Source organism: Caretta caretta, chromosome 5, assembly GCF_965140235.1.
Source record: "Caretta caretta isolate rCarCar2 chromosome 5, rCarCar1.hap1, whole genome shotgun sequence".
NCBI classification, from domain to species: Eukaryota; Metazoa; Chordata; order Testudines; family Cheloniidae; genus Caretta; species Caretta caretta.
Window position 1 is genome coordinate 99,347,698 of NC_134210.1, and position 144,179 is coordinate 99,491,876.

Sequence of the window (144,179 nt, forward strand, 5' to 3'; positions counted from 1 at the left end):
TATAAATAATTCCAAGGGCTGTGAGTTGAGGGGAGCTGTGATTTTGAGGCATAACTGCTAAGCTAATGTGTACAGTTCCTTTGGGAATAGCGGATATGCAAATTCTGTGAGTGTCCAGTGGAATAGGGGCTGGGCAGTCCAGAGGGAGGCTGAGGATTCGGGGGTTAGAGTGTACCTATCATTAATCTGTAAAGAGAGTGTGAGGTGTGGAAATCATGCTTTTGTTGCCAGAGGCTGGTGGAGTTGGGGAACTAACCCCCACCATGGCAGACAAGGTTTCCACACGCTAAGGGCAGGTGGTAGCAAGTGCTCACAATGCTGGGTACCCCTGGGAAGTGCTCAAAGCTTACTTGTCAGTTTGCCAGCCAGAGTTAAGCAAGGCTATCAGGCATTACTTGCCAAATATAATTTCCTGATGTGGGAACTTCCTTTCTAGCCAGACTGCCACAAGACATTAGGGACATGCTATAGGAGACTATTAAAGAAAGCCAAATGATTACCATATAGCCATATATCACAAGATGCTCTGACACGGCCACAAGGTTCATGGCCAAAGCCATGACTACAATATGAGCTCACTGGCTGTCAGCCTATGGGATACTGAGAGGTCCAAGATACTATCAGTACCTCCTATTTGAGGGAATGGCGCTTTTCCACACAATGATTGGCTAAGTCTTCCGTTCCTTAAAAGACTCAAGGGCCTTCCTCAGATTTCTGGGGCTATATACATCAATCGCCTACAAGAATCCCTGCATGTATTTGTCCTAGCAGAGGCCATGGGACCCTGGACCCAGCGTAGATAACCAGATTTACCCCAGTGGGAACAGGTACAGTACCCACAGGAGATGCGTGTCACTTGCTTTCCATATCATACACATACCACCCCATCAACCAGCAGCAGATTTGATGGGGCTGTCAGGATCCACATCAGGGCTGATCAGGGTCAGCAACTACCTGTGGGAACTTACTTGTCCCTTTCCCTTGGGCTTAGTCCAAATATTGCCTTGGACAATGGTGGTTGGAAATAGTCACCTATGGTTATTCCATCCAGACCCAACTCTTGCCTCCCTGTTCCTCTGTAGGGACTCTTCTCATGAGCATCTGTTACAAAAAGAAATGTCTTTGATGCTTTGTCAAGGAGCTGTAGAAGAGGTTTCATAAGAATACAGGGGGTAAGGCTTCTCACTGTATTTAAATGAAGAAGAAAGGTAGTGTTTATCCTATCCTAGACCTGAGGAGACTGAATAAATATATTTGCTGTCTCAGATTCAGGATGGTAACATTTGCCTCCATCTCTTCAGGCTCAAGACTTCAAGTTGAAAGACACAAACCAAAATGTGTACTTCCACATAGCTGTCCACCTGGATTCACGGTGGGATCAATCATGACCAGTACAAGGTACTGCTGGGCAGGCTCTCCACAGCACCAAGGGACTTCACAAAATGCCTTGGGGTGGTAGCACCTGAGAAGACAAGGCATTCACATCTACTCCTACATGGACCCGTCTGTGTTTATAAGAAGCACAGGGGATCTTTATAGGGGAAAAGGCAGCATGCAGCATTTATTGAGAATACAACAGTTAGCATATGCTTTTCATCTCTCACTCACACACACCCGCTGCCAGTTGATGTTTATCATTACCAGTCCAGAGTCTGGATCAATCCAGTGGCCAGCCAGATTGGTCACAAAGGGGAGCAGGGCTCTGTCAGTCACGATCCAATGCTCCTGGAGTGTGGCAAGACGAACCCAAAGTCCCATGGCCAAGCACCCTGTTCTTATAGTCTTTTTTTTTTTCCCTCGGTTAAAGTCTATAGATTTTGCTGTGTCAGTTTGTGACCAGTTACTCCTGAAGTGGTGTATCTTTTGTCGTTAACATTCCAAAAACACCTCTGAGAGGGTCATCCTGTACTGGTTTCGATTTAATCAATTGTTTTTAGGGGTGCCAGCTTCTACATCAGGGTTGTCCATCTACTCTTCTTCAATCATGGATGCATGTTGATGGTTCTTTGGCATCAACAAATCTTGATGAGGGTCTTCGCTCCTCCTTTCTTAAGCATTTGGGTTAACAAGGGCCTTCATACCTTATCTTTTCCTGATGCATGCATTGCTTATTCACACAGTCTTTTTACAGAGACCTTTGAGAATACGAACAGTGTCAGTTTATTTTGAATCTTCTTAACAGACACAATACAAGATCCTGTCTTTTACTTAAAACAAAGAAATGTATATTTAACTGGAGTGCCTAATTTGTAATACATATAGGAAACCATAGTAGATATTATAACTTATCCTAAAACAAAAGGGTGACCATAATCAGTCATAAGGATTGTTCTGGTCTGTCCCTGCCTTATCAGTACCGATGCTGGCAGTCTGTCAGACGTATTTCTACCAATGTGCCAGAGGGTCATTCCTTTCTACAATTCCTTTCTTCAAATGGGCTGGCTGGTAAAATTAAATCAAAGCAGACATTAGTACCTCTATTCTTATAGTACAATTATAAAATCCTGCTCCTACATCTGAGCAGAGGCTAGTCATGATGGGAGTCAGCCGTAAGCCTTGAATACTCTCTATCCATATTTATTTGACTAGGCCTTCTAGTGAAATACAAAAAAATCATCACTTATCTATCACAGATGATAGTTTATAGTAGCCCTGATCAAATCCAGATCAGAAAAAGTGTACCTGCCCTAGCACAGACTCCAGTCCCTACTAGGATTCCTACTCCAGTTAACATCAGAAATGACTGATAGTATGGACACATCTCAGGGTATGTCTACACTATGAAATTAGGTTGAATTTATAGAAGTCGGTTTTGTAGAAAGTGTTTTTATATAGTTGACTGTGTGTGTCCCTACACAAATGCTCTATGTGCATGTAGTCAGCGGACTGTGTCCACGGTACAGAGGCAACCATCGACTTCCGCAGCGTTGCACTGTGGGTAGCTATCCCACAGTTCCCACAGTCTCCACCACCCATTTGAATTCTGGGTAGAAATCCCAGTGCCTGATGGGGCTAAAACATTGTCACGGGTGGTTCTGGGTACATATCATCAGGCCCCCCCCTTCCCTCCCTCCCTCCGTGAAAGCAAGGGCAGACAATCGTTTTGCGCCTTTTTTCTTGAGTTACCTGTGCAGATGCCATACCACGGCAAGCATGGAGCCTGCTCAGCTAACGGTCACCGTATGTCTCCTGGGTGCTTGCAGACGTGGCACTGCATTGCTACACAGCAACAGTTTATTGCCTTTTGACAGCAGACAGTGCAGTATGACTGGTAGCCGTCATCGACATAGTCCACGGTGCTCTTTTAACCGACCTCGATGAGGTCAGGGGCACCTGGGCAAACATGGGAATGACTCAGCCAGGTCATTTCCCCTTTAAGTTTCGTCTCATGGCGGTGCACTGTTTTTTTTAATCTGCAGCCAGCGGAAAACGATGGCCAGCAGTCATACTGCACCGTCTTCTGCCGAACACCCAGGAGACGACGATGGCTAGTGGTTGTACTGCACAGTCTGCTGCCAGCAAGATGTATAAAGATAGATGAAGTGGATCAAAACAAGAAATAGACCAGATTTGTTTTGTATTCATTTTCTCCTCCCTCCCTCCGTGAAATCAACGGCCTGCTAAATCCAGTTTTGAGTTCTATTCTTGAGGGGGCCATTCCGTTTCTTGCAAAGCTACCCCGTTTGTTGATTTTAATTCCCTCTAAGCCAACCCTGTAAGCCATGTTGTCAGTCGCCCCTCCCTCCATCAGAGCAAGGGCAGACAATTGTTTCGCCATCTTTTTCTATGCAGACGCCATCCCATGGCAAGCATGGAGCCCACTCAGATCACTTGGGCAATTAGGAGCACATTAAACACCACACACATTATCCAGCAATATATGCAGCACCAGAAACTGGCAAAGCGAAACCAGGCGAGTAGGCAACTTCAGCGCGGTGATGAGGACATGGACACAGACTTCTCTCAAAGCACGGGCCCTGGCAATGCGGGCATCATGGTGCTAATGGGGCAGGTTCATGTGGTGGAACGCCGATTCTGGGCTCGGGAAACAAGTACAAACTTGTGGGACCGCTTAGTGTTGCAGGTCTGGGATGATTCCCACTGTCTGTGAAACTTTTGCATGCGTAAGGGCACTTTCATGGAACCTTGTGACTTGCTTTCCCCTGCCCAGAGGCGCAAGAATACCAAGATGAGAGCAGCCCTCACAGTTGAGAAGCGAGTGGCGATAGCCCTGTGGAAGCTTGCAATGCTAGACAGCTACCGGTCAGTGGGCAACCAATTTGGAGTGGGCAAATCTACTGTGGGGGCTGCTATGATGCAAGTAGCCAATGCAATCAAAGATCTGCTGATATCAATGGTAGTGACCCTGGGAACTGTGCAGGTCATAGTGGATGGCTTTGCTGCAATGGGATTCCCTAACTGTGGTGAAGCCATAGACGGAACCCATATCCCTATCTTGGCACCGGAACACCAAGCCGGTGAGTACATAAACCGCAAGAGATACTTTTCATTAGTGCTGCAAGCACTGGTGGATCACAAGGGACGTTTCACCAACATCAATGTGGGATGGCCAGGAAAGATACATGATACTCGCATCTTCAGGAACTCTGGTCTGTTTCAAAAGCTGCAGGAAGGGACTTTATTCCCAGACCAGAAAATAACGGTTAGGGATGTTGAAATGCCTATAGTTATCCTTGGGGACCCAGCCTACCCCTTAATGCCATGGCTCATGAATCATTACACAGGCATCCTGGATAGGAGTCAGGAGCTGTTCAACTACAGGCTGAGCAAGTGCAGAATGGTGGTAGAATGTGCATTTGGACATTTAAAAGCGCGCTGGCGCAGTTTACTGACTCGGTTAGACCTCAGCGAAACCAGTATTCCCACTGTTATTACTGCTTGCTGTGCGCTCCACAATATCTGTGAGAGTAAGGGGGAGACGTTTATGGCAGGGTGGGAGGTTGAGGCAAATCGCCTGGCTGTTGGTTACACACAGCCAGGCACCAGGACAGTTAGAAGAGCACAGGAGTGTGCAGTGCGCATCAGAGAAGCTTTGAAAACCAGTGTCATGACTGGCCAGGCTACGGTGTGAAAGTTCTGTTTGTTTCTCCTTGATGAAACCCCCCGCTTCTTGCTTCACTCTACGTCCCTGTAAGCTAACCACCCTTCCCTCCTCTCTTTGATCACCGCTTGCAGAGGCAATAAAGTCATTGTTGCTTCACATTGATGCATTCTTTATGAATTCATCACACAAATAGGGGGATAACTACCAAGGTAGCCCGGGATGGGTGGGGGAGGAGGAAAGGACAAGGCCACACAGCGCTTTAAAAGTTTAAAACTTATTGAATACCAGCCTTCTGTTGCTTGGGCAATCCTCTGGGGTGGAGTGGCTGGGTGGCCGGAGGCCCCCCCATCGCATTCTTGGGCATCTGGGTGATAAGGCTGTGGAACTTGGGGAGGAGGGTGGTTGGTTACACAGGAGCTTTAGCGGCGGTCTGTGCTCCAGCTGCCTTTCTTGCAGCTCAACCATACGCTGGAGCATATTAGTTTGATCCTCCAGCAGTCTCAGCATTGAATCCTGCCTCCTCTCACCACACTGCCGCCACCTTTCAGCTTCAGCCCTCTCTTCAGCCCGCCGCCTCTCCTCCCAGTCATTTTGTGCTTTCCTGCACTCTGCCATTGTCTGCCTCCATGTATTGCTCTGTCAGTGCGGGAGGACAGCATGAGCTCAGAGAATATTTCATCGCAGGTGCGTTTTTTTCACCTTCTAATCTTCGCTAGCCTCTGAGAAGGAGAAGATCCTGTGATCCTTGAAACACATGCAGTTGGTGGAGAAAAAAAAAGGGACAGTGATATTTTAAAAGACACATTTTATAGAACAATGGGTATACTCTTTCACGGTAAACCTTGCTGCTAATATCCTTTACATACATAGCACATGTGCTTTCATTCCAAAGTCACATTTTGCCTCCCCCCAGCGCGTGGCTAGCCCCTCATCCCTCCCCATGGTTAACAGTGGGGAACATTTCTGTTCAGCTACAGGCAAACAGCCCAGCAGGAACGGGCACCTCTGAATGTCCCCTTAAGAAAAGCACCCTATTTCAACCAGGTGGCCATGAATGATATCACTCTCCTGAGGATAACACAGAGAGATAAAGAACGGATGTTGTTTGAATGCCAGCAAACATACACTGCAATGCTTTGTTCTATAATGATTCCCGAGTATGTGCTACTGGCCTGGAGTGGTAAAGTGTCCTACCATGGTGGATGGAATAAGGCTGCCCTCCCCAAAAACCTTTTGCAAAGGCTTTGGGAGTACATCCAGGAGAGCTGCGAATGCCAGGGCAAATTAATCATTAAACATGCTTGCTTTTAAACCATGTATACTATTTTAAAAGGTACACTCACCAGAAGTCCCTTTTCCACCTGGCGGGTCCGGGAGGCAGCCTTGGGTGGGTTTGGGGGGTACTGGCTCCAGGTCCACGGTGAGAAATGGTTCCTGGCTGTCGGGAAAATCGGTTTCTCTGCTTGCTTGCTGTGAGCTATCTACAACCTCATCATCATCATCTTCCTCATCCCCAAAACCTGCTTCCATGTTGCCTCCATCTCCATTGAAGGAGTCAAACAACATGGCTGAACTCCCTAAAATGGCATGCAGCTCATCATAGAAGCAGCATGTTTTGGGCTCTGACCCAGAGCGGCCGTTTGCCTCTCTAGTTTTCTGGTAGGCTTGCCTCAGCTCCTTAAGTTTCACTCAGCACTGCTTCGGGTCCCTGTTATCTCCTCTGTCCTTCATGCCCTGGAAGATTTTGACAAATGTTTTGGCATTTCAAAAACTGCAACGTAGTTCTGATAGCATGGATTCCTCTCCCCATACAGTGATCAGATCCTGTACCTCCCGTTTGGTCCATGCTGGAGCTCTTTTGTGGTTCTGGGACTCCATCATGGTCACCTCTGTTGATAGCTCTGCACTCACCTGCAGCTTGCCACGCTGGCCAAACAGGAAATTGAAATTCAAAAGTTCGTGGACCTTTTCCTATCTACCTGGCCAGTGCATCTGAGTTGAGAGTGCTGTCCAGAGTGGTCACAATGGAGCACTCTGGGATAGCTCCCGGAGGCCAATACCATCTAATTGTGTCCACAGTACCCCAAATTCGACCCGGCAAGTCCGATTTCAGCACTAATCCCCTTGTCAGGGGTGGAGTAAGGAAATCATTTTTAAGAGCCCTTTAAGTCGAAAAAAAGGGCTCCGTTGTGTGGACGGGTGCAGGGTTAAATCAATTTAACGCTGCTAAATTTGACCTCCACTCCTAGTGTAGACCAAGGCTCAGAGTGTTAGGGCACATGTCAGCATGCAGGTATGTGACACTACATGGGATTGTGTACTAATGTCCTGGAGCTTGGAGTCATCAGATAGGAATGCCATTACAAGCCAATCTGTCCTCCAAAACTATGTAATGCAGGTTTTCTTGGAAGAATTAAAAAATGTCACTTTTGTTTAAGAGTTGGCCAGAGTCCAACTGTGTTATGGATGCCTTTGTCCTGCAATGAAACACAGGCTTGCTGTATACCTTTCCACCAATTCCACTGATCCCCATAGTGATTTCCAAGATCAGAAGAGACAAAGCTGTGATCATTCTGGGGGGTTTCATACTGGCCAAGGCAGTTTTGGTTGATATCTACTACAGATGGTCCATTCAGTCTCTGATCCAGCTCTCAGATTTCCTGGGTTTGATCACTTAGCATCACAACCAGATGCTCAATCCAAGCCCAAAATCATTGCACCTGACATCGTGGCTGTTGTGTGCCTAAGCACCATAAACAGGCACTGCTCCCTACATGTCCAGGAAATCCTGATACAAAGGAAAACATTTCACAGAAAAACATTCTTCCAAGTAGAGGAGGTTCTTGATATGGGCAGCCCAAAAAGGCCTGGATATGATCCAGGCCTCAATGCCAAAGATCTTTGACTATTTACTGCACCTCAAACCGGATTTTTTTGGGGGGGAGGGGATTTAGCTTTATTAGAACCCATCTCGCAGTGATCTCAGCTTAGCACCCACCTGTGCAAATATGCTCAGTTTTTTTCATTCCACAGTATCAAAGTTTCTTAAAGGGCTACTACACACTTGCACACCAGTAGAGAGCCCACTTCTGCCTGGGTTCTCCAATATTGTTCTCTTGAGACTTAAGAAGCCTCCTTTGGAGCCTCTCGGAACGCTGCTTGCACCTCTCCAGTCTGAAGACTGTTGTAGGAGCTATCACTTTGGCTGGAAGAATGAGTGACCCTCCCCGTACAGCATTTGATAGGGGCAAAGTAGTGCTGAAACCTCATCTACAGTTCATCACCATGGTGGTCTCAGAACTTCATTGTCACCAATCAACCAGCTTGTCTTCTTTCTGAACTCACACTCAACACCAGGAGAAAAGTAACTGCACACACTAGATGTGTCTAGAATTCTGTTTTATTACATGGACAGGAACAACAGTTCAGACTGTTGGCCCATCTATTTCTGGCTATAGCTCTAAATCTATAGATTCTAAAGATAAGGCCATCTCATCTAAAAGAATATCAAAATAGATTGCATCTTTTTCTGTTAGCAGTTGGAGAATGTACATCTCCTACTGAACATCAAGGCTCACTCCCTCAGAGTTCAGGTGACATCTGCCTGCTTTCAGAAATTTGCCAGTATCTGAGATCTGCAAGGCTGTGGGATGGAGTAAGCCACTGACCTTTCTCAAATACTATGACTTCAACTTTGCAGTCGAGTGAGATGCCAAATTCAGGAGAGCAATTCTACTATGGCTGTTTGACTGAAATTTGTCGTGCACGCCATTTTGAGGGGATACTGCTTGCCAGTCACCTACAGTGAGAGCAACAGTAACATAGTTGAAGAACAACAGTTACTTACACTACAGTAACTAACTGTGGTTCTTTGAGAAGTTGGTGGTGTGGATCCTATGACTTCTGTTCCATCCCAACTTTTCAGAGTTTTGAGCTACCATGGCATTAAATTGCGAGGGAGGGTTGAGGTCACTCCTCTAGAGAGCAAAGGTGGCAGGGTACATGCCCAATAGATATTGCCATTTAAAAAAAAAAATTTCATCTTGCACACAAGATGCATATGCACCTACTGTGGGATCCACACTGACTATGACATCTTGAAGAACCACTATTACAGTAGAGTAAGTAACCATTTTTCACTTACTATATGAAGTAAATTATTACATTTTTGTAAGGATTTTTGGATGAACAGATACATGGATAGAGAAGCGTAGAACTACTTTTGAGGAAAATAAATTGCAGTTCATTTGATCAGACTTTGCACAAGTATATTAAAAAGTCCATTTCCCAAATTTTTTTTACATGTCTGTTATTTCTTTAGTCATGAGTAGTTATGACTTTACCCCATGGAAACTATTTTGTGAAGAATAAATTTCCCTTCATGCTGATGGTCAATTATAGCTTCCTGTGAATAGTCAAAGTAGGCATTTTTTTCAGATGCACATGCATGAAGAGCACATTTGTTCAAAATTTTCTGTCTTGTTTATTCTTTAAAGCTGTGCAAATGGCAGTCTTTAGCTTCTTAAGTGTAAGCAATAAGCATTAACATTTTTAATAACTAATTTAGTTTTTTCTGAGGTGCCACCATTGTAAGACAAGCAGGTTGACTTCTAGTCAGGAAAAGCATTTAGGTTGCCATCCCTACTTTTGGATAAACTATTCTTCATCAAGATGAAGTACTTAAGTAAAACATCTGAATTAAGATGTCAGTTGTTGCTGTGTCTGATGAGGTCTGGAAGGACCTATGATGCTAATAAAGGACAATGTAGCAGCTGTGACCAAGAGTGCTTTATTTTATCTGAACTTGGCAAGATTGTGACGTTTAATATGGACTCTAGGACTCATTATTCTTGTAGTTTGTCACCTTTGAAATTAGACTATTGCAATGTGCTTTACATGGAAATGTAACTGTGGATTTGGAGGTCTTGCTTCTCTTTCCAGTGAGCTGAGTTGCTAAATCCTTTGAAAGCTAGAAGTGCTCCTTCGATCCCTCCTAAGCCTCTCTTAAAAAGAAAGAGTAGAAACATAGATACAAAGAGGGATCCTCCAGCAGGCTCCTATCTTGTGTGTCAGATGTTCTAGCCCATAATGGTTCTTATATGGTGCTCCTTATTGTGGAACCTGAGCACCTTCCAGTAGTTTATTAAGCAACATGACTACACATCTGTCATGTAGTGTTTGTTGTTTAGCTCCCTGGGGGAGAAATGTGTGTGTTGGTGTCTATTGTTCTGGTAGAGACTTTTTAATACACACCTAGCAACAGGTATATTTATGTTAGTAAAAAGACGGTCAGAGAAGTATGCCTTATGCTTGGAGTGGAAAGTGTGAAGATTTAAACCACTGGAACTTAGAAATGGGCATGCTAGATCAGATAACTTATCCACCTAGTCTAGTACCCTGCCTGAAAATGTTAAGTACTAGATGCTTCTGAGAAAGATATACAAAATCATATAGTGGCAGTTAGGAAATAACCTTACGCATAGCAGGAAATTTCTTCTCCCCTGTCAACTGATGGTTGGTTTATAGAGCATAGTGTTTATATCCTCCATTTTTTAAAAATCCAGATGCTATTTTCCGTGTGTGTGTGTGTGTGTGTGTCTAATGTATGCTAATCCTTTTTGCAATGCTCTTTACTGCAGTGATATCTTGGGGCAGTGATTTTCATATGTTAAATAGATTTTTAACAAAGCTCACAAAGTCTATTAGCATAAATGTGTGTGACTTATGCTGTAAGGGAGTATTCCCAACTGTCGTAAAAACTTGATCATAGTCTGTGGAGAGCTGGCTGGTCACACGGTGATCCCTTTCTTTGTTTCAAGCTGCTAAATAGCCAAAAGACCATTAAAAAAATAAATACCTTCCAAATATTACTTTTATGTGTAAGTTGCTGACTAAGTTGCCATTACCACTTCCCGGTCCATCAGTACCATGATTACCACCATTTGACAGGCTCCGAACTTGGTAAACAGTTTATCTACATTCAGGGTGACAATTTTACAAAATAACTAGTTGAAACAAAAAGTTTTGTCATTTCAGAGAGCTGCAGAAACCAAAATCAAGTTTTGCTTCACATCCCTGTTACCAAACCCCCACCTCAGCATGCACACATTAAGCTATTTAGGAGTTACAAGCAACATATATTAAAACTAGGGCTGTCAAACGATTTTTAAAAAATTGTGGGATTAATCAAATGAATCACATGATTAATCAATAGAATACCATTTATTTAAATATTTTTGATGTTTTCTACCTTTTCAAATATATTGATTTCAGTTACAACACAGAATACAAAGTGTACTGTGTTCAGTTTATATTTTTTTACTACAAATATTTGCACTGTAAAAAACAAAACCAAATAATATTTTTCAGTTCACCTAATACACGTACTGTAGTGCAGTCTCTTTATTGTGAAAGTGGAATTTACAAATGCAGAATTATGTACAAAAAATCTGCATTCAGAAATAAAACAATGTATAACTTTGAAGCCTACACGTCCACCCAGTCCTACTTCAGCCAGTCGCTCAGGCAAACAAGTTTGGTTACAATTTGCAGGAGACAATGCTCCTTGCTTCTTGTTTACAATGTCACCTGAAATGGAGAACAGGCGTTTGCATGGCACTGTTGTAGCTGGTATCACAAGACATTTACGTGCCAGATGTGCTAAAGATTCATATGTCCCTTCATGCTTCAACCACCACGTTGATGACAGGTTCTGATGACAGGTTCTGCTCAATAACAATCCAAAGCGGAACTGACCAACACACATTCATTTTCATCATCTGAGTCAGATGCTACCTGCAGACGGTTGATTTTCTTTTTTTGGTGGTTTGGGTTCTGTAGTTTCCACATCTGAGTGTTGCTCTTTTAAGACTTCTGAAAGCATGCTCCAAACCTCGTCCCTCTCAGATTTTGGACGGCACTTCAGATTCTTAAACCTTGAGTTGAGTGCTGTAGCTATTTTTAGAAATCTCACATTGGTATTTTGTTTGCGTTTTGTCAAATCTGCTGTGAAAGCGTTCTTAAAACAAACGTGTACTGGGTCATCATCCGAGACTGCTATCACATGAAATATATGGCAGAATGTGGGTAAAACAGAACAGGAAACATACAATTTTCCTCCAAGGAGTTCAGTCACAAATGTAATTAATGCATTATTATTTAACAAGCATCATCAGCATGGAAGCATGTCCTCTGGAATGGTGGCTGAAGCATGAAGAGACATACGAATGTTTAGCATATCTGGAACGTAAATACCTTGCAACGCTGGCTACAAAAGTGCCATGTGAACGCCTCTTCTCACTTTCAGGTGATATTGTAAATAAGGAGCAGGCAGCAGTATTTCCTGTAAATGTAAACAAACTTGTTTATCTTAGCTATTGGCTGAACAAGAAGTAGGACTGAGTGGACTTGTAGGCTCTAAAGTTTTACATTGTTTTGTTTTTGAGTGCAATTATATAACAAAAATCTACATTTGAAAGTTACACTTTCATGATAAAGAGATTGCACTACAGTACTTGTGTGAGGTGACTTGAAAAATGCTATTTCTTTTGATTACAAATATTTGCACTGTAAAAATGATAATCAAAATTAATAATATAAATTGAGCACTGTACACTTTGTATTCTGTGCTGTAACAGAAATCAGTGTACTTTAAAATGTAGAAAAACATCCAAAATATTTAATAAAGTTCAATTAGTATTCTATTGTATAACTGCAATTAATCGCGATTAATTTTTTTGAGTTAATCGCATGAGTTAACTGCCATTAATCAAAAGCCCTAATTAAAACGTTTTCCCCCTGCATATACTAGGCTAGGCCACAAGGTTTGACTTTTTCCAAGCAGCAAGCAATGGGTGTAAAAATCACTGAGACCATAGATATGACAAGGGCCCTGCCCTAACAAGTTTACAATCTAAATGTTCTTTAAAGTGCAAGATGCTGAAAGACATACAACCTGAGGCAGAAGGTTATGTAGTCACAAAGGCCCAGATCCACAGAGGTATTTAGGTTCCTAACTTCCATTGATTTCAGTGGAATTTAGAAGCCTAAATACCTTTGCGGATCTGGACCTAACATCAGGATTTGGGACAATAATAAATGTTGAGAGTGCAATGCAGTACTGAATGAGAAGCACACTGTGCTGTTAAGTCTTTTCTAAACTACAAAAGGTCATGCTAGAAAATCATTTATTAAACAACCCTTATTTTGAAAGTTTCCATTAGGACCGCTTTACCCCTCTTCTGGTTTAGCAGGTTAATGACTGGTAAGTTTTCAAGAACTATTTAAACTGCATTGTGATCTGTTCAGTGTAGGGACAAAACCGTGGCAGTCAAAAGTCTTAAATGGTTTCCTAGAATGATCTATTTTTTTTCATGTTAACAGAGTGACAAAGATGCTATTGTTTGTCTGAGCAATGGCATTCCCAGCCATGTAGGGTCAGTGTCCAGATGTGAATTAAAGGTGCTATAAGCACTCTTCAAAAAGAGAGTAATAAAAGTCCTTCTTCCTGGCACCCAGATAAACTTGTTCCTTAGTAAAACCAACAGTGTGAGCTGGTACTAAACACAGATTATTCCACTATTCCCCTACTAACATTTAGGCTATTGCTTTATAATACAGTATGGGGTCTCTAGTGTACAGATGGAGCTATGTGCTTCATTATCAACTCTTATCAGCTCTGTTTGCACTGTGAAATATTTACTGCCAAGCACAAGTTTGAATTAGGGACCACTACCACTTGAAAGATTATGATAATCAATTATGTAATCCAGTTAAGGGTGCAAGAAGCAGTCTGTGTGATTTTAGAAAAACAATCCAAGGTGAAAATGCAGATATTACAAGAGAATATGTTAACAAAAACTTATGCACAAAGATTACGGCTTAATTGAGTGGACTGTCATGCTAGCTCCTTTTCCCAATGCTAATTCCAAATTTCAGCCCTTAGTGTTATGAAAACTGAGATTTTGATGATCTTTTGTTATCAGTAATCGGGGCTTCAAGTAAAATACCAAATACCATGAGGTTCGCAATAAAATCAAGAGAGTAGGCAACCATGAATGTGCAAATCTGCTCACCTCCAGAAGAAGAACACCAGAGGTCACACAAATGATTATATCTGCAACACAGGAGCATTTCAGGCATAGTACCCATCTTTCCAGACTAATTTTTCATCTGGTAAGGTGAAGGAGCTCTTTTTATGTGAAACAATGTTCACAAATATCTATTTGAATTACAAATGCTCCTTTAGATTGACTATGATTGTGACCATTATTTGCTTTTTGCAAAAAATGTGCACAGACAGGTTTATTTGCATGTATATATGGAGAACGGCTGTTCTTCAAATAAATGCCCACATATGCACAAGGCTATTCATGCGTGAACAAAGTATTATGACTCATTTTTTCATTATTTCTTATTCATTAATCACCAGCCCTCTGAGCAGGGTTGTCTCTCGTTTGTGTATGTACAACCCCTAATGCAATGGAGCCCCTATTCTGACTGAGGACTTCAGGCACTATAAGAATATAGATATTTCCAAATGAAAATTTGTTGTTCTCCTTTTTAAAAAGTGTCACCCACCCATGAAGCCCAAACGATACTACATGATTTAAGTATGGCTGATATTTTGGACCAAAAGCTCACTTGGTGTAAATCAGCGTAGCTCTGTTGAAGGCTGTGAAGCTACACTGCTTTACACCAACTGAAAATCTGGTCCTTTATTCACAATGAACAATTTAACCAGCCCTATTTGTATTAATACTTTTCCATGTCTGATGGTTCACAGGCTTCTTCCTGTGCCAGCACGAGGTAGGCCATAGCTGATCCACACAGCTGGGTCACACTGAAATGTACTGGGGCTTTGTGCAGGCTCAACGGTCCATATGTGCAGCTCAGTTTTGTAGGATCAGGGTTATTCTTAGGAACGGTCTTTATTAAGCATCAGCTAATTTGATAAAGAGAAAAGACCACAAATATGTAAAGTAGGCTATAGAATTTGACCGCTGTTCATTAAAATATATCAGCAAAAGTATTGATCCATCACTGTTTAATTTCACATTTCCTTGAATTTCTTGAGAATAGTGTAAAGTTGGTGATTTTCAGCTACACTGGTCTAAGCACCTTTTGTGACAGGGTCGGGCCAGATGGCTATAGGAGAGTAATAGAAGGCAGATATATTAGCCCCAGGCTAAGTAGGTCCCTTTTCCCTGGGTATGTTATACCAATAAATTAAAAACCAGCAGGATCTTATTAAAAGGGAAAAAGGCAAAATACCACATTTATTGGTACAGAATACAGAAAGAATCATAGTAAGCAGTTAGTTATAGCTATAGCATTCCATTCAATCTCATATTTATTCACACATTCATTCATACAAACACACACACACACACAGGTTCTGCAAGGTTGTTATCATAGTTACCAGCCTTAGAGTTGCTCATGCCAAGCCACTGGCCAGGTAGCCTGGACATGAGGAGGGAGCAGGGCCTTGTCAGATGCTCATCGATATGCTCCTGGAAGTTGGTTTGCAGAATCAGACCCCAAAGTTCTCACTTTCTAGAGTCCATTTTTATAGGAATTTCTTCCTATGCCAGTCTATGGGAATTGCTTCATCATGCTGTTACTGAATCAATCAGCAGATAGCACATTCCTTTGACAGCTCCGTGCTGCCAGATGTTATCTTGTTCTTTGGTTCTCCCATTCTTGAGGCTGTTGGGTGGATTCCAGTCTGCCCTCCGGGGGGTCCTCTGATTATTTCCACTTGATGCCTTCTTCAGCCGATGGACACTGGATTCTTAGGCTGGCACCTCCCTGATCATTTAGTTATTATCCACACCAAGCATCCATCCACATACATCCTCTATCTCTATTTTAATCACAATTGTTAATACAACAAAAGGGCGGGGAGTCTCTGGGTGCTGTTTCGGTTGTTACAGAGTATTGCTTTGAGTCTCTCTGTGTGTGAATTGCTTTGAGAACAGACTCTGTCTTAGAATGTACTAACGCAATTAGCAGCTTGCAAGTTTCACACATAGGGGGAGAGAAACAGTACCAAAACCCAAGAGACCTCTTAATTAGTAATACCCTGGAATTTAAACTATGGGGAATGAAATTCATTTGTGATTTTAATACAGAACTTCTTTAATATGATCCAACAGGTAAGGTAACAGAGAAGGTTCCAGAACAATCAGGAACCTTCTGGAGACAATTAAGACAGGCTGATTAGAACACCTGCAGCCAATCAAGAAGCTGCTAGAATCAATTAAGGCAGGCTAATCAGGGCACCTGGGTTTTAAAAAGGAGCTCACTTCAGTTTGTAGTGTGTGTGTGAGGTGCTCGGAGCAAGAGGCACTAGGAGCTGAGAGTGAGAACGCGGACTGTTGGAGGACTGAGGTGTACAAGCATTATCAGACACTAGGAGGAAGGTCGTGTGGTGAGGATAAAGAAGGTGTTGGGAGGAGCCATGGGGAAGTAGCCCAGGGAATTGTAGCTGTCGCACAGCTGTTCCACGAGGCACTCTAGACTCAGTGGCATTCCACAGGGCCCTGGGCTGGAACCCGGAGTAGAGGGCGGGCCCGGGTCCCCTCCAAATCTTCCCAACTCCTGGTCAGACACAGGAGGAGTCAACCTGGACTGTGAATTCAGAAAAATGGCCAAGCTGAGGGCTGCCGTAAAGCTCCAAGGCGAGCAAATCCGCCAATAAACGCAAGACCCACCAAGCAAGAGCAGGAACTTTGTCACACTTTATATTGGTGAAACTGCATCTAAGTGGAAGTGTATGTATGTCTTGGGGTGGGGGAGGTTGTACCATTTAAACTATGCCAATACATGGAAGTGATACAACTTGTGTGTAGTCAAGCCCAGGGTGATTATTTTGCAAAAAGCACATCAGTGGTCAAGCAGCATAAATAAATAGTCTTGAACTCAGAAAGTAATCCCTTGTGATCATGAAGTTGTAGAATCATAGAATATCAGGGTTGGAAGGGACCTCAGGAGGTCATCTAGTCCAACCCCCTGCTCAAAGCAGGACCAATCCCCAACTAAATCATCCCAGCCAGGGCTTTGTCAAGCTTGACCTTAAAAACTTCTTTGGAAGGAGATTCCACCACCTCCCTAGGTAACGCATTCCAGTGTTTCACCACCTTCCTAGTGAAAAAGTTTTTCCTAATATCCAACCTAAACCTCCCCCCACTGCAACTTGAGACCATTACTCCTTGTTCTGTCATCTGCTACCACTGAGAACAGTCTAGATCCATCCTCTTTGGAACTACCCTTTCAGGTAGTTGAAAGCAGCTATCAAATCCCCCCTCATTCTTCTCTTCCGCAACAATCCCAGTTCCCTCAGCCTCTCCTCATAAGTCCATGCTATCAGACTAACAAATTTATTTGGGCATAAGCTTTATTTGCCCAAATAAATTTGTTAGTCTCTAAGGTGCCACAAGTACTCCTAGGGGTGTTTTTGTTTTTGTGGGTTTTTTTGCTGATACAGACTAACATAGCTACCACTCTGAAACCTGTCTTCATGCTATCAGAATGATTGCTTATTACAGTGTTTCCTGCCATGACAATGCTCTCAGGTTAATCAGTTAGAGGGTGAGATGAGAAAGCAATAGGCAGAAAGATTGAAAAGAAAAAACAGAATTGAAGTGGGAGATGAACATGTGGTGTTGGTAGACCAAGTGCCAGCTCTTGCCAAGGTTGTAGGTGTCAGCTGAGCACTAACAAATTCATAGCTGGAAACCAGTCAAGCTCACCTGCATGTTAGTATTGTTCAATATAGATGTTAGATTTCTAAAAATGTGTTTAGTGTTTAAACTCTATAAAATGCTTGTAAATTGCTGCATGCATTAATCTTATATTCAGAAAAGGGGCAACAAAATAATTAGGGGTTTGGAATGGCTTTTGTATGAGGAGAGATTAATAAGACTGGGACTTTTGCACCTTGGAAAAGAGACAACTAAGTGGGGATACGATAGAGGTCTATAAAATCATGACTGGTGTGGAGAAAGTAAATAAGGAAGTGTTATTTACTCCTTCTCATAACACAAGAACTAGCAGCCACCAAATGAAATTAATAGGCAGCAGGTTTAAAACAAACAAAAGGAAGTATTTTGTCACACAACGCATAGTCAACCTGTGGAACTCCTTGCCAGAAGATGTTGTGAAGGCCAAGATTATAACAGGGTTCAAAAAGAACTAGATAAATTCATGGAGGATAGGTCCATCAATGGCTATTAGCCAGGATCGGAAGGGATGGTGTCCCTAGCCTCTGTTTGCCAGAAACTGGGAATGGGCGACAGGGGATGGATCACTTGATAATTACCTGTTCTGTTCATTTCCTCTGGGGCACCTGGCATTGGCTGCTGTCGGAAGACAGGATAGTGGGCTAGATGGACCTCTGGTCTGACCCAGTTTGGCTGTCCTTATGTTCTTAATCTTACTTGTAATGTCTGGTTTCAGAGTAGCAGCCGTGTTAGTCTGTATCGCAAAAAGAAAAGGAGTACTTGTGGCACCTTAGAGACTAACACGACTGCTACTCTGAAACCTGTCATTATGCAAGGCACTAATTTAGCCATATGGAGTGGAACTTACGCTCAAATAAATTTGTTAGTCTCTAAGGTGCCACAAGTACTCCTTTTCTTCTTGTAATGTCTGTATCCCATGCCTATAAGGTAGTATGTAAGTTTTGCTTAAAACAGTAAAAATTCCTGCTCTGAACTTGTGAACCCAGGCAGGAGAAGTGGTTCTCCTGCCCACTAAGAAGCATTATCGAAACTAAATGGGCCATTGTGGAACATCATAATACAAAGACTGGGTTAGTGGCCCTCTCAGACCCAGGAAGGTGCTACGTGCAAGAAGGCTCATCCCATCAGCATGGATGCTGGAAGAAGGAAATAAAGATTGCTGACATGAACATTTTTCATCTCTTTGTTTTCTGGATTGTCACAGGGCTGAAGGTAGGAAGCAAAAGCAGAAATTCCAAGAGTCAACCTGAGTTCGCCCTGAAAGACATTCAATGCTGACAGATTACTACAACTCTGTCACCTTTTGGAACCAGAGGCTGTAATTTATTTATGTATATATGTTTGACTGCTTTAACCTGCAAATAACACTCTCATTTCTTTTTCCTAGTTAATAAATCCTTTATTGGTTTACTATAGGCTTGGATACAAACATGGTCTTTGGTGTGAGATCTGAGGTACAAATTGACCTGGGGTTAGTTGACTGGTCCTTTGGGACTGGAAGTAACCTGAATCTTTTGTGATCTTTGGTGTGTGGCAACCAGCTATCACTCAGTCCAGTTTGCCTTGGTGGCAAGATAGCCTGGAATGCCCAAGGCGATTGTCTGAGACTCCATAATAAGACTGTCATCGTGCTTCAAGAGTTCACGTTTGTTAATGCGTTGGGGAAATATAATTATAGAACACACTGCTTTGGGACATTTGCCCTGCTTTTTGACAGTCTGCCCTAAGGTTACCATTCACACGGTGAATCACTCCAGACTGCATGACAAGAAGAAAGGGAAAGAGAAAGAGAAACAACAAGAGAATAGACACAAGTTTACCTCCCCTTCAATTTATTCTAGTTTCCACATTTTGTTACTTTTCCCTGGGGAGAAAAGTGATTCTGAAAGAAGGAATAAAGGTGAGTAATGGGACTTCTGACGTATCATGTCCCTGAGGGAAGAGGCACCACTACGTTTATTTTCCAATTCAAGCATTGTACTATGGACAGAATATAAGTAGATTTCTAGAGCTATGTAATGAGTTCTCCACAGACCTTCTCAAAGCAATTGTTGACATATCCTGTAATCTGACTTAGGGCTTCTCCCGCAAGGTCCAGAGCGGTCTCAACTCTCATTGACTGTGGAAGCTGAGGGTTCTCAGCCCTTTGCATAAGTAAGGCCTAATATATGAGGTGAAACAGAAAAAAGAAATGCATGGTACAGGAACTCCTCATTTAAAGTCGTCCCGGTTAACATTGTTTCGGTGTTACATTGCTGATCAATTAGGGAACATGCTCTTTTAAAGTTGTGCAGTGCTCCCTTATAATGTCGTTTGGCAGCTGGCTGCTTTGTCCACCGCTTGCAGGAAAAGCAGCCCGTTGCAGCCAGATGGTGGGGGCTTGGAACCAGGGTGGACCGGCAGCCCCCCTATCAGCTCCCTGCTACCCTAAGTTCCCTGTGTGGCAGCCGCCCAGCAAGCTATCAATTGCCAGCAGTTCAGCTGTCTCTCCCGCCACTGCCACGTGCTGTTCCTGCCCTCTGCCTTGGAGCTGCTCCAAGAGCCTCCTGCTTGCGCTGTGTGGGGTGGGCGGGGGGGCTAATGTCAGGGTGTTCTCCTGCCCCCTGCTCCTGCCCCCTGCCTACCCCATCCATAGAGCAGGGGGCAGACAGGACAGGGCTCAGGATGGAGGGAGCTTGCTGGCTGCAGCTGCTCTCTCAACTTCCTGATATATTTAAAAAGGCAATGTACTCAGAGTGGGATCAGAGTACTTAAAGGCACAATGCGTGTCTCTCTCGCATAGGGTGTGTGTCTCTGTGTCTGTCTGCCATACTGTCTCCCCTTCCTCCATTTGTGCAGCCTTGTAGAGTGTGACGCTACATTAACAGCAATGTGTTAACCCTTGAGGGCTCAGCCAGTGCTAGTTCATCATTCAGTAGTAAGGCATCCCCTGGGAAATATCCCACCCTCTGACTTCACCACCTCAACCAAGCTTCACAATCATCATTGCTGTGTACAGTGTTACATTGTTTGTTTAAAACTTATACTCTGGGTGTGTGTGTGTATATATTATATATTATATATATATATATATATAATATAGTTTTTTGTCTAGTGAAAAAAATTTCCCTGGAACCTAACCCTCCTGAATTTACATTAATTCTTATGGGGAAATTGGATTAGCTTAACATAGTTCCTCTTAAAGTCGCATTTTTCAGGAGCATGACTACACCGTTAAGTGAGGAGTTACTGTAATTCGGTCTGGACGAATTGAAATCCTGTAAATTATCTCTGTCTTGGTCTTAGCAATTTGGAAGACCAAGTCATAGGGGCCTGATTTTCAGAAGTGCAGAGCATCACGGCTCTTGTTGAACCCAATGGGAGCTGTAGGTGCTTAGCGCATCTGAAATCAGGCCTATTGTAACAAAGCTCCACTGCAATGAGCAGCATATTTGCTCTTTTGCTTCCTGTGGAACTTTGAACAGTGGGAATAATATACAGAAATACTGCACAAATAATACAGCATAGTAAATAGTATGTTGATTTTTGAATGGCACCGATTTGGACACCAGTTTCACTTTTTTTTTCATGATACAAATGTTACTGAAATTGATTTCACTTGTGTTGTATATAAAAATCATGCTGCTAATGCTGAGCACAGCACAGAGATGGGATTGCTGACCACCCCAAGACTCAAGGCTGCCTAAAATGGCTATTGCACTTAAAAACACTCCTCTATATCCACTGCACTTGCAATTTCTCATTTGTATTTCTCCATTTCATTCAAGTGTTACTCTCATGCACAATTGGTTTCATTTTATCGATGACTACTGAATTGTTGCATAACAGGTATTCTGCCATATCAGATACTGCTATTTATATCTATGGAGTCTTTGGCATTGGAAAGTTTCTACTTAAAGTGGGGCGGTATTGAGAAAAATGTCTATAAAAATGACATCATACGCTCAAAACTTATTCTCTCTTTTGTCTTTTCTTCTAACATCCAGCTCAGTCAGCAAAACCTGGAATCTGCAAATCTAGCTGTGTACCTTTGGCGTGTTAAGGAATCATCGTTAATAAGAAAGTGCTGTTTCAATAGTCCTTTTTCTGACTTGGCCCACATTTGTGCAAGACATGCATAACTTTACTCATGTGAGTTGCCCTGCTGAGTTCAGTATATTCTTTGTGCTATGCCTTCAACATGGTACATTTAAAACTTTAAAGTGCAGTCACAGTGGGTCACAAAGAATATATTTCTAGATTAGGGATATCTTAAAAAAAAAAAAGTTAACCTTAGTAAAGGGTCTGTTCTGTCATGACTATGCATGCTAAAGTCCCGATAATTATAATGGAAGTTGTGTGTGTGTATAGATTTGAGTCACAGAACTCACCCTTAAGCTGACACATTAAAAACTCTACTTGAGTAAGTTACTTTGACTAATATCAAATTCCCTTGCTATAATAAACCATGAAATGCAGACTTTGCAAGCAAAGTGGAACACCAAATACTAAAAACAAAACAAAATCAAATGCAGCCGTAACAGGGAGATTATTTAAAGGTATTTTTTAAGGTTAGCTTGCTGCTAAATCTTTCTAAATGAGCCTATGCCCTCTGCTGACACATACCTGTATTACTAGGAATGAATAGATTGTTCAGACATGAATAGATTGTTCAGACATGCAATCTTGTAAATGCACAGTGCTAGTGTATATTCAGTTTTTAGTTCAATTAAAAAAATCTGCTGTGAGACTGACCTATGTATGTAATATGAATGTCTCTTTTGCACATGATAAATTGATATGTGTGGTTACATTTGTCTAGGCAATCAGAAAAATATAGAAAATGGTATTAAGTGTGCTGGGAATACATACACTTGTGGTTTGAATAGGTTCTTGCTGAACATTTCATTCGTTTTTGCTAACTTTAGTTTTCTTTCTTTCTTTTTCTCCACAGAACGGACACAGCACAAAAGCAATAACTGTGTGAATTCCCCATATTCTCTCAATTTGCTTCAAGCCCTCAGATACCACAATGAGAAGTGTGACGTTAGAACCTGAAGAGAGAACTGTGACCTGGAGAGAGACTCAGTCCTTGACCTTTCCTGCTGAGACTGTGAAACAGGGTGCCAATTGTGATGGTAATTGTTCCTTAGTAGACCTGAGAAAACCACTCATTTTTACAGGTAAGCAAACAGCCAACTGATGACAAGTCCTCTCTAGTGCTAATAAAACTTGGTAGTTTGTTTGCAACCCACTTTAAACACTAATGAACTAGTTGATCATTCCTATCAATGGTACACTAGTTGAACAGGTGGCCTTCTCTCCAAGCGATCCAGACCCATTAAGCAATATTTTAATGTCTATATTTCTTTGTTTTATAAAACAGTTTGCATGACATAGACATGATATGTTGTGAGTTAAAGGGATGCTGTATGCAGTGTTATTGTAGCCATATTGGTCCCAGGATATTAGAGACACAAGGTGGGTGAGGTAATATCTTGATTGGACCAACTTCTGTTGGTGAGACAGGCACTCTTTTGAGCTTATACAGAGCTCTCTCTTGGACAGGGATGCTATTGATTTTAAAAAAAAATCAAACTTTGATAGAGCAGCCTTTAACAAGTATGTCTGGAATTTTATTTAAAGTGTAGCTTTAAAAAGCATTATAAAGGGTTCTCTGCTTCCCTGCTGATTTTTATAAGAGTCTTTTCAGCAAGGGAGAGTGGATGGGCTCAAGACCAACACCACCATTATTAAAAATCTGTCTGAGGACTCAAAAAACATGAGGTTTGTTTTTAATACAGAAATGCTTCTACATACATGCACATTCACTATGTGACTCTGCTATTGATACATTTGATTTCCTTTGGAATTTTGTAAGGTAATTGAGAGAAAAACACTGGTGCAACTTGAATAATATGCTGTCCCTGAAAAGAGGGTAGGTAGAATAAAGAGCAAGTTAGAAGTCTTCTCCTATCCCTTCTATCTTTAATGCATTTGGAGGAGTGGATTGGAGACTGCCTTCCTGAGCTATTGAGGGCATATACCCACCTTTCACCAATATGGTTAGAGCAGCCTCAGGGTACTGTCATATCCATTGTTGCTTCTGAATTTCTTTTGATCATTTACACCTTGCCAGAGAGTCACTTCCAGTTGTGGCCCTTTTAATGGCTATCCAGGCCCTTGTTACCTCCAGGTTTTAATCTACTGCTACTTTAATCTGTTTTACTTTGGCCTACCACTGAAGACCACCCAGAAACCCCAGCTAACGCAGAAAGCAGCTACCTGCCTCCTAATCAATATGAGCAGGTAACACTTGTGCTTGTGTCTCTGTACTGGCTTCCTGTTCATTTTCAGGTGTAATTCACATAATTGGTGGTGGTTTTTAAAGTCCTAGATGATCAGTTTAAGATAGGCTGGAAATCCTACAACCAAGCTGAGGATAAAATCTTCAGGTGAAATCCTGAACCCATCAAAGTCAGTGACTAAACTTCCATTGACTTCAATGGGGCCAGGGTTTTAATTCACCATGTCCTTCATGCAAGGAAAAATTAAAGCATCTAACGATGGGACTCAGAGGCATTTGAGGCTTTTGGAGCTAGATGAGAATGCCTCTCCTCTTTTTCCTCCCCGTTTTGGGTCAGAGAGGAGATTACTTTAAATTTGAAGAAGGAAGCTTGAGTTCCTCATTCTCTATGCCAACAACTCCTGAGCACAACTAGACCTGCTATAATGTCCAACAGTGAGAGGGAAGCATTAATCATATAAGGGGGTTTTTGTTGGTTTTTGATGCACATTAGAAATGAGTAAATAGCACATTTGCATGCATTTCCTCATGTGTAGAAGGACGTCAACAACCTGAAATCAAAACTGGTTTTTGTTTTAAAAGAATTATGAGTATTTTTAGGTATTGTACCTGCCCTTGTGTTCCCCCTGCCAGTTTATGGTTTCACAATCACTCATTCCTGATAATATTTCTTCTTTCCTCTGTTTGATTGTGAAAGCCAGACCAAGCATGACACTGACTGGACAGAAACTTTTGTCAAATAAATAAGCAAAGTGGGAAACTCTCCCATCTCTTTCAGAGAAAGTCATTCTCGGTGGCATTTCGATCCAAATCAGTTTAAAAATAATTCAAATAGAAGTGTGTGGGGTTTTTTTTTTTAGTTTTGTTTCCTTTTCTTTCACAGAAGAGATTCTTGCACATGAGCTCTCATATCTTTTTAAGTATGCTTATGCAGCCCACAAAAGTCAAGGTGCTAAATAATTTGAATTCATTGTTGTTTTTCTGTAGCACTGAAACTAACATCAGCGAAAGCAGCTAATGTCAAAACAGGATGATGGTACTGATTAAAAACCACTAACACTGGCTAAATGAGATGAGAAAAATAAAATTGTCAAATGTCCTGGCTAATTGAATAGATATTGTGTGTCAAATACTCTTTTCCACATAAGAAGACCTGGAAGGGGAGGTTTGACCTAAAAAATTCCACTCCAAAACCATCTAATCTATTAATGAAATTCACCCCTACAAAGAAGAACAAACTACACTGGAACTCCATTCTGAATACTTAAGAGGTGACTAGGCATTATGCGATCTCTGTACAGAATTTCACCATGTGTACTGTTGATGTGCCTGAAATGGAAGTAAGTAATACTTGTGGTAGTAAACACTGAGCTTAGCAGTAAGTGTTGGCGGAACTACGCCCTCCAGCAGGGTCTAAGTGATGCATGAACCTTGTGAGGTCTTTCTGTTCAGTGTCTGGGCATTTCCCCAGAATCTCTAATAGGTTTGTTGTATTTTTTGTAGATCTCAATTGTAATATTTTTTTTTCCTAGCCAGGCATGAGTTACTATCAGATCTCTCATTTCCATAAAGTCTGAGTGCTGTGTAGTATTAGAATGAAGAAAATTGCTTTGGTGAATATATGTTGTTATAATATCTGTGTGCTTAGCCTGAACTTTTAATTTAGAGACCGTTGCCTTGGAGATGTTTTGCTATTTTGAGCTTTAGTTGTATTAACAATGAAGTTTAGTCTGTTGCTGGTTGCAGCCTGTTTTCTGCTGCACACTGCTAAGCCCACGAAGTGTTGTGGAGGTAGGATTTAACTATAAAATATTGGTATCAGTCCAATATGTACATCTGGCTTGCTCAATAAATGTACTTCTGCAGCAATAAAACAGTAGAAAGGGGTAGGGAAGTGGAATAAAGTAACAAAGTAAAGAGAAGCGATTAATGAGTAGAGATAGAATCTGAAGAAAAATAAGCAAAATAAACCCATTAACCCCACAACTTCTCACCCTGCTGGAGATCAGCCTTCTGAGTGTATCCTGGAAGGAAATCAAATTTCCATTACAGACTGCAGAGTGTCTCAAGCTTTTGTCATGTCCCCAACATTTTTATTAGGTATTTTTCCTGTATTTTAATTGGGGGGGGGGGGGGGATTATTCATCCTATGAGAATTAAATGCTAATGTTTCAGAAGGGCAATAGGGAACTGATGATATGTTTTGGTCAAAGGGTTTGTGCATTCTGAAGCGGTCATGGTTTTATTGTTTCTTTGTATGAAGCATTTGAAGAATAGGTGCATGTCTCAACGGATTGTCGTCAGTGAAGTTCTCTAGAGAGCTATGAGCTAGTTTGCATCATAGCCATTTCAGCTTTCCTGTTCAGGTTGAATGTTTGTAGGCATGGCAGCAAAAGATAAAAACACACTAAGAATCCTGCAGGAAGCTCTGGTCAGATCTGAGTCTTAATGTAGTTCTCAGGTTCCCCAAAGTCTAAGTCTATGGATTTATGACAAATATAAATTCCTTTGAGTTGGCAGATATGTTGTGCTCATCAGTTCAGTGGGCAGCTTTAATCTTTAATTAAATTTAATTTCTTAATGATTTTGAAATAAACTCAGGGGAACAAGTGGCTGTCCACCTGTACGTGCAAAGCTGTTTCTTTAGTCTCCCTCTCTTTTTTTTTAATCAGCTGCTGTAGACTGAATACAAATAACTGACACAAGTTAAAATCAGAGAATAGAGTCAGAGGTCCAAATATTTAAACTTGGATGCCTAAAGTTAAATCCATGTTTGGGCACTGAAATAAGTGGCATGATTTTCAGGGGTGCTGAGCACCTATTCCTTAACTTGAAGCCAATTAAAGTTGTGCACGCTCAGTCTCTCTGAGAATCGGGCCATTTCTATTTAGCTGCCGAAAGATGTGTCTCATTTTAGACAGACAAGCTTGAATATTTTGAGCAAAAACCTATAATCTCAAGTGGTAAAGTCTTCTCATTTGTAATCGTTAGCTTACAACAGTCTTTTGTATGAGACACTTTAATTCCTGTTTTTTAGGTCAGAAAACAAGAGGGCAGGATGATATCCTGAGCAGAGCATGTTACAGATAATGCTCTTCCTGTAACAGTGATTACTCTTTATATTCATTCTTCTCTCAAAAGGAAAAGGGTTCAGTTTGCTATTTGTTGGCCATCTATGTTGACAGAACACTGTAAATTAACGGAAAGAAAATCTTGTCAGTTGTATGCATTTTTATGATTGCTTTGGGTACTCCTGCAGTGACAATAAACAAGGTAAGCCGTAAAGAAGTTTTATTCTACAATATGTAATATAATTAATTTGATTACATTCTAGTTTATTTCAGAAAATTTCCTGTTATACAGGTAATATAGAAGTATTTGGAGAACTAGCACCTCAAAATCTATAGGCGTATGGCAACTGAAAGACAAAACAACAGTAAAATGCTTTGTGTTAACAAGTCATCTTGCATGATGGTTCTTTCACTCATATTGATTTTTGGTACATTTTATTTTAGACTTGGTTGTAATAGTCCATTCAAGTACTTCCCCTTGAAATGCTCTAGTGTCTTGAGGTTGTTGCAATTTACTTGCTACATTTTCAAGGATACACAAAACACTACTACAGACAAAGTTTTTTTCTCAGAGAAAGTGAGTTACAAGCTAAATCCAGATTCTAAGCATTTTTGGCAGCCGTTCTTGTTTGCCAGCAATCAAGAAGAATAATGACATCTTTCTGCTTTTTCCAGAGTTGTTTGTTAATGTTTTATAATATACATTTTAAAACATTTTCATTTCTAAAAATATTTACACTGTACTCCTATCAAATTTATAGTTGCTAACTTAACTTTATAAAAAAGGCAGTTTTATAAGAAAACAAACAAAAACAGCAATAATGCTTTTTGTGTGTGTGTGTGAAAGAATTAATCTGTCTCCACATAATCAAGACAAAAAGGACACAATGTCGTAACAAATCTGTCTGCTTTTGTATATAACTGCTGGTTTGGATTGAGGTCAGAAACATGTAGCTCTTAGACTCAGTTCTAGTTGTACTGTATACTCCATGGAATATATGGCAAAATCAATATCTATTAAGATCAAATAAAAGTGAAAGTTAAGGAACACAGACTTATTAGATGAAATGTTTATAAGTAAGGATTTTAAACAGGAAAACATATTTTAAGTAATGATATTAAATCCATGATGTAAAACACAAACTGTACCATAGATTCTAGATCATTTGAACTAAAGCCAGGTAAATAATGTTTAGCAAATAATGTATCTGAAAATTTTAACCTCCTTTTTAGTTTGTGAAATGCATACAAGCAGTTTGTAATTTTCTTGAATTCATTATTTACCAAATAATTTAGACAAATGCTTCAAAGGGCTGTAGATTGTTGCTGAGCATTTCATTGTGAATACTATATTTCATATTCAAAACTCAAGCTATCCTGGCCTATGTCTATACCATGTGAAAAACACAGCCCCCTGACTGATGTCAGTTTCATCAACAAAAGCGCTGGAGTCCACAGTGCTATGTCAGGGGGAGACGCTCTGCTACTGACATAGCTACCATCGCTCATTGGGGGTGACTTAATTAGGCTGGCGAAAGAGCTCTCTCCCATTGGCATAGAGCAGCTACACAGGAAACCTTACAGCAGTGCTGCTGCAGCGGTACAGCTGTGCCGCCGTAAGGTCTGTAGTGTAGACATAGCCTTGATTGGTCTTGATTGGATACATATAATTACATGTTGTTTCTGTTCCCTGACTAGACAAGCATAACCTTTCGATTCGAGTTTCTGGTGCAAATCCTCACACTCATTCAAAATTCATTTTCAATGCATATTTTTAATATTGACTTCAAATTTACTGCTTCAACAAATATTCTTGCTAATAAATTTATTCGCTACAATATTTGCAGAAAGCTAACACATAAGGGGGTAAACATAACAAAACAAATGTAATTTTTATTGGAACAAATATTAAAATATTTTTTAAGTTTTCATTCAGCAGTAGTCTCCACAACACACTTGCATATAATTAAGTAGGACATGTAAATAGGCTTTACATTTTTAATAGTGCGTGGAAATGGATCACAGACTGGTGGGAAGAGCGTACCCATTTTTGTTCACATGAGGGTAGTTAAACAGTCAATAAATGTACTAGAGCTGGGTCCTCATTCAATACTAAGATGCCACAATTATGTTAGTTTTACCCAGACAACTCTAAATGATATCACACTATGCATCTGCCATATTTTGTGCCTATAGTGAAGTTGCCCCTTGGTAGACGAATGTAAAGTGAAAAATAACTTGCAGGGAAATATTTCCCTACATTTGACTATACCAAGCCCTCCTGTCTCCTCTCCATCTCCTGCTTTCCATCTATGTCCTTTTGGTCCTCTGACACCTCTCCAGTTCCTCTTGGCTCCTTGCTCATCTCCATCCCCTCCCCATGTATCTTCTGTATTCCCTTAGCAGCCTTCTTGCAGAGGCTCTGCCTGAAGGGGATGACAGCCTAATAATAATAATTAATAATAAACAAAACAAAAACAAAGAACTGTTTTTGTTTCTTTGCACCTGACTTAAGGACTTGGTAATGGTTTGTTCCAAAAGAAACCCAGGTCATAGGCCTCTAATTTGGAGATAAAGTTATTGGAGATCATTAGCTCTGCTTAAGAGATTTTAGACAAATTGTTGAGAATAAGTGCTCCACAAGTACCATCTTAATAACCATGTGCACCTGTAAGGTAGACTGTCAGACAGAATATTTGCTCTCATTTCACATATCCTATTCACAACTGTTGTAACCACAAAACATACATAACTTAATATTATACATGTGTTGACTAATATATGCTGGCTAGCATACGTATATATTATGCTGATAATGCTTCCTGCCATATATATTCCAAGCATTTAAGTATACATATGAAGTATTAATATCAGTTATATAGGCCACATTGGCCTGTACCTTTATTGTAATCCTGTTCACTTATGCTAAGTATTCCATGACAACTTGCATTAGCTGGACGAAGTTTTGGCTTAAGTAGATAGGAAAACTGTCAGTATCAGGATATATAATAGTTTCTTCATAGCAACAGAAAGGGAGTTACCCTCACAAACCTATTTATTCTAGTACAGGCCTAGGAGGTGTCTTCATGCCTCTTAGTACCTGGAATGCATGTGCTCAGAACAAAGATAAGGCTACATCATGACTTGGAATGCCTGGTTCAGAACAAAAGATAAAGGGGTATACCATGGTACCAGAAACAAACAAGGTAAAAAGTGGATTGAGTTCAGTTTCAGGTGAAGTATATTGCATCTTTTACTGGTAAATAAGTAGGTTATAAAAAGATGGTTTTAGGGATGTAACTTTGCAGGGCATACCTTCCATGTAAGGTGAATGTAACATTGATGCTCTTTGAAACTGGTATCGTACAGAACCTTTTCCCTGTAACACAATAATAAGCCTGACTGATATTGGTTATTTGGTCTCTTGAGTATACTTCATTTAAAAAAAAAAACAAAAACAAAAACCAAAATGTGGTCTAGCAATTGACTATACAGTTTAAACACATGTCATACCAAAAAATGGTGAGAGCATTAAGTTTGCAAAATTACATACTTCAAAGTCAGGAAAATAATTTCTTGATCAGTGACCGCTAAGAAGCTAATACTTTGCATCCCTTTGGATGGACACTTGGATCAATGATCTGTTCGATATTGCAATATATGAAAGACTCACTTTGCTAGACAAGGTGAATTGATCGTTCTGTGATCACTAGTACAATTTGATAACTAGTTGGAGACTCCTGTTGGCTCATAAGCCATATGTGCAATTGTGATGGATAAGAGTTGGGGACTGAAGATGTGTAAAGAGGATGTAGGGTTTTGTTCTATTAAGGATCTGTCTGTCTGTGTTCTTATACCATGTCTCTCTCCAAGTCCTTAATTTAGTGAATTTGCTCAATCTTAATGGTAAAACCTGGACTCAGCACTCAGCCTGAGTACTTGAGCTCTCTGTTGGAGAAGTCTGTCCAAATGAAGGGGGAGTAACTCCATGGCAGGTACTGCAGCCTTGACCCTTACATCTGCTGACTGCACCACCTCTATGGATCCATGTGGCTGTAATTCCACCACCCAGTTTCCCAGCTGACCCAGCACTAAGGCATAATTAAGCCCTTCATGACTACTACTACTATTGTTATTATTTCTTCATTTGCATTATAATAGTACCTAGAGGGTCCATCAAGACCGGAGTGCCATTATGCCATACAAACACATAGTAAGACATAGATACATAGCAGTCCTTGCGCAGAAGAGATTACGTTGTAAATAGACAAGAAACACAAAGGGTGCGAAAATGAGGAACTGAGGCACAGAGACACTGGTGTTTTCAAAAATACTTAGCATTTGCTTAGCTCTACTACCACAGAAATCAACAGTAAAATTACCATTGACTTCTAAATGCTCTTGAAAATCCACTGTAAGTGTTTTGCCCAAAGTCACACATAAAGTCTGCAGGAGAACCAAGAATTGAATCCACATCACCTGAGTGGAGATGGCCAAAACTTGGGATTTTTAGTTTTGGGGAAATTTTGAAATTTGGTTACATTGTGATTCAGAATGAAACCAATTTTTTTTGTAATTTCCTGCAAACTGGAAAGTCCGAAGAAAAAGTCATTTCTGCAAGACTGCCACTTGGTGTTTCTGAAATAAAATATGTTCCCTGGGACTTCCACAGCCGCTGACTTATATTTGTAAGATTTAAACATGTAATATCATAGAAGAAAGCTAATAAAGTACAAGTCATTATGCTGAAACTAGTCAATGCTAAATTCTGACTAAAAATTGGCACTAATCTAAAGGGCCCTAAAATAAAAATGTAATCCAAGGATAAAGTGGAATGCATTTCATACTCTGTCTCAGTCCAGTATTCTAATACAACCTACCTCCAACAGTTTTGACATTTTTTGGCCAAGAGTAAATCTCTGTACAGCTCAGCAATTTATTTCAGCTATTATAGTTCATCAGTAAGAAAAACTGATATTATTTTAGACCCCAAGTTAACAAAGCACTTAAGTGTGCACAAGCGTGTGTCATGATTTTAGGATAATATGTGTTTTGAAAATAGGCCTTAGGTTCCTAGGTCATTTCAGGGCTTTTGGAAATTTTAGCCTATGTCACCAAAGATGATTGCAAAGTACAGGAGGTAAAATGTACCATTTCCTTTTTCTTATTTCTGGATGTCTAAAAGTCTAATAATATTCCATTACTCCCTCTTCTAAGAAGACAGCAGTTTTTAAAGTTCAAATTCAAAATGCATTCAAAATGTCAAGGAGGAATTTGACCTTTGATGTCTGATTATGTTATGTTCTTTGGGGTATTTTTTACATTATATCTTAAGTGTGCACTTGTCTTTCATCTTAACAAATGAATCACAGAATCATAGAATATCAGGGTTGGAAGGGACCTCAGGAGGTCATCTAGTCCAACCCCCTGCTCAAAAGCAGGACCCATCCCCAATTAAATCATCCCAGCCAGGGCTTTGTCAAGCCTGACCTTAAAAACTTCTAAGGAAGGAGATTCCACCACCTCCCTAGGCAACACATTCCAGTGTTTCACCACCCTCCTAGTGAAACAGTTTTTCCTAATATCCAACCTAAACCTCCCCCACTGCAACTTGAGACCATTACTCCTTGTCCTGTCCTCTTCCACCACTGAGAATAGTCTAGAACCATCCTCTCTGGAACCACCTCTCAGGTAGTTGAAAGCAGCTATCAAATCCCCCCTCATTCTTCTCTTCCGCAGACTAAACAATCCCAGTTTCCTCAGCCTCTCCTCATAAATCATGTGTTCCAGACCCCTAATCATTTTTGTTGCCCTTTGCTGGACTTCTTTCCAATTTATCCACATCCTTCTTGTAGTGTGGGGCCCAAAACTGGACACAGTACTCCAGATGAGGCCTCACCAATGTCGAATAGAGGGGGACGATCACGTCCCTCGATCTGCTCGCTATGTCCCTACTTATACATCCCAAAATGCCATTGGCCTTCTTGGCAACAAGGGCACACTGCTGACTCATATCCAGCTTCTCGTCCACTGTCACCCCTAGGTCCTTTTCCGCAGAACTGCTGCCTAGCCATTCGGTCCCTAGTCTGTAGCTGTGCATTGGGTTCTTCTGTCCTAAGTGCAGGACCCTTGTAATGACTTGTAATATGAATGATACCTTTTATACAAATATATTTAAAAAGACCAAACTCTCTTAAAAGAATCACTGTAAAATCTGTAACTAAGGCAACTAGACTTAACAGGTATAGGGACATGAAAAATAATGTAAGCGCTATTTAAATAGTTTTTAAAATCTCTTTTCTGTAAACTATCTGGTATAAGCAAAGCATGAGAAGGTATTATATAGTATAAAGTGTTTACTTGCATTTTTAAAAATGGCCACATAATTTATGACAGTCTATCACATATACTCTATATTGTCTGTGAGGACCCCAGTCTATAAATAAAAGCAATAAAAATACTGTACAAATACAATTTATCCAAAAGAACTTTGCAGACATACAGAAAAGGCACCCATTTTTTTTAATACAATATTTTTTCATCCAGTTGCTAAAAACAAAATAGACCACAAGACTCAATTTACTTTGTAGTCAAAGAAATCCAAAAAGGGTAGAGAAACTGTATGAAATCCTGGCCCCATTGAAGTCAGTAGGAAGTTTTACTATTGACTTCAGTAGGACCAGGATTTCACTCTTAGTGCCTTTATACCAAAACGAACATCAAATAACGAGTAACAGATTGCATGGAAGAGAGTAAATGCTAAAGTGAAATTAAAAAAATGAGCGCCTGAGTCATAATTAACATACATGTTTGTAATAACTTTAAAACACACCTACTTTATGCAGTAGCTGTTACCTACCACAAAGAGGATGGGGGTGAGCCAAAAAGTTGTAAATAGGGACGACAATGTGCTAGTTCTCTCAACCATAACCTACAAATGTTATTTCCTGATTTGTGATTTCCTGAATCACAAAGGTCTAGATGAGATCTTAAAGAGAAGGGGTTGCAATTTTAATAAGGAACTTATTTAAGTTTGGTTTGTTTGGACTTTATCTAGTTTGGAAGGACTTAAAGAAGGCTCTTTTGACACTCGTGTTTTATTGTCTGAGGCACTGTTCAAAACACATCCATATCCTCTTTTCAAATATGTCTTTAGCAATGTTTCTTTTAAATGTTACGGTATCTCTTTGGCATGATGATCTGTGAACTTCCAGTTCAGAACAGTTCCAGAAAAGAAGTCATACGCATTTTCAGAAAGCAATCCTCCACACTGTCAAGTTTGATGTGACTTCTAACATAATTTTAAAAGAATATTAAAATTTTAAACTTGGGTTTCTTGTGAAAGAGAGGGCTTTGAGATGGTTTGTTTTCAACATTTGCTAGTTTATTTGGCCTCCAACATTTTATTTTTGATTAATAGCCAGGGCATAATATTAGAGTGGGTCTGATGATCAACCAAAACTAACTGTGTATTGCAGAACAGTTAATAACAATAGTGTGTGTGTATATATATTACCATGACCTTATAAGCCAGTCAATGACCACTGGCAAAGGGCTCATTATCCGTAACTACAACTGTTATCAGACCTGACAAATTCCTCCTTTTGCACTATGATTGCTTATCTGTTATTCTTATTAGATAGTCTTGACACCATGGCAAACTCCCCTATACATAACACAACTGTTGTCATAATTGTTATCCAAAAAGTATCTTGTAACGTATTGAAGGAAAACTGGTGACACTCAGATAATTAATATTTTTGTGTGTTACATAGGGTTAGCCTGTAAAAAGTTATGTAGGTGTACTAGAAATATGTTTGTTTGGACCAAGCAATCCAAGTAGAGCTGATAAACAATTTGTCCTAGACAAAGGAATGCTGTTTTGTCTGTTTCCCTTTGTCTCCAGTGTAAATTAAGCAAGGTGATGCCAGAGACAGTGGAAGTTATATTTATATCTGAGTCAACAGGAAAAGCAAATTGAGAGAAGGGCAAGGATTGGAACACAGCATGGTATCAACTTCCTGGAGCACAAGCAGCACAGGAGAAAAGCTTTATCTGGGGATATACTCCAAAAGAATACATTTCAAAGGTTTACTGGACTATAAGAAGGGGAGAGAAACCCTTAGTTATCCATCACTTAGTGGACAAAGGGAATTAGGATTCTTTGATTCTGTGAACAGTGGATCTTCCTACCTGAAGGCCTGGAGATGCAGACAGCTTGATGGAAGTGAAAAAGCTTTAGTTACTGAAAGAGTGTTATTTTGTTTTACTTGTAATCATTCCTGACTCTTTTCTTGCTTAGAATCGCTTAAATTCATGTTCTTTATTAATAAATTTATGTTTAGTTATAGTGCAAATCATCTCAGTGCTGTTATATTAAAGTGGGGTGTGCATCCTCAGTTGAGCCAACAGGCTGGTGTGGCAGTGGACTTGGTTATTTTCTGAGAGTGTCCAATGAGAGGGACTGGACATTTCAGAGATGCCTCTAGGTAATTTGGAGCTGGATGCATTGAACGTTACCTGCAAGGCAAAGTTTAGACTGTCGAGTCTCAAGGAGTTTGGTGGTGAGGCAGAGAGAGTGTGTGGTAGGGAACTGTCACAGTTTAAGCTCCAGCTCAGATCTTTTTTGCTGAGGCAGGGAGGCAACACAGTGATTTACGGTTTTGGGTTCCCTGAGGAAAGCATCACAAGATCACAGGTATAAGAATTTAGGCTATTGGATTCGATGGGCCATGATTTTAGCCAATATGGCAATACTAGTCTCGGACAGTGATCAGCACCAAATGCTTCACAGGAAGATGCAAGAAACCCACACATGCAGATGTGGGACATAATCTGGACCTTCAGTGAAAATCTCATCCTAATCCTTATTATTTAAAATTAGTTTTCATCGTGAATTGTGAGGCTTCACAAATATTACTTTTTAGCTTCAAACTGCTGAATAAACATTAGTTACGGTATTCCCATTTTGACAGGTTTCAGAGTAGCAGCTGTGTTAGTCTGTATTCGCAAAAAGAAAAGTACTTGTGGCACCTTAGAGTCTAACAAATTTATTTGAGCATAAGCTTTCGTGAGCTACAGCTCACTTCATCGGATGCATTCAGTGGAAAATACCAATTCCCATTTCATCCCTTCCTTCTGACAAACATAGGCCCTTATCCTGCAAACATTGACACACAGCATGCATAACTTTAAACAGATATGTCCGTGTTTGCAGGTTAAGGGCTATAGGGCCTGCAAAGAGTTACCCATGCACATATCCTTACTCCCACAGGCAGGAGCACCAGAAGAGGGGGCGGATAGACGTGAAATCCCCCACTCCTGACACATTTGGTAAAATTTTGTCCACCAGCTGGTAGTGCTGCTGTGGCCTTAAAGACAGCTTGGTGCCAAGCTCGTGGGTCTTCTCCCCCTGCCCATAGAGATTGGCAGCAGAAGAACTCGGCTTACTACTGCTGCCAGCTGGTGTGGGGTGGCGCTGCCTCTTAGGGGCTTCCCACATGCTGTCAGGGAGGATGCTGAGGAGCTGGCTGTGGTGGTGCTGGCTCTGGAGAGGGGGAAATTGGTGGCCTGGGGAATGGTGCCAGACATTTTTTTTTAACTGTGCAGTCTGTGCAAGCCTCCCCCCGCCCCAGGAGTCTGAATTCCACTGCTGTCTCCTAGTAATGCCGGAGGCAGCACGGGGTGAGGCTGGCTGTCCCAGATGTTTGACCGAGCGAAGGGTCCAGCCCGGCCGTCAAGTGGTGCTAGCGTGGAGCAAAGGGGATGGTGCAGAAAAGTACCAGCCCTGCCCAGCAATTCAACTTTGTGGCTCAGGAATCGGGATGAGACTTGGTAAGGCCCATCCTCTGCCTGCCTTGACTCACCCAAATCCAGCCTCCAAACCCTCCCCTTCTACTCCACAGGGTGTCTCAGTCGCCTCCCTCCGACCCTGCTCCTATTCAGTAAATTTTGGAAAACATTCAGTAATTTTTTTTAGATTTCACCCTCCCCGCTGCTTATGACCCCAAGTGGCTCTCTTGCCACTTGTAGTCCCATTGAAATTGGAACACTTTGCAGGACCAGGTACATATTTTAACTGAATTCTGGATCTCTTAATTTGCCATATATCTGTATATAAAAGTAAACTGTTCTTTGCATTACTGGAAACTTTGCTTTAGGGATGGATGGGAAATGCTATGTATTAAAGAGAAATAAGCATTGTGAGGACAACACATTTTAAGAGGTACGTCCTTCTGCTCACCGAAAGCAGGAAGCGTATCCATCTGGCCAAGTTCCTTTTTATTGATTTTGTAAAAACTGCATTAAGTGAGTGTAATTTCTCAAAGGAGAGGAAAAACTTAAGTCCTAAATATTTAATAGCATTCAGGGAGTACTGATATTAAATTGCATGATCTTACTTTTTACAAAAAGAAAAGGAGTACTTGTGGCACCTTAGAGACTAACAAATTTATATGAGCATAAGCTTTCGTGAGCTACAGCTCACTTCATCGGATGCACTGAAGTGAGCTGTAGCTCACGAAAGCTTATGCTCAAATAAATTTGTTAGTCTCTAAGGTGCCACAAGTCCTTTTCTTTTTGTGAATACAGACTAACACAGCTGCTACTCTGAAACCTTACTTTTTACAGTGAAAGCTCAGTGGGAATATTTCAGATGTATCATTGTTTATAGGAGACCAAAGAACGCAGGATCACTGAAAGTTTATTGATGTAAAAGGTCCTGATTTTCAAAAGGTCAGGCATGAAATTGCATATGCAAAAAAGTGCATGCAGTTATGAGCCTAATATGCTCATACAACTATTCTGATTGAATAAATAATTCAAGCAGTTTGTACATAAAAATAGTCGGACTAAGTGGAAATCTGAATGCCCAAAACCTGCGTTGCATAGGCAAACAAAGTAACTGCATGTATACATTAGATGCCCAATGTTATACTTTATTTTTTCAAATGCAGCACTTTGTATATAGAAACATCCTTGATTTTCATGCTTGCTTTGGTTTATCATAGTATAAGTCTAAGATGCTCCCATTGTGTAAAACAAACAAAAATAAAAGACCTTACAATTCCTTCAGCTGAGACATGACAGATTACTTGCAAGTGCAAATGCCCTTATGCATTTGCATTTTTCATAATTATGATGGATTTATGAACATATTTGCACATGTAATTATGAATTTGACTTTTTAAAAAATTGGGCCCAATATAATTTGGAATAATTAGACTAGTATAATTAACTAGAGTGAAGAAGGAAGGGGGGAAATGCTGCCTTATTCACATATCTAACAGCTTGTCTTGGCTATAGTGTTAGCTCAAGGTATAAATTGAGTATTACCTCTAACCTGACTCCCATTCATGTGCAATTGGGTGAGTTAAGTGGTACATTAAACTCTAGCTAGCTGGCCCATGGGGGTATGAGTTGAAGCTTGTTGAGAGCTGCAGATACTAGATTTAGTAATATCATAGGTATGCAGCTACAGACTATAGCTGCAGTTAGCATAATATATCAGATGCTAGTCCAATCACTTTGTGCTGCTAATCAAATCGCTCTGTGTAGCTTGAGTGCAGTTTTTCAGCTCTCACGGGAGTGAGACTAAATCAGTGGAGTGGCTCAAGTTTAAGTAACTGGAGCTACCTATTGCTTTAAACTGTAATGTTTACTTGCAGGATGCTATTTAGCCACTAGATGTCTCCTCTGCTGTACAGCGTTTCAGACATGGTTTTGGTTCTGGTAAACAAAGAGTTAGTTAGAACTCAAGCTGTGTGGAACTCCATTTGTCTTCAGTTCATAGTTTTCCTTAATAGTCTCCTGTTTGAGAAGGGGTGTGGCTCTCTATAGCATGACAAGCAGTGCAAGGTCGTACTTTTCTCTGATTCCTCTCCCTTACTGTGAGTCGTTTGTGTGTGTGTGTTGCAGAATGTTCCCCAACTTCCTCCACAACATAACATGAAGTGATTATTTGAATTCTAGTAATCCACAAAATGAGCTATATACTGCCCACATCTCCACGGGGAAGGACAAGTCCCTGCTCACGTGGTAAGACGAAAAGCAGGATGAGCACTGGAGGGAGGGAAGCGATGGGAGTAGGTGCAGAATTTGCACATTTGCTACCTGCATGGTGGGGGGACGGACAGGCTCTGTGGGGATTCAGCTCCTGTTTTAACTGGTGACAAGATCATTTCCCAGTCCCAGCCAGTGAATGAGAGAAGCTCCTGCTGAGAGCTCCAGAACACCAACCACCCCTAACCCCCCAAGGAAGCGTTATTGAAAACTTCCCGTACGCTCGCATCTGCTGTTGGCTTCAGACTTGCAATTATCCCCGTTGTGAAGATGCTCTCCTGGTCTGCAATGCGACGGACACCGCGATGTCCTAAGGGCAGAAGGGGGCGGATTAGTGGCGCGGCGAGCTCACCAGGAACCGATGAAAAGGGGGCAGCAGGAGGGAGGCTGAAGAGCTTCGGGAGGTGCAGGGTTGAGAATGAGCGTAATACAAGGGGACTGGAGGGGAGGAGACCGGGGAGAACAAGGATGGGGTGTAGGGAACTAGGAAGAGGGGGCAGGGTAATATGGGGCATGCCTGGGGAAGGGAGGGAGGCAGAAGTGGCTCACGGGAATGTGCGGGGGGAAGAACAGAGTAAGGAAAGAGGGGAAGCTGGGCAGCACGAGGGGTGGGGCCGATGCTGGAAAGGGAGAGGAATCGCTGGGGCAATACAGGGGGGCGCACAGACGCGGGAGCTGCCCTGGGGAGACACCAGAGCTGCAGGGGCGCTGGACGCAGCGGCTGCCCCCCTGGGGTTGGGCGAGGCGAGGTCCCGCTGGGCTGCTCGCCTGGTACGGGCGTGACGCGCTGCCGCCGGCCGGGCCCCGAACCTGCAGGCCGAACACTCCCCGCGGGGGCTCACAGCCGGGGCGCCCAGTTCCGGAGGGCTGGGCTTGTCCCTCGCGCCGCCTCCGGCCTTCCTCGCCGGGCAGGGCAGCCCAGCCCAGGCCCCGGCGCTCCTCCTCCAGCCCAGCCCCTCGGCGCCGGGGAAGGGGCTGGCAGCGGGGGTGCTGCCGGGTTGGGCGGGGAAGGGGCTGCCGGGTTGGGCGGGGAAGGGGCGGCCGGGCAGAGCCGCGTCATTTCGGGGACGGGGGCGGGGCGGGCTGTTTCCCCTCCAGGCCCCACGGCAGGAGCCGCTGCCAGTTGCGTAAAAGCAGCAGCCGGGGCGGGGAGCCGGGACACCATGCCGCCCTGACCGGTAGCGTCCTGAGCGCGCCGCCGAGGTGAGTGCAGCCGGCCCCGCAGCCGCCCCCCGAGCGCCCCCTGCTCTGTGCCGCTCTCCGCCTGTGGGCTCCCCCTCCCTCCACTGCTCCCCAAGCTCCGTGCAGCTCTTCCCCTGCTGACTTCCGCCCCCTGGCTCCGGCTACTCGCCCCCTGCTGGCTTCGCCCTGTCCCCCCAAGCGCTGTACTCCTCACCCGCTGTTGGCTTCCCTCTGTGCCCTGGATTCCTTACCCCAACCCTGCTGCCCTCTTCCCCAGCACCGCCTGCCGCTTAGCCCACCGCTGAGCCTGTGTACCCCATTTCGCTCTGCACCGCACACTGTTCACTCCCTGCTTCCTTTCCCCTTGCTCACCACCCGCCGGTCCCTATTTTCTTTTCCACCCATTTTCTCAAACCCAGATACAGTTTAAATGAACAAATCAGAGTTTCATCTGCAGCACAAAACAATTGTTTGCAGAGCTGTTGTAGCCCTGTTGGTCCCAGGATATTAGAGAGAAAAGGTGGGTGAGGTAATATATATATTTTTTTTTAGTGGACCAACTTCTGTTGGTGAAAGAGACAAGCTCTGGGGCTACACAGATCTGGAGAAGAGCTTGTTTCTTTCACCAACAGAAGTTTGTATGAAACAGCCTAAGTTAGGAGCGGAACTTAAACATCCTTCCGCACCCTTTCATGGACTGGATAAAGAAGATTGGTTGAAGACAAGAAACTGTTACTTGAAAGGTGATAATTTATCTTGACGCATTTTTTAAATTAGGTTGAGTTATTGACATCTACTTGTAAGCAACTTTTTTTTTCTTTTTTTTTTTTTTTTGGTTGGCTTAGGAAGAAAGTTACACTTGTATTGCCAAGTTTTACCTCTTGGCTGGTCATGCTTATCTTTGCTAAACTAAACCCTATCTTTCCTATATTCCAGTTTTAATAAGCAAATGGAAAGCTAATGTCTTGTGTTTTAATCTAAGTTGGGAAGTCTCTAAAAAATCACATGCACTTAAATATTGTTTTAGGTTTGATGCTGTTGTGTGTCAGTTAGAGTAGTAATAGCAACTGGTATTGTAGACTTCCCTGAAAGAAAATAAAAATGTTATCATCTGATGTAACATGTTTCAGAGTAGCAGCCGTGTTAGTCTGTATTCGCAAAAAGAAAAGGAGTACTAGTGGCACCTTAGAGATAAATTGGTTAATCTCTAAGGTTCCACTAGTACTCCTTTTCTTTTTGATGTAACATGTTACCTATTTAAATATGCTTTTGAAAAAGCTTATATTAAGCATAAGGGTCTGACTTAAATTGGGAGATAGGGAGAGAGCTAGGAAATTCACAACTTTAAATTCTAGTTAGATGTCATGTCCACTGTGTCCTAGGAATGGATGGAGTCCCTGAACAGAGTGTAATCTTTCATACCCTCAAGTAAATTCTTCCACTGAAGGTTATTGCATGCATAAATTCCCAGCACATGGTGAGAACTGACCTCAACACCTGCAGCAGTACACAAATACAGTGAGTTCAGGATGAATTAGCTGCCTTAACTTTGAATTCCACAGGTTTTTTTTCTTTGTTTAAACCAGACTGATAATGATTTATTGTAACTTTCTTGTTTTTAAGTGCATTCTTGTTCTAACAAAACTACTGAATGCATTAGAATCTCTTTAATAATTCACAACAAATTTGACAGGGGGTTCTCACCTCTCAGCAGGTAATAGATGCTGTAGCAGGGTCTTGCATTGTAAAAATAATCTAACCTTAGCAGGTATTATAAACCGGGGTTCTCAAACTTATTTTTTGATAGTGTGGACCTTATCTTAATCTCATGGGCTACTTCCCCTCCCATTTGCAACATATGGACAATATTCTCTCCCATTCATGATCATATAACGTTCATATGGTATCTACAGCAATCGCTTACATAAAAGTAATATTCGGAAAATATGTAATATAGTTTTAGCTTCTTTTAATGAAACTTATCAATTGGAAAAAAAGAGTGGCACCTGCACCATGTTACCAGCCAGCTTTCCACAGACCACCACCAACTGCTCTGGACTGCCAGTGGTCCATGAATTAAAATTTAGAAACCTCTGCTGCATTATCATAAATGCTTGAAGTTGAACTATGATCAACAACAACAACCCCAAACAAAAAAATCCCCAAACAAAGTGTGTTGTTCATTTGTATGGAATTTGCAAAATTCAGTAATTTGCAGTGGTTATGTGAATTAGTGAGATTGACTTGTTAGCTTGTATTTGGTGTTATATTGAGTTTGTGATGCTTTACTAGTCGATATGGTAAGAACAGAATGGAGGCTATTGAATTAAATACAAAAATGAAAAATAGGCAGAGAAGGCCTTGTTTATTTTTCTAGTTTGTTTCTAATATGTGGTAGATTTTGACAATGGCTAACCACCAGCTGGGATTTTAAACATGGTAGGCCGTTCTGGATTGTGGGAGAAACACATTAGCTGTTCCTGCTACAATGATCATCAGTGAAATAGTTAATGTTGGTAAATATATTGTCATCTTAAGGTGTCAGAACAATCAGTCTGCTGAGATGACGTTTCCCCACTCTTCATTAAAGGCCTGGTCATGCAAGATGGTGAGGGTGCTTAGCGCCTCACAAGAAAAAGGTTCTGTGGTTACTCTGTTGCAGCCAATTATCCAAATGTTGCTAGAAAGAGCTACCATGTCTTCGTTCATAGAACTCTCATGTGTAGATTGTGCTTTTAGAGCACTGGCATGAAAAGAACAAAGTATGTTCAACTAACAAAGTCTTAGTATGGTGACAAAGTATCACACTTAGCATTTGAGACATGTATGTAAAAAAACAAATTGTAATAGTTATGGGGCACATCTTCAATACATCCACAGATTGGGTACCTTGTTTAGATGTAGCCTTAATTCTGTGTTTCTAATAAAGTTTGTTAACTGTAATTTTCTTGGAAGATAATATGTATGAAATCACCATGCCTGCAGTCTTTACATCATCTTAATTAACTTTTGTTGAGTGTAGAGTATACTATATGATCAAGTTTAAAATGTTGTCCCCACGGGATAATTTACGCGCACAGGGATGTCCATGAAAGTATAATAGGAGTTGTACAGCTAAATCCTTGGAATTAAAGCATATTTTTTAGGGTATCTGAAAAACTGGCTACACAATATTTTTCATATTTAAATACCTTGCAGATTGTCTTGATGTGTGTGAGGATATTACCCTGCAATATTACGCACACTTTAAAGTTGAGACAGTTTTATGTGCGCCTGAAGGGAAAAAGGTAACAGAAGGCTGGGAAGTAACGTAACCAAAAACAAAAAAAAGTATAATGCTATGCTGAGGAAAGAGTAGATCTTTGATCTGCTAGACAATGATAGCCTTCCTTTTGAAGAAACTTCAGTCAAGAAAGTTACTTTGGTGCATGCTATAAATAGACTTGCAATGACACATCTGAATTTACTGGTGTAGGATGACCTGTTGCTCATTAGAATTAGGACTGTACAGCAACAAGGAAAAAACAAGGCCCTTATCTTGCCGTGTCTAGTTCTTTGAAATGCTTAGTCCTTGGAGGTCCCACTTATGGAAATCCACAAGTCTGAAATCTTTTGGCCAACAGTGTTGGGGGCATGTGTGCCCTGCGTGTCTTCGTGCCCTGCGTGTCTTCATGCCCCCTTACCAGAGGGACTAAAGGAGGAGTGCACCTTCAATTACCACTCTGTTTGCTTGCTAATCTAGAATCCTACTTATATAGGAGGACTCTGAAGTAGTGGGGAAAGGGACTGAGTCATAGGATTGGCATGCATCTCAAAGAACTACCAGTTAGCAGTGCTTCTAAAATGAGGGCTCATGACCCCCAAGGGCATTGTGGGACAGGGTGGGGGGTTGCAAGTTAGGGCTGGCATTATGGGGTGATAAGCAGGGCAACTGCCAGGGGCCACACACCACAGGGAACCCCGGGAAGCTTAGTTACATGCTTCAGCCCCTCGTTGCCCGTAGCTGAAGCCTGAGCCCCATTGCCTGGGGCTGAAGCATATAACTTAGCTTTGTGAGGCCCCTGTGTCATGGGGCCCTGGGCAATTGCCCTGCTTGCCAATACCAGCCATGAGTACTAGTCATAACTTAATGATATTTAAGATAGGGGGTTGCAATTTTTTCGAGTCTTAGTAAGGGAAGGTCGCTATTTTTTTTTTTTTTTTTTTAGTCCAAAGGGGTTCACCAGGTTCAGAAACACTACTGTAAGGTAAGTTTCAGAGTAACAGCCGTGTTAGTCTGTATTCGCAAAAAGAAAAGGAGTACTTGTGGCACCTTAGCGACTAACCAATTTATTTGAGCATAAGCTTTCGTGAGCTACAGCTCACTTCATCCGATGAAGTGAGCTGTAGCTCACGAAAGCTTATGCTCAAATAAATTGGTTAGTCGCTAAGGTGCCACAAGTACTCCTTTTCTTTTTACTGTAAGGTAAGGGCCTTGTTTTTCTTCAATTATTGTGTGTCTGTGTCCCATTCATGGTGACTAGTAAGCAATTCCCAGACCAGATAGGAGGAAAGTCTTAAGAGTCCTGGCTAAATAAAATGCAGAAACATTCTTGCAAACCTGGATGCCAGGTCCCACGAGTAATATTTTGATAGTGGATAAAGCTCCAGGTAGCCACTCAGCGAATCTCTTGAAGAGAAACATTCCTAAGGTAAGCAGCATATGTTACCCAGAGTTTTCAGAACCCATAGCAGTGGTAACTTTACTGTTTCACTCCAGGCAGTGTCAGGAATAAATCAATGGGAACACAGAGCTTCAGCTGATGAAAGATTAATACAAGTAAGCATGCTCTTATCTAAAACTACAGTTTGTTAGATTTAAGTACACACGGACATACAACAATAGGTTTAGAACATCCCAAATATTTACGTAAAATCTGGAACGGTATTGAGTAAATTGCAGCAGTTCAGCAATGGCCGGTTGCTTCCCTGCCAGGGAGTAAGGTGTTAGGAAAAGACCCTCTCAGGATAGCTTCAGAAGACTGCTCCAAAGTACACTCTAATCCTTCTACAGCTAGCTTTTACAAAACACATATCATAATGACCCCTACTAGGTCGTCATGTCTCCTAACATCAGTACATTATTTATCAACAAACATTCCTAACAATCTTAGTCATAATAAACTTCTATATCAAAGGTGCCCAAACTCAAAGGTTCTCGTTCACTGATTTGCTTTTCTCTCAGTTGTTGACTTTTTCTCTACTCTCCTCCCATTCTGATTAGTAGAGACTACAAGCCTGTAAATGTATTTGACCTTGCCTCCGGAAACTTTGCTTGTTCAAATTAACCGTTACGTAGCTGGTGGTCCATTTTTTATTAATTCATGATGACTGAATGCACATAATATGATTGCAGTGGGCTCAATCAAAATCTGGGGTACACTCACCCCTCAAATCTGGGGTAACACGTAAGCCACTTTAGATTTAGTAGAATGAACCCTGATACCTGTGGGAGGGGAAAGGCCCTAATGTTTTGTAATAAGTAAGGGTATGCTGCCTAATTCTTGTATAATTGGCCTGACCCAGTATGGCCATTCTTATGTACAATCTCTCAAAATAAATTGACCCCTGGGATTGTCCCTGTGTGCTACAAATAAGAGAGATCCTGAATGGCGTTGTTCTCTGTAGATACTAACAAAGGTCTCTCTTTACATTTAATGTGTATAATCTAGCTTCCCAATGGTTTGAATGGAGTTTAGCAAAGAAGTGAGTGACTGACTGACTGACTGGTTCATGTGAAATTTGGAAACCTCTTTAGATAAGAATTTGCAGTGAGACCTCAACATCTTTTTATCCTTATGGAATCCTGTATACTGTGGATCTGAACCTTGATTCAAATCAAGGTTTGAATCTTGCTCACCCTCCTAGCTTAGATGATGGCCACTAGGAAAGGAATCTTTATGGAGAGATGGTAAAGTGAATAGTCATTCATAGCTCAAATGGGGGTTTTATAAGAATAAAAGACAAAGAATTGTTAAGACAATAGTTTGGTGCCAGGGTGGAGGTGGTTCTCTGGTTGGTGGAAAGGCATGGCTCAGGACTTTAAAGCACTTGGTCACTATGAGGTGATAAAAGGCTGGATTAGAGGGTGACAGATGAAGTTTGCATCTAGGACTCTGACTGAAGTGATGTTGAGTCTTGTTTGCTTTTAGTTGGAGAACATAGGATTTTACAAACAGGATCTTTTTGAAAGAGTCACACCTTCCTGGGAGGGCCATATGCAGAATTGTTTCCACTTCCTCTTGAAAGGACTCTGCTGGATGGTTTTCTGTTTTAGCTGAGACGTCTGGTACCTCTGCAGAACAAATGCTGTTTGTGTGGCTCAGCCAGCTGACATGTATGCTATGAAGTTCAGGGACTTTGGGAGGGGGTGAAGAATCTGACCTTGGTTCTGAACAAAGTCCCACTCTTGAATGTCCTGCATGTGGAGGTCTTGCACTAGGTGTAGCAGCTCTGTGAACCGTAATTGTCTTGCCCAAGAGAGAGCAATGAGGAAAACTCTGGCTGCATCATGTGTGATCTCTGTGGTGACTCTGAGAATCACAGGAACCAGAGGGAAAGTGGATAATATGTCTTTTGACCAGGAGAGGAGAAAAGTGTCTGATAGCTGGGACCTCTTCCTTCTCTGGAACAGAAAAGGGGGCACTTGTTTGCAATGTTGCTGAACAACAGGTTGATAAATTGTATAGTCATTTGCTCAACCAGACTTTGGTTCATTATTTCATTATGAAATATACCGTAGACCAAATAATCAATATCAGTCAGGTTTATTAATATGGTACAGAGAAAAGGTTCTATATGATACCTGTCTCCGAACAGCGATCCCATGCAGCGATGTTGCATAGACTTTATGCAGAACGTGTACTCCCCAAATTACATGTTTCAGCTGGTATTATTTATGATTTTACAAGTTACACATGTCTTCACACATCACTAAAATCCAGCCCAGCAGTTTGCTCCAGTTCCCTAACTTGTTGTTCTGTTCCTTCCTTACCTTTGTTTTAGATACTAGCGTTCCGTGAAGCTACTGATCCGTGAAGCTTGTACTAAGACATAGAATGAATGTATCTTCATTTTGACAGGTTTCCTATCTGCTTGTGCCAAATACTTACTTAGCATAAGTGAACAGGGTTATGGTATAGGCCTTTTTAGGCCATATCGCTGTTATAATATTTGTGCTTAATGTTGTTGGTACTTAATGCATACTAATATATGGTGCGAATAATTCATACTATTAATATGATATATATTTAAGTTCTGGGTCTGATTGCCTAGGAAGGACTACCACAGAAAGGGATCTGGGGGTCATAGTGGACCACAAGCTAAACATGAGTCAACAGTGTAATGCTGTTGCAAAAAAAGTGAACATCATTCTGGGATATATTAGGAGGAGTGTTGTAAGATTGTAAAGAGAGACCTTTGTTAGTATCTACAGAGAACAATGCCATTCAGGATCTCTTATTTGTAGCACACAGGGACAATTCCAGGGGTCAATTTATTTTGAGAGATTGTTGTAAGTAAGACATGAGAAGTAATTCTTCTGCTCTACTTTGCACTGATTAGGCCTCAACTGGAGTATTGTGTCCAGTTCTGAATGCCACACTTCAGGAAGGATGTGGACAAATTGGAGTGAGTCCAGAGAAGAACAACAAAAATGATTAAAGATCTAGAAAACATGACCTCTGAGGGGAAAATTGGAAAAATTAGGTTTGTTTAGTCTGGAAAAGAGAAGACTGAGGGGGGACATAACAATTTTCAAGTATGTAAAAGGGGGAGGGAGAAAAATTGTTCTTTTTAAACTCTGAGGATAGTACAAGAAGCAATGGGCTTAACTTGCAGCAAGGGAAGTTTAGGTTGGAAATCAGGAAAAACTTCCTGTCAGGGTGGTTAATCACTGGAATACATTTCCTAGGAAGGTTGTGGAATCTCCATCATTGGAGACTTTTAAGAGCAGGTTAGACAAACACCTGTCAGGGATGGTCTAGACAATACTTGGCCCTGCCTTGAGTGCAGGGGACTGTACTAGATGACCTCTCAAGGTCTGTGATTCTATGATTTATATGATAGCCAGCATATATTAGTCCACAAGGGATAATCCTCCAGAGACCTCTTGGGATGCTCTGAGTACTTTCTACTGAGGTGGTGTGCCAGGTCGTTACTTATGCCTGTTTAAGTGAAGGACTGTGGGAATTATGCTCTGTTGAATACACCAGTTCCAGAACCTGATTGCTTCTTGGCACAAGGTGGTGATGGAGCTCCACTTTGCGTGTTGCAGTGGTATTGTCTTTTGGGATCTGGAGGGTGGCATCGGACAGAAAGTCTGGCCTACCAGGCAAATTGCCCCAAGCTCCTGTATGTTTACATGGAGCCTAGCTACTTGAGAGGTCCACAGCCGTCGCTAGTGATGAGCTCCCCATTTCTGTGTATGGAAATATCAGTCACTAGGAATGACGGGGGAAGGCAGGGAACAAGAGTGTGGAAGGGGGACTCATTTGCAGACTGTCTGGATTTATCCCCCTGTTTAGGGAGACTAGAACAATAGAAATCATGAGCTGAATATCCATGTTATGTCTGACTAGTACACTGACCTCAGCCAGCCTTACAGGTGAAGTCAAGAGGTATTACTTATGTGCCCGAGTCCACATGGTGTTGTAGTTTTAGGCAAGCTTTTGCAATGGTGTGTGTATTTCTTTGATATCTGAAATGAAGCTTAAAATTGTTTGGGATCTATCTTGTGGAAGGAAGGCCTTGGCTGGAGTCTAGGACTGCTCTTATGAGCTCCACCAATTAATTTGGAGTGGGTACGATTTAACACACCTGTTTTTCAGTTCCAGAGAGTGGAAGAGTTTGAGAACTAGTTTGAGCTATTAGTGATGTCCTGAGAAGACTTTCCCCAGATGAGCCAGTTCAGGTATGGATAGATGGTGTATTGCTGAGACTCTGAGGGCTGCTACTGTAATGTATGTGATTAAAACTTGAGGTTGTAGGGAGTCCAAATGGCATTACTTTGATGATGCTTGTTCCCAGCTGGGAATCAGAGCTTCTTCTGTGTGCTGGAAATATTGCCATGTCCATGTGCAAGCATACATCCTGAAACTCCTTACCTACAACTCCCATTTCCTAATCTGGAAGTTGTTTCTCCGTACCTCAACAGAGCACCACACTTACTAATTCCATACAGTATCTGGGATAAGAAAAATGCTGTGTTACCAGTAATTCCTCCCAAATGTAACTTGAGGAAGTAGTATCTAATATAGTAGTATCTAATACTATTTAAAAAAAAAAAGCAGATTGCTTTGGAAAGAGTCTCTTCTCAGCAAGGAAACTAGGTTGATTCAATAATCATCTGTTATAGACAAGGATTCATTTAAATATCTTCTTGCTAACAGTAATATTTGGAAGGGAAATGAAAAGGGTAGCTTAAAGAAAATGTGTGTGTTTGGGCAAGAAATGTTATGAATGCAGCAATGTTAGGAGGATGTTCAAGATAACTTACTTCGGAATTTAAATAAACTTTTCTGGTCACTATTGCAAGGCAAGCTGACAAAGGGGCAGACTAGCAGTTCCCTCTAACTTGGACACACATGATAAACTAGAAAAAAGTGTACTACAGTCATATGGAAAAAAACTAGATACCATGCCTCACAGGATATTGTGAGACTTACTTGACTAATGTGTGCAAGTGCTTTGAGTTCCTCAAATTGAATGTGCCAAGATAATGCAAAATATTATGTTGTTACTTTCAGCTGCCATTTTAGCAGAATGAAAACTTAACAGTAGATTCAAAATTTTTGTTTTGTTTTTAAAATGTTTATTTCAGCTATTGAATACTTTCCTTTTCCTTTCCTTTCTATGTGTGATTATTTTTTACAGAACACTTTTCTTGTCTCTCTCACTCCTAGAGAATGTTACAAAAAGACAAAATAGAAGAAAAAAGATTATATCCCCATTTTTAGTGACTTCATTGTACATAATTTTCAGGACACTGCACATTATGTATTTACGTGACGGCTTCAGATTATTTGGGACCTAAGCACTTTAAAAATAAATTCTAGTCCTCATGGCTTCAGAGAGAACCTGCCAAAGCAAACAAAGTGTAAATGCTGCAGTGACATCTGCCCGAGTCTGCAGACAGCCTGAATCATTGATTCAGGCTAACTCCCTTGTTTTTATTAATCTCACTAGAGTGACAACTCTAAAGCCCAGTGATGACACTTAAATGCCAATTTTAACTATTTAATTGCTGACTGTATTAGCAGATAGACTGGGAAAGGGAGTGGGAGTGAAGCCCTTGAAAGGTGTGGGTTTGGAATGGCTGCCTGAAAAGACAGAGAGGAAAACAAGAGACACGGAGAACAGGGAGCGATGGAGAGGGAAGAAATAAAACAGAAGTGGGTTCTATCGATGAATGACACTGAATAAATAATAAAAGTTTGGTTACTACATAAAAGCTGTATTCTCCCGTTGATCTCTTCATAAACCTCCACCTGACATCAGGGGAAGCGCTGTCATGGTTTGAGGGGAGTATGACATCCTTTTTTATATCCCAGTTCCTGGACCATAATTGAACATGGGCTCTAGTCCTTTCTTCTGAATGAGTTTGACACTGTGCTGGATCCATCCACAGTATTTTACTGTTCTCTCTCGCATATTGTACATATGAGAGAAGCCTTATAACTCAAACTTTTATGTAAGCCATATACACAGGATAGGTGGTCTGATCTCCCTCTCACTTTGAATATATTATAGTCACCCAAAAAGTGCCAGAATCATGTCTTCTCTTCTTAAAGAGTGTTGTCACTACTTTTGAAACGTATTTTTGAAACAGTTAATAGGTTCTGGGTTGTCTGGCTACCTTGGATACCTGCACTCCTGGAGTTTTGTTCTTTTGAAGACTTCAGCCAGTTATAAATACAATTTCTCTTGATCCTCATTTTTGATTAGCTGTTAAGAGAAGTTCAGTATTCTATACTACTTTGCTCTTCTGTAGTATCTTCCACCAGAGGGTTTCTAATGCTGTGATCCAGCTAAACTCCTGCACACATACTTAACTTTAAGCACATAAATTATCCTGTTGACTTCAATGGGACTATTTACTTGCTTACATTTAGGTATATACTACTATACCTAAATTTAAGTAAGAATACTAGTATCCCTGTGTCCCATGGATTATCATTTCATCAAGTGACACCTGTTATATCCATATCCTTTTTTAATACGAGACACTCATGTTCACCCATCTTAGTATTTAGCTGTCTAGTGTTTGTATACAAGCACTTATAAAATTTGTCAATATTTATTTTTCTGCCTTCATGTGGTGTAATTGAATGGGACTCTTTTTCAATGGCTGTTTCTTTTCTGTTCCTACCTGTATGTTATCTTCTATCCTCTCCTCTTTGCTAGGATATAGCGTATCCCCTTTAATAAATCATCCCCTACATGATGTGTCACCACACCTGTCAGCTTTCCCCCAGCCCTTGATTTATAAACTCTTCTAGGACGTTTTTAAATTTTGCATGCCAGCAATCTGGTTCTGTTTTGGTGGAGCCCATCCCTCCTGTATAGGCTCTTCCTTTCCCAAAAGTTTCCTAAGGTCATGTCTACACTAAAAACTTAAGTTGAGCTGTGTGTAATGTAGACCAGAGCTAATAAACGTGACCCTTCCTCTGAATGCCATTGTCTCATCCCTTCACGGAGACATTTCAAAAAGTCTGAGATTTTTGAGCCTTCAAAAAGTCTGGGCTTACAAGATGCAGAAACCCAGCTTTTATTTTTCTCCTGGCTCACATATTAAACATTCTGTTCTGCCTTGTCTGAGACTCTCTACAGCTTACTGATTACACTCTGCTTTCCATTTCATCTGACTTTCTAATACCACCATCTGGGGGAAAATAAACCACCTTAAATTGTGTTCAGTAAACGTGTGACATCAAATATTCACAGTAACTTTACACATTATGTAGCCCATCGGGGTTTCTCTCATTTATTAAAAATATTTTTTATTCTGCATTCCATGCTATTTGTGTGTTTCTTTATGCACCTGCAGCATTTGATTTATTTTCCTTGCTTTTATACATGTGGATAAGTAAGGATAGGTTCTTAGTAAACAGTCTATCATTACAGTATATAAACATTTTAAAAATTAAAAATTGGTGGAGGAAAATGTATGCCTGAGAAGGAAATGTCCTTGCACTTAGATGTGCTTAACCTGACTTCATTGGGATTCCTCACATGCTTAAAGTTAAGCATATTTTTAAGTGATTTGCTGAATTGGAGCCTTGATACATTTTGAGACGTTGTTGAAGACTAATGTTTTGTTTTTGTCTTTTGTGGGATAAAATTCCTGTGATAGCTGATAACTAGGTTCCAGGCAGGTAAATTTGTATATGTCAGAATTTCAGAAAATCACCCATGCTTTCTGTTTAACATATCAGACTTTGTTGCTAATTGTGAGCCATTTTGCATCCTTTTGTTCATCCCCCTCCACCTCTCTTACAGTCTGGATTTCCATCTCTACCTTTTAATCTCATTGCTCCATACCAAACAATAGTCTGGCTATGTTCTAAGAAAGTTTTTGTAGTGACCAATGCAAATATTATGTTACATGAAAGAGATGCCCTCTTTGAGGTCTCTGTTCTTTCTGAGTTCTGTTCAGTTTGAGATTACACTGTGTGAGAGAAGTTCATGAACAGGAACTGTAGTTTTATAGCCAAGAGCCACAGTGTTAGCATCTTTTTTTTTTTTTAAATGACCTGCGCAAACAAGAAATCCTTAAAATATTGTGTGTTAAAGAAGCATTACGTTATGATGGAGTTCGGAAGTAAACTTGTTTTGCTTTTTTTAAATAGTCTTTCAGGATTGGATGCTCGGAGGGCTCTAGAATAGTGACTCTGAAGGTTTGTAAGTATTTACCCAGGATAGTCATTCAAGGCCAGAAGAGGACTTGGCTCCTCATCTTGGCTAGCATCAGACCATGTTCCCAGAATGGATTCTTTAAATTCTTTTTTAAAAGGGTGCTAATAAAATGTTAGGTGCCGAAAATTAGTCTCTAAATCCATACTTAATCATCTAAATAAGTGTGGCATGAGCTTCTAATGTGTTGAGCATCTACAACTTCTACCGACGCCAACCGCAGTTGTGTGTCTTCAGCACTCCTGAAAATAGGCCTTTTCTTTTTAGGCACACCCATGTTTGAAGGTAAAACTTTGATTTCCCAGAGATCCTGTTTGTAGTTCTGGTTATTGCAGTAGCGACTTTAAAAAACAAAACAAAACACCTTTCAAATACGCAAAAAGAAAAGGAGTACTTGTGGCACCCTAGAGACTAACCAATTTATTTGAGCGCTTATGCACGATAGCTTATGCTCAAATAAATTGGTTAGTCTCTAAGGTGCCACAAGTACTCCTTTTCTTTTTGCGAATACAGACTAACATGGCTTCTACTCTGAAACCTTTCAAATATGTTAATCTTTCCCCTGTGAAGTAGAGGTAGATTCCTTTTTCTGGTTGTCAGAGTAGTAACACCAATTTCTGGTGCTTTAGGTTTCAATTTAGGAAAACATTCCTATTTTGAACAGCTCTTAAGCATGTGTTTAAAGTTAATGACCTGTTAAGCACATACTGCTTCACCCCTTGAGTGGTATTTAAGCATGTGCTTAAATGTTGCTCTGAATAAAGCCATTTAATATATAATGGATAAAAAAATGCAAAGCTTTCTGTTGTGGGGGAGAGGAATATAATTTTGAGCATTCTTACATGAAAGGTCCTCTGTACTGTGTAACATAGGACACCTAAATTACATAGCAGATTTGCAGTGAATTCTGAACAACTTCGTGACAGCTATGTTAATTCACCACAAAATCATTAGATAACTTTCACTTGTACTGGAATCATTCCAAAAATAACCGCAAAGTAAAAATAGATAACCAGTGAATCTGATTAATTGGAATTGTAGCAAAGACTCTTTGTTTTAGGAGGTACACCATCAAGGATAGATGGCTAAAGTATGAAACTCCCCATAAAAAGCTCCTCCTTCTGTGTAGTTCAGGAGGCCGAGATGCCAGCCAGTGTTTCTTTCAAACCGCCCTAGCTCCCCATGAAACCAGTGTTTATAGCTCTTGCTGCTCTGGCCACTGTCATTGCTGCCTTGAATTGCAAAGGATCTCCCTCTTCTTCTGCTTTCTTCCATTGTAATTGTGGTGAGACGGTCTGTAGAAGGGGAAACAGTGAATTCCTACTGTGGGTGAAACATGCTTGATGTGGAGAGTGAATCAAAAATGGTAAGGGGACAAGCTGAGTTGAACAGGAGCTGGCAGGAAAATGTCCACTTCATATAGTACAGAAAGACTTAGGCTGTACCTCAGCCAAAACATGTAAATGCAGTCATTTGCACAACTATATTGTGCACAGGGCCTTAGTATTTATTGGCATGTCCACTCTGCAATTAGACACCTGCAGCTGGCCCAGGCTCGCAGGGGCTCGGGCTGCAGGGCTGTTTAATTGCGGTGTAGATGTCCAGGCTTATGCTGGAGCCTGGGATCAACGACCCTGTTAGGTGGGAGAGTCCTAGAGCTCTGGCTGCAGCCCGATTCGGTATGTCTACACGACAATGAACCAGCCCCGTAGCCTGAGCCCTGTGAGCTTGAGTCAGCTGGCCCAGGCCAGCTGCAGGTGTCTAATTGCAGTGTAGATGGGTGGGTATGTTACTGTCTAAAATCATCCATAAAGTACAAATGAACAATAAAACCAACAATTTCAAATGTGATGTTTCACTTTAAAACAAAAAGTCACTAACATAAAATCGTTAGTGTAAAGGATTAAAATTGAAAAATAAAAACAATTCTTTCTGCCATAGAATTTAAAATGACAAAAGGAAGAAGGAAATTTAAATAATTGTTATATGGCAGAGAGGAATGAGCAGAGCTGCACTGTAAACTTGTTGATTGTACAGGACCTCTCATTCATGGTAGTCTTTTGAATTTAATTTTGATTTTTCTGGAGGGAGAGTTGAGAGGGGTTTGGTGGTTCTGTGGCATCTCTTTCCCACGTGTCCCTGGAAGAACAACACTTGCCCTTAAATGGAAACTTTTACAAATAGCAAAATGACAGTCCCAAGCAAGTATTAAAATCAGTTTTATGATATGATGGAATATACTTGAATTGCAGCATTGACTTCCTGCAACATTTCCTAAACATTTGAAATGAATTATTTTCAAACAATTACTGTAGGTTGTCTTGAGACTGTGTGCCAGAGAGCCTTACATTTCTTGTTCAAAATAGAGGAAAGACTTTATTAAATGGTCTCCTTTGTGAAATGGCACTATTTAGAGAACATTTATCAGATCAAACTGAAGTAGGATTCTTTCATAAAGATAAAATAAACTTTGAATACCTCTTCTGGGTTTGGTTTATACTGTTAAACAATAAAAAGTATTAACTGGTGGATCTGTTTTGTTTTGCCTGCACTATCTGAAACTTTTGTGATTTGAGTGTTAAATTCAGGCATTTTATCTTAGAGTTAAGTGTTACTCTTATATCTGAAAATTCTCAGATCAGGTTCATGTCTTTGGGTTATGAGTCTGCTCTAAAATGTCACACATCTGGTTGGTCAGAATTATTGTACTAGAACACTGTTTGTTTTTCAGACTGCGGGTCAAAACCCAGTACTGGGTTGTGGAATGTAAGGTACTGGGTCATGGCAGCTCTGGTCAGTACTGCCAACCGGCTGTTAAAAGTCCTGTTGGCAGTGCTGCCCGGCTAAGACAGGCTAGCCCCTACCTGTTCTGACACTGCGCTGCACCCCGGAAGCTGCCAGTAGCAGGTCCGGCTCCTAGGTTGCGGGGGCGCGGCTCCATGCGCTGCCTTTTCCTTGAGCACCTGCTCCGCACTATGGGGAGTGCAGACTGGGTGCTCGGGGCGGGGGCAGTGCGCGATGCCCCGTGGGCCCAGCCCTCTCTCTCCCCCACATTTCTCTCCCCGCCCTCGGCCTAGGAGCCAGACCTGCTGCTGGCGCGGTCCGCAGTGCCACGAAGCCTGCCTTAGCATGCCTGCTGCGCTGCTGACAGGAAGCCGCCCAAGGTAAACCCATGCCCCAATCTCCAGTCCTGAACCCCGCCCCCCAGCCCAGAGCCCTGACTCTGTCCCACACCCCAACCCAGAGCCCCCTCCCACACTCTGAACCCCTTGTTCCCAACCTCACCCCCGCACCCCAAACCCTCTGCCCCAAACTTGTATTTTGCAACTGCAGCTATTTTTAGTACCAGGAACACACTTACAAGGCATCTTGGGGTGGAGCAGGAGGATCCTGATTCTCGGGCTCTGGTGGAAGAGCTGGCACAGTTTTTCCTCTTTCTTTTGCATAGCCAGGAACTCATGAATCACTTTCTCTATCTGCGGCTTGAAGATGTGGTTTAGTTTTGGATCCACCACCTGAGAAAATTGTGTCCACTCCAGCTTCAACAATTTTCTTCAACTGGGTTGCCAGAAAAAAAAAAATTGAAAACCACTGTACTAGAGGATATCTTTGTTTGGTCCAGTTTGCAATAGGTGCTGTCTTTTGTAAAGAAGGCTGAGGCTTCAAAGTAATTTGACTTTAAGGCTACATGTTGATTTTTCTTAAGTAAAATCTGAATCAGTATTTTATTTAGAAGTCTAGTAGTTGAGTTTAGTTTAAAATGCACATATGGTAAGAGAGCCATTCTTCAAATGCTCATGAAACATTGGACAGTAAATCTGGGAGTGGGGATTAAGTAAATGAGTTTGGGAAACAGCTATGAAAAAATAAAGGGATGAATGTTGAAAAGTCCATTTGCCACAAGGAGCAGGTGCAAGGAACTTTGGGATAGTCTCTAGAGGATTTGGGCCAATTTGTGCGCTGTCCTCTGCTGTTCCTTCTCTAGCTAGTGTTTCAATGCTTTTAGCTTTCATTATGTGTATAGGAGATGCATTGTCTCCTATAAAAGGGTAATCCAGGCTGTTACTGAACAGGCTGGTTCTCACCCTGGAACAGTGGAGTATCAGATTTTGCAGCATGTGAGACACAAAATTCCCTGCTATTTCTCAGAATAAGATTACCATTGTAATTTCTCTCCTTCATCAATGTGCCTGGCATTTTAGAATATATACTGTAGGATTCCTTTGTTAGTAGAGGAGAATAAAGGGTCTTTGTCTCGTTATTGGTAGGCTCTTATTTCTATCATTCATCAGCACGTGTTATTTAACAGGATCTATAGTCTTTAGTAGATCAAGCTTCACATATATTCAATTTACTCAGCTTTCTCAAATATCCCACTACTAGAAATTTTAATGGGATACATGCTGACTTTCAGAACGCTGCTTGCAGTAAATATTAGACAAAAATTGAAATATAGTGCACATTATGTATCTTTTAAAGCAAACCATAAATTAAGATTTGTCAGTTCTGAACAACTGGCAAGAATGATGGGGGTCTGGGAACCATATTTTTAATGGGTCTTTGTCACTAGCTCCCTCAGAGAGAGGTTGCTAGCAACTGGAACAAAAATCCTTCTCTGTGTTGGGTGATAAGTGCCAGGGTCTAGAGAGGTCATGTAGCTCCCAGACTTTGTGTCACAACCCACGCAGCTTGGCAAAGAGAAGTATCATGAGACCTTGCTGAACAGGATGCAGGTGATCTGCTTATAAAACCATTCCAGACACACCTTTCCTAACAACAAAGTTGTGCTGTAAGTCAAAATTACTGCATGCAGAACATCTATGCTTGTCCTGATTATACATGTTAACATAACTGCATCTAAGGAAGGGGGGATGGGTGTAAATATGCTATGCCTGAGATTTGTACATGCTAAATGAAAAGGGGCCTTTTTGGTGCTTAAAATATGAAGTGAAGGGGAATTTCATGCTTCACTTTTTGAAGGGAGAACAATGAAGAGTTGATTCAGTTTCTGCATACTGTGGAAATACATGTAGGCATTCTCTGCATAACTATTGTGGGGTTTGTGCTGACATACTGTCTTACAGTTTAACCAGTCACTTCTTAATCTCAAAATTATACACAAAAACATTTAATTAAAAATTTAGAGGGGATCAGCAATTACTGTGCTGAAATGCTGAGAGATTGTCAGTGGTTAGATTCCCTATAGCAAATATTTTTTGTTAATAAGGTTTTATTTAATTTATGCACAAATGTTTTGAACTGTTATGTTATGGCAAATTCTGGCTACTATGATATTGGTACAGTATAAATAGCGAGAGCAGAGAGAGACGCATATAGTCACGTAACACACGTGACCTAAACTGATTGTTTTTCATAATCATTCATTTATTTTTTTTCCCCCCTTCAGTGACCTTATAACATGCAAGCCATTGATCACAGGGGGAATTCCCCTGTTTTCCTTCAGCCTCAGAATGGGAGCAGTCATCGATCTTCTGGCTATGTTCCAGGGAGAATTGTTCCTCTTCGTCCATCCCCATGTCCAAAGAGCCAGACTTCAGCCAAATTTACATCTGCAGGACAAGAAGGCCATGCAACATTTGCCCTCTCGCCAGAGGAGCAGCGCCGTCAAGCAGAAGCAAGCAGAAAGAAAAGACACAAAAATACTCTCATTTGCTTTGGTATTTCTAGCTTTTCATTTTTTATTGCACTGGCAATTATCTTGGGAATATCTTCAAAATATGCACCAGATGGTAAGTTGTTGTAATAAGAATTCATTTACACAAGCTATGAATATAGTTTAACAATCATCAGTATTAATGTTAAAAATAAATATATATTTGATGTTTATATTTATCTATTTAAAAATATATTTTGTTAAAAATAATATAACACATGGGTAAAAAAGGGGAAGTTGATAGCGGTGATGTTAACTGGTCTAATTTATAAGGCAATTTATAAGAGGAGCTAAGGGTATCCATGAAAACTATATGGCCACTAGGGCGAAGGACAATAAGAAGGAGATTTAAATAACTGGGAACAAAAGAAATCTTAGTGGTGCTATAGATCCACTAAGGGATGATAGGGATATTGATCTTTTAACCATAGCAACTCTTTTAACCATAGCAACCATAGCAATATAGGGATGATAAAATTGTCAGCAATGATGCAGAAGAGACAGAAATGTTCAAATATTTCTGTTCTGTGTTTGGGGAGAGGCTGGATGATGAATTCATAGGTCAGCGATATTTTTCTATTCCAACCGTAACTAGGGAGGATGTTAAACAGCACATAATAAAATTAAACCTTTTTAAATCTCAGTACCAGATGACCTACACTCAAGAGTTTTAAAAGAATTGACGAATGAGCTCTTTGAACCATTGATGTTGGGTTTTTCCCAGTATTCCAAAATATGTTAAAGTTCCAGAGGAATGGAAAAAAGCTAATACACCAGTATTTTAAAAAGGATAAACAGGATGGCCTGGTTAACTGTCCTATAGTTAAACTTGATATCAATCTCATGCAAAATCTTGGAACGGCTAATAGGGGATGCAGTTAGTAAAGAATTAAATGATGGTAGCATAATTAATGTTTGTTTGTTTGGAAAATGTCAAAACAGTTGATTACGAGTTACCTATACCAACACAATTTAATGTATTTGGACTTTTGAAAGGCATTTGACTTTACTGCAAGACATTCTGATTTAAAAAAATTAGCACTGTACAAAATCAATGTAGCGCATATTGATTAGATTAAAAACTGATGACTGATTTTAAAAAGTAATTGTAACCTCCATCCAGTGGTCGTATTTCTAATGGGGTTCCACAGAGATCAGTTCTTCACCCAGTACTATTCAATATCTTTCTCCAGTGATATAGAAGAAAATAAAAATTGGGGTGGTAAATGACAGGTCAGGTCAGTTATATAGTGTGACCTTGATCACTCGGTGGTAACCTGGACTCATTTGAACAACACATGCTTTAAAACAGCCAAATGCAAGTGTGACCATGGTGCCTGGAGGGGCCACACTGAGAATGCCACACTCTTGGTTAACTGCAAGGAATAGGGCAGACAATCCCCCACACTGGTGGTTTATTCTATAATTAGATTTCACCAAGCCAGTAACTAAACCGCTTCTGTATTACCACACTGGTTACCAAGAAACCAAACTACAGCCTCCTTTAAGCAATCCCATCCAGACAGCCAAGTCTAATATAGCAAGTGATTACTAAAACCTTATTCACCATACTTAAAGTTCTACCAATCCCCAGGGACCGGACATGTTGCCCACTAGGTCAATGAATATTTCAGATCTCACCCAAATACACACTTACAGCCAATCCTTATTAACTAAACCTAAGATTTATTAATCAAAAGAAAGAGGAGAGTTGCTATGGTTAAAAGATCAATATACATGCACATATAAGTAAAGTTCTCAGGTCAGTTTCATAGCAGAGATAGTGAGGCTGCTGACTTGTAAAAGTCCTTCTGGAATCCATTTTAAAAGGTTATAGTCCAATAGGCACTCAAACAATTTGAGTTTGTTCAAATTCTTCCATGAGAATTCCAGAGTTAATCCAGAGTAGACCTGGCGATCTCAGTCTTCTGGGCTTAGACTTTCCCTGTCAAAGTTTAAACAGATGGGAGATTAAAAAGTTTCAGGCCCAAAGCTTTCTTAGTTGCAGCCAGCCATCAATCAGAACAATGCCTTCCTTGGATGAAGAATAGGTAATGTATACTGTTGCTTTGAAGCTAATCTCTGTTTCTTATGCATACACAGGTAACCATTAGCATAAGGCAATTAACCATTCAGGCAGTTCAAAAGTAGTTTACTATGCGCAATTTACAAGTTTCAAAGAGAAACGAGGACAATAATATTACAGAATATGTCCCATCTAAATGATGATATCCCCTTTTGATCTCTGAATCAATAGAATGCAGTAATGAAGCATTATGAGACAGGAACAGAATTTTAGCATCTACAAGCTAATTAGATCACATCGTTAAACTTCTAACAAGATATAGGTAAACACAGACAAATATAATTAGCATCTACCCTTTTAAGTCTCTAACAATACTAAGTAAACATATTAAAGTTTCTAGTCTATTTAACATGGCTTTGATAACTACCTGCAGGGAATGGCCAGGGAATCTGTTTATCATTTCAGTACCTCCTTTGAAGTTATGGGTCATACGCCAGTTGACCAGTCTGTCCGCGTCACAGCAAGGCCACACGTGAGAACAACAAAAGTCAACCCCTCTTACAGGGTGTGGGACTGTCTCATGGAAAGTGAGAAGAACTTAAAGATAGTCAACTGAATATGAGCTCCCAGTGCAGTGCTGTGGGATCCTTGGATGTGTCAATAGGGGAATATTCAATAAGAGTTGGGAGATGGTATTCCCATTGTAATTCTGTTCTGGTGTCAATCCTTCAAAAAAAGATATTGTAAAGGGTTCAAAAGGGGCTGCAAGAATTATTCAAATTCTAGGACAATCTGCTTTACAGTGAATAATTTAAGAGGCTCAATCTAGTTAGTTTTATCCAAAAGAAGGTTAGGAGGAGGTGACTTGAGAAGTCTTTTTTAAAATCTAGATTGGGAGACTTTTAAAGTGGAGGCTCTAAAAAGCAATGGATTTGTTGCAGAGTTTACCAGGTAAATTTCTTTGGGTCGGGTTATGCAGGAGCTCAGATTAGATTATCATAATGATCCCTTCTTGTCTTAATCTGTAAAATTATGAAAGAGTTAGTGTGCTTTTGTGTCCATATGCAGATTGTTTCAAGATGACATTTATTTGATCTGCTGTCATTCCTTCATCAGACTTTTGAACTAGTTGAATTTTGCGCCCGCAGTAGAGTTGTGCCTTATCAGTACTTGGCAGACTTCCAAGGAAACACAAGGTGTTGCAGGAAGAGGTGTTGATGATTCTGTAGCTGGCACTATTCTCTGAGTTATACCTTAATCACTTCATTAATATGGTAGTGAGCACTGGGTTCCTTGAGGTCCAGTCTACTTTGATGAGAGCTACTTGCATTATTGGAGATCTCATTGCTCTCTTTACAAGAGCAGAAGTATTAATCCTGGAATTCAGGCCATTTTCAATACAGCTAGTTACATCCCGCCTGCCTAAAATTTATTCTGGTGTGTCTTAAAATAAATGACACATTGATTGGAATTTTCCAAGTATCTCTGTAAAGGAGAATTCCACTTATGCCCCTTTAATTAAAAAAAATCCAAACATTCTGTCATGTGTAACCATGCTGAACTCTGCATCCCTTCTTCCCCCTCATAGTTTTTCAGCAGGATTGGAATCTTTATATCCACAGTGAAGACTTGTGTCTACCACTTGAGCCAGTGGAGTAACTGGTAGCAGTAGTAGGCTGGTACCCTCTGTGAATATTAGAGGTGGGATGAGGCACCCACTTTGCCAATAGTTTTCACTGCTATTTAATAGTAGAGAAACAGTGAGACTCGGGAACCCTGGGTTGAATTCCAAGTTTTTGGGGTGAGGGCATTGCGCTGAAGTAGTTAGACCCTTTCCCTCTAGCATGCTCCTCCATGAGCTTGTCCCTTTCTGTCCTGTCCTCCCAGCTTGTCCCTCTCTGCTTCTGCCCTCCTCCTTGCTCCTCTCACCCTATGTTCTAGTCAGTCTGTTTGGGTGCCAGCAAGGGAGACCATTGAGAGCACAAGGAGAGACAATCTCCCTGCTCTTGGTACCATTGTAGCATGCTACAAGTGACCCTTGGCTTCAATGAGGAGCAAATGTAGAGAAATTCTGCTTGGCACTTGCAGCCCTGGGCTAGATCATGCTGAGGGTAGACAGAATCTTCAGAGAATTTAGCTGCCAGACTCTTGCGAGCCTCTACCGAGCACATGAAAGTGGTGACTTTTCCAGAGGTTTATACCCCTAAATTTGAGGACTTTTTGTAGGGACAACAAAAGGTTCCTATGTGACCACAGTGGTGACACCTCTACCTATTCAGTCCCCTGCCAAATTTCAAGTTATTGCTCCAAAGCTTCTCAGTTAAAGAGTTAAGATTTTTTTTTTAAAACATTTGGAAAATAGCATATTTTTTTCCCCTAAACTTGTTTTCAGAAACAGTTGCACTGCTTTGCTGAAACTTAAAATCAAGCAGCCACCCAGCCTGGAAAATGTTCAGCCTGAAACATTAGTTTGGCAAAGTTATCTTTGCCAAAGTTGCAAATAATTGAAAACAGGAATATATACTGAAAAGTGTATCTGTGTAAAACACAACTGATCATTTTGGAGGGTGATATATTGTATTAGTATTAAATGCTGGCTGCTTCATTCTAGTCCCTGGTCCTGAAATATCAAGGAAGATTTTCAATGCACTTCCAACTGTGAAAAAAGTCTTAATTTTCTTCATAGCAATCATCAGAGAACAGATGCACATTCTGTGTTTCAAAAACATATTTATGTTAGAGGAACTTAATTTGTGCCTGTGATGTTCATATCTCCTTTGTCAGCATTTAATTTATCAGAGATCCTAAAACAGTCAATTTTAGAATTGCTCTCTTATCCCTCTCCTTCCTGTCTCTGCACTGAAGTTACAGTCCTTAGCACTGCACTTTATAGATCTTTTCATAGAACTTATAGTAAATTTACTGTCTCATTAGATCATCTTATTAAATTTCCCTTTGGTGTCCCTGGCAATATGTTTCCCTACAGCTTTGTACAGTCTAATTCTGAAATAATGGGGCTTCCATTTCCTTTGGAGATTAATCCACAGTCTAGCAGATACTACTATTAAGGAAATGCTTCCTGCTATTTAGCTTAAATTCATTTGTTGAGTTTTATATCATCATCACTTTGGACCACCCTAAACAATTCTCTCCTGCCCTGATATTTCCTTCCTTTTTGTTTTCTTATAGAGTTTATATTATCCCTTAGGTTTCTTCTGGCCGTGTATTTACATATTTAGTTGTCTTAATCTTCCTTTTCTAAGTCAAATCTTGGCTCCTGTGAAAAAGATTGATATGAATTCACAGCGTAGAAAAAGATTGAAGTGAGAGTATGGTGTTAAATAAGTTACAAAATATATATATCAGAAATGCTAATGATTACATTAAAGATGAGATGAATAGTATCTATTTCATTACAGGGTGGCAATCCCACTTCCTTAGATAGGGCTGTTTACAATTGTCTAGTCTTACATGCCCGTTTATTTTCTGAAACTAAATTGCCTTTTGATGTAAGATATTTCTCCTTCAGAGACTGAGAAGGCTAAATGGATGAATTCCATTGACATGAAACCATCCAACCATTGTTCTAACACTGGGTGCTGGCCTGTTAGTCTTGGCATCTGTTGTGTTCACCTCCCCAACCCCCAATTTCTCCTTTTCCAGATGCTTCAGAGAGTCTCTCCAATCTCTGTCTCCCCTCCTCCATACTATGAGAAGGCAGGTCTCTACCACTGCAGTAGGCAGCTATTTTAACAATCTTCACCCAATTGTTGAGAGAAGAGAATTCTATGTTTCTGTAACTTCAGCTGACAGCATACGGGTCTCCTTGGTATCTAAATGATTGGTGCCCTTTTGGCAGGAGCATTTTGTAATGCTCTTATTGCGCTAAGTGGCTCAGTTTAAGAGCAAGAATACATTCCTTCTACTAAAGCTAGTCAGCCTTCACATACCCTGTCACTGTTTTTGCTACATAAGTTTGAACCCTGATGCGACTAACTGCAGTATCTTCTATGGTACAATTAGGAAAACGGCAGAAAGAAACAAGATCATCCATTATTTCTGATCCCATTCCATCTAATTTGAAAAAGAAACATGTTCCTAATGAATGAAACCTTCATGTTGCTGTAGAGGGAGGAGAACCACTGACTTCTAGTTTTTTTTACTTTATACGGCAATGTCTTGTCTTTATGTGTTTGTGGTGTTTTTAATTGAATTGGTTATTTCAGAGAATTGTCCAGATCAGAACCCTCGTCTTCAGAATTGGAACCCTGGACAAGATACTGGAAAGAGAGTTATCATCAAAAAGGGCGATTTGTTTCGTCTGAATTTGGATGCTACGGTGCATTCTGTAGTCATACAGGATGGAGGTGGGTAACGGCAAAACAAGCCATGTGCTTCAATCTACTGTTATGTCCCATTTTTTAACACATTTCTGATTTATGCTCAAAGCACATTAGACAGGTGTAGGTGACTGTGACAGTGTTGGTTGAAGAGGGGAGGCTGGTGAGGAGGGAAGTTGGCGTATACAAACAAGCACATACTTCCCTTTCCCCATTCAGGTGTTGCCAAAACACTTGCTCTTCTGCATTAGTAATGTGTGCAGAAACCCTGCAATGAAATATGAGAACTTCAATTTGCGTTTCATTTGAAATATTTAGTGAAAAACTTCGGAAATTAGCAATTGTACTTTAAAAAAATGGGTCTCTTTCACTCTGATGGCTTTTTTTTTTAAGGAAAGTTCAGAATTGAACATCATTCCAACAAATACTTTTGCATTGAAAATGTTCAGTTTCAATATGAAAATGACCACTTTGAAGAAAATAAAATCGGAGTTGTGAAATCGTCCAGCATTAAATGACTAATATTTTTGCACAAAACTACATACAACTTACTCATCACTTTTGCATCTCTACTGGTAACATGCTTAGGCTCTGTAGCATCTTGGTTTGTTAAGAGTAATATGTTGTGATGTTTTGGGGACCAAACCGATCAGTAAGAAGTTCTGTCACTGTCTGCCTTGTAAATTTTGAAGGCTTGAAACAGTCCCCTGCTTCCCCAGGTGTATGCACTCCACACAGTTTGCACAGCAGCAACCTGCCTGGGATAAAACCTAAATAAAAAGTCTTTAAATAAACACAGATTTAAAGATGAATTATTAAGGGAAGGCAAACATATACAAGTCACATGGAAAATCAACATAAAAAGACAACCTCAGGCTTTTGCATGTTCATATCAAAGATAAAATCCCTTTTCTAATAAGAGTTACCTGTTGCCTTAAAGCAATTCTCTCCCACCCCCAAAAGCTACTCACCTTGAGCCTGTCCCCCAAGTTATGGATAAAAAAACCTCAGTTCCAAGCCTGCTTTTAAAAGGCTTCTTTAATCTCCCTCAAACCCCACCCTGCCCCATGGTGGTGACTCATGGTTAGTCAGTGTGGGGAGCCAGGATGTTCTTTTCAGTTTCAAATTCTCTGCGTCTTTCCGTTAACTCTAATGGTCCATCATTGTCTTTTCCTGGGCTGGACAATGGGATAGTTTCTTGAGGCTGGTTTTGTATAAACAGCTGGCTTGGGAGATGCCCCTCCCCATGTGACTACTCGCTGCCCTGCTGAGAGGTAGCTGAAGTGCACCACAGACTGAGCACAGTTTTCTACATACACAAATATGTAAATTCATAACCATAGCCTATATACATTACAAGCTTTCATAAAAGACCTTACCTGATGTGTTTTTTATAGTACAATAATATAGTATGCAGTCAGTTGGTTTAACTGCTCATTGCTGGGGTTTAAATCTTCTCTTCTCGGATGTCTGGACCCTGATTGTCACACGTACACTACATGCAAGCTGCCCACAGCAGGCAATGTGCCTGTATAGGGTTGAATGATTTATGAGTAGATCGCAAAATGGGACCCAGGACTCCCATATATCTTTGAAGTCAAGAAAAATGGAGTGATGATTCTAATTCTTGGGAATTAGTTAATTCTTCTTTCTTTCCTATCATACTGTAGGCATTGGTAGGTCTGTCTAAATTTAAACAATTTTGTTAGATCATTCCATGTCCCATATCTGTCTGGTTGTCTTGATGTTCAAGTCATTATTGGTCCAGTGGTATTGCAGCTTTATCAATCACTAGCTCCTCAGCTTTTACTGCGCTTCCTGCTTTTGTGTCAAGTCTCAAATATATAAACTGATGAACAAATGCCCCTGGCTCTTCAGTGGGACACCTGCAAGAGACTCTAGGAGCCTTGTAAAGCAGGACTTGGACAGTAACTTTCTATCTGATTGGCGGAATCAGTATTGATGCATTGTTTGTTCAGATGTTGAGAAAACAAATTGGCAGAACAGATTAGCAATTATCATATTTAATGAAACTATAAGCCAGCTTTTCAAAATGTTGATATACTAGAAGTTACAGTTCTGTTCCAGATAGATTTTAACGTATGACTGCCTGTAAAACCCATTTTTCTTTCCTCGATCCATTTAGAAACCAAAATTATTTAACTTCCCCTAACATTTAGGTTTTTTTATTGCAATGTTTGGCTTGCACTTTTTTTTTTAAGCAAAATCTGTTTCTTTAAAACATAGCTTAATACTGAAATTATTTCCTATAGGATTGCTTGTCTTCGGTGATGATAAAGATGGATCCAGAAATATCACTTTGAGAACTCGGTTTATCCTGATAAAGGATGGTGGAGCGCTTCATATTGGAGCACAGAACTGTCGCTATAAATCCAAAGCAACTATAATCTTGTATGGCAAATCTGATGAAGGTGATGATGTGCCAACATTTGGCAAAAAGTTTATTGGTGTTGGCTCTGATGGAACACTGGAATTGCATGGGACTCATAAGTTATCATGGACTTTGCTGTCAAAGTCTATGTATTCCTCAGGGCTGGCCTCTGGTTCTTATGCTTTTGAAAGGAATTTTTCCCGGGGGCTAAATGTGAGAGTGATTGACCAGGACACAGCACAAGTTTTGGTTGTTGATAAGTTTGATACCCATGAATATCAAAATGAAAGCAGGAGACTTCAGGATTTTTTAAAAGGTCAGGATCTTGGCCGCATTGTTGCTATTGCCGTGGGAGATTCAGCTGCTAAAAATCTCCTGGACGAAACCAGATTGACTATTCAAAATCTTCTGGGAAGTAAGCTTGTCAAAGGATTGAGTTACAGGTAAATAATTTTGTTTTCACTTCAAATCCACTTAGTGCCTCTAGATGTAGAATATATCCTGTGAACAGGGATTTGTGAAACCTTAAGAAAGTATTTTTAGATGGGGTAAGATCCAAGTTACCCGGGAAAGAATTTTCTGTAGTATCTGGCTGATGAATCTTGCCCATATGCTCAGGGTTTAGCTGATCGCCATATTTGGGGTCGGGAAGGAATTTTCCTCCAGGGCAGATTGGAAGGCCCTGGAGGTTTTTCGCCTTCCTCTGTAGCATGGGGCACGGGTCACTTGCTGGAGGATTCTCTGCTCCTTGAGGTCTTCAAACTACAATTTGAGGACTTCAATAGCACAGATATAGATGTGAGGTCTTTTTTAGGAGTGGTGGGTGAAATTCTGTGGCCTGCATTGTGCAGGAGGTCAGACTAGATGATCATAATGGTCCCTTCTGGCCTAAATATCTATGAATCTATGAATCTATGCTATTTTTTTCACAATCTAACACTGTTCGTCCAAGGTCTGTCCGCCAAAGCTCTTCACACTGGTACGGTATGCAAATAAATGTCTTATTTATGGATAATCCCTTACAGAAGTATTGAAGAGGATTAATTAGTACATTATTTAACAGTGTAAAGGCCTGTAAGTGCTTATTATAACACTGATAGCTGTGTATATATAGTGGATTTTAACACTTACTCTAGTGCACCAATCTTCATAACTTCTAATATAATGGTATGACTAGTGTTTATTTTCAGAACTTGTCTTTCTTTTAAGTATACAAATCAAAAGCAGGTGTTGACATCTGATGCATGTTACTGACACCTCTGGGGTAAGAAGTGACCGATTAGAAACCACATGCAGAAAAAGGGCCCTAATCAGACCAGACCAGACCAAACCAACTTAACTTCCTCCCAGCCCCACAGAAAAGAGAGAGTAAAAAGTGATACAGACAGCTGCTGCATTCTTCTGTTGTCAGCACTTTTCTCTGGCAATTAATAAGAAACCAATATTCTGACACTGCATCTGCGAGGCATCTCAACTTCCCCTTCATAATGTGGCCGCAACAGATCAGAATCCCATTCCCTCCCACCTGGTGGTAGAACCCATTTGAAAGTGTGTTGTAGCCTATTAAGTGAGTGTGCATTTGAAAGCCAAGGATATAAAATCTCAGTCTCCAACTGTGTCTTAGTTCCTCTTTTTCCTCTAGCTTGAGTGGAACCCAATCTTCAGCTTACATTGGGATTTGTTAGATAAATATTATAACTATAATATTCTAATAATAAGTCCAATAGTATGTCTTTGGTTTTGTGTCTTCGTGCCCCCTCCCACCATCACCTCCCCATATTCAGACTTAGGCTATTCTGCTCCCTCTGCTTCAGCAGTACAGGAAAAATGTCAGGGTTCCAGCTTTTTGCCTTGACAAAATACCATTTCGTGTTTATTGTCCTAGAAATATCCTTGTGACTTGAGTGCCTTTTAAAGGGCTTTCCTGCAAGAAAGAGTCCTCTGAGCCATCAGAGAAGGATCTAGTCACCTGGGACTTAGGCTTTCCTAAGTCTGGATTCTAGCCTCAGAAGTTTTTATAGGAACAGCAAATATGGGGGCAGTAGAGCATACCATAATATGCACTGGTCCCCTGGATACAGTAAAGACTCGGTCAAAGGTTGGTTCTGATGTGCCCTTGTGTAGACAGCCACATTGGATCCTAAATCTCTTCCTGTGAGCATGAAGTGATTGGAGGGGGACACCTCGGATTCAAGGTCCCCAGAACTACCCCGTGACCTCCTGGGGTGGGTGTACGGGAGTTGGTAGGGTTGTACCTTCTCATTTGTATCGGCATTTGTTCATCTGAAATTGAGAAATTCCCTACCTCCTGTCGGGAGGGAGCAGGAGGTTTTTTTCCCCATTCCTCCCCTTCTTGATTCCTGGCTGCTTTCACTGGTAGGCTGAGACTCCCTTCTTCTTAACAGAATTCTGTTTCCCATTGTCCCAGCAGCAGAAGACAGAGACAGTGACTCACAAGTAATAGTCACTCACGTCTCATGTCAGTTTAAAATAAAATAAAAATGCAAAGGTAAGATGACTTCCCTCCCACCCAAAATAAGAGATCTTCAGTCTGACAGTATCTTTTTTTGAATGTTCTTTCTGTCAAATGCTTATTTTGACTTCATGGATAGTGAGGCTATAGAAAGACATGTTCAGTGTAACATTCTTGCATAGAATCATAGAATATCAGGGTTGGAAGGGACCTCAGGAGGTCATCTAGTCCAACCCCCTGCTCAAAGCAGGATCAATCCCCAGTTTTTGCCCCAGATCCCTAAATGGCCCCCTCAAGGATTGAACTCACAACCCTGGGTTTAGCAGGCCAATGCTCAAACCGCAGAGCTATTCCTCCCCCTTTTTTCCCCCTCCCCCCGATTATCATTGTGATTAGACTAGAATACAGCAGTTATGGAATTTGACCTGTCAAAATACCTGTTTAGACTTTGTTTTATATGCTTATGAATAAACTAGTGTCTTGGCTGAAGGTTTTAAGTTCTGCCTTTAATTGGTGAATGACTGGCCATCCAGCAAGCTGACTGGGTGGCACAGATTCTATTCGGTATAATAGGATATTTATTTTTTATCAGATTTAGATTTAATCACCTAATCAATAGTCCTAGGAATAAGGGTTGTACACTTAGTGATATGACCATGCTTGATTTGAGTCTCAGAGCTACAATAGGATTTTTGTCTCAAACCGATGATTGAGAGTGCTGACTATGCAAGTAATAAACATAGTATGGAACAGTGAATGTTTACTAAAAATGTTATTTATATATTTGAATAGGTTTGCTTTGTACAACCTAATCCAATTTCAATACCTTGCAATGCTCTTTAAGAAAATTACTGGAAAGTTTGATTCAGGTGGCTGTGTGATTGGAGTACATAGGGGTGTAGTAAGAAAGAGGAATCTCAAGATGCTGTGCTTATAAATTATATTAAGTCAAAACCCAGCTCTGATTTAAAGGGCAGAACACATGAAGATAGGCAGGGGTTAACGATGAAGGAAAGCATGTTATATGAGAAGATATGTAGTGAAAGTGGTGAATGAAGTAGAGGATGGAAGTCTGGGCTTCTGTTTCAAGTCTCCTGTCTGACTCACTATGGGGTCTTGGGCAAGTCATTCAGGGGGTGTCTATAGCAGTACAAAGTGTATGTACTCTGTGTGTGTGTGTGTGTATGTATGTAAAAATATATACACACATACATTTAGCTAAAAACTTCCCACTGTTACTACGGAAAGTTCAGTTCCAACAGTGGATTTGGCACTATAGTCAGGTCTCCAGGCTGGTTAGAGCAGGTTTGTCAGTACCTACTCTACCCTTAGCACTACCATAGTTGGAAACATTTTAGCAAGTCTTCTTTAGTGTAAACAAGGTCTGAATCTCTCTGTACTTTGTTTTATGCACAAAATAACACTTGCCACATGATCTTGTGGTTTGTAAAATACTTTGGTCACTGGACAAAGTATTAACAATATTTCCTGAAGTCTGGATTTTTTTTTTTTTTTTTTAAAAGAGAGAGAAGGGGAGGAGGGTGGAAAATGAGTGGTGAGCATTTTCCAGCCTGCTTATGAGAACAATTTTCAACAATTATCTCTTGCATGAGGAGTTCCCATTCTTCTACTGCATTTTGGAATTCTATTTTACAGAGTTTTGGAAAAGAGGCAAAAGAATAAATGTTGTATACGGTGTCTATTTGCAAAGGATTTAATTTAAGGGGATTTTGTGTTTAAACATTTACTTCATTTTTTGCAGGCAAGCCTGGGCTTTAGTCGGTGTTATAGGTGGTGGAAATTCCTCCTATAATGAGTCTGTGAGAGACTATGAAAATCATAGCACTGGGGGAAAAGCTCTTGCTCAAAGAGAATTTTTCACAGTTGATGGTCAGAAGTTTGCTGTGAGAACTTTCAGTGAATGGAATGAAGGTAGGAAAGTTTGTGTTGTGTTTTTTTCCCCTAAAATCTTCATAGGCAAAATGTTTCAAAAAACAATTTGCATGGATCATTTTCTAGAACAGTTTATTAATGCAAGTTAACTTCCTAATTACTGCAGTGGGGTTTTTGTCTGTTTACCTTTAATGTTGCCTAACTTTTGGATGAAATCCAAATAGAGGGGAAGGTATCAAAAATGAAAACTTTAAAATGTAAATCTCCTTATCTGCTGCAGTGCTGTGGGCATCCAACACAGCATCCAGAGGAACCAGGGAACTGTATCCTTAATGCAGGGCTGGCCAACCTGTGTTAATATGACCAGAAGTTAATATGTGGCTCCTTGTATAGGCACTGATTCCGGGGCTGGAGCTACAGGTGCCAACTTTCCAATGTGCTGGGGGGTGCTCACTGCTCAACCCCTGGCTCTGCCACAGGCCCTGCCCCCACTCCACCCCTTCCCGCCCCCTCCCCTGAGCTGGCCATCCCCTCAATCCTCCCCCCCCCCCCCCCCCCCCCAGCCTCCTGCATGCCACAAAACAAATGATTGGGAGGTGCTGATCGGTGGGGCTGCCGGTGGTGGGAGGTGCTGGGAGGGAGGGCAGGGAGCTCATGAGGGGCTGCTGATGTATTACTGTGGCTCTTTGGCAATATACATTGGTAAATTCTGGCTCCTTCTCAGGTGCAGGTTGGCCACCCCTGCCTTAATACTTAAATTTAAAAACTTAATTATACAAGCGTGCTGGAGAAATACTAAAATATAAAATCACCTACTGCAGGCTGGAGATCTGACAGGCTTGTGGGTTTTGTATATCTTTTTCCATGTTTGCCTTTTGGGTTTCTTATCTTTAGTCCTGTTAGAATATTATGTTAATTGCTGTTGCTTGTGATGTTTGGAGAACTCTTAAGCATGGCTGATTTTTTATTTTTCACAAAAACGTCTCTGATTAGTTGGATTATGCTGACATGCATACTTCTGACAGCCTGTTGGTCTGGTAGTAAGCAGTATCTGAACACACAAGAATATTTCTGGTGGTGTTGAATCCTTAACTGCTTTTCTTATTCTTAGCTCCATGGCCTTGGTCCTGATTAGAAAAAGGAAATTGCTTCTGAGGTCAAATTCCTTGGCAATAAATGTTATCCGTACTAGGAGTTCATTTTCATCTTTTATGATGCTAAAGCTCAATCTTATCATTATTTCTTTTAAAAAAACAAAATAGATGCAGGCCACTGAGTCTGGTGACTGCTTGCAGCCTAGTTTTGATCAGGAAAATCTGCACCAAGGCCTGTGACCTATAAATATCCCCAAGTCCCCTTGTACTTTGTGAGGGCATTGTAGGATCCCCATTAAATGTATGGCTCTGCCTTGATGTAACATCTTTGTCATGGGTAGTAAAGGCCTTTGTGTTCACCAAAAAGCCAAGGAATATCTCTGGATATGTCGAAATTGCCCATGTTACATCACGCCTGCAGCAGCGCTGTGAAATGGACAGTGTGATCACACTTTATCACTGGGGGAGAGCTCTCTCGCAATAAAAAATAACCACCTGGAATGAGGGGGTGGTAGACTCCCGGCAATAAAGCACTGTCTGTAGTGGCGCTTTTCAGAGCTAAGCCTTTAGTCGTTCAGGGGTATGAAAAGACATCCCCTGAGCGACAAGTTTTTAGGCTGTGTCTACACTGCCACTTTCAGTGCTAAGTCTCCATACTGGAGCTGTGATGGAATTTCAGATTAACAAAACTCTCCTCTTAATCAGTGGCTCAGTACAATCACATTCTTCTGTTTGCAGTTTGGTCTTTGGTCTTTAAAAAGGATATGTATAAGACTATGTATAATATTCTTGGACTAATTATCAGACCGAAGAGATACCCATGCAGATATGGTCTACCAGACTTATGACATAGATATGGTTGGGGGATTAGTTGTTTTTCAAGGTCAGAGATACCCTAACTGGTCATGTTAGTGTTACGATGCTGTTCTTCAGCTGATTATCCAGGATGTATGCTGTGAAAGGTTTATCTCCCAATAAGATTTTGTTCTTTGTTCATCCCTTGTATTTTGAATGTTCTGTGATCTTCTTGAAATCCCAGTTATTGTCTGAGTTTGCATTCCTCTGGGATCCTCCCTACTCCAGTTCTGTAAATATATGCAACTGTTAATTTCCTAAGAATAGTTTCTCTTAAATTGTCCCAAGAAGTTACAGAATTCCAGACTCTCCTTGTCATGTCATATTTTGGGGGTCACTAAACTCCCACTTCACCACACTCTTTCAGAGTGCTGCTTACTTCTTTTAAACACCACCTCTCTGACAGGCAGTTCACTTTCCTGGCAGCTTCTAGAAATTTAGTTTCTAGCATCATATGATTGGGAACAACTGAATTCACTTATCACTTTTAAAGTGAAGGAGTTTCACATTTTTTCAGTCTAAGAAGATCTACATATAAAAATTAGTTTTTTTATGAAGTTTTCCCTCACTGAGAGGACTACTGTGTATCTTCTATTCGTTTTGAGATTAGACTCTTGTGGGTGATGGGCAAGGTGTGAGAAGGGAATTAACAGTTTGCTTTCATAATGACCAAAATGTTGGTTCTTAATTTTTCAAAAAAAATCTCTCTGAAAAGTGACTATGGAAAAATGGCACCATCTGTTGAATATGTATACTGAGTTGTATCTACCCACTTGAGTGACAAGTATGTTTGGCTTTTTTATTTGTTAGCCATCCTGGCTCTGTACTGCTAAGTGAGATAGAGCTGTATTCTATTCCTCAGGGCTGGCTCCAGGCACCAGCGAAGGAAGCAGGTGCCTGCGGCGGCCAATAGAAAGGGGCGGCACACCATCCGTCATCGGGGCTGCACGTCCGGGTCTTTGGCTGCAATTCGGCAGCTGGCCCTGCAGTCCCTCTCTTCCTCTTTGGTGGCACTTTGGCGACAGCTCAACCAGGCTTGGGTTTTGTTTTTGTTTTTCCTTCACCTCTTGGTGCGGCAAAAAAGCTGGAGCTGGCCCTGCTATTCCTGCACATGTATCAACAGAATTAATTTGTCGCTGCATCTGTGGAAACCCAGTGAAGGGCGTGTAGTTGCACAAGTGTCACTTGGCTTGCCAAGTCTTTCTTTCTTGTGGTGGTGGTGCATAAGGAAAGTACACAGCTTTGTTCTCCGATCCCAGGTTGTATACATAGGCTGAAAGGCACAAAAACTTTCCATTTCTACTGGTAAAATGAGATCATTGCATCTGAATCGGACTCACCAAACATGAAGCCCTTGATGCTATTTTACATGCTCCCTTTTCAAGGCAGTACCATACTAGAAAGTTTCTTACATTTTGGAAAATGTTAGTTAAATATCAGAGTTCCTTATTATAACTAAGTATTTGTAAAGTAGATGACATTTGAAGTTATAGCTTTATATATTGCTGGATGCATCATTTTTCCTTTTTAGGTGTCCCACGTTCAGGTTTCCAGGTAGAGGCTATAGATGGAGTGATACTAGATCTGTTGGAAGATGTTAGTAAGTGGGAGCCTGAAGACCAGATCGTAGTTGCAAGCACCGACTATTCAATGTACCAAGCAGAGGAATTCACTCTCCTTCCCTGTCCAGAGTGTAGCAGATATCAGGTCAAAGTCAAAGGTAGGAGACTGATGAAAATGTAAGGTACGTACAATGTGACTGTGTAATATGTACAAATTAGGGAAATGACCTCTTATACTAGGAACGGTAAACTCTTGCGAGTGACGGGCTCAGCCCTCTCATCCATCTTTCCCTCCCCTCCCAGACTTTCTCCAGCTATATGCAAGGAATGGATTTCATTCTTTTAGTATACAGTTGTCCTGATCTGTGACCATGTTAACTTCACACCCACAAACACTGCCTTTTGCCTCTTTTCCTTTTTCGTTCCTTCGCTTTACTTTTCTCAGTGGACACTTCAGAAACAATCTGGTCCTAAAAATAACTTCTCACCTTCCTTCTTTCTCATTTGGTTCGATCTCCCCACCTTCACTCCCTGAATTGTGATTTTTTTCAATTCCTTTGCTTCTAATGCCTTTATTAGCTCTTTTAAATGTGCCATGATATATCCTTACTGTCTTTAAAAAACAAACAAAAACCCTTCCTTTGACCCTGATTTTCTCTTTGTAAATCTTTTTTTTTCTTTTTTCTTTTTCAGCAAAATGTTTGTTTATGCAAATGACTGTCATATCTCTGACTGGTTGCAAACTGTCTTTCTTCTGGGCAAAACACAGAAGTGTCTTGCCTACATGTAGTTGACCATTTCATTTTTTGCTGCCTATGACTCTCTTCTGTTTGACTTCACCGCAGTGCAGAGATGACTGGTGCCTGCTGATGGGGGGGGGGGGGGGGGCACAATTTAAAGGGCCCTTCCAACAGCTTGTATCACGCCCCTGCCTACCTGTCCCTCTCTCTTACTCTCAGCAGCCCTTCCCTGCAGTTCCCAGCTGTTTGCTGCTTCTCCCCACAGCAAAAGTACAGCTCCCTGTTTGCCAGCTATAGCTGTTGCCATACAAAGCTGGGGCCCGGCTGCAAAATGTGACCAAGCAGGGCCAGCAAACTCTGGCAAAAATTGGGGTAGGGGAATGTTGCCCTCCCCCCATTGCCTCTGCAGCCCACTCCATTCTCTGAGACTGCATCCTTAGCTGTATGGGTGTCTCTGGTTTTCTTATACTTCTTTGCTCCTCCTTCAAGCCAAAACTTTTCCTCTGTGGAGGGGCCTGCAAGTCTCCAATCTTGAGCTTTCATCCCCTTCATCTCATGGCTTTACCCTTCGCAATCACTTTTAACATTGATCAACTCACCATATAATTTGACACCTTCTAGGGATACCTCTGTCTGTCCTGTTGGCCTCTCAGATTTATGACTTCGCCTTGAACAATATGAGCACCTTCACACACAACTCTTATCTCCCCTGTTTTTCTCTTTCAGACTCAGAACTCTTTTTTGTTCCCACTGCATGTAATCGTAATATCATCCTTACTTCCTGAACTTACCTCTTTGTCCTTTGACTGCAACTCTTTTTCTTACTGCCTCAGTGCCTCTGGTGAAACATGTACTGTTGCAATCATATCTTCTCATCTTGACTATAAGAACTTAATTCTCTAGCCTCCGAGTCCTAGTCTCCAGCATCTGTGGAATGCTGCTCCTCACTTGCTCTCATGTATGGAAGAAGTACAACCAAACTGTGCCCCTCCTAAACAGGTCTGTCTTCCTATTTGTTCTGGATCCAATATCCTTTCTTGTTCTGAAAATGTCTTCCCAGTGTTGGTGGAAAAAGTGTATTGTCTTGCCACCTGGGTCAGAATTTTTGTAACTCCTCGCCTTACTGAATCACCATGTGTTTTTCACGTCATCCAAAATGTATTCCTTGACTATCTTCCCCCGCCCCCTATTTTCCACTTTGAAGTTATTCTGTAACTCCAAAATTTGGGATACAGTCAGTAAATAACTATATTAAATCATGTTGTATTTCAGTCACCTTCTAAACTTAATATTTATAAATCCTTCACCTTGGAAAACGTACCTTTTAGTCCATGTATGATTCACTCTAGAGTTGCTCTTCTAGAGCTTGTCAGTAACATTTTTACAGGGCTTATACTAGGAAGTCAAGTACAATGTGCACACCTTCTGAAAGGAAGAGTAATTTGGAGCTTTAAATTTTTTTGTAAATAGTTAGCACTTTCATAAGAGAGGTGAATTTGCTGATCTTACTACTTTTCAGCATTAACTTAAGTGCTTTTTTCTCATAGTACAGTAGTTTGAAACCAAGTAAAGCAGACAGTAAAGGGAAATTTTATTATGCCCCAAGGCATGTTTTTGATTTGTTTTGTCATGCAAACTTGTCAAGCCAAATTCTCTCCTCAGTTTGGTTGGACGGGGGTTAGGAGGGGAGGGGGGAGTATGGTTACAGTATGCCTTGAATCGGCCTCTTCTCACTATTTCTCTTCTCACTGGTATTTGTATCTTGTACAAATGTGCAAAAATGAAGCAATTTGGTAGTTGAGTTTGCCACCACAAGGAAGATTTTAGTATTCCCCTTTCTTAAATTTTGATAGCCCATGTAACACTTGTAGGATACAGAAGTTAGGGGAAAGTATTTTTTGAAGAATGCCTCGGTTTTCTTTCCTTCCTCCTCTCCATCATTCTTTTTTGAGGGGTGGGGAAGAGAATGAGCAAAGATTGCCAGCTTCAAGGAAAATATACCCGTTCTGGTCAGTTTTACATAACATCAGGCATAGTATGAGAAGTACTCCTATTGAAACTTTTCAGCTGGACTCTTTCTGTAGCAGTCAGAGCCAGCTGTGACAGAGATGTCAGTTTTGTATTAAGGGAAGAAGTTGCCTATCAATAGAGAGATAAATGGAAAAACAAAAGAAGTGCCCATTTATAGTTTAAGGCTTACTGGGATAATACTTCACATTATATAGATGAATGAAGGTTAATATTTCAGAAGAATTTGTGTGTGAGGGCCAAAATAAATGAAAGTTTTTGTTCTTGGTTTTTTTTTTTGTTGTTGTTTTTTAAAGGCCTTTTTAATTAGGATTTTTAACTGTTATGGCAATGTTTCTCCCATTTAGGAAGGAGCCAAATTAGTTTAAAAAAAAATGAAGCAATGAGTCTGGGAATTGTCATTCAGTAGTTTTTTTTAATGACTGTTTAAAGTTTTACTGAATTAGGCACTGCTCCTGCACTGTTCTACAAGTAGGCTTGCTTTATACACTGTGAGGAGTCCCATTGCAGTCAGTGGGACTACCCACAGCAAGCAAGACTAAGCATGTACACATGTCTTTGCGGGATCCAGGCCATAGATCTTGAAAAGGTGTTTGAATTTACTTATCAGTTATCACACACTTCCAGGTTTTCTGATTATTCTGTGTGGGAAAGATTAGCCAATTGTGTTTTTGTTTTTGTTTGTTTGTTTTTAAGCAACCTCTCCTTTGAAATCCTACTGTTTTTTGGTGTTTTTAATAATGTAAACATCCTTAATCTTTTCCATTTCTCCACTTCTATTTCCTGATTAAAGGAAGGTTACTGCCACCCTCTTTTCAGTCTCATGGGAGAGCTTCAACACTCATTCTCTTCAGGACCCCCCTCCTTTCCCTTATGGGGAGGGTACTAGTCCCTAATAGTCCTCTCAGTGCACTGTTGGGTGCTTATGAATCATTAAATTGACTACAATCTAAAAACCTGGCTATAGGAAAACTGGTGCTGTTCCTGGTGCCCAGTCTCCTATTCAGCAGCCCTCTGCCTTGTGGAGAGAGTGTTTCCTTCTGTACAGAACCCCATGGCAACAAATATTTGTTGCTTGATGTTTATCACCTGCCAGTGATGTGTATTTTGTCTGCTCTAGTGGACTCTTCATCTCCGATGAGAAGTGTTTGTTAACCAATCAGAACATTGGGATTCAGGTATCCAGTATTCCAAGAGGTTTTAGAATACGATGTTGCCTACCCAATCTTCTAGTTGCTTAAGTGAGAATGTTATGTAAGCTAACAAGTTTTAATGGATGAGAAGTTAAGTTGGTCATCTACCCTATTTTTCTTTTCTTGAACTGACTTTTTGAACAGAAAATCCCCAGTTCCTTCATATGGGAGATGTCATTGATGGAGTGGACATGAGGGCAGAGGTTGGAGTTCTCACTAGGAATATCCTAATCAAGGGAGAGACAGAAAAGTCCTGCTATGCTGGCAATCAGTGTCAATACTTCAATTATGATACATTTGGTGGACACATCAAGGTTTGAAAAACTTTTTAAGTAGCTTCCTTAGCTTGAGGATGGCTTCTGAGCAAAAGTATTAATTCTAAATTTGGGGGGGCGAGTTTGTTTCAATATCTTCTAACCTGATATTCACTAAATTCTCACTGAGCGGTTCTGTCTATCCATATTTCTTCTCAGCTTTCCTAAAACTGGAATTAATTTGCCAAGAATTAGACTGAAGAATCAAGGACAAGGAAATGTTAATGTGTATAATGTTGTTAGAAGCCTGTTGCTTATGTTTATATTGTGTATTGTTCAACTTACTGATGATTTGGTATACAAAGGGCAAGATCTTCAAAAGCGACTGATTTTGGGTACCCAACCTGAGTCACTGTAATGGAGCTTGATTTTCAGAAAGTGCTGAGCACATACCATCTGAAAATTTGGGCCCTTTTATGGCATCTCCTGTTGAGCACCCAAAACCAAGAGTCTCACTTATTAAAATAAAGGGATATAGAAGTATCATTAGTGTTACCACTTCTTATATCTTGCATGGCTATATGTTAAAGGAAGATTAAGGCTGAGATGGAAAGCAGTAGTACAGAAACTAATGGTTAAAGCAGCCGTTCCCAAAAGTTTTGCTGGTATGACCACATTTTAATTAATTTCCTCCCAGGACCCCAGACAGCATGGAGGACGCCAGTTTGAAGAACAAAATAATCTCCACTGCACAGCATGACTTGGCATACACTGCATGTGAGAGCAAAATGGCTCTTCTGCACAGCAAAATGGTGTCCTCCATGCACCGTGACCTCACACACACCATACATGTGAGGTCACACAGTGCAGAACAGAATGGTGTCCTCCCCACACTAGGGATCACCTCAACCCCATTTCGGGTTGAGTCCCATAGTTTGGGAAGCTCGGTTAAAGATAAAACTTGCCATATTTATTCCAATGGGAATAGATGCAAGGAGTGATTTGAAGTGTTATGGTGGTTCCCAGTAGATGTTAGAAATGTTTGAGGCTTCATCCTTTTAAATGCAAATTGCTTTGGTTTCACTGTTTTTTGTCACAGGCTTAGTCTCCTTTTTTAAGTGTTGGGTATAGATTTTAGTTTCATAATGCTGGAAATAATGGTGGGAAAAATCTACAGTCTCTCTTGTACTGCAGCCTTTGTTTTGTGGGAGGGGAATAAATTGGGTTTTAAGTTTCCTATTGTGACTAAGATAATGCAGTGGAGAAAGATGTTGACAAGTTGTGAGCATTACAAAGCCCGTCTTTGACTGCTGCAATAACTCAAACTGAGTGGGCCCCTCAGATGCATGAAGATGGAACAGAGTTGTTAAATTGTTCTTGTGAGTCTGTTCTGAATAGTTGGGCAGATGTTGCTTAATTTACATTAGCATTTGTTTATAAACATCTACCACTGAGCATTTTTCAGCTTTTGTCCATTTTGTACTAAATTTGGGTAAAATAGGCTATTACAATTAGTTAAAATGTCTGGACCCAGTAGAAACTACAGGTTTCAGAGTAACAGCCGTGTTAGTCTGTATTCGCAAAAAGAAAAGGAGTACTTGTGGCACCTTAGAGACTAACCAATTTATTTGAGCATAAGCTTTCGTGAGCTACTAAGGTGCCACAAGTACTCCTTTTCTTTTTAGTAGAAACTACAGGCTGATAAGACCCCTTTTCATGGAAAGAGCGGTATAAGTGTTGTACTGTACATCTGAATCAGGCCTTAATTTGTAGCTTTAATGTTTCATTACTGTGTGTGTTTAAACATTTAAGGGCCAGATCCTCAGCTGGTGTTAATTGGGAGCAAATGCAGCAAGGCCAATTTCCGTCAGCCCTCAGCATTACACTGGTCCTAAATGCCTCTCTGTGGCTCAAAACCTTGTTTCTTCAATAAAGCTATTAGAGAGACGAGGTGGTAAATCTAAGCTCAGCAGCTAAAAAGTTGAAATGGTCAAACACTGCTTCTTTAACTTGCCTACAACATGTAATTGTGTGTTAAGGTATTTATATTTGACAGTCTAATTCACAAGCCCTCAAATGTGCAATGTGGGTAAGTTAATATTACAATGAGAACTTAGTTCAGCTTAGTTCTTGATTTGTCAGATTTGCAAACTTAACTTCACATAACTAAACATTTGCGTTTAGTTTGCTTTTTTAAGACTGAAGGAAGAAGAAATATTTGCAGTTGCCCCATTGTTTTGTGCAATTCCATAACCTTAACAACTTTGATGTACAATACTTAGCTGTGTACTAGCCAATTATGCAATTTAATGTGAAAATCCATAGTTCTGAGGGAATTGCCCATCGTCATGTAGCAAAAGAGCAACCCACCTCTTGTATCTAAAACTGCAGGCTCAAGCTATGTCTACACTCCAGATCTTACCGTGGCACAGCTGTACCACTGTAGCTGAGCTGCTGTAAGGTCTCCTGCGTAGCAGCTCTATGCTGACAGGAGAGTGCTCTCCCACCCACAATGAGTGGCAGTAGCTATGTTGGCAAAAGAGTATCTCCCGCTGACATAGCACTGTCCACGCCGATGCTTTTGTCGGTGAAACTTATGGCAGTCAAGGGTGTGTATTTTTTCACACCCCTAACCAACAAAAGTTTTACTGACAAAAGTGCCGGTGCTGTACACAAAGCCTTACACAGTGACTTCCTTTTGTGAGGGTTGGCCACACGTGAGCTGATATAGCTGGATTTTGTTTTAGTTTAGTGTGTCATTTTGATGCTGAAAGGATTCTCACACCTTTTACAGTCCTCACTTGTGGTGTTAAAGGGAATGATTATTGAGGGTTTTATTCAAATGGAGAATTGTTTGGGAATCTGAGTAATCGAAAGTGCAGTTATAACAAAAGCCTACTGGAAATTTAAACTAGAGTATTTGCTTCAAGGAATGTTATAATAAAATACAGGTCTAGAAGTCTTTTGGTTTTGCTAAGTCCCTTATAGTAAGAGTTCAGGTTTTGCCTGTTGCTTATAGTAATCACAGAAGATTCATTTTTAAGGATCAGATTAGTAACTGGATTTTATTGTCTCTGTGAGGCCTTGTGTGCACAAGAAAGTTGCACCAAATTAATTCCGTTTCTAAACTGTGCAATCCCCTTGTGTAGATGCTTAAATTAGTTAACCAGTTTGAGTGTCCATACGATTGCACATGTTTAATTAAATCAAATTTCTAAACCAATTTAGTTAAATCAATACAACTTTTGTGTATATAAGGAGAAAAATTCTTTCTTGTTTGAATACCATTTGGCTGTCTTTATAGAATGTTTAATTTGTGAGAATTCCAGTAAGAGCCATTTAAAACTGACTTGCTGTAGCAATAAAATTCCTGATGAAACTTTTAGTTTTGGTAACCTGCACATTTAGCTTATGTGCATGTCTCTTGTTTATGAAGGTCACTGATTTATAGATCTGGATAGAAAGCAAAACCTGAAGATTCTCCAGACTGATTCTTGTAATATTCCGCTGTACTTGTCCGTGCCTGGAGGAAATCCGTTCACGATGGCTTTAAATTTAAACTTTTACCAATTTAAAAGGGTAATTGATTATTCAGTTAGATATTCTTGTTACACACTCCAGATTTTGAAGAATTTCACATCTGTTCATCTCTCCCATGTGGAATTGAGGCAAATGGGACAGCAACTGATAGGAAGTTACCCTGTTCATTTCCACCGCTGTGGGGATGTGGATGAGAAAGGAGGTTATAGCTTCAGGACTTATCTGGAAGGCCTTTCCATTCATCATTGTTTCTCCAGATGTGTGACAATTCATGCAACTAATGGCTTGTTGGTAGGTGCCATTTCAAATTGTTTGAAAGTAAATGTTACAAAGCACAGTCGGTGTGAAAATACTTTATTCCATTTTTCAGTTTAAATGTGCAGAACATGACTAAAATATTAATACATAATTACCATGTGTAAACAATGACTTTTGTGACCACTCTTGATCTTTCTAATTGAATATTTAGAGCCTTGCAGTTAGCCAACATCTTCAGAAAAAGTCTCTGAACAAATAAACAAATAAATAAAACTTGACATTTAACTTGGCCATTATGGCTGATATTGAAACGTCATTTTGCAGTTATGCCAAGATAGTAAAACTAAACGGCACTTAGCATTCATTGAGATTTATTTCAGAGTAACAGCCGTGTTAGTCTGTGCCACAAGTACTCCTTTTCTTTTTGAGATTTATTTGACATTGCTAATGACATAATGAACTTGTATTTCTGCAGATAAAGGACACCATTGGTTATGACACACTAGGCCACTGTTTCTTCATAGAGGATGGCATTGAACAGAGGAATATTCTGTTCCACAACCTTGGACTAGTCACCAGACCAGGCACTCTTCTTCCCACAGACAGGAATAGCACCATGTGTATGGCCATTAAGGATAAAGTGTATGGAAATTATGTTCCAGTGCCAGCCACAGACTGCATGTGAGTATCTGGCTAAGAAAAGAAAATCGAATTAGTTGCCATAATTAAATTTTTGAAAATCTCTTGTTGCTCTACAAATAGGCAAGATTTTTTTTTTTATGTAGGCTACCAAAGGTGGACAGCTGGAATACAACATTGGCATTTAGAAAAAAGCATTAACAATCTGAACAACACAAATAGAATATATGAACAACTGTGTTGAAATACAGTAACTACTTGATATGGTACCTGATTCAGCAGACCTCTCTTCAGGCTATTTCCTTATTTTTATGCAAAGGCACTAGATGCTATGAAACCCCCATTTTAATGCTTAATTTATGAATTAAGGTATCAGATTTCTTCTATAAAAGTCAAATACGATTACACCACTTACTATCAAAATGGTTTATCATTGCATGTAGTATTTTAACCACAAGAGCTTGCAGGAGGACTTGTGAAAGAAAACAGACAGTTTTCTTTAGGAAAATATGACTTTCTTCATGATTTCTTACTTGAATCTCATGACAGACTTGCTTTGTATGTCAAATTAGCACTCGCTAATTTGCTAGATCTGAATGCAAAGTTTTCTGTAGGGATTTTACCAGTTATAGCTTCTGAATTATTTATCGTTTCTGAATAATATATTGCAGGGCTGTATCAACATTCTGGATTGCTCATCCCAACAATCATCTTATCAATAATGCAGCAGCAGGCTCACAGGTGAGGCACATAGACATTCTTTGACACACACTATATTCATATTTCAGATAACTAAGGCATACACTATTAAAAAGGTAGGCATTTCAAAGTTTCACATGTAGATATCTGTCTTTTTATGTTTAGAAGTACAATGGCATTTTACATGCAAGCTGTCTTTCTAAATGGGCATTTTGTTCTGAAGAGAACAGAAGATAATTCTCCTTTTTCTGAATTCTTAATCCTTATATTTATGACTGTGTGTATAGTGAATCATTTGTGAATAAGGGATCTTGTGAATACATCCATGCTAATATTAAGGCTTCAATATTTTCTGTAGTTTATATTGTTAGCGTACTGTATGGCTACTGTTCAGGACTTAAAATTTGGTCATATTTAGTGGAATCCAAAATAGCTGTACTGTGTTTTTCTTACAGTGGACTAAGATATGTTAATTGTCTTGGCTCTGCGGTTAGTCTGTTGTTTCTCTACACTGATACCTAAAATGACAAGCAGAACACAAATCCTAGAATGATGAGACCCTTCTATGACCAGATATAGAACGCGAGCAGGGTTTTGGTGACTTAAAACTATTCTCTTCTCCCCCAATGGCAAACTGTAGGGTACAGCACAGCAGCTCTATAGCCACTATTCAAGCCTTTTGGGCTAGACCATCCCTATTTCTCTTAAGAAAAACCCTCACATAGCGAATGCTCAACAGCTCAGATCTTATAGCCACACCATATTAGCACAGGAACTCTCCCCTGGTGTACCAGGACTGCGGAGGCTCCTACTCAACTGCTGTGTCCTTGCCACCTCTCATGCAGGGTAACGTACGGGATGGAGGGTTACTGGTAAATGTCACCTTTTTAAGAGCAGTTATTTGGGGAATTGAGAGAAAATGGAGAGTGACACAGGTGTGTGAAATAATTGCTGCATATTATTGGCTCCGAGCTCTGAACTGGCCAGACTTCTCAATTTTTTTTGAAAGCTCTTGTGAGTGTTTTGGCTGTATCATTAACTCTTGATATGGGAATAGTGATGAGCAATTCTTAAAGACAAATAAGTGGAAAAATATTTGTGTATATTCTACAATAAAATAATTTTGCTAGCTAGTTGAACAAAATATGATTGAGTACACCAAAATGTAATGTGTCATTGAAATGCAAAAGGTTACAATTTTTCCTAGTGACTGGGAGTTCAGACTTGAAATGTTCAAAATTAGGAAATCTTTGTGGCTAAAAATTTCCTTTTTCTGCGTAACCTTGTAATCATGCATACAACCTCTTCAAATTTTTAGTTCTACTGTAAACCGTCTTTTTTTTTTCTAGACAAGATCTAATGTGGAATTCATTGTGAAAGGATATGGGTTGTGTTTTCATTTTATGGTTGTTGGAGACATGTAAATTATTTTTAAAATGCATTTGATTTGTTGGAGAAGTCAATATAGCAGTAATGATGATTTAAACCTGCTGGTGCTAGACAGGTCATTGTCACTTTTTTAAAACATGTTCTCACTCTCTTCTTTGCAGGATGCTGGAATATGGTATTTGTTCCACAAGATTTCAACAGGAGATTCTCACGGTTTATACCCTGAAACCAAAGCAGAGCTTACACCATTAGGCATCTTCTATAACAACAGAGTTCATTCTAATTTCAAGGTAGTGTAGTAATAGCTTGATACCTGGGCTTTAATAATCTAATAATAATTCAATATTAAGACCTTCATGATTAAACAAAAAAATCATAATGGCAAAGAGAGGTGACTGAAAGCTTGCTGCTCTTAAAATTTGTTGTCTAGTATTGTAGCACATAGTATAATCAGGTACTTGTGCAGTCCCGCGCAATGCTCATCCTCAAAGTAGTTTTTGGTGTTTAATATTCTCTTTTTTAAAAGGTGGGGAGTTGTCAAATTTTGTTGAAAACAAAAATCCATAATTTTTGTATAACATGCTTACAGAAATGTTTAGTTCTCAACATTGAAATATGAGAGACTGCTCAGTGTTTTAAGGCTATCATTTGGCGCTTTGAAGTGCAATGGTGGTTGACAATCAAGGTATAGCACAGACAAGGGTGGCTATAAACTGAAAGTTGTAGTTCACAAACTGTCAGTGACCTGTTCCCGTTGGATCATTAACACACAAACTTCAAGTGCTTCTTTATAGTCTCCCAGTATTTGACTTGAGAAGCCCATAAGCCATTTTATATGTTAGTTTGGCGTAGGTTCAGATCTAGTGTACCAGTGGGTACATGCAAGGGACTTTTGAGCCATTGAAAGTGATTCAAATTTATTTAAATTAGTAAACTTCAGTTGACAAAATAAGATACTCTCCCTTATAAATTCACAGTGAGCTCTTAAAGCCCTTCAGTAAAAAGCATTATAATTTCATGGTAGCTGCTTTTGTATGGCGATTTACGTCTTGATTTTATAAAACCATCTAGGTATTTCTTTACCCATCTATATTGGCTTAAAGGTGACATAATAGGAGTTCTCTGAAAGTCAGGTCCTAAAGAGTAAATTTTACATACCATATAATTTGGGATTTTGGAAACTGGCTTTTACTACTTTTCCGGTTATAATAATCTTTCCTGCTCCAAATAGCAGTGACAGTATCACAGCATGAATGCACAACTTTATGGGGGCTGTAAATTAAAAACAGTTCTGTCTGAAAATTGATGGCAGTTATTGAGAGTTGGACAAATTTGTATTCAAATCAGAAGTATATTATAATGGAGGTGCTTAAACCAAATCACACATTCCTATTTAAACTAAAATGTGGTTGATGGTAGGGAATATTCTAAGCCAAGACTTCAAGTTTTTATGAGGTGACTGTGCAGTAGAAAAGTTAATTACATTTTGAAAATAACAGATTTCAAATGTTTTTAATGAATTCTAAACTATAGTATTTCCATGAACATTTCAGTCCTGTGATAGCACTAAGTATTATTTGAGATATATTTCCCCAGGCTATCTGCTTTTCTGCTTCCTTAGGAAGAGTATGTTAGCTAAGGGAAATGGAGAACTAAAAGAGAGTACATTTAAAAAACAAACAAACCCAACATTATACACACAGTGACTCACTGTTTTGTGAACTCAATTTCAGATTTATTGCGAAAGATAATTTTGTAAAGCTATCTGGGGCTGGGTCAGATAAAATTATTTGTTTCTTTCCTCACTTGTTTCAGGCTGGCTTATTTATTGATAAAGGTGTAAAAACCACCAATGCTAGTGCTGAGGATCCAAGGGAATATCTTTGTCTGGACAACAATGCGAGGTAAAATCTGTTCTTTCAATTCTGTTGAATCAATATTAACATTAAAATAACTAAGTTCTCAGAATTGAATCCTCTCCTTTCAAAATATTCATAACCTAATATTAGAAAGTGTTTTTAAAAAAATTATTTGCCGTTATCTGTAAAACATGATAGTTGTCAGATTTCTGTTGTTTTATTTATATGATCACACACCCACACCAACCCACCCACCAGTTTTTGAATCAGCAGAGCATGCCTTGTTCTGGGAGCTTGCTGCTCCTTATGCACCCTCATCCTGAGCTGACTCTCTCAACCATAGTAAGCCATTATTTTCAACAGGCTCTGAAAAATGTTTTCCTATCTGATGTGCAAAGTTGAAAACCTATTAAAGGCCGTTGAATGCTAGACTCCCTAGCTTGTGTTTCAGTCTAAAGCAGTGATTCTCTGTCAGGGGTATGCAGAGGTCTTCCAGGGAGTACATCAACTCATCTAGATATTTGCCTAGTTTTACAACAGGCTACAGAAAAAGCACTAGCAAAGTCCGTACAAACTAAAATTTCATTCGGACAATGATTTGTTTATACTGGTCTATATACTATACACTCAAATGTAAGTACAATATTTATATTGCAATTGCTTTTATTTTTAGTTATATGGTAAAAATGAGAGAGGAAGCAATTTTTCAGTAATAGTATGCTGTGTCACTTTTTGTTTGTTTGTTTTTTTGTGTCTGATTTTGTAAGCAAGTAGATTTTAAGTGAGGTGTGACTTGAGGGTATGCAAGACAAATCAGACTCCTGGTTCTGTAGTCTGAAAAGGTTGAGAGCCACTGGTCTAAAGGACCTAGTGAGAGAGACTTTTAAAAGTACAACTCAAATTGCAAGTCAGTGGGAGTTGGTCACCTTTGAAAATCTCTCACTAAGTCTTCCAGCAACTTATTGAATATGTAGCTCAACGGTGCAACTTGAGAGAATCTATTGCAGGGTATTAATTGATTCAGTATACATAGACACATTCCAAATTCTCTCCAGGATTCCTAATCTATCTTGCTCAGTGGAAGAATAGTGGAGAGGTTCCTTCTTACAGGCTGGCTGCCTATTTTTTTCTTGCACTTCAAATAAAATTAGTGAGGAGAAACTGAATAGTTACATCTACCCATACCCTGCTGTAGAATTTAGTAAAATAAATAACCTTCAAAGTCTTAATTTTTCCTGAGCTGGAAAATGTCATTGGGTAAGAGGACTATATCTGTGTATTTGAACTGACCTCTGTTTAGGAAGGGAACAGTTGAATGATAGGTGTGGACGTAGAGAGGAAAAGGCAAGACTCTGAGAACATACTGTACTTCATGCTTTGGAAATGAACTTCCGGTTCAGAAATTATGATGGAAGGCAGATAAGACCAGTGTGAATTACCAACAAAGTAACCATAGCTTGGGATTTGAGACAAAGTAGTACATGACATCTTACGAAAATATACTGTAGTCTCACAGGGAACAAAGAAGAGCATTGAAAAACTGAAAGTATTTCATAAAACATTTTAGAGGGCTAAAACAGAGCATGAGCATCCAAGGAAATAAAGTAAGATTTTTTACATTTCTGTCTCTCTCTCTCTCTGCAATTCACTGAGGAAAAACATACCTTTGTGCAGGGAGGGAGTCCATATTAGTATTTAATAAAACTTCGGTTTCCTGGTAGAGGATGATCATGGCACCTTGAGCAAATAATATCTGTGAGATCATGCATCATCCATCCTGTAGACAGAAACCTTGAGCTTGTCTGAGTTAACTGAAAATAGTTTCAGTGACTATATCTTGTGAAATCCATTGTCTCTCTGATCAGAGAAATGTAACCTTGTCATAACCACTGTCTTTAGTTAAGATTGCACAGTCTGTCCTTAAAAGAATCTGAGAGACTGCATACATATGATTATTCGATAGTATTACCCGAAGAAGAATTTAAAATAGTCCATTTTTACTTTAAAGTTGGACTTCTCCCTCACTAAGATTGAAATTAACTTATTGTAAAGTTACTTTATGTAATTTACTACAACAGTTTTTCCCAGATGAAACTGCAGAAAAGTCTTTCTTTTAGTTAATCTTCATACATTTCATTGTTGCCTGAACTGGTGTACAGTGACATGATCGTATCATACTGTTCAGCCATCCATAGTTCTTAAATTCAGGCCCAGATGTTCTTGTCCCAGCAGAAGTCAATCTGCTGTCAGAAAATTTTCTTTTTTAAAAAAGGTTCCGTGCCACTCTGGATCACTGAGTGGGCAGAAGTAGGCCAGCTGTGAACTGCTTCCTTCTCCAGTCCTTGTCTCTGCCACTGATGCTTCTGGGGGCAGAGTAGAGAGGACTGGCTGAGAGGAAGGAATAGTGTCTTTCAACTTACTAAACCATAAATGTGGTGCAGAGAGCTCCCTAATGTGTAGGATTGGGCAAGTTTCATAGCAGTTACTTTGTGGGTTTCCCCCTTCGATAAATGTACCTGTACCTTTTGATTCTGTCTAGTTACTTTTGTGTTCATATCAATAAAAATACAGAGTGGGTATGAATTATTTTCCACTTTCCCAGTTAGCGTAAAACAGGGGAACTGAATATGCCTTAAGCCCCCTAGGCTCTCATGGGCTCCCCAACTGGCAGCACCCCCAGCCTGTACCCAGGCTATTTCTTCCATCCTCCCTGTTGCTTTTGTGTTTGTAGTACACTGCTAAACTGGGTCAAAAATAGACTGTAGCTGCCACTATGTGGAACCAGCTGGGCAGCAGATATGGAGGAGTGGAGAAACATGGGTCCTAAATGAAGAGCACTCCACAAAATATAGGTGTACTTGAGAGGTCTAGGAGCATTCAGCACCCATCCCTCCAGCCTTCTGTCTAGTGCAACTGCAGTCCCACATGCCCTCTCAGTGGCAGGGTCAATCTTCCTCCTCTCTCTCCATACCCTCAGATTAATGCTTTAAGGAGAAGGGGAGGGAAGAAAGACACCAGGGAAGGCAAGAGAGAAGAAGGGGGTGAGACTCAAGTTGTGGGACAAAGGAATCGGGGAACAGCTCAGGAAGAGTAGGATGGGAATCCATAGTGGGAGATATCCTAGCCCTTCTGGGAAGGGAAGAGAAGCTTAATGCTTTGTCTCTTTTTATTGCTTCTTCCCAAGAGTAGGATGGTCAGATCTCTGAAGACACTGCTGTGGGAATGGAGAAATGTGGGGGCACGCTCCGTGAAATTAGGGTTCTAGTCTCTGTTATTTTTCAGCATGGGCCTTTTTGTCTCAAGCATGTTGCAGGAGCTGATTTTGCCTGTCCAGTGAGTGCAAGTGTTTATATCTTGGTATATACCACAACAGTGTATATATGCACAGAGCATAAATCAGATACCTTCTTTTCAGGCGTGTTGTTTTTTTCATCTCTTTCTAAGGTTTCGACCTCATCAAGATGCTGATCCTGAGAAGCCCCGAGTTGCTGCTCTGATTGACAGACTAATCGCTTTTAAAAACAATGATCATGGATCTTGGGTCAGAGGAGGGGACATCATCATTCAGAACTCTGGGTAGGTATCCAAGAGCAAACCTCTACCTGCTATAAAAAGACATTCTCCTGGACTGCGGTATAAAAGCTAGTAGAAGTGAGAGTTGTAAAGTCTGGAAAAGCCTAGATTAAAGTAGGGTTATGAGAGAGAATGTCAGAGCTAAACCACTGAAGCTGTTTGACTGTCTCATTCCACTAATGGGCTGAAACTAAGTCCATGCAAGATTACATGGGAATTTCATTTAAATGGGAAGCAAACAAAACTTTTCTCTATCATGTAATTTTAAATCTAAGTCCAAAAATTAACTGAGACCATATAAAGTACTTTTAAAAATTTTGACTTTTTTAGTATATTTGAGGTTTCTCTGAAGCTATCATATTACCACTTAACAAAACTATATAGAAACAGTTATACTGATTTTAAAACACCAGAAATCTCTTAAGTATAATAGCTATGGTGATTTTTTTTGTAAATTTCATTTCATACACAGATCAAGATTCGATTCAGTTTGAAGTGAATCTGTGCTCTGACGCTTTGAGAAGCTAAAAGAAAAATACACGTTTAATGAACATTAAAGTATTGTATTGTACGTGGTTTGAAATTTGCTTTGTTCAAAAATAATTTTCTCTTGTAGGTTTGCCGACAATGGAATAGGTTTAACTTTTGCCAGGTAAGTATTTTTGTACTGGATTTCATCACTATGTTCAGTCTTCCTAGCTTTATTATTTGACATATACTGACAAAAATTAGTAGTAGATGTGATACTGGGGCTATTTAGAAACCCAAATGTAAAAATATTAGAAATGTGAAAATGATGACAAGAAGGCCAAGAGGGTTTATATAACGGGAATGTCTCATCAATTTTGACCCTGAGTCTGCTGCTGCTGGAGCTCTGATACATCAAGTCGTGATACTAGATAATTAGATGACATGACCAGAACTCTAGGAAAGTGTACAACATCCTAGCTTTTCACCTCGTATAATTAAAATGTTCCTAATACTGAATATACACGTTTTAAAGAGGGGACTGGAGGACAAGGGGAACAAGAAAATATAATACTTAAAATCAACTGAATGTGCATTAAGTCAATTGATAGTAAATTTTTTTTAAGGCTGGGGTTTTTGAAAAGCAGGGATTAAATTGTATATTGTAATACACTTCTAAACAAAAGGCTTAGCCTGCTTTGATTAGATAAAGGTAAACAATAGTTAGAAAATGTAGGATGTCTTTGTATTTCAGAGCAATATAACTTTCCTGTTTGCTGTACTATCATATCCGTAATCTCAGACTTCATTTTGATAGTGATGGAAGCTTCCCAAAAGATGAAGGCTCCAGCCAGGAAGTATCAGAATCTTTGTTTGTTGGTGAGAGCAGGAATTATGGCTTTCAGGGCGGCCAAAACAAATACTCAGGAACTGGAGGAATAGACAATAAAAACCGCACTTTGCCTAGAAATCGGTAAGTGTGTTTCAGTGGGTAAAACAAAGTTGCTTTTTACAAAAGTTACTTTCTGTCTGATTTGAAAGTAGCACTATACATTTAGAACTAGTATTACATAGCACAGAATTTAAAAAATACTCCAAGATAAAACATGGCTACAAGGGGGTCTGCATGGTTTGGGGACTTGATGACCGTGTGTACCACCTTCTGCTTCTGGGTTAGTGGTTTTTTAAGGTATTAAACTTACTTCAGTACAGTTTGTAAAGGAAATTGCCAGCCGTCACAAACCGTACTGCACAAGTTTCTTTCTACCTAGCCCAAAATAAATCATCAATAGTTTGAACATCAGTACAAAACAGAAAAATGATTTACTGTGCGGAAACTTTCAATTCCAATATCATTTGCCTGCAAACCGCAATGGGGTAGAAAAAGAAAAGTCCTTTACTAATAGTGATTCTGATAATTTCTCTCATCTATTATTTTGGAAAATACTTTTGATTGGGGTAAAAGTATTTTGGCATGAACGTTACATTTTTTCCTTTCTCTCTTTTTTTCCTTTTTTAATGTCAAATTTGTCAGAGGTGAAAGATCTCAAATGGAAGGTTATGCACCTTTTTTTAATTGAGTATATGTGGCGTGGGCTATTTCACTCTTTCATGTGTGTTCTTGCTGTCAAATCTTCATTCATTGATAAGCAATAAAAATTAAAATGTTGGTAATCTAAAAAATTGTGCAACTTTGTAATGAAACAATAGTGATGAGAAAATAAAATTTATTCTCATACTAAATCCATAATAATTAATTGAAAGCCGCACATATTAACAGTTGATTTCTGTGCCTTCAAGAAACTAATTGGTATGGTGAATTGCATCTTTAACTTCATGTTTCCATACATAATTTCATGAATTGCAGTAACTTTTAGGTCTTACAACACTAGCAAGTCCAATGGGGTTTGAAATATTTGGGACTGGTGAAGACTAGAAAGTCTGTGGCTAGGGGATTTTGAGTGGCTGGTTTGGGACTACTATGCATAGCCAGTCCCGCTCCCCTCCCTGTGTCAGACAAGCTCCACCTCCCCAATGGCTTGCCTTCGGGAAACTGATTCACCTGCTGCCAGCTATCACCCCATGCCTCACATAAGAAGGGAGAAGGTGTAGGGCAGATTCAGCTCATGGCAGCTCTGTGCTGGTGGGCCATCTGACAGAGAGGAGTTTAAGATGGTCTGGAAGCCTGAGGCTTCCTGCCTGCCCAAGCACATGGGAGTCCCAGTTGGGTACTTCTGCTGTAAGGGTCCCAAAGCATCCTAGGAGGGAGAGGCAAAGGGGAGGAGTTGGGTGAGCTGCAGGCAGCTTGGCTCCCTTTTCTAATTCTAAAATTTGAGGTGTAGGAACTTACCTGTAAGTTAATAGTGGAAGGAAGACTTCATTTGTCTTTAGTGTTCCACTCTACAAACCATTGTCTTAGCACTGCATTCTTAATGCTTTTAAATGAAGGGAAGCATTGCCCCTCAGGGACCCTGAACCAAGACTTCTAACAGGTCATGTATGTATGAGTGTGTGTGTGTGTGTGTGTGTGTGTGTGTATTAAACATATTCTGTTTTTAACAGGACATTTCCAATCAGAGGTTTTCAGATTTATGATGGACCCATTCATCTTACCAAATGCACATTCAAAAACTTTGTGCCGACTGCTGATAGATACACCAGTGCAATTGGATTCCTATTGAAAAACCCTTGGCAGTTGACACCTAAAAACAACATTTCTCTCATTAAATTTGATACAAATGTAAGTTTATGGAAAAATTTATTTTCAGTGGATGAGGTGGAAAGGGGAGACTTCATGAAGTAGGAAGGGATGAATTCAGTGTCTCATGCAGAAGATTTATTTTGAAAGAATTTTGGTGATGTCCTCCTATTTCTTCAAACAAATGGGAGTCCCATGTGTACTCCCGATATTGCCTACACCTGCCATATTTCTGTGCTGACTGCCACTTCTGGGCCTGGGTTGCCTTTTCGCTGCCTCCCTGCAAGTACCTGCTTTTCTTCAGGCTGATGTGCCCAAACTGACTTCCCCCAAGTAATGTCTGCTGAGCAAGGGAGTTGTAGTTTGGAGAAGGGGAGTCTGACACATTTAAGGACCGTTTGGGCTGCTGTAGAAGGCTCCAGAAACATTGAAGAGGCTGGGAGGTGAGATTAAGCAACTTCTAGGGGACATATGCATGTATCTGTCCCATGATAGCGTTGAGATGGATCGGTTTGGATAAAATGTCATCCAGCTCCTCCTGCCTTTGCTTACAAATAAGACTGAATTGGACTTTTGAGGGTTGAAAACCATACTTTCCTCCATTGTCACATGCCTTTGAACTTCCTGATTTGAGCCAGAAATGATTGTACTAAAATCTCATGAGAAGTGCTGTTCTTGTACTATTTCTGGCTTACCAGGAAGTACAGGAAATAACAAGTGCCTGTTCGTGTGCAGTTTCTAGCCCAAAGAGTTTCCAGTCCAAACTGCTGTTCAGAACAGAGCTTCCAGACTTTTTTTTAAATTTGCACATCATTAGTTTAGAGTAATCTGTTCTCTATAGCCAATTACATTTACAAATATGTATTCTCTTAGTTTGGAAACTAACTTTTCTTTTTTCTTTTTGCTTGCTTACTCTGGTTACAAGAGTTACTTAAATCATGGAATTCTAATATAGAATTCATAGTGAAGTGAAGAACCACCCCTATTAGGCTGTGCAGTTGCTGACAGAACTGTATAGTGAGGCATGAAACTAAAAGACGAGTCAGTGCCTCCCAAACTGAGCTCAGCTGTGGAGACAGGGAATAGACCAAAAATGGGGTTTTGGTTTGGGTTTTTAATGCTTGCTTTGACCTCCAAAAACAAGTGATTGTGGACGTGTAATGATAATAACGAGACCAGATTCTTTAAGACCTGGGGCAGCTGAAATAATGAATTTGCAGTTATAAATATTAACACAAAATGCTGAAATATTTAGCAGAAGTCTGAACGGGGCTTTGTGTGTTAACTGAAAACCGTGACTACTACAAAATAATGAAATTCTGTTTTGCAAGACTATGTTGTCCTTGTTAGAGAAATTATTCAGCTCATAAACCTTGTCAGATTCCTGATGATCTTTACATACATGGAAATGTTTCTGTGTGTTACTAACTGTATACATGCAGTAGCACAACTGAAATTGGTGGCTTTATAAGGGAGACTTAATTGGAATGTTTCACTTCCCTTTTACGATCAGGTTTCTCTGAAAGTCTTCTTTGGTAAACCTGGTCCCTGGTTTGAAGACAGTGAGCTGGATGGTGACAAGAACTCAATATTCCATGATGTAGATGGTTCTGTGACTGAATATAAGGACACTTACGTTGGTAGAATGGATAACTTCCTGATCCGACATCCAAAATGCATTAATGTTACACAGTGGAATGGTGTGGTCTGCAGTGGGACCTATGCACAGGTTGGAACTGTTACAGTTTTTGTGTATTCTATATTTTATATATATTCACAAGACTTGAAGAAAAATTTATCAAAGCCATGAAATGCCCTTCCTCTTTAGATTTTTAAAAATTGATTTTACACTTACTTTGCCTTCTAGATGGTTCTGAACAACTTGTTGGGGGAAGGGAGGATTATGATAGCAAATGTAATAAAGCAAATCTTTATGCAGTGAGTTGACTTGCCATCATCTGCACAACACAGTCCTGTTGGCAAAAACATTTAAGTGTGGGGGCTTTCTTACACTTGTGGTTCTGTTTCTCACAATATTATTAAAAATGTGAAATATAGTTTTCTAAATACAAACCCCTCTGCTGGGATCAGTTCCTAGCCGATCACAGACTTTGTGTGACCTTAAGTAAGTTACTGAATCCCTCTGTTTCTGATCTGTAAAATGGGGAAAATTATTGTTGGCCTTGTCTATTTAGGTTGTAAACTCTACAGGACAGCGGCTATCTTTAACCGTGTGCACAGTGCCAGGCTCACTGGGGCCTCTAGGCATGACATCTAATGTTGTTGTGGTTCTGTTTACACTGTTTATCTGTATTTTCCCTCATGTATTGTTTCTAGTGAAACTGATCAAAAATTGTCAGATTACTTCAAATCTCTCCTCCTCTTCTGTCTAAGGCCTTCTTTTTTTTTTTTTTTTTTTTTAAATTTTTAAATTAAAGTTATACATCCAGACAAGGAACCCACAGAACCTTACTATGACCATAGTACGAGATGAATACCCATCCAGCACCATGGCACTCCGAGGTATTAACCAGCGAGCTGCCTTTCAACAGTACCAGCCTGTAATGATGCTTCAGAAGGGCTATACGATCCATTGGAATGGACAAGCTCCCCAAACCACTTTTCTCTATCTCATTAATTTTAACAGGTATGTTTCCTTTCCTTTCATTTTTGCCTTTGATTCAAAAGACACCATTGGAATACTATATTGCAAAAATAGTTATACATTCAAAATTACAACCATGAGTAAGACTGGAACTTGATTTATCTGAAATAGCAAATATTAAAATCAAAATGTGTACTGGAGACCTAGACCAAAAGCTGTGTAGAGCTATTCAGAAAACGCTGTAAAGAAGCATTTAAAGGAAAGCCCTATTGCTTTATTACTGCATGAAGCTGTGCAGAGTAGAACTGCAAATGGTTTAACCTATCACTGGCCTTGTGAGTAAGATGCAGTATGTCAAACTGGAAAATTTAAAATTTGTATCCAAACAGGGTGGATTGATTTAAATCAGTGACTTAAATCACTGAAATTTTTATCCTGATTTAAATCAGCAAGTAGGAAATAGATTTTATTGATGGTTTGCATTTGTACTTTTTAGTTACTTCCCCATCCCCCCCCCCCAAAAAAGTTGATTTGCATTGGTTGATAATCATTAAAACATGATGATTTGCAACTAAATATACCTTTACACTGAATTTGATCCTGCTTTTTGCTAAGCAGGAGGATACTCTATATTTAAGCAGTCATGCTTAACTTTCAACTGGATGACTGATTTTTGTTTTTTCCCCCACTTGAGATTCATGTCAAGCTCCATTTGGATGGAAATTGAAATTCAGTTAAAAATGCACAAAAACATTTTAATTTTTTTATTAACTAAAAGTACCTAGAATGTGCTGGCTACATAAGAAAAAAAAAAGTTTTTATCAAAACACGGTTTGCATTTAAAACTAACTGATTTATTAAACAAAGGAGGTATTATCTGTAGTTAGTTTCTGGTCCTAATGTCCTTCAAGATTTTAGAACTAGTGGACCTCCTCCTCTCACATACAGCTTTTATTCATAGATTGGAGGAGAAAAACAGCTTTTCTGCATTTTTCAGCTCCCAAATGGTGTCTTAACTTTGAATGATTAGTGATTGAACTGAAATTGTTGAATAAAATGAAATGAAAATATTCTCTCTGCCACTCTATTTATGTCCACTACCACAAAAACAAGAAACTTGCTCAAATGAATGAATTATAACACTTTTGTTTCACTATATTTCCAGGAATGACTGGATTCGGGTTGGACTCTGTTATCCATCAAGCACAACTTTTCAAGTAACATTTGATGTCTTTCAAAGGCAGACATCTGCTTTCTATAGTGTGGAGGACTATACATCAGTAACTTCGATGATGGAGCTGCAGAAAAATCGATCAGAGAAGAAGTTTTATTTTGATAACAGCACTGGGTAATTTTATATAGATTGATAATAAAGGGATACATTATTTAATAGTAAAATTGCAAGTTCGGTAGTGTTAAGAATTGGCTCTGATGGCTGCTTAAGAAGGGAAATCTTATGGAGAAACACTAAGCATGTCGCCATGGATGTTTGGAAGAGGAATCTACATAACTTGTCATTATAAATGTCGTGGCCATCCAATCAGCTCTTGAAAATGTATACCACAGCTACCACAGTTATTTCCTATTCTAAGTATGGGGAAAACTGTGGTATCTCAAATACCACAGAGAGGTACCTTTTTGGCCAGTAACTGCTTTGTTAATTTAGTATGGCTCAACTGTAAATGTTTGCCCTTCACCTCTTAAACAGAGTGTAAGAAAATAGGCCTGATTCCTCCTGGACCAACAGGAATTTTCTTAAACTATGGAGTAAAATTTTCAAAAGTTACTTAAGCATGTCACTTTTGAAAATGGGACTTAGGCTCGTAATTCACTTAAGCACTTTGAATGTTACCACTGAAGACCATAATAAAGCTTCCTTAGAAAAAAACTATGTACACATTTTTTTAATGTTGTGGTTTTTTAATTTGTTTTTGTTCCCTATTTCTGATTATAATAAGAATATTGGTATAAGATTTTTGGAGAGTTTTTATTAACTAGTTTGGGATACTCATGTAGATAAACAGATGTATGTAGTCTTTGATATCATTTAGATTTTCTTTTTTCATCTAGAAACTACAGTGACAAGCAACAACAGAAAAGCTGGTAGAGCTTATCAGTATAAGAGTCTTCCAGTCAGGATGTTTTTGTTGGGCTTTATGCACACTCAGAGCAATAAAGATCTTTGTTTTCCAATTACACTCATATATTTTTGTATTTTGTACAATAAGAGCACTGTTTTTGTTTGAGTAATGTCTGATATGTTAATTGCCAAATAGCAAGTTTAGTGAACATTTATTAAGATGTATGGTGTGACAGTTACTGGTGGGAGATGGGGGGTGGTTTATGCTAGCTAGATTTTTTTTTTCTCTGATCAAACAAATCCTGTCATGACTTTTCTCTAACAGTTAGAGAGTTCTAATATATATCACTTAAGACTTCCCTATTGTTGTACTTATTACAGAACATTTTACAAAGTACTGTAAATTTGTGGAGATTTAAAAAACAAAAACACATGACCATTCCCCTGTCCCTGAAAAGCTTGCAGTCTGAGGTCTCCTGTGTTCACTAATCAGTACATTTGACGAAATTTTGATTATGTAACTTTCTTTATTTTTATCAACTAGTTTTCTAATCTCTTGTTTTGTTTTGTTGTTTAGATTGCTGTTTTTATATCTTCAAGCCAAATATAATAGGGATGGTCACAGTTATTGTTCAGCTCAGGGATGTGAAAGGGTCAAGATTCAGGCCACTGTTCAATCAAAACAGATCAGTAACTGCATGACAAAAGCTTATCCAAAGTATTACCAAGCACCAACTGTTCTACAGCCAATGCCAGCCAGAACTACTGTACAGTGTAAAAATTGTGGCACAACTCAGGTAAAAAAATTCATAAATGTGTATGTAAATTACCAATAGATATTAACTTCCACATAATTGCCTTAAATATGGTTTTCATGAAGGAGTGAGAACACTTCAGAAGCAGATTATAACCTGGAATAAAGTTCTTCTATTGTGTATATTGTTTACTACATAAAGGGCAAGTCAGTTCCTTTCAAATTTATTCAAAATTTTTCAATTGTTTAAAAAAAAAAAAAGCTTTTACAAAAACTAAGGTTTGTAAAAATGATCCAATAACATTTTTTTAAAATCAAAGGGAAACAGCTCCTCTGCAATGTTTTTCAACTTGAATATGCATGTACTTCAAGGCCTCTGTGCATTTTCAGTTAGGGGTTTTGGCGTCTCTAGCGTGAGGCTATGGAACTGTAAATAACAAAGCCATTCCTGCTGGGGAGTGTGGGAGTGCTCTCATGCTAAGATGACTTAATTAGTTCTATCTTTATGAGCGCGCGCACGCGCACACACGCGCGCACACACACACCTACCTTTCATTTCCTTCACTTCCACAGAGAGAACTAAATGGAACTGCCTCTTGTGTCTGTGAGCTAGGTAGCGTTATCTTCTTATAGTTACTTAGAGTAGTTGGGGCTACTTGCCTTGTGTTATCTCCACTGCTGTGTCATACCCGGATCCTACAGAGGACTCAAAAGGCATGCATCCTCTTCAGCCATCTTTCCAGAGAGGGACATACATGCTTGATGCCTCGTGTTGCTGGGAGAAGCTCATGGGTTCCAATATAAAATTTACCATGCCTTCACTCCTCAGATGAGGAATGACAGGCACTTACAACTGCAGTGGCACTTGGCTTGTTTGAGCCTTCAGCCAGATCATCCATCAGGAATTTCCAGGTCCTCTTCTTTGCTGACGTCTTTTGTAAAGAGACGTGAGACGCCCTGTCACCCCAGCTCTGGTGTCGAGCCTAAGAACGACCTCCCCAAGGCACACGTTTGCTGTCCTGTGCCTCTTATCTGATGCTGTCTGGCACTGCAGCCCCCATCAAAATAGCTTTCAAGCTGCTGTCAGCACCAAAAATTCCCTCAGTGCTCTAGTCAGCACAGATCAACTTTGAGGAATCAAGCTTTCAAATCTTCTCATGTCCCCGTTTCAGGGAAGAAGGAAAAACAGCAACATTCTGATCCACCAAATGGGGCATTGTTCTCCTTCTCCAAAACCACATCACTTTTGGAGACTCCTTACTAGTCTTAATTCTGCCTCCTTTGTAATTCTGCCGGCATATAATTCTCCTCCTTTGAGGCTCTGGTGCCAGGTGACCTTGGCACATTGCTGTTTCACATACCTCTAACAGTCGATTTCTCCTCTTATGTCTTGGGGGGGAGGAAGGGCCTCTTTCAAGGCTTTTGGCAATGCCTCTACTGCTTAACTTAAAGCTTCAAGAACACATCTCTCTGTCCTCACCACCAGTACCAAAAAGAGCTAATTGTATGCCTCCTGTACCCCTAGAGGGTCCTCAGTTTTCGTTATTGTTTGTTGTAATGTCCCTTGCCTAATTCAAAGCTGGTCTCTCTAGCCCAGGAACTCTGCAAAACAAACAGCGAATCCATGACTGCTTCCTCAGATGGAGAAAGAGAGGGGCATAAACCATGGCTTAAATCATCAGGCCTTGCTCCAGTTTCACACAAACCTATTTGAGGGGTCAGGTCTTTCTAATGATAAAAACAGATGAGACTCTGGAGAGAATTAAGATGGCGTGAGTTACAGCCTGATCTCCTAGCGCTTTCCCAATCCTTGTTTACTTCAGAGGAGCTGATCTTCTATTTGGTTTCAGTACCACAGAAAGGCTTCCTCTGCGAAGTAGCGGGGAAATGGGGCGTAGCAAGAGGAAAAGGGGCATGGCTGAAATGTCCTTACCACCAAACACTGCCTGTGGTTTCAGCCCCTTGGGGGGTCATTAGTAGCTGTCCCGCCCATCCTTTAATTTGCACCAGGTGCAATTTGGCCATTGTTGAGGATCTAACCCGTTATGTTGCTGCTTAACTGTCCATTATTCCAGTAACATGTTTTCAAGATTTTTCCTTTCTATTCTTTCATAGAGAAGGCTTGGTTTCTCTACTTATAATGTACTTTTTCCCCTTTTGCAGTAACTGGATTTTCCTCATCTTTTTCTTTACTTCTATTTGGCAGGGACAGTGTATTTTCTTTCCAGTTCAATAAAATGTTCAGACTCCTTTCATGTTCCATAACTCCATTCTCTGTCCCCCATGACAAAAACAGAACATGAAAAATAAGTTCATGACTTTTTTTTTTTTTTTTACCATTTCTTTTCTGCCACTTAGATCTTTTTGTCACCCTTCTCATCTCACTGCAGTGAGCCAGGTTTTGTTCTCTCTGTGAATGTGATTTTTTTACAGTTAAAAGTCTGCTTTATGGTGATATTTTGTGGAATCTACTTTATTCATCACTTCTTCATTTTTTCAGTTTCCAGTTTGTTGTCATGCAATTTCTTCCCCAGACAGTACCATCATACCCGAAATGCTAACTATTAATGAGAGTCTAAATGCTGCAATTTTTACTCAGGAAAAACTTCTGTTGCTATTAGTGGGAATATCGCTAGCATAAAGATTACAAGATTAGGGCTACAGGCACCTGTTTGGTATCTTCAGTGCTGTCTTGATCCTTTTTTCCAACATATACGTTACTTCATACTTCTATGTTACCAAAAAAAAGCAGAAGTGGCTCAGAAACTGATGCCCAGCACAAGCCTAGGGGCAAGACACGAAAAGATGCTGTAAGAACAAAGTGCCATTGCTCAGACTTGAATACATTAATGTCCTGGTTTTCATCCATACTAATACATTTATATTACAATAGCACCCAAAATCTGTTAGGCACTTTATGGATATATAGTTCCCCTTCCCTGAAGAGCGTTCAGTCTAAAAGCATCCATGCATTTTGACAGTGTTGATTTATTAATCTTGGTTTTTCCAGTTGGCAGTCTAGAGTGTCTATCAGAATAATTGTTGATTATCAGTATGCTATCTAGTGTTTAAAATAAGACTTGCTGTTCAGAGTTTCTGGGAAAGGGGGGAAGTGTAAACATGTTAAAATTTTATTTTTTACATCTAGATGGCATTTACCAGTGATCCTCACAAAACCTACCTCCTTGTGCAGATTCAGTCAATGAGCAAAGTAGAATTACAAAGTAGTCTTCCATCTTTTATCTCTGTAAGTATTTTTATGGCCTCTTTAACTGCTTTTTCCTTAGCAGTTTGAATTATGGCAGTTGCACATTGGTGCAGTTCTGTATCACTGAGCACCACTTTTGAGCTGAGCATCCTTCTGCTGAAGCCAATGAGAACTGGTGGGTACTCAGTACTATGTTAAATCCAAATCCGTGAAATAACTTTCTTATACTAACAAACTATTACCTAATAGTACCAGTCCTCCAACATTTTGTTCTGTTAAAGCCCTTCAAAACTGTGATTAGAAGAGAGGAGTCATTATTTTTTGTTTACACTCCAACTCAGTGGTGATAAATGTGATGATGTAATGTTGTTTAACACTTGGTCTGTTGCCATTTTTCCACTTGGGAACCAAGAGAGAATTGTATGTGATGCTGGAGGTGAGGGTTTGCAGGCATTCTCAGTACCCCCAGGGTGAAATTTTAATTTATATTTGTCCTATAGAGTAATGCATACATTGTGTTTGTGAAATAGTAAAACTCTGAATTATTTAGGCAGAGAAGTGCGGGCTATAATAGCATGTGTTTGTAACATCATAAATGCAAGCTTGTAAGGGATTTTATGTGGCTTATTTTTAATAACAATATTCAGTAAGATGCTTTGTTAAATATAGGACAAATTAATCAGCTGTGGAGGCTACATGCTCTGCTTTTGTGCACAGAGTGAGTGGTTGGGTCTCTGAATGGCACTGTCTCAGGACAAGTGAGCTACCTCCATTTCTTGTCAAGAATGGTGGTGGCTGAGATAGGATTCATGTCCTTGAGAGTGATTACAGTGAAGTGAGGAAAAGCTAGGTGATTCTCAAGGCTCCCTGAGGAATAAAGAAGTCCCATCAGCTGCCTCTTTTTGGGAAGAGGAAGAATGGAGAATCTCTGATAAATTATTGGTTGTCAAAAAGGACACTAATGTGTCTATAAATCAAATTATGATAAATGTGGCCAACTGACAGGTGCAGAAGAATATTATTGTACTTGCAAATCGCCAGCAAAAGCAGGCAATGATTTATGATGTCTTTTCTCACTTCAGGTCAATGGAAATAAGTCTCCCTTCAAAGATATGGGTGTATTTACCCTAGTAGTTGATGCCTGTGTTGGCACTGTGACAGAAAAAAAGCTTTTTCTTCAAGCAAACATTAAAAGCATAGACGAATATTTAAAAACTGGAATTCCGCAAAGGTATATGCTATTGTAAACCTATCCTTTTATTTACAATACGTATCATGAAATATAGACTTGAACTGGAGTACAAAATACACTGGAGTGCTTTATCGTGATAGTCAAACCCTTGCTAGAGAACAGTATTTGTGGGCTGACAATTCTAGCTCACTTTTAACATTGCTATGAGAACATTTTTAAATTGAGGGAGTAAGTAGAAGCACACAAACATTTTAAAGGGACAGTTTAGCTACATTTGAGAAAATGGACCAGGTAAACTTTAAACATTTGGATTAAATCCCAAAAATATGTTTTCCTTTTCAAAGGATTCATTTTAACGAAACATTACATAATCACGTTTTTTAGCTTACTGTGGTAGGAAGAATAAGCCTTGGTCTGTGGAGGACAATTGTGCCATGAGAATTTTGACAAAAGTGCTTTAATGGTAATAAATTGAAGATTTATTTATTTCTGTTCATACATTGACAGTAATAAAAATGTCACTAAAACAGCTTTAATAAGGTGCCTATACTAAAGCTGGTTGAAAAATGAAAAGCTAAATTCACAAAATAGAAATTGCAATCTTCATTTTAAAGGTTTCAAAAGTGCTCCATTTTACATTTTTTCAGAATTTTTTACTCTTTCTTGAAAGCATTATCAATTTTCTTTTACCAAGTTTTCCTTAGACAAACTTTTTTAACCAGCGATAACATTTCAATAAAAGTTTTAATTAAAAGTCACAATTTTTCAAAAAGTTTCATTTTCTAAAACAGGACACTTCAACCAAAAAAAAATTTTTTTTCCCCATCCATTTTTGGTCAGCTCTCTATTAGTCAGCTCTATTATATAGTGTTGCCCCAAATACAGTGAGCTAATAAGCAAGCTAATTTGTAAAGTGTGTAAATATCCGTGATGATAAATATTTAGTTTCTTCATCTTACTACTGTCTTTCTGGTGCAGGTCAATAGTTTTGCTAAGCACAAGAGGTGATATAAGAAACCTTAATATTTCAGAAGCCTTAATGTCCCTGGGAACAGCCAAACCAGCTCATCTTCAAAACAAGGGTTTGTTTAATTTTCTCACACAGTTTCTATTTTAAAATTCCCTTTGACGAGTCCAAATTCTTGAGGTGTTGCATGAGTTGTTTCCAGTTAAGATGATGTCAAACTATTTTATAATAAAGAAGTTAGTGGAAAACTACTAATTAAGGTTTTAAAACTTTCAAAAGTGGTGGTGTGATGTCTTTTAAAACCATAGTGTTTGGCTGCATGTGAGGATGGCTGCATTTACTATTATGAGGTGGAGGGAGGGGAATTATTTTCTCCTGTGTCATCTTGTTGTAATGTCCATTTGCATGTAAATTGTATGTAAAAGGTGTCTCTTTCCTGTCTAACTTCTGATTCTTTTACTCTGAATTGTTTCATTGCAGGGAGCATAGCCTTTCTTGGTTTCAGAGGAAATTTTAAACCTTCCTGGGCTAAGCTGTTTACCAGTCCTGCTGGGCAGGGCCTAGGTCAGATAGAAAAGTTTATACCTTTACAAATGGAAGAGTATGGCTGCACCAGAGTGAGCTCTAGCAAACGGAAAGACTTGGAACTTTTAAAGCAAGCTTCAAGAGCACACTAGAGACTAAGTACTAAGTGCTGGAAGAAAATGTGAACTAACTTATTTAATTTATGGCATTTTAAACTATACTTTTATCCCAAGTAAACCATTTTACTGTTTTGATAAAGACATATGCCTACGCTGACTGTTCGAATGCCAGTCTGTGCACCTTCTAGTTGTACAAAATGTTAAAGAATTTATTACTATTTGTATAGACAGGTTTTTCAGAGATTTGTTTTCTGATGTTTGTATTTACTGTAAACAGTTTCTTTTTGTTTTGTACTTTTGTAGCCTGAGAATTTGAGGATGCTCATAAGGATCAGCCTGGAGAAGTTTTGGTAGCAATTATTGGATGGCTTAGGGTTTAAAAAAAAATAAATTAATTAAAATATCTGTCTCTTAAGCAGTTTGAATTGGTTATTTTAATCCGTCTTTGCATTTCCTTTTTCCTGTTTGTTTTACGCATTCCTGAGATCACATTTAACAATCAGGCGAGTTATGGGTAGGCTCAGCAGAAATCAGTTTTGTTGTAAATTCAACAGTTAGCCTCTATTTTTAATTTTTAACCTTTTCTCCTGTTTTCTATGCATTTTAAATTTCCATTTTCTCAGGGGGCTCCCTTGCAGCTGCAGGGCTTGGGATACTGGATCCTTGTGGGTACAAGGTGCGGGGGAGGCTCCAGTCCTGTTTGGGCAGAGCAGAGACCCCTGGCCAGCCCCACGAGGAGGAGGGTGAGCCATCTGCTGCAGGGGATGACACCCTGCTGTTGAATGCTCCTGCCTGGAGACAGTCTCCACACTCCCAGCTGATCAATGAGTGAGCAGGGCCATGACGGAGGGGCTGGAGAGGGCTCCCTGTGGGGCCAGTGATACCGGATTCCTGAAGGTGCATGGGAGGTTGTGCTTGCCAGCTGGATATTTTTTTCTTTATTTCTGTGTGTCAGGTGAAATCGATGTTTACTGACTCTTTGAATCAAATCCTGCCAAGCCTAGTTATGGTCCATACCCACTTTTCCAGATATTAAAGAGCAAGTCCTGTTCCCCTACCCACATGGGTACAAAGAGCCCTAACTGTAGCAGAATTTCTGTAGTTCAACTGCACACGGGGAGAAGAGGACCGGATTCCAGGACCCTGTGCAGGGGCCTGTACCTTATGCATGTTCTGCAGAGGCTACCTGTGCCTCGGAGTGCGGGGGATATATGGGGTGCTGTAGGGCTGGAGTGAAGACAAAGCCGACTGATGCAGTTATGTAGATCCTCTAACTCAGGGGTGGGCAAACTTTTTGGCCCGAGGGCCACATCGGGGTGTGAAACTCTATGGAGGGCCGGGTAGGGAAGGCTGTGCCTCCGCAAACAGCCTGGCCCCTGCCCCCTATCCACCCCCTCCCACTTGCCACCCATCCAACCCATTCCCCCCCGCCCCCGGTCTTTGTCCCCTGACTGCCCCCTCCCAGGACCCTTGCCCCTAATCACCCCTGGGACCCCATCCCCTATCTAACCCCTCTGCCCCCCCCAGAGCCTCTGCCCCATCCAATCGCCCCCTGCTCCCTGTCCCCTGACTACCCCCAGGGACCCCCTGACCCTTATCCAACCCCCCTGTCCCGGCCCCCTTACCATGCTGCTGAGAGCAGCATGTCTGGCAGCCCTGTTGCCCGGCCGTAACCAGCCCCGCTGCCCAGAGCGCAGGGGAGGGGCTGGGAGCTAACCTCCCCTGCCGGCAGCTCAGGGGCTGGGGAGGACGGTCCCATGGGCTAGATGTGGCCTGTGGGCCATAGTTTGCGCACCTCTGCTCTAGCCTCTCTCTCTTCAGCTGATTTGCAGGGCCCAGGGGGGCTACTACAAAAGCAGCTACAGCCTAGGATAACAAGACTGCTTTTCTCACCCCCTTGAAAATCTCCAGCCCCTAGTCTGGTTATTCAAGCTATAGCTTAAACACAAAATAACTCTTTAAAATTCAATTTTCAAACAGTAGAACAACTTGTGCAGAGCAAATGCTTTTTGACCTGTGCCATGCAAGTTAAACTTTTAATTTGTATTACTGTACTTTGAAATTGGTGTGAAAGATCCACTGCTCTAACCTTTGGTTTGCGCTGCTCTAATTGTATATTTGATTTATATTTAGTGCTATTTTCATTCATGCTATAATCCGGTACTTCTTGACCTTTAGGTTTGAATCTTTCTTAATATAAACAAATGGATACCTCCTCTGGATTATACACTAGGTTTGTTTGCGTCTTTTTCATTTTCAGTCTAGTCAATCCTTTTGCAAATTGTGAGAAAGCCACATTGAAGGATTGCAACTCATGCTGGTACTGATTTTAGGAGGTTGTGCCCTTTGTCTTTGAACATAAATATCAGTATCTCAGAGAGCCCAAAGACCAGTTTCATAATAGTGGGGGAGGAGTAGAACTACATTGTACCCACAATTCTAAATGTACCATTGATTCCAATTGTTATATATGAGAGTCTCCTTTTAAATATACTTCATATTTTGCGTTTAAAATGAATATCTTTGTGGAGATGTCAATCTGTACATTTTTTCTTCCTGAAACAAATGCAAAGGCTGTCTTGTGTCTTTAAGGGAAAAATGCAGAGAAGCTGAATTATGGTTGGTTGTTGCATTACAAAGTATACTACCTCAAACTGCTATCAATAAATCATTCTAGATCTAATAAACTTCTCTGTGCTAATGTGTGTTCCTTTTAATCCAGGGAGCCATGTTACTAACATTTGACAAGGAGTATAAATACATTTTATATCTGACAACTTCCAGGCGATAAATGATGGGCTATCTTCATACTCTTTCTATGTTAAATACACTTCTTTAGTTACTTTGGTCTAAGGTTTTCAAAAACTTTAAAGACATTAATTTCTCAAGCCCCAATATACTTGTGAGGGTAGATATGGTCTGTATGCTTCCAGATTTATGGAGTGGGGAGAGGAGAGAACGAGAGCAGAAAATGAGGAACCAGATACTAAGTGACTGTGCCAGGGCACAAGCCACTTGGAAACAAAAGTTTCCTGACTCAATCCTGTTCTGTAAATCACAGGGCCTTTCACCTTGTGTAGGAGTAAAGTATATCTGTGCACAGATGTACCATTCTGACTTGGGAGTATTCTTTACCAATTCAACATGGTTATATAAGGTGCAAGGTAGTGACAAATCAGACTGTTAAAATTTACTGTGGAGTTTGTCCAAGGTATTTGTTTCAAGTGATGCTTTTAATTATGGATCCTATAATCTAAAATCCTGCTACGGGCCTTCCAGATAAGGGGATATGTATCCTAATCCCCCGACCTGGCTGCTTGTCTTAAAATGTGATGCTCCCAGTGGTAGCCCGGGTTCTGAGGCACCTCACCCTCAACAACTGTCAGTGTGAGGGAGTCTCGTCTGTGACGGCTATGGGTCAATTCCCTGAAACAACCAGCCTCAGGCAACACAACCATGGTTTCCGGGCCTCCACGGACCTCGCTCTCTGTACAGGACATGCCAACTCTTGAACCATTGGAACCTTCCCTGTAGTGTCCAGTCCCTTATCCACGGAACACTCTTGGGATTTCCAGGCCTGCTGTTCCCAGAGCGGCAGCATACATGCCAGCTTGTATACTCAGGACCAGCACTTTTCTTAACACACAGCACTTGTATATAGTAAAAACAAGAGTAAGGGTTTGGGTTTTTTCCTCTTTTTCTTTCAAAGAACAGGGATTCAAGTGATTGTAACATTTGTTTCCAATATTCTTACTAATAAACTAAATCATAACATGCTTTTTAGAGCCTAAACTAACATGTTATCCTCCTGTCTGAAGTTTCTCTCCCAAAGTTCTCCCGTGTTTTCAACCAAGCCTGATTGAGACCACTCCTTTATGAAGCAAATTCGCTGCCCGTTTACTTCCTAAGTGAAAGATGAGTAGGTGTCTTCTGTGTCCCCCCCAAGTATACTAGAGCAAACCTTTGATATGTATCTGCAGTTAGATTTCTTCCTGTTAATTTTCTCTCTGAAGTTTTCACAATCATTCATTAGTATTCAGTTCAGACAGGTGAGAGGGGACCTATTGTGAACATTACAATACATACTTTAAAGGACATGATTTTCAGTGAATCTAAACTTCTTACACAACATCTGCACATGCATTTTGCAATGATAAGGGTGCTACAAACCCAGGAGATCTCTGTAGTCCCCTCTGTTGCACCCTCGCCGGTTGGCAGTAAGAGCTTCTTGGGTCAAAGAATAGCTCTGGTTTCATTAGCTATCTTGGGCATTTCATAGTTATGTAAAAGAATCTAACAGGTTGGCAAAATTTTGCCTCTGACAGAACTCTTCTTTGTGACCCCCTCGTGGTGTCAGACTTGCAGACAGAATCCTCCTAGCCCACCTCCACCTTCTTCTGCCATGTAACACACCGTCCTTTGTTAAAACACAAGTTCAGAGCTCTTATGGCAAGACTAATCAGACACCTGAAAGCGATACAGTAGTCTGGAAAGGTTGAGAGTCACTGATGTAGAGACGTAAGGCATTCCATCAGATGAGGTCAACCCTGTTTAATGACTCGTTCTTTTGCACCCTACCCCCCCTGCCATTTCCTTCCCCAAACCCATCAGCACAAATACAGTGCAAAAGAATTTTTAAATATTGTATGTTCCCCCCCGTGCACGCACACACTCTTGAGAAGTTTTTTGTTACCATAATGTGGCTGGTATATTAGTGACAAGGTTGTATGACTAGCTCAGAGGGGATTTTAAATTATGTGCCAAAAAAATCTCAAAGAAGCCTGTCTGCTCCATGCTTGTCTCTGATTAACTCTTGAACAAAAGGTTTACAGCACAGCATTTTGGCCTGTTCTGTTAAACTTGAAATAAGGGGCACAGCTTAGCTTCAGCCTGTGAGTCTAACACTCTGTCTCCTATTTGTCCCTGCTAACGAGGACCACTGGATCTCCCTGGAACCGACTGTAGTAACACGCTTTAAAGAGGAATTCTGAATGAGTGACCTTAAACCACAGAGCAAATACAATGTAGTAAAAGATGTCTAGCATTTATGTGACAGGCCAAAATGCAATATGAAAATAAGGAGAACATCTAGATAATGCATTACTGTAACTAATAGGTTTTGTCTGGTAGGTAGAGAAGATAGGTGCATAAATAATGTACTCAGCAGAGGAGTCCTTGGCACAGTTGAACTTCAAGTTTAACCTTTATCTCTGATTCACATGGTATTCTAGTCTTCATCAGTCTGGGTCACTTCAGTGCGTGGGTTTTGGGTGAGAGGGTAGTGTTAGGGTTGCCAGTTTTGACTGGACGTATTCCTGGAGGTTTCATCGCATGACAATCTTTAAGTTAAGATTAATCTTCAATGCCTGGAGACTCCAGGACAATCCCAGAGGATTGGCAACTCTAGGTAGGCTGGGATTTTAGCCTCTGGTAATGATCTCACAAGATTAAGTGGTGTCAGTTTAATTTCTTTTCGGGGTTTTTTTTTATTGTGGGACGGTGTCCTACATTTACAGGGTATGCGTGCCGATCTAATAACTCTCTTCCATCTATGCTCTATGGCTTAAATGATGTTTGTGGCACATAGTCTGAGTAAAAGTGGATAAGGCCACAAGTAGCCATAGTCTCCTGTAACATCCATGTGTGAAGCACTTGTGATCGTATGGGTAGTCCTAGCATCACCCACTGGCATACAATGTGTGTGTCCACTTTTTAATGCTTAGTTTTATTAATCCATTAAAAAAAAGTATTACAAGTGTGTGTCCTGGGATTAAATCTAGTGTATCACTGGTGTAATGCATTTTTCCCAGATCCTTTGTTCTCTTACACATGAGCAAAAGCATGAAATATTATAAGACTGTCATTTGTATTATAGGTTTCAGAGGAACAGCCGTGTTAGTCTGTATTCGCAAAAAGAAAAGGAGTACTTGTGGCACCTTAGAGACTAACCAATTTATTTGAGCATGAGCTTTCGTGAGCTACAGCTCACTTCATCAGATGCATACCGTGGAAACTGCAGCAGACTTTATATATACACAGAGAATATGAAACAATACCTCCTCCCCCCCATTTGTGTGGGGGGGTGGAGGGTGAGAAAACCTGGATTTGTGCTGGAAATGGCCCACCTGTTGATCACTTTAGATAAGCTATTACCAGCAGGACAGTGGGGTGGGAGGAGGTATTGTTTCATATTCTCTGTGTATATATAAAGTCTGCTGCAGTTTCCACGGTATGCATCTGATGAAGTGAGCTGTAGCTCACGAAAGCTTATGCTCAAATAAATTGGTTAGTCTCTAAGGTGCCACAAGTCCTCCTTTTCTATTTGTATTATAGTAGCATCTAACCGTTCCAGTCAAGATGTGGCTCCTCATTGTGGTAAGTGGTGGAGAAACATAAGACACTACCTGCCCCAAGAACAAGATTCAACAGTTTGACACAGAAACTTATTTATTTTCCTCATTCAAAAGTAATTTGCCTGATTTTTTTTTCTTTTAACTCTAAAAGTCTCTCCTTTGTCCCCCTCCTTTCAGTTGAAACAGAGGAAATGGGAAATACTTCCATCTCCAGGAGAAGATACCAGAACTCTGCTCCAGAAAGTATTTCTGTTTCCACTAGGAAGCTCCATCTCTTGTGTTCCAAATGCCCTGCTTCCCTTGCTTTTCCTGAGGAATGGCCTATCTTTCTTCTCTGTCACCGATATTTCCAAATCATTGTGGGAAGCTGGAATGGTGATGCCTTTTCAGCTGCTCTCCCTCCCCCTCCCCCGCCACTCCTTTTTCTACAGAACCCACTTTAAAGTTCCATCAGTCTGTCTTAAAGGAGCCATTACCCTGAAGAGATTTCTCCCAGAAATTCTGTTCCAATTACACTACTTTCTGGATAACAGATTGAGTCCAGTGGTAGCTATGTATTCCCCATTGTACAGATACATAGAACTTTCTATTGAAAATGAACATACCCTAGACTTTGGCCCCAGGCTGGAGTCACCCAGCCAGCGAAATTGAGGGAATTAAATGGAACAGAACCACTGTGAAAACCTACGTCTCTGCTGCCTATTCAGTATACAATGCTATTTCTTTAACATCAGACCCATTGTAAACTGTGGTTAAAGGTTGGGTTTCCATTCTTAAATGGCTTGTGTGTTTGTTGTACAAGAGTTTTATAATTAGCATGATATGAATTAGTGATGTGAAACTTACCCCCAAAAAAGTGATGCTGGTGCTTTCTGTCAAGTTTTCTACTACCTGCTACTCCAGTTTCATTACTTTCAGACCAAAGTCTTTAATTGAGGGTTGTTTTTTTGTTTTGCTTTAATTTTCCTAAGCAGACTGCATGACGTTGTTAAATGTGGCATGTAAACTGATTTCTAAAACAAGGCCAATAAATTAAGGAAACACTGTTAGCATGCTTCTAAGATACTGTTTAGGTGAAGAATTAAAGCTTAGAAGAGACCAGAGTATTAAAAGTGAACTGCAAAGCTTTTGTAAATATCCCAAAGCAGAGTTAAAAATTACAGAACTATTCTTTATATGACAGTTCCCCTGCTTAGTTGCTAAATCCTGAAATTAGAGTTCCAGGCAAGAATAATTGACATTATATAACTTTAGGAAATCTGTTTTAGGTTTCAGTTATGCAGTCTGTTATTGGCGGGAAAAGGCAAAACCCTGAATGCAGATCTTTATAGTTAAGTGTAGCGATGCAACAACTCACCAGTGCGGCGCCTCCTGCTGGTTGTCTTGGAATTAGCTCTTTCCAGCCTTCAGAGCGCCCTCTGCAGGCCGGTGTCTCACCTGCTGCTGACCCTGTGTCCCTCCCAGACCCTGGTGCCTTTTTTCTCTGGGTTCTGCCCCAGCAGTACCCCCACTCTGGGTCTCCCCTCCCAGGGGAACCCCCAACCCTCTATCCCCACCTTGCCTCAGCGGCTACTGCCAGTCATCATCTAGCCCCTGCTCACTGGGGCAGACTGCAGTCTGTAATGGCCACTCATCACTGGCAAAAGGTAGGACCAGCTGCCTCTGCAGCCCCAGTACCTTTCTGGGCCTCGACCAAGGCCTGTAGCCTGGGGGTTTACCAGGCTGGAGCTCTCCAGCTCCCTTTGCCCTTCCCTAGCACTGCTCTACCTCAGGTATCTTGCTCCCAGGCAGCCAGCCCTTCCCACTCTAAGGCTAGATTGAGACTCCTTCAGCTTCTGGCCCACAGTCCTCTTATCCTTCTCCTGCTGTAGCCCTCTCCAGGGCTGCTTTTAACAGTGCCACCCAGAGGATTCAGGGGGCCTTGGGCAAAGCAATTTTGGGGGCCCCTTCCATAAAAAAGTGTTAGTTTTGCCGCCCCAAGGTGGTGAAGAAAAAAAACAACCCAAGTCGTGCTGCTGAAGAAAGAAGAGGACAGGAGGACTTACCGCAGAAGACGGAAGCGGAACGATTGAGCTGCTGCCGACGAGGAAGAGAGGGACTTAAAGACCCGCTACCGAATTGCCGCCGAAATTGCCCCCGCCCTGTCCGCAGGGCCTGGGGCAAATTGCCCCACTTGCCCCCCCACCCCCGGGCGGCCCTGGCTTTTAACTCCTTTTCTGCGGGAGTGGGGCAGCCGCCCCACTACAGTAAGCAAATAGTCTCTTCTGGGTTGTGTTGTATTGAGATTTTAGTCTGAGTCAAATATCCTTCATACACTGTAGTAGATGTCCACAAACACTGAAGATAAATTTTAAAAAAAGTGAAATCCATAGCTGCATCCTTACTTTTCATCATTTGTTTCCTAATGATACTGCAACAAAGTGTGTTTACAAATGTGAAAAAAGTTGGAGTGATATGGAAAGAATGACAGCAAGTTTATGACAAGCTTTAGATCCGTTTGGTAAAAGAGACTGCAATATAAAAATAAAAAATGAAATTGTTTATAATGGCTGTTTATAATTATTGCATATTGGTTAAGCATGGCTACTACAACATAAATGTTGTTAATAATGTCCTGGATGTTCTACAGAACACAGAAGAGGTCATGGTCCAGGCATTGGCATCCTGACAGCAGGATTGTCTGGCTATGTAGACTCCCTCCTCAGGCCCTACGCTACCGGCACTCCCAGCTACCTTCGAGACATCACTGACTTCCTGAGGAAACTACAATCCATCAGTGAACTTCCTGATAACACCATCCTGCCACTATGGATGTAGAAGCCCTGTACACCAACATTCCATACAAAGATGGACTACAAGCCGTCAAGAACACTATCCCTGATAATGTCACGGCTAACCTGGTGGCTGAACTTTGTGACTTTGTCCTTACCCATAACTATTTTACATTTGGGGACAATGTATACCTTCAAATCAGCGGCACTGCTATGGGTACCCGCATGGCCCCACAGTATGCCAACATTTTTATGGCTGACTTAGAACAACGCTTCCTCAGCTCTCATCCCCTAACGCCCCTACTCTACTTGCGCTATATTGATGACATCTTCATCATCTGGACCCATGGAAAAGAAGCCCTTGAGGAATTCCACCAAGATTTCAACAATTTCCATCCCACCATCAACCTCAGCCTGGACCAGTCCACACAAGAGATCCACTTCCTGGACACTACAGTGCTAATAAACGATGGTCACATAAACACCACCCTATACCGGAAACCTACTGACCGCTATTCCTACCTACATGCCTCCAGCTTTCACCCTGACCACACCACATGATCCATTATCTACAGCCAAGCTCTGCGATACAACCGCATTTGCTCCAACCCCTCAGACAGAGACAAACACCTACAAGATCTCTATCAAGCATTCTTACAACTACAATACCCACCTGCGGAAGTGAAGAAACAGATTGATAGAGCCAGAAGAGTTCCCAGAAGTCACCTACTACAGGACAGGCCTACCAAAGAAAATAACAGAACGCAACTAGGCTTCACCTTCAGCCCCCAACTAAAACCCCTCCAACGCATTATTAAGGATCTACAACCTATCCTGAAGGATGACCCAACACTCTCACAAATCTTGGGAGACAGGCCAGTCCTTGCCTACAGACAGCCCCCCAACCTGAAGCAAATACTCACCAGCAACCACACACCACACAACAGAACCACTAACCCAGGAACCTATCCTTGCAACAAAGCCCGTTGCCAACTGTGCCCACATATCTATTCAGGGGACACCATCACAGGGCCTAATCACATCAGCCACACTATCAGAGGCTCGTTCTCCTGCACATCCACCAATGAGATATGTGCCAGCAATGCCCCTCTGCCATGTACATTGGTCAAACTGGACAGTCTCTACGTAAAAGAATAACTGGACACAAATCAGATGTCAAGAATTATAACATTCATAAACCAGTCGGAGAACACTTCAATCTCTCTGGTCACGTGATTGCAGACATGAAAGTTGCGATATTACAACAGAAAAACTTCAAAACCAGACTCCAGCGAGAGACTGTTTTGAATTGGAATTCATTTGCAAATTGGATACAATTAACTTAGGCTTGAATAGAGACTGGGAGTGGCTAAGTCACTATGCAAGATAACCTATTTCCCCTTGTTTTTTCCTACCCCCCGCCCCCGATGTTCTTGTTAAACCCTGGATTTGCGCTGGAAATGGCCCACCTTGATTATCACACACATTGTAAGGAGAGTGAGCACTTTACCACTACAAAAGGTTTTCTCTCCCCCAACCCCACTCTCCTGCTGGTAATAGCTTATGTAAACACCCATTTTTTCATGGTTTGTGTGTATAAAAAGATCTTCTGTACTTTCCACAGTATGCATCCAATGAAGTGAGCTGTAGCTCAGGAAAGCTCATGCTCAAATAAATTGGTTAGTCTCTAAGGTGCCACAAGTACTCCTTTTCTTTTTGCGAATACAAACTAACATGGCTGTTACTCTGAAACTGCTCCATGTGCAGCAGCTTACAGTCTAAAGAGACAACACAAATATCTCACACACAAATATCACACACACATATACTGGGAAAAACGTTGTTAGGCCTCATTCCCACAATGAGATCCCTGCACTCACACAGCTCACTGCAGGATTGGGACCTTCAAGTGTTTTTGTTTTGTTTTGTTTTTTATATAAAATATATATATATATATATATATAAATATTAAGGCTGTCGATTAATTGCAGTTAACTCATGCAATTAACTCAAATTAATAGCAATTAAAAATTAATCACGATTAATCACACTGTTAATAGAATGCCAATTGAAATTTATTAAATATTTTGGATGTTTTTCTACATTTTTATATATATATTGTATTCTGTGTTGTAACTGAAATCAAAGTGTATATTATTCTTGATTACAAATATTTGCACTGTGAAAGATAAACAAAAGAAATAGTATTTTTCTTTTCACCTCATACAAGTACTACAGTGCAATCTCTGTGTCGTGAAAGTGCAACTTACAAATGTAGAACTCTTTTTGTTACATAACTGCACTCCGAAACAAAACAATGTAAAACTTTAGAGCCTACAAGTCCACTCAGTCCTACTTCTTGTTCAGCCAATCGCTAATACAAACAAGTTTGTTTACATTTACAGGCGATAGTGCTGCCCTCTTCTTACTTACAGTGTCAACAGAAAGTGAGAACAGGCATTCACATGGCACTTTTGTAGCCGGCATTCCAAGGTATTTAGGTGCCAGATATGCTAAACATTCATATGCCCCTTCATGCTTCGGCCACCATTCCAGAGAACATGCTTCCATGCTGATGAGCCTCGTTAAAAGAATAATGCATTAATTAAATTTGTGACGGAACTCCTTGCAGGAGAGTTTTATGTCCCCTGCTCTTTTTTACCCGCATTCTGCCATATATTTCATGTTATAGCAGTCTCAGATGATGACCCAGCACATGTTCATTTTAAGAACACTTTCACTGCAGATTTGACAAAACACAAAGAAGATTGTGAGATTCCAATGTGAGATTCCAAAATATAGCTACAGCACTCGACCCAAGGTTTAAGAATCTGAAGTGCCTTCCAAAATCTGAGGGACAAGGTGTGCAGCATGCTTTCAAAAGTCTTAAAAGAGCAACACTCCAATGAGGAAACTACAGAACCGAACCACCAAAAAAGAAAATCAACCTTCTGTTGGTGGCATCTGACTCAGATAATGAAAATGAACATGCGTCGGTCCACACTGCTTTGGATTGTTATTGATTAGAACCCATCATCAGCATGGACGTATGTCCATGGGAATGGTGGTTGAAGCATGAAGGTACATATGAATATTTAGCACTTCTGGCACGTAAATATCTTGCGATGTCGGCTACAACAGTGCCATGCAAATGCTTGTTCTCATTTTCAGGTGACATTGTAAACAAGAAGCGGACAGCATTGTCTCCTGCAAATGTAAACAAACTTACTTGTCTGAGTGATTGGCTGAACAAGAAGTAGGACTGAGTGGACTTGCAGGCTCTAAAGTTTTACATTGTTTTATTTATTAATGCAGTTATTTTCTGTACATAATTCTACCTCTCTAAGTTCAACTTTCATGATAGAGAGATTGCACTGTAGTACTTGTATTAGGTGAATTGAAAAATACTATTTTTTGTTTTTTATATTGCAAATACTTGTAATCAAAAATAAATATAAAGTGAGCACTGTATACTTTGTATTCTGTATTGTAATTAGAAAAGGAGTACTTGTGGCACCTTAGAGACTAACCAATTTATTTGAGCATGAGCTTTCGTGAGCTACAGCTCACTTCATCAGATGTATACCGTGGAAACTGCAGCAGACTTTATATACACACAGAGAATATGAAACAATACCTCCTCCCACCCCACTGTCCTGCTGGTAATAGCTTATCTAAAGTGATCAACAGGTGGGCCATTTCCAGCACAAAGCCAGGTTTTCTCACCCTCCACCCCCCCCACACAAATTCACTCTCCTGCTGGTGCTAGCCCATCCAAAGTGACAACTCTTTACATAATCAAGTCGGGCTAGTCTCTAAGGTGCCACAAGTACTCCTTTTCTTTTTGCGAATACAGACTAACACGGCTGTTCCTCTGAAACCTGTATTGTAATTGAAATCAATATATTTGAAAATGTAGAAAACATCCAAAAATATTTAAATAAATGGTATTCTGTTATTGTTTAACAGTGCGATTAACCACAATTAATTTTTTTAACGGTGTGATTAATCGCAATTTATTTTTAATAAGGGCTGTCTTGTGTGTGTGTGTAGAGAGAGAAAATATATATTCTGCAAACACCAGGGCCGGCCTACAACATTTTGGCCCCTGAGGCGGGAAGCTCAAATGACTTCCCCAGGCCCCCTTGCTTGGGCCAAAACTTTGAAAGCTCTCAATTCTGCCTTCTTCCTGTTTTACTCCTCTTGTGGTACTGCTCTGCTACCTACCCCAATAAAGGAGAACTAACAACTTAAAATGCCTTGTTCAAAAATTTTAAGTAACACTTACATTGCTGTTCAGGCATTTGAAAGTTAACTTTTCTTTTCTGCATAGTAAACACTGGCATTTTTATCTGTTGGAAAACACCACTTTGATTTTTCAGTGCCTTCTTCGTTGCAAAGATTTGAAATACTTCCTGCTGAAGGTCCACAGTCTGGGCCAGCTCATGCTCTATTGAGATGGTTGCAAGGCCGACCAGCCTCTCCTGTGTCATTGTGGAGCATAGATTGGTTTTTTTACTTCAGCTTGGAGAAGCTGCGCTCTCCACTGGCAACTGTTACAGGAAGTGTTAGAAGTATGCGCAGAGCAACAAAAGCATTCGGAAAGAGGGTGGTCATCTTATTTGTGCACATACATTTCAGCAGGATCAATTCCAAAGGCTGTTCTGGAATGCATCTTGAAAGGGCTTTCAGTTCATCACCTGAATTACTCGCATCAATATCGCGCATGTCATCGTGTGTCAACACTGTCTCTAGTGCCCTGCATTGCTGGTGTAGGTCTTCTTCAGGTATACTGAGGAGTTTGGGAATATCATACAACATCCCAAATATACTGCTGTGTTCCTTGAGCTGCATGAAATGTCCTTCAACTGACTGTGCTGCACAATCTAGCACCTGGTTAAAGAATTCGATTTTGAATTGTTGTTTGGGGTCTCTTATGGGATTATCCCGTGCCTCGTAATCAAAATGTCGTCTTCTTCGGTGACTCTTGTATTCTTGAATGGGTGGGAAAATAGCTTCAGTGTGAAGTTCCTCTGCCAACTTCTGTGCACTCTTCAGAACGTTTTGAAATCCCTCATCTGACTGGTAAGACTGGAGGTATGACTTGGCTTTGTCCAGTTGTTCCATTGCTCCAGATATGTCAAGGTCAACACCTTGGAGTCTCTTGCTTACAACATTTATTTCAAACAGTATATCATGCCACAACACTAAGCCACACAGAAATTTGAAGTTCTGTATGTTTCGGGTGATTCCCTTTCCCTCTGCCACTGCTCTCCCACAAACAGTTCCTGTCATAGCTTTATTCTCCATAATGGCAACTATGGCGTCATAGCTTTATTCTCCATAATGGCAACTATGGCATCATCTATCTTCCCAATTTGGTGTTTGATAGGCTTTATTGCCTCCACTTGACTTTCTCATCATGTGGCACTCAGTGGTTTCAGTGTCAGAGAGGATGTTCCCAGATGTTGCTTCAAAATTTGCCATTGATGAGTTGATGCAGAGAAAAATACATAGATGCTTTGAATTACATTAAAAAATTCAGCAGCCTCACTAGAAGCTGATGCTGCATCACTGACCACCAAGTTCAATGAATGACAACTGCATTGGACAAAAAAAAACTCGAGCGTTTAACTCTCGGATCCATGTCTACACTCCTCTGTTCTTTCCTCTCATGTTGGCACCATTATCGTAGCCCTGACCTCTCATGTCAGCTATTGCAATTCCTGTATCTTCCAGCTTTTTAAGAAGCACATTTGTCATACCAGCTCCTGTAGTATCATCAATGTCAATAAATTCTAGAAAATGCTCTCTGACAGTCACCATGGCAGGGACATTTTCACTAGGTTCTGCTGTTGTTACAAAACGCACCATTAAAGCCATTTGTTCCGTATGGCTGATGTCAGGTGTGCAGTGCAGAATAACAGAGTAATATCTTGCTGACTTCAGATCTGCCACAATTTTCTCTTTGACTTTTGTTGCCAGTAACTGTATGATCTCCTTTTGAATTGTTTTTCCAAGGTAGTGGTGTGTGTACATTTCTTGGGTGGTGACTCTTCTTAGATGATCCCGGAGTACAGCATCAAACTCAGCCATCAGCTCCACAGTTTTAAGGAAGTTTCCACTGTTTGGCACATACAGCTGATCTGAAGTGCCACGCAGTGCTAGGTTTTGGGTAGCAAGCATTCTCACAGTGGCAATGAGCCTTTTCAGAACATTTTGCCAGTAAAGAGACTCTGATGCAATCTTCTCTTGATGCTGATCATCTATGGTGGCCTTTAACCTTAGTCTCATCTCAAGCTCTTTCCACCTATGGAATGCTCTCTGGTGATTTGCTGCCTTCTCAAGGCATGCCAGATCTCTAGTCAGATTTTTCCAGTCCTTTGTTCCTTTAGAACCCAATGTGGCTGGAACATTAGACTGGAAGAGTTTGCAACAAAAACAGTATGCAGCATTCTGGGTTTTTGAGTACATAAGCCATGGCCTCTCCACTTTTTCACCATTGGGGATTTCACGCCTGTAATGTGTTGGATGGAAACTTCTATTTTCATTGTCTTTGGGGAACATGAAGTTTTTCACTTGCTGTGGCCCATGCAGTACAAGGAAGTCCCTCAGGCTACTGCTCAAGTGGGTCCACAGTCCTGGATCGTCTAGACTTAAGAAACTAAACTCAGCAGCAGCGGCTTCTTGCACCTCCACCAGACTCTTCTCTGATCTACACTTTTCTTCAGGAATGTGCATGGTTACATCCATTTGAGATGGCGAGATGGATGCTGCAGTAGCTGCCAGGTCACCTGCACTCTGACTAACTGGAAGATCAGGCATCTCCTCACCACTCACATCCTCACTGGGGCCAGAAGGCTCACCATGAATATTTGTGTTTATGTATCTCAGGAGAGCTCCTTCCTGCTTAGATAGAAAAGCTTCCTTTGCTTTCTTTCTTTTTCTGAATGCTGCCCCAGAGGGGCGTTTTCTTCTTTCACTCATGACTGCTGTTCTGGGCGAGCTATAGTGGCTCTCAACACTCAGTTGAAAGGGAAAAATAAGCAAGCTGGTAGCAGGGCCTGAGTGAGGGAAGATATTAGCGTCTTAAGGGCCTAAGTGGCTCCTACTTCTTCAGTTGACTGCCTGTTCCCTTCAAGTGGGTTCAGGGAAGCAGCAGGAAACAGGAAGCTCCCTAGGAAGCTGGTGTTAATCAGTCCAGGCTCCTGGGGGTGCTAGAGGTACATAAGAGGCTCCTCCTCCTCCCCTCTCTCCCTGTAGCTCCTGCTGCTTTCTGTTGTTCCCTCTCACCTTTTCTCCTACCTGCCTGTTATGTCTCTTGTGCCCTCCTTCCTCCAGCACAGCACTCCACCATCTCTGTGCATCTAGAGCAGAGAGAATACACATGCACCAGCAGCAAACACAATTTGCTACACTCTGGGTCCTAGTGGTGGCCTCCCCCCACCAGTCTGGTATCTGAGGTGGCTGCCTCAGTTCGCCTCATGGTATAATCAGCCCTGGCAAACACTTATGCACATGAGTAGTCTTAGCAATTACTCACATGCATCTGTGTGCAGGCTCAGAGCCTATATGCGTAGTGGGTGGGTGGCAATGTTTTTGGTGTGGGTTATTGTTTATGAGCTTTACAGAAGTGATTGTCCAGTGTGCAACTGGACAGAATATTTTATTCTGCTTTATTTAATCTGTTACTTTTGCTTTATTTACCTACCTCATGGTGCAAAAGGGAACTGCATTCTTACGCTGTGTATGTAAGGCCCCTTCATTTGCAGATTATCTTCGCTATATGTAATAAAGGCAGTGGGTGAGGTTTTCAAAAAAGCCTAAGGCCTGGGCTACACACAGTTTCTGTACCCATAAAAGTATGTTGGGTAAGGGCATACCAGCACTACCCCTTAGTGTGGATGCAGTTACACTGGATGAAAGTGTGTATAAATGTGTAGCTATTTCCTCTAACAGGGAATAAGCTATACCAGAACAAGCATGCTTATCCATATCTGGGGAGTAGGGGTTGCGGAGTTGTATTGCTTTAACTATAGGCTATAGCTAAAGAAGTTCAACTTTTGAGGTAGACATGGTTTTAAACCTGGGCTTCAATAGGTTTTGAGTGCCTAACTCCCTTAGCTCTTTAAAAATCCAAGCTAGTTATTAAATGTAACTACTGAGTGTGTTTAAGTCTTCAGTGATTTATTCTGTTAAGGATCTTAAAATAGTTGTCTTAAAGTTTGGCAATTCACTTTCAAGCTGACAGCTCAAGTTCTTCCAGAGGTTTCCTTTCATGGGTGGTGGTGGGGGTGGGGACGGGGAAGTGGAGGAAGTCCTAAAGAAAGATGCAACCACTGCAGAATACTGAGAACACAGTAAGAGAAGCAGATCTGATTCTGATGACGGATGATGGTTATAGAAAGAATGCCTATGAACACTGGTGAAAGTTAAAATGTTTTTTTCCAGATAAAAAATGTCATAAACAGGAATAGGTTCTCATGCAGGAAACATTTCTCCTGTAAAACAGGGCAGAGCACAAAGTGTATTCGGACATGGCAGCAGTAGAGCAAACACAACAAGGACAAGCCGCTACTGATTTCCTTCCTCTGTTATGCCAAAGCATAATTTATTGCAGTGAAGCAATTTAGTGCTGCTTTCAACATATTCTTCCCAAGTACAGAACAATTTAATACATGTTCTCATCACAATGTGGATCAAAAGGCATCTGCTTAAGGAAGAACAAATGCAGCCAGCTGAATCAGTTTGTGGTCAGTGTATCTGTTGGAATTATTCAAGTTGAGATGTTAGCTGGAAGGAGGAAGTTCTCTTACTAAGGAAATTATTAAAAGGGAAAATGAACATAAAGACTGCAGAACATTGCCATTATATTAAAAGAATTTACATTCTTTGTACAACCAGTTGGCTGGTGTTTATATATTGCAGGAAGTGCTGAATGAAAGAGATACAAGGGAGATTTAGAATAAACATTTCCTTTATCGGAATTGCTCAAGTGTAAGAGGGAAAAGACCTCACAGAGCATTTCAAGGCCTTACCCACACAGTAAACATAAATGAGCACCAACATGAAAAAAGCTTTTACGGAAGCAGATATATTTGTACAGATCACCAGAATGACTGGAAGAGAGAGCATAGCAAAACAATCCAAAATCGGAATAGTAAAATGATTCCACAGCCAAAAAGGAAGAAAGTAGTGCTTTCTTTCTGACTCATAAACTTATGCTTATGTTTATATAATACAGCAGGGTATTCCAATCCTGGCCAACTTTTGTGTTGGCAGGAACTGCTGGCATATTCTACCGGATGGAAGCTACAGTGTTTGCTGATAACAGCCATTTTGTGTGGAGCTGTAAATCCCCTTAGAGGTTTATAGCCACAGTAATCTCAATCCCATAGGAAGGGACTCTGGCTAGTGCCTACTATGGGGATCTTTTGTTATTTTAGCACTTGGCGCCTGCCCAACAGAGGCTGTTGTCTCAACAGAATTGCTGTCAAGGAGAGGGAGAGACAGACAAAAAACACTTATCATATTAACTAATTAAGGGGGAACTGCTTTAATAGAAGGGGGGTCACTTTAATTATTGGGTTAATGTGAGCCACTAAATTGAAACTGAGGGAGGGAATTAGAATAACCTTTGGTCGAACTGAGTTAACACCATTTGCAGAGCTTCAGTGTAAAGAAATGCAAAGCGCTGTTGCCATGGATACGAATGAAAGGATATCTTGGGTGGGGGTATTGGGGGAGTGAGGAATGGATTAAAATAGGCACCACAAATGACTTTGACTAAAGATGAGATTTTCCATGTCTCTAGCTCCACTCAGTCTAGAGAATTAAGTTCCAGATGTTCACTACTGAAAATCTCCAACAGATGTCCATCCTCAAACAAAACCTGTGTGTTGGATATTTAATAAAATATCAGACTCCGCCATCTCTTCCTAAGTAGGACAGGGTGCCACATTTTAATCAGCACAACCATGTTATTCCTTATAGCTCTGCTTGCACAAACTCTACTTCTGATTTACTTGGGTATTAAAAAGACTGAAGAAACTTTTGAAAGCTGCTGTCTGCTGCATCAAATATGGAGAAAATGCATGCTGTGTAGGGACAAACTGATTTCTGATGAAATGGGGCTCCATTCAGCTCCATGGTTGCCAACCCTCCAGGATTGCCCTGGAGTCTCCAGGAATTAAAGATTAATCTTTAATTAAAATTTTGTCATGTGATGAAACCCCCAGGAATATTTCCAACCAAAATTGGCAACCCTGTTCAGCTCCTCTGTCTTTGCTGGTTCATCAGCGTGTTTTAATAAAAAGCTATGCTCATTTCAAAGCTCCAGACATCATCTGTCAGTACTAAAGAGCACATCTGATAAAAAGATTACTTGTTTTACAGAACAGATTTAGGAAGTTCTTAAACACCAGATAGAAAAGAACAGAATGGAGAATGGCTCAATCTTTTTCTCAGGTGCTTGGGGTCAGCTGGTGCAACCACCACACTATACTGCCAAATAGCTGGTGCCAGGTTCTGTTTAAACTTATTACTAGTGCTTCTTAGTCTTCAATCAACCCTTATATAATACCTCGTCAGCATTATAGAGACCAACCTGAATCCACTATATATGTCCTGGTATTGAAGGAAAAAAGGAGCTAATCAGACCAAAAAGCTTCCAGATAGGTGGCAGCAGTCCTTTCTCCCACTTCCCCCACATATTGCTCCTGAATCAGCCTTTCAGATGTGGGAACAGGTGCTTTCAGATTAGTCAAATATCCAAAGCTCATTAGTCAACAATAGCTCTTCCTTAAACAGCTAATTAGATGTGCATTATTTCAGACTCAACTCCCCCACTTCCATCTTTAGTTGTCCATGGTTTTTCCCAAGCCCGTTAAAAAAATTCAACCCAACAATCAGTAAAAGCCTACTTATTATTAATCCTTCCTCTTTCTAAGTGTTAGGATGAAATGCTAATTTCACCTCCTCCACACACACCTGCAGCAGAATAATATAATCAGGGTTTTAATAATCTAATATAATACTTGCTAATCAGAATCAACTATTACTTTGCAGTTACTTTCCTCCACCTTCGTAAAAGACAGACAAGGTAGGTGAGATTATATCTTTTACTGGCCAAAGCATTGCCACCCACATTCGCTACTGCATCAGTAATGTCAGACTAGCTCTCTGAGACTGTCATTGTAAATCATGCTATGTGGATATAGCCTCCATGTAGAATGAGAAATGAAATTGTTGTACCCAAGAACATTACTGTAAAGAGAAAGCCACAGGTACTGTAAAGCCTTTTAAGACCACTTTTATTGTTTGCACATTGAACAAAAAACCATGGTAATGTCATGCCTGATGTGATTTTGAAATGTTATGTGTGTTTTTGTTCACAGCTTCATATTTCAGCAGAGGGCACTGTGATCTTACTTACAACTCAGTGTTTTAATTGGGCCACTTGGGACTAGGGGAAAGTCCATAACATTTTAGTTCTTAAGTCATAGAGTTCTATGTTTCAGAGGAACAGCCATGTTAGTCTGTATTCGCAAAAAGAAAAGGAGTACTTGTGGCACCTTAGAGACTAACCAATTTATTTGAGCATGAGCTTTCGTGAGCTACAGCTCACTTCATCAGATGTATACCGTGGAAACTGCAGCAGACTTTATATACACACAGAGAATATGAAACAATACCTCCTCCCACCCCACTGTCCTGCTGGTAATAGCTTATCTAAAGTGATCGTGCTATACAGTTACATCATTCTCATGATCTCTGGTAAGTGATGTGAAGGAGAAAAAGACACTTCTGTAGAATTAATCTGTATTTTAAAAGCCTTTATGTTTTAATATAGGAAAGCTGGCTAAATAAAGGCTTGGACTTTTTCCCCCGAGATAACTTAACTTTCCCACTGCATAGTGTCCAATGGAAGCATTTATAGCAAATACTTTATAGTGACTGCTTAAATTAATAAAAGAAAGGGCGAACCCCCGCATCTCTCCCTCAAACTCCCACTCCCCTCAGGGACTTACACTGGTATATGAAAGTACAACATGCTATTCAATAACTTCTTGGGATCATTCACAAACAATGTGGCTAACCCCTATCTTAAATTACACACAAGCATCTCCCGTAAAATCAATGGAATTGCATAGGTGTAACATGAGCAGAGAAGATTGTCTTTTGTAATCAAATTGACAACTTTACTCACACTATCTAAAGCATTTGGCTCTTACCTTTTCTCTTACTTTTCTATAATCCTAGATGGGAAACTGACTTTTCTTCCATGCCCCTCACCTGTCAGCGTTTGGATACGGGCATTACAATATCAGCCTTTAGGTCTGCATTTTGAATACAGGGTCTCTACTAGAGAGCCAGAGTCTTGCAGAGATGTCAAGCCACAGAAAGCCACAGCAGTGCAAGAATCCAGACACCCAAATGGTATGTTTGGAGGGTGACTGTGGGTCATCGAGACAGGACATCGTCATGCAATGATACCACTATTGCAAACCAGTGTGAAGATGGTGCAGCATGATCATTCTGAGCCTTTGAGGCCATTTGACCTGCTAACACTAGGACGAACCAGAAATGGCTCTACAGCCTCAAGGTGAGGGTCATTACACTGATATGGCATCTGTCAGGCAGGGTTGATACCAGGCTTCTGATACCTGTGCTGACCTATCCAACCTGTTCTCATACACTACTCCTTGTGGTTCATTTTCTCCCATGCATACTTCCCTTCCTTGTAAGGCATTAGGGACTGTATCTCCATCCTTCCATTAGTGAATGAGAGAAACTGACAGGTGGGTTGGGGGCTTCCCCAGGCTTAATCTTCCCTAGGGAAAAGGGGAATCAGGCTACTCACAACCTGATTCTTCTCTGCTAGTCCCCCTGAAGTAGTGGTGGGTAGTGGAGGTTTGTTTCTTTCTAATCAGATGAAGCAGGAGCAGCAGATAATCTCTCCTAGTCTAACACCTATGAAAGGGGAGAAACAAATGCTTTTCTTCCTCATCCCATTGGAAAAGAGACCTGAGGAAGGGCAGTCTTGCTTAGGCTGAGCCTACCTGTCTCCTTACTTTACCACCACTGGCAAGGAGAGAAGGTCCGTTGTTTCCGTCTTGTGTCCAAGATAGAATGCTGGATTCTGTTCTCACTTATGCTAGTGTAACTCTATGAATCTCAGTGGGCTTACTGCTAATTTAGACAGATGTGAATGAGAGGAAAATGAGGCCCAGAGCTTTCTCAAAAGTTGAGAGACCCAGTTTAAACTTAGACCATAATAATATGAAAATGTTTTGGGCTCTGAATGAATACAAGGAAAGAGCACATTAAGCAATAATGTGGTTCTATATGAACTTTTTTGTAGGCAGAACTCTAATATAGGCAGACTGCTCATTGTCACAAGGTGTAAATTGCTATAATTGGAAACATACCAAATAATTCTGTCAGTGCAAAGCCAAGCCATACTGTAGTAACACAGTTCCTACATTGTAACATAAGTAACCTGGTGGGAGATTAATGACTTCTTTAGTGTTCGGGGGATAAAATGTCCCTTCTAAATACATTTCATTATTGCGTAGACTTATAATGTACTAATTACACAGCTAGTACTTATAAAATGGGGGTGGAGGAGAACACCTAAACAAGAGAGATCTTGTTTAACACCTTGTGAAGTGTTATGGTTCTCAGTAAATACTACCAGTAGGACAGATTCTTCTTTTTTTTTAAATGTGCATATGTTTGTATGTGTAGCTGTGTATATATGAGAGAGAGAAGAAAGCACAAAATAGTAGCAGCCATCCATCCTTTGAATTGTCTCCACCATCAGAATGTATTGTATCCAACAATTTTCAGTTGCCATTTTCCCCCCAGAGGAGATATTTTTATTCCTCATGAACCACACATGATTTGGCAAGATAATACAGTGGTTGCTTGGAGCTCCCCAGTTAGGAAAGCTTAGCTAACATCTACTAGTTCTCTCCATTTGCTTTGCCGCTTTTTGCCGATCTTTTCAGAAAACCAGTTTAATGTCTTCAAAAACATTTCTCTTTTCCCTGATAGGATTCATCATGCCATACTTCTGATGCAGAATCTTGGACACCCAGCGCTAGATCATAATAGCTCTTTGTGCTTTCGCTCTCAGATCAGCAAACCCTGGGTACCACAGAGATAGCAGTGCAGTTCTCTCTAGGTTTATTATTTTAATTTAGGAAAATGACCCATTTCATTGTTCTGCATAACGTTTTGGCTTAGTATTGGTTGCACCCAATTTAATTCCTGCTTCCACTGAAAGATCTCTAACATCGGGGTTGGGGATCCTGGTGGGAACAAGGTCTGCAAGTGTCGAGGGCTGATCCTGGAGATCAGCTTTAATGATGCTACCAAAAGGTTTTCCTTTAGCTGAAGTGGGAGAAGCTTGTATTTTTGGAGCCAAGCATCCTAAATCCTATCCCCAATTCCACAACTGACACCCGGGATGGCTGTGTACTGTATACAGCAAAAGGTTCATAACAGCAGCACTAGCCTCCTTGCTGACTGGACAGATTGCTCTGGAAGTGCCTATCAGCAGGATCTCTTTAATGAGAGACATGTTTCTTCACAGCAGATTTAAAAACAAACCCATCTAAAAATAGGAGCCACAAAGCACCCTAAGAGTGATTCCCATTTAATTGCTATTCTTATTGCTTGCCCCATAGCTTGAGGAAGAGTTTGATCAGTCAAATTTCTTTGACTTTTTCTGCATTTTTGATATGGGGGGAAATGACAGCTGAAGTGAACAGCGACAATATATGACAAATTGGGGAAAATGTTTTGTTCTTTAATTTCATTCACATACCATTAAATGTTGCCAAACTTGCTCCTTTGTGGAGAGTGACAGGTCTGACTGACCAACTCCATTTGCCTGGTGCTGTTTTCAGGATGACCCCTCTGGTAGTTAAAATGACCCGAGTGTTAAAATCAAAGATCTCTTCATGACTGTAATGATTGAAATGTATTTTAGGGTGCATTGTTCAACATCTCTCTCTCACACACATACGTGAATGGCCATACTGGGTCAGATCAAAGATCCATGTGGCCTAGTGTCCTGTCTTCTGACAGTGGCCAATGCCAGGTGCTCCAGAGGGAATGAACAGAACAGGTAATCATCAAGTGATCCATTTCCTGTTGCCCATTCCCAGCTTCTGACAAACAGAAGCTAGGGACACCATCCCTGCCCATCCTGGCTAATAGCCATTGATAGACCTATCCTCCGTGAACTTGTCTAGTTCTATTTTTAATCCTGTTATAGTGCTGTCCTTCACAACATCCTCTGGCAAGGAGTTCCACAGGTTGTGTGAAAAAAATACACCCCTGAGTCATTAATGGGTCATTTAGATGGACAATTGAATTCAGGTTTTGAATTTCCACATGATCACATAAGGTAACTGGGCTTTGTCCACAAATCTTTGTCTGGAAATCCATTTAATTAATAGGACTATTAAATGGTTGACTTACGCTATCACCCACAGCCCTGCCTCCTCACACAAACTCTCCCAGAATTATATTCATAGAATATTCCAGAACTGGTATTTCATGTGCATAACCTTTGAATTAATTGGAAAAATATGCTTGATTGATATGTTAGTTACCAGCAGCTCTGTTTACAGACTATCCCTTGTTTCTAAACATACCTCTGCTATTTCCATTTTTTAAAAATTCAAACAAACATGCCACATCATGCTAAAAAGCCAGCTCATGGACCATTTCCAGCATTCAGATAGCACTAATTTCCAAGAAAGTGGACACAGCCCTATTAATCTTAGTCCCTCTTCATGAAAATACCTTATACTGCACACTTACAATACAGATAAGGCATTTTTTCTGTCTTTTCAATATTTTTTCCTTGTTTACATACACAAAGATCTGAGTGTGAAGAATTAATCTTTTTCAAGTACATAGTCTAGTGTGAAATGATCAGCATGGACTATTTTCTTGACATGAACACACAGAATTTTGTGGGGAAGAGTTATTGTTTTGTACCTGTGGATTAAAAAAATTGTAAATGATTTGTGATTTTTTTTAACATTTATGGCTAATACATTGAAATGTAATTGAGTTAAAACTTCATTCCTTTACTGTAAATAACAACATTTCCTGTAAACCTAGATCCATTACTCTGCATTTCTGGTGTTTCTTGTTATAAATACGTAAATGAAGGAAAGCATCAAGCTTGAGTGGAATGTAGAAAACTTTGGCTCTAAAATAAGTGATGTCCTTTGAGTGAGGGACATTTCAGATGTAAAGTTAGGCATGCTAGCAGAGACTGGGGAAGTCTTACTCTTTCTAGGATAGGTAGTGGTAGCTGGGGAGATAGGAAACCCTTCTAAGGGAGTGGGATGAAAAGATGCATCTGGGACATTCTGAAAGTGAGGGATGGATCCTCCCTGGGATTAGGAGCAGGGTTAACAGGGAATCAGTGGGATTGGCTTATGGCAGTTCAGCAAGCCAGGATCCTTCTTTTGTGGCTGCTATTTTGTGATCCAGAATTTAAGCTTTCATTTTTAAATATAAGCCTTATGGCTGTAAACAAAACCTACAAATTGACATCTGCCTGACTCTGCAAACAGCCCGAAGGAATAATTTTGAGAAGGGTAAACTATCCCCCTTTGTTTCACTGACTTGTTAACAATGCTGACATTTACATCACCATCATTAAGCTCCAATGTTAACTATTTGATGGCTGATCAATGCACTTGAGAAGGGAAAGAGGGCTGCTAGTATTCTGAAGTTCTGCACAATCTGCTGTAACATCTTGGGCTGGGTGAGCTGAGCGTGTGGACATGGGGTTGGGAGCTAAGGCTGGGAGAATGCCACTAATTACCTCTTTTCCCCCACAATCTGATTGCTTTAATCACAAAGCCAGCATGAAGGAGCACAGCCCAGTGGGGCATCTGAGTCTCCTCTGCACCTGACAGTGAGCTGAACCAGACGATCCCAGCTATAGCCTGGTCGTTATCCAAGCGCCAGTGAGTGGGGAACCAAGCCAAACCCCTCAGATGCTGAGTACAGCCTATTAGGTTATCTGAACCCCAAAGAAGGGCAGCTAAGCTTGAAGAGCCCATAGAACCCAGAGGGTTTTCTGTGATTATATTGTGAACATCTGCACAGTCTCCTGTGATTTGTTGTACTGTCTGGAGTGGGTGGGTGCTCAGCTTGTGGGCAGAGTTTGGAAGCGTAACACTACTTACATTTTCCCTCAGATTCAGCATCCTTGGGCTGGGAAAGGAGCTACATCACTACGAGTCTCTTTGGAGGCAGGTTGGGCCTCAGCGAGGAGTTGTATTGTGCGAGTTTGTAGGAGAGAGAAATACCTGTGGGTAGGGAATTGCAAAGATGACATGGTTGCACAGTCTTCTCCATATGCAGCTCATTTACTCTGGCCATCCCTCCTCAACCCTCCTGAATTCCAGCCTGTAAATATTCTCCTTTTCTTAAAAGACAGCATGTCCACCTTTGTAATCTTGTACTGCCATTGCTGAATAGTAAATATATACAATGTATGCTATTAGCACCAACAATTATGTTGATACCTTTAAACCACTAATCCTATTAAAGCTACCTGCAAACGGTTTAAGGTAATCCGTATACATTTCAAGGGTTCAGTATTCCTGCCTTTAATAATACTGCAAGTTTTGTGAACCCGAATGGCCAGCCTAAGCATAATAAAAGTGGTATAAACATAAACAGCTAAGCAGTTGTGATTTACATTTTACAATCACTTGGTTGTGACTTCTTGCTATAACATCTGATCATGGTGAATCAATGGATTTGTCTCCCTTCATCTTCCTTTTATCAGAAGCTCTGATTTAGTTTTGCTGATTACTGGTTAGCCCGCTCAGCGGTGGTATTTTTCATAACAGATTTTTTTAGCATCTGTTGCTGTGTGTACACACTGAGACTGGTGATTAGGAACTCACTGGATGACAATACACACATTTCTTTATCTAACGAAAATGGTGTTGGTTGAAAGATCTATGCCTATTTTCATAATGCCAAGGCATTATCAAACATTTGCAGATACAGGGTGTTGTGAATTGATTGAAGTCAATATCTGTAGGAATGTGAGGAGTAACTCTCCATATATCAGTGATGGATCATGATTTGGTAGCAATCTTTCCTGAAGCTAGGGGGATGCCATGATTCATAGATTTCAAGGCCAGAAGGGACCATTATGATCATCTAGATCAGTGGTCCTCAACCAGGGGTATGTGTACCCCTGGGGGTACATAGAAGTCTTCCAGGGGGTACATCAATTCATCTAGATATTTGCCTAGTTTTACAACAAGCTACATGAAAAGCACAAGTGGAGGCAGTATGAACTAAAATTTCATACAGCCAATGACTTGTTTATACTGCTCTATATACTACACACTGAAATGTAAGTGCAAAATTTATATTCCCAGTGATTTATTTTATAATTATATGTTAAAATGAGAATGTAAGCAATTTTTTAGTAACTGTGTGCTGTGACACTTTTGTATTTTTATGTCTGATTTTGTAAGCAAGTAGTTTTTAAGTGAGGTGAAACTTGGGGGTACACAAGACAAATCAAACTTATGAAAGGAGTATAGTAGTCTGGAAAGGTTGAGAGACACTGATCTAGATTGACCTCATGTATAGTACAGGCCACAGAATTTCCCCAAAATAATTCTTAGAGTAGATCTTTTAGAAAGATATCCAATCTTGATTTAAAAATTATCTATGATGAATGCACCATGACCTTTGGTAAACTACCTCAACAGTTAATTACCCTCACTGTCAAAAACGTAAACTCAGACTGGAAATAAGGTGTGTCTAGCTTCAACTTCCAGGCATTGGATCATGTTCTACCTTTCCCTGCTAGACTGACAAAGCCCTTTACTAAATATTTGTTCTCCATGTAGGTATTATATACTGTCATCAGTCACCCCTTAACCTTCTGTTTGTTAAGCTAAATAGATTGAGCTGTTTGAGTCTATCACAATAAAGCATGTTTGCTAATCCTCTAATCATCTTGAAGCTCTTCTCTGAACCCTCTAAATGTATCAATATCCTTCTTGAATTGTGGGTACCTGAACTGGACACAGTATTTCAACAGCGGTCACAGCAGTGCCAAATATGGAACTAAAATAACCTCTCTATTCCTACTTGAGATTCCCCTGTTTATGTATCTCAGGATTGCTTAGTTCTTTTGGCCACAGAATCTCATTAGGAGCTCTTCCCCATTCTGTAAGTATGGCCTATTATGTTCTTTGTTCCCAGATGTACATGTTTACATTTAGCCATATTAAAACTTATCTTGTTTGCTTGCACCCAGTTTACCAAGCACTCCAGAGTGCTCTAAATCAGTGACCTGTCCTTTTCATTATTTACCAGTCCCCCAAGTTTTGTGTCATTTGCAAACTTTATCAGTGATGATTTAATGTTTTCTTTGAGGTCACTGATAAAAACGTTAAATAGCGTAGGGCCAAGAACCAATACCTGTGGGACACCACTGGAAACACCTGGTCAGTGATGATTCCCCATTTTCATTTACATTTTGAGACCTATCAGTTAGCCAGTTTTTTAATCCATTGAATGTGTGCCATGTTAATTTTATATCATTATAGTTTTTTAATCAAAATGTCATGTGCTACCATGTCAAAGTATATTATGTCAACACTATTACCTTTAGGGTGATCAGATGTCCTGATTTTTATAGGGACAGTCCTGATATTTGGAGCTTTTTTTTAATATGGGCTCTTATTACCCCCCATCCCCTGTCCTGATTTTTCACACTTGCTATCTAGTCACCCTAATTACCTTTTATCAACTAAACTTGTAATCTCATAATAAAAAAAATCAAGTTAGTTTGACAGGATCTATTTTCCATAAACCCAACTTTATTTGCATTAATTGCATTACCCTCCTTTAACTTGATTAATAAAGAGTCCTGTATCAGCTGCTCCATTTTCTTGACCGGGATTGGTGTCAAGATGACAGGCTTATAATTACCCGGTCATACTGTTCACCATTTTTAAAAATTGGCACATTAGCTTTCTTCCAGTCTTCTGGAACTTCCCCAGTGCTCCAAGACTTATTGAAAATAATCATTAATGTTTCAGTGAGCTACTCAGTCAGCTCTTTTAAAACTCTTGCATGCAAGTTGGACCTGCTTATTTAAAGATGTCTAACTTGAGTAGCTTCTATTTAACATCCACCAGAGATACTAGTGGAATGGAGTAAAATCAGCCTAGATCATCTGTCTTTTCCTCCCAAATACTGTGACAAAGTTCCTGCTCTACCTTGGTGGGTCTTGCGCTTATTGGCGGATTTGCTCGCCTTGGAGCTTCACGGCAGCCCTCAGCTTGGCCATTTTTCTGAACCCACTGTCCAGGTCAACTCCTCCTGTATCTGATCAGGAGTAGTGAGGATTTAGGGGGAACCCGGGCCCGCCCTCTACTCCGGGTTCCAGCCCAGGGTCCTGTGGAATGCCGCTGTCTAGAGTGCCTCCTGGAACAGCTGTGTGACAGCTACAACTCCCTGGGCTACTTCCTCATGGCCTCCTCCCAACATCTTCTTTATCCTCACCATAGGACCTTCCTCCTGGTGTCTGATAATGCTTGTACACCTCAGTCCTCCAACAGTCCACATTCTCACTCTCAGCTCCTAGTGCCTCTTGCTCCCACCTCCTCACACACATACCACAAACTGAAGTGAGCTCCCTTTTAAAACCCAGGTGCCCTGATTAGCCTTCCTTAATTGATTCTAGCAGCTTCTTGATTGGCTGCGGGTGTTCTAATCAGCCTGTCTTAATTGTCTCCAGAAGGTTCCTGATTGTTCTGGAACCTTCCCTGTTACCTTATCCAGGGACTTAGCCTGGGGATAATATATCTGCCTTCTATTACTCTCCTGTAGCCGTCTGGCCCGACCCTGTCACAATACATAACAGAAATATTTATTGGAGGTTTCTGCCTTTACTGCATTAGTACTGGTAATTCTACCAGTTTCATCTAGTAATTCCATTTTCAGGATTCCTTTTGTTCCTAACATACTTTAAAAACTCCTTATTGTCCGTAACTCAGCTGGCCATAGATTTCTCCTGGTTCTCCTTTGCTTCCCTTATCAATTTTCTACAGTTACTAACTTCTGGTTACATTCATTACTATCAACTCCCCCTTTCTTCCATTCATTATATATTATTTATTTATAGCTGCCTTTCCTTCTCCTCTAAACCAGATAAGTATATTAGCCAGGACAGCTTTCTTTCTCAGTTATGGGATAGTGGCTTTTTGGACATCTAGTAAGGTGTTATTAAATGATTCCCAATTATCATTCACATTTGTCTGATTAAATTCTTCTTCAGAGCTAATATGGCTGGTAATTGTTTTCAGCTTTGTGAAATTGGCCCCAGTAAAGAATGCAATACATACATTAATGGTCTGGACTTTATCCTGCTTGCACATTATACATATGATCAAGTCACAACCACTTGTACCTAAACTACCATTGATTTTTAGTGCTGTGATCGATTCCTCTCTATCTGTTAGTACAAGGCCTAATAAAGAATTCCCCCGTATTAACTGCAACACTTTTGGAGTTAGGAAATTGTCATCTAGAAGGCTTAGAAATGACAAGGATGCTTTAGTATTGGCTTCAGCGTATATTATTCAAATTGAAGTACCCCATGATTATGCAGCTTTTTCCTATTATATATAGGTGCATAAGGAGTTGGTCATTCTGTTCCCTAGTGTGATTTGGTGGTCTGGAGCATATACCAACTAATATCCCATCTTGTGTTTTATGTGTTAGGTTATTGATCCATAAGCATTTAAGATCATTTTCTTCTCAATTATCAGTGACTCAGAAATGAGGTATTGCCATTTTTGACATAGTGTCACTCCCCTCCTCTTTTTTCTAAGTAGGATATAACCATTGATTTTAACATTCCAGTCATGCAAATCATCCCACCTAATTTCAGTAACACCAATTAGATAGAGTTTACGCTAATAAATAAGCAATTCCAATTCCTCTCGTTTGTTACCCAGGATCTTAACATCGGTATAGAGGCAATTCTAGAATTTCTTCTTTTCAAATCCTTTGGTTCCTTGATTAATTTTGTTCTCAACATCTTGATTTTATGCAGAGTGCTCATATCTTCCCTCTTTTTACCCTTCCATTTTGCTTTTAGTTTGACCCTCTCTTGACTACTCTAGGCAGCCTGTCTCCAAGGTGATTGGTCCTTCTTCTACTGTGGAGGCCATCCAACCCATACACTCTCCTTCCCCTATAGAAGGTGGACCAAGTGTTCCACAAACCAGACTTTTAACACCCATGTTTAGACCAAAGCTTTCCCAGCTTTTCTAATGAGAATGATCCCAAACTCCAGTATCAACTCCCTGGCATACTGGCCTGGCAAATAGAGTAGTGTATATGGCCATCACTAGCATAGGTGGCTGGTTACAAATGTTTCTTCTATACACCCACTAGTATGCAGTCTGAGCATGTGTTTACCATAATAGGCAACACCGTACTGTACACTCACTCAAATGCAGTCTAAAGCCAAGAGCAGCTGAAGAATATTTTTCATTAAGACTGATCTCTGATAAATTAAAAGTATATAGGCAAGCCCTGATGGCGTGAAGATCTCAGAGGATACCTACAATTTAAATAAAATCAGGATTTGGAAAATTATGGCAATGTGTAATAATCCTAATGTCAGATTGGGGGAAGACACAGGCATTTTGGATTATATGTAGTTTTGTAACACAGCTGTTTGTAAAGTAAGGATTTTCCTGCTTTTGAATTACTGATTTACGTTTGTTACAGCAACAGTTCTGCTGGTCTGCAATAGGCAGGTTGCTTTTTCCCTGCAGGGGACTGGTAGTTATGTTATGAAAACATGGTATTAAAAAATTGTTGACCTGAATTTGATGGGTTAGTTGTTATGGCTTGCCACTGATTGCATTCGACCAGAAGATTTATAGGGTTTTATTCAATTTAGACTACAGAGTTCAAGAACTCAAAGAGCTCTATATCGGGAGAGAATTTTTGGGGTGCTTGGCAAGAACACTTACACTGAGGACAATACCAAATTGATACAATCTTTATTGAAATTAATATAAAAGTAAGAAATGCAATTAAACTTGTAACTGCAAAACAGTAAAAGAATTTTAAAACTTTTGGTGGTAACATTTTTATTATAAGTACCTTAACCTAACATATTTACACCCTGTTTTGAGGACCCGGTAATAGGAGGTGAAGGACCAGCCTCACTTCTGGCATGCCCAATTACGCAATGGTGCTGGCTTTTCCAATGGTTAGGAATGTTGAGTAGTTATACTATACTGCACAAGCTGAGCTGATAGCGTAATAGAAGATAGATAGATAGATAGATAGATAGATGAAAAGAGTAAAGCACTCCAAGAAACTGAAGCTTTAGGAGTTAGAAGAGCTTAGAAGAGTTTAGCACCCGGAAGAGCTACGAAGAGCTCTTTTACAAGGTATTTTATAGGATTCTGACCTATGTAATTTAGGTCCAATCTACTATACCCAAATTTTATTTTTGTACCCTAAGAAATGTATGGGTACCCTTTTTCTATAGGTTAGTGGATGATGACACTTACTTTTTAAATATATTAATAAGGATTATATTATTTTAAAACTGCCAACCTAGGCTTTCTTGATGACCTTTAAGTTGTGATGTACCCTGCGGTTACTGACTGGTTGTAGATGCCAGATAAACCTGTAATGTGATGTGGATAGTTTCTCCCTTTGGTTTTCCACAGTTTAGGGACCATTCTTATTTGTGCCAAAGGTTGCCAGCTTTTATGCTGACATATTTATAACTGATTATACTTTTTGCTATATAGCAGATTTTACCGGATTTTATGGGCCGGTAGGCTTTTAGCATTTTAGCAAAACTTATTATTAGGAAACACATGCCTTAACACATTTAAAATTTTAAGGAATTAATACTGATAAAATACAAGAATAAAATGGATTAATTTTAGAAAAAGAAACATATTAATTGATACCGCTGGCTGGATTAGTAGGATTAGCTAGCAAAATAATTCTGTGCGCTACAAATCCCCCCTTTGATGGGGTGATTACTAAAGAACTCCATTACACTGACTAAGGGACAGGTAGTTTAGTTGTGAGAACAGGCTTTATTTTTGTATATATTAGAGGTATAATTGGTGGGCTGCATTGGAGGTGTTTGTTTTTGTAACTTACTGATTTTACACTGCATACATTTTAAAGTGATGAAAACAATTTTGGTTGCAATACCTTGGATGATTTATTTTTTTAATTTAATTTTGTTTTAGGGAGAATTTACTTTTGGCCTTTTTTATTTAATAACTGGACAATTGCTTGTTTAGCCTTATTTACATTGTTTATTTGGATAAGGTGGGTTTTTTTGGGGGGGATACCAATTGTTTTAATTGTAATTTTAGAGAGGGAATATGTACCGAAAATGTTGGGGTATATAGGATAGTTAAATTCTGATAAGAGGGATTAGATTTAACAATAGTTGTGTTTTTAAAGGCAGGAATAGGGGAAATTACTTGATTTTTAATAGAGGTAAACTGCTTAGGAGTAAAACAGAAGTTTGGATTTGTGACCTGACACTTTAAGGAGCCATATAGGAAACTATTTTGGTTGGTTACTGTGCAAAATTGGCAATTTTTAGCATAGGTTACCCTTTTGTAAGAGTTTTTTATTTGGTTAGTTGGACCATACACTTTAATGATGATTGATTTTGGAGCATTTTTTGCAGTTTACACAAGATAGTACTTGCCTTAAACACATTGCATTTGCAGATATACTGAGGCCCTTTTTTTAGAGCAACAGGCCATTTGCGGAACTTTTTACGTTTGGGTTGCAGTGTGATAGACTACCAAGGGAGGCACATTGACACATTGTTTATAGATGCCGTTTTTGAGGTGACCTAAGGACTGTACTGCAGCCAACCACTTATACACATTTTTGTTTAAGTTAAACATGGGTAAAGAGACTGTGAATGAAACATACAAAGATTGTGCTACAACACAATTTTGAGAAGATAAACAATTGTTTTGGTTGGGATGTGGTGTTACAGACCCCAATTGTTTTATAGTTTTAATGGGTACATGCGGACATGTATTTAAACATACAGATTTTTTTTTTTTTTTTAGGCCTTTTAAAACATTTAGGGCAATACCAATTTAATAATTGCTTATTTTTGATTAGATTGGGGATTTTTTTTTTAATTTTAGGGATTGTAATGCCTTAGTGATAGTGTTAATAACATAGTTTTATATGCAGAGCAAATAATTTTTTTTTAATGATTGGGGTTTTTTGCCAATTATTATTATGAGAAATTAGCTGGTTAATTTTGGATTGAGTGTTATTGAATAGTTGTGCTATGTTATGCATGTTATAAATGGTAAAACTTTTTTTTTTTTGTGATAGCCCTTTTATGGCTCGTAACATTGGATTTATTACTTGATTAGCTCTTTTTTGTAACACATAATTTATCTGCTTACGGATTTTTTTAAACATTTATATGGTTTTACATTGACATTTTTGAACCAAATAGTTTTTATATGGATTTTAGAACTTCCAGTGGGTTTAAGCTACGTTTTTGCCTAGAGGTATATGATTTTGTTTTGTTATTTACTGCCAACATTGATACGTTTTGTACTTGTTGCTGATAAGTTACAATTTTATTTACAAGGAGTACTGAGAAAAAAGAAGCTACTTTGGTATGTTTTCAGTATTTAAACTTTTCCAGATGTCAGTTGGACAAGTTTAACACCACAGGAATATGCATAAATTGAACTTGATTAATTAATACTCCAAACATGGGTGTTGTGGTGAGACCACTGGCTGGTTTTGGGTTTGTTGCTGGACAAATTAATACATTACCAATGGTGGTGTTGTAGTTATAGTTAATTATTGGGTTGCGAACCTTAAGTTTAAAAGTTATATTTAATATGTATTTTTTTATTTTTAAATTTAGTTTGAAAGGTAGGTACGAGATAGACTTTATGTATGGTTAGACTATTTTGGTTACAGAGTTTTTACAGTTGGCCTTGTGTTTTTAATTCCCACAGGGAATTTTATGTTTGAGGGATGTGAAATTGGTTAGTGTGAAGATATAGGTGTTACATTTTGTTGTTGTTGTTTGGAACTTTTATTTAATGGATGATTTTTTTTGTAACCACTTGATGACAGTGAAGTTACCCCCTGTTAATTGATATTTAAAGGTGACTTTATTTTATTTTAGCAACATGTTGGATTGGATGATTGATGAATTTAGGATGGGGATTTAAACTGAGAACTATTGGAAACTTATTTACGTTAGGTAGTTGAACAATTAATTTAGGATGGCTTTACCAAATGCAATTATTTGGCAATAGTTGAAGAATTGTACAAATTTTTGCTTTGTATGTGTTGGACATATATGTGGGTACATTGTGTATTTTTAATATTGTATTAGTTTAGGCGGATAGTTTGGTTCATAGTTTTATTGCTGTGACCAATTTTTTTTTATTTTGTTTATATTGCCAATTTATGATTACCTTATATTTTTTTGACTTTGAATTATGTGAAGGTGAAGATTTAGGGTTTTTTTTTAACCCCAAACAATATTTACCATTCCATTAACACTTAAGATATTTACAAGATGTGGGAATGAGTTTGTAGAGCTATTTACCAGCAAATTGGCATATAGCTTTAAAGTAAGTTTATTACCTTGATAGGTGATAATGGTTTGTTTAATTTTTGTTAGCTGTGCGATATGTTTTAAATGTTTGAACACCTGAGTGTGGAGGCTTGTTGGGTATTATGGTTTTGGGCAGCTTGTGTACTTTATGCAGGAGTTTAGTCCCAAAGTTTTGATTTTGGCTTAGTTTTATTTTTAGGGCAAAGACGAATGAGTAGCAGATTAGAAATGTTAATGTTTATTTTATGACTGCAATTTTTTGAACTTGACTACGGTGGGTTTTTAGGAGACTATTTAGCTAGCATTTGGGAAGCAAGCTGCTCCAGGGACCTAGATGGTTGATACAGCTTTATCAGATTAGCAAGGTAGATTTTATTTTTAGTAATTTTGTACACTGCTGAACTGAGTTTATTGATGATTTGGAAAGGTTTGATTTATCAATTACACAGCCTATGCTTTGGTGCTTTGTAGGATAACAGCATTACTAGATTACCAATCTTTTAAGTATTTTTTTTTGGGGGGGGGGGCGGTTATTAAAGTAGGCCTTAGGCTTGCGTTTTGATTTTTTTAATTTTGCGGCTACCTGCAGATGGATTTGATTTAAATGTTTTTGCAGAGAGGTATTTATTTTGATTTTTTTTAATTAAGTGCCACTGGTGTGTCAAATTAGATGTTCTGGCAACCTTATACTTTGGCCTGTTATTACTTTAAAGGTGTTTTATTGGTAGATGCAGCAGGAGTTGCCCTAAATGTCATGAGAATTAGGGGCATGAGGGAATTCCAGTTGCATTCATTGGCATTTACCAATTTTTTTAACATTACTTTTATGGTTTGATTTGTATATTTTACCATCACAGATGACTGTGATTTGAATGGGATGTGTAGTTTTTGCAGGACTTTTATTAGTTTAAGACAGTTTTTGAAGAACTGCCCTGTGAAATGTGATTTTTGGTTTGATTTTACTTTTGCAGGGATTTTTTAATGAGAGAAGACTTGTTTTACCAGGACCTTGACTGTGCCCTTTGCAGTATTGGTTTTTAAATGAAAGGCCTTTACCCATTTTGAGAAAGGATTGACAACCACCAAGAGGTATTGGTTGCCTTTTTGGGGATGCAGTAGAGGGCCTATGAAATCAATCTGCAAAGCCATTTATGGACTTTTATACACTTGAGATTGTAATGGTGCATTATACTTGGAAGGAGTTGGGTTGACTTGAGCACAAGTCAAACAGTTGTTACAGTACTGTTGCACATTTAATTTAAGAAGAGGCCACCATTTTACGGTTAAGAGACGTTGAACCATTTTGTTTACTTTTTGATGTTTTTTTGTTGGAGTATTATGGACCGTGTGTGTGTGTTTATATATATATATATATATATATATATATATTTTAGAGAGGTTGTAACCACCCACACTGGAAAAAGGCCTTTTGTGTGCATGAGGATTTTATTTACCACCTGTAGATGTTGTTTATACCTTTTTATAAACAGGGTTTAATATAGATGACCATTTATTTTTTTTTTGTTTTGTTTTGGAGAGTTTTTGAATTATTTTTACTATATTTTTATTTGATGCTTGCATTTTTTTTAAGTTTGGAATATTAGTTTTTACCGCCTTGGCGGCAGCAATTCAACATTTTGAACCAAGGGTTCTGAGGGAATGTTTTAATTTTTTTTTTTTTAAGCTTTTTTGATTGAGGGTTTTTTTTTTTTTTGGCTAATTTATTGGCCTTTTTATTTTTGATTGCATAGGGTTTTAATTTGGAATGGGCTTTGACTTTTTTTACCATGACTGGCCACTCTGAGATGGTGATTTTTAATGCCAGGTTACGGATGTACTTTAACAGTGATGCATACTTGATTGGGGACCCATTAGAGGACGTGAACCCATTTGCTT

At 40.1% G+C, this 144,179-nt stretch overlaps 1 protein-coding gene across 4 annotated transcripts; it reads left to right on the forward strand.

Moving 5' to 3' along the window:
• The first annotated feature begins 40,305 nt into the window (after positions 1 to 40,305).
• On the forward strand, positions 40,306 to 106,870 carry CEMIP2 (cell migration inducing hyaluronidase 2). 4 transcript variants are annotated; one of them, XM_048850525.2, is made up of 24 exons: positions 40,306 to 40,428; positions 58,766 to 59,108; positions 65,285 to 65,425; positions 67,672 to 68,233; positions 72,026 to 72,195; positions 75,637 to 75,825; positions 79,773 to 79,942; positions 83,504 to 83,713; positions 84,156 to 84,361; positions 84,991 to 85,060; positions 86,569 to 86,697; positions 88,223 to 88,311; positions 91,711 to 91,842; positions 92,456 to 92,491; positions 93,125 to 93,280; positions 94,870 to 95,047; positions 96,519 to 96,734; positions 97,444 to 97,652; positions 98,776 to 98,958; positions 100,268 to 100,487; positions 103,593 to 103,691; positions 104,735 to 104,883; positions 105,823 to 105,926; positions 106,292 to 106,870. In XM_048850525.2, the coding sequence occupies exons 2-24, from the start codon at positions 58,778 to 58,780 to the stop codon at positions 106,486 to 106,488; spliced, it is 4,146 nt and encodes a 1,381-aa protein (XP_048706482.1). In that variant the 5' UTR covers positions 40,306 to 40,428; positions 58,766 to 58,777; the 3' UTR covers positions 106,489 to 106,870. The 4 variants fall into 4 exon arrangements, with proteins under 4 accessions (XP_048706482.1, XP_048706485.1, XP_048706483.1 ...); XM_048850526.2 differs by lacking the exon at positions 40,306 to 40,428 and adding an exon at positions 41,130 to 41,150; XM_048850527.2 differs by lacking the exon at positions 40,306 to 40,428 and adding an exon at positions 49,300 to 49,357.
• The last annotated feature ends 37,309 nt before the right edge of the window (positions 106,871 to 144,179 follow it).

Excerpts from the sequence above, each read along its gene's own strand:
- CEMIP2 (XM_048850525.2), top strand. The coding sequence starts at position 58,778 with ATGCAAGCCATTGATCACAGGGGGAATTCCCCTGTTTTCCTTCAGCCT. Across the intron at positions 93,281-94,869 it reads CGCACTTTGCCTAGAAATCG|GACATTTCCAATCAGAGGTT; the intron begins GTAAGTGTGTTT and ends TGTTTTTAACAG. Across the intron at positions 98,959-100,267 it reads TATTTTGATAACAGCACTGG|ATTGCTGTTTTTATATCTTC; the intron begins GTAATTTTATAT and ends TTTGTTGTTTAG.